The 144,179-nt window shown below is 36.4% G+C and overlaps 1 protein-coding gene and 1 long non-coding RNA gene across 3 annotated transcripts; both read left to right on the forward strand.

The window, feature by feature from the left end:
• The first annotated feature begins 33,329 nt into the window (after positions 1–33,329).
• On the forward strand, positions 33,330–80,245 carry SMC2 (structural maintenance of chromosomes 2). 2 transcript variants are annotated; one of them, XM_015238949.3, is made up of 25 exons: positions 33,330–33,498; positions 34,364–34,592; positions 35,204–35,353; positions 38,894–39,016; positions 39,626–39,664; positions 42,258–42,368; positions 42,554–42,598; positions 43,863–44,096; positions 44,300–44,449; positions 47,560–47,793; positions 49,313–49,472; positions 49,982–50,099; positions 50,811–50,949; positions 51,328–51,447; positions 53,107–53,311; positions 55,243–55,378; positions 57,830–57,954; positions 61,927–62,120; positions 63,211–63,354; positions 66,496–66,690; positions 68,792–68,992; positions 71,356–71,472; positions 74,611–74,771; positions 77,281–77,428; positions 78,447–80,245. In XM_015238949.3, exons 2-25 carry the CDS (start codon positions 34,425–34,427, stop codon positions 78,603–78,605), a joined length of 3,576 nt encoding a protein of 1,191 aa, XP_015094435.1. In that variant the 5' UTR covers positions 33,330–33,498; positions 34,364–34,424; the 3' UTR covers positions 78,606–80,245. The 2 variants fall into 2 exon arrangements, with proteins under 2 accessions (XP_015094435.1, XP_072815968.1); XM_072959867.1 differs by lacking the exons at positions 33,330–33,498; positions 34,364–34,592; positions 35,204–35,353; ... (2 more) ...; positions 42,258–42,368; positions 42,554–42,598 and adding an exon at positions 42,670–42,864.
• Positions 80,246–114,708: 34,463 nt separating this feature from the next.
• LOC140696117 (uncharacterized) lies at positions 114,709–118,382 on the forward strand. The gene is made up of 3 exons (XR_012072154.1): positions 114,709–114,988; positions 116,155–116,260; positions 118,118–118,382. It is a non-coding gene; the product is annotated as an uncharacterized lncRNA (long non-coding RNA).
• Positions 118,383–144,179: the final 25,797 nt, after the last annotated feature.

Below are 144,179 nucleotides of genomic sequence, written 5' to 3' on the forward strand. Positions count from 1 at the left end.
CATCCCTCTCCACAGACCATCAGGCGTTGCTGAGGCTTTTGGACAAAGCCTCCAGATGTCATTCTGCTCTGTCTAAGCCTAGAGCTATGACCGCTTAAACTCCCACTGCAGTATCACATCCAATCTTGAATTCAGATAAGCAGGCATTTTTGAGCCCTAACTCTATGCCAGACTCTGAACCAGGAGATAGGAAGACTGATGACCACCTGATGTCCACCCTCAGAAATTCCACGGAAGAACATGCTGTAAGCTCATTTTTTACGAGAATGAAGAGCACAGTAGAAATTAATTTGGAGATAAATAGCAAAAAATGTTTGTTTTATTCATTAGAAATGTCCAAAGAGTAAACATTCTGAGATGTACAAGAGAATGGTTGTTGGCGTAGGGTGGTGTTTGGGAGGATTGTCTAAGTGAAGAATGTTTAAACATTTAAAGAAATTCCTAAAAATATTTATTAAAAAATTGAATTAGAGAGGCATCTCTTCAAAGTACAGACTGAGGTAGACAGATTAGATTTAAAGCCTAGTTTAATTTTATCACTTTCACACTGTAGTGCCTAATAATATATCTACTTCTCATAGGCTCAATTTCTTCAACCAAAAAAAAAAAGTAAAGACTTCTATGTTTTCTCGTTGTATATATGATACTAGAATGAGACAATGTATGTCCAGTGCTTAGCATAGTATCTGGCACATATTATTGAGGCAGAATGTTCACATGTAAATATAGAATTCATATTTAAAATTTCAGGACATGTATAATTTACCTTCAGAGATTGACCCATGTGGAATATAGGGTATCAGGCTTTTTTAGCAATTACTTTAGAAAAATATATCCAATATTTATTTGTGAAGTAGGATTTAGAACATCAGAAATGCTAGCTTTTGTAATCCTGTGATTGATAAAGTGTCAGATAATGTGCTTTTAGTTTTTTTTTTCACAGAGTTGTTAGGAATTCTTTAAGCTGGAGACTCATATACTCAATGCAAACCTGTGTTTACCGGTCTAGACCAGCATGCTCTTAAATGCTGGTGTGAGTGGATCATAGTTATTCTGTCAATGCCTGTGGCGCTATGATCTTGTGGGTTTCTTACAGCAGAAACCATGACTTCTGTCTTTGAATGTTCGGTTCCTGACACAAAGCAGGTGCTCAGTAAGAAATTGATCAATTTCATTTAAACTTATAAACTTCATTTTGCATGATATGTATGTACAGGATATAACTTCAGTTTCTAATCACAACATAATAGTGAGAATTACTGAGAAAATCACACAACTAGGGAATTTGATGTAATTAGTGTCACTTTAGATTCAAGAACACCATGATCACCGATTTCTAATAGATACTCACTTACACCCTTTAGTCCTACTGTATTTCTCCAGGAAGCTCATTTTTCTGTTATCTACTCGGCTATGTACTTTTCGTTACTTTTCACACACCCCAATCCAATGATTATTTCTTAGTATTTTTCTTTCTCATTCTATCAGCAGCACTTTATCAGTTCCTCTTCCTTAAAACATCTTACTCGCCTTCAGACAGTGGTATATTGGAGCACACCTTGCAAGAGACAAGAGACTGTTTTTTTTTTAATTTTGCAAGCCTGTTATTAAATAATTCATAGCTTAAAATTGGCCATGGTAGAAGTATTTATACTAAAGAAACTGGCAAGCACTACAAATCAGGGCTTTTATTTTTGGAGAGCCGTTTGTTAAACATTTACCACCACACCATTGACTCCAGGACACTTCTCTTTTAGTATTTCTCCTGCCTTGCCACAACATTTTCCTGATCTTTGAAGAGTGGAACAGGGCTATCAGTTCTTGGACTTGTTCTCTTTTTTTAGCTATGTTGATGAATGCAAAATTTATATCTACTTTTTGTTGGCTTCAAAATGTGTATCTCTATCTTTGGCTTTTCTGCAGAATCTCAAATTCTGTCTGTCCAATTGCCTTGTTAACATCTTCACTCCAGTGTCTAGAGAAGCATCTCAAATTTAACATTCCAAAGCCGAATACCTAGTATGCCACCTCTCCTTCAAATATGCCCCTCCACGAGTCTTTGCCATGTGTCCGGCCAAATTTCAGAGTTGTCTAGACTCTTCTCTTGCTCTTGACATCCCATATCCAATCCATCAGCCACTTTTTCTACCTTCAAAATATATTCTGAATCTGACCACCATCTTCTCACCATCTTCACTGCTACTTCCCTACTTCAAAGTGCTATAATTTCTTATCAAAATTTTTCAATTGCCTCCTAGCTAGTATCCCTACTCCACTCTTGCCTGCCAGCAATCTAGTCTCCACTCATCATCATTAAGGATTCTCATGACTTTCTGCCTCATTCGGTGTAAAATCCAAAGTGATCAATGGGACCCATAGGTCATATCCAACATGGGCTCTGGCTATTTGTCTGACCTTGTTAACCTTCCACTGGCCTCCCCATGCCCTAGGCTCCAGACACACTGTTCTCATTGCTATTCCTTCAAGTTCTAAGAACCCTCCAGTAGGAACATTTGCTGTTCCATCAGACTAGAATATTCATTGCTTGGAAAAATGCAGGGTTCATTTCCTTCAGTTCTTTACTCAGATTATCACCTTCAGAAAAGACTTCCATGATCACCCCAAATACTTTTATTTTTCTCGTATAGCCTTTATCAAAATATGCCTTAATATTACATTTATATGTTTAGTGTGATTACCTCCATTAGGATTTAAGCTCCAGGTTGGAAGAGACTTGTTTTGTTTACTGCTGATTTCTCAACTCTTAGAACTGTGCCTGGCACTTAATATGTTTACTGAGTAAATGATGAGTAAAATATTTTTTGTTTACTTGGTTTATTTTTTAATAAACTGGATTTAATAATAAGCTGGATTTAAGCTCCAGCTCCATAATAGCCTACCAAAACGATCATATACCTGATTAAATTATCACAGAAGTTGATGATAACTCCTAATATACCTGCTTGACACTTCCACCCAGTTTTCCCAACAGAACCAAACTCAACATGTCAAAACTGAACTCATCATTCTACTCACTGGATCATGTCTTTCTAACATTATTATTTCCCGTAGAGCAAGGTAATCCTTGCAGTCATGGAAATTTAAATATTTAAAGCCACCTTTCGTCTTTCATTCATCTCCCTTATTATTAAGTCTTACATCAACAAATGCCAAATTTTAAATTATCACTTCTGTAAGGACTCTCTGCCTCTTTATTTCCATTCACACTGCCACCACACTGTTCAGACTTTCATGTTTGAACTGTTTTGGTCATCTTCTAAATAGTCTCATTTTTTGTGTGTGTGGTGATAACATTTAAGATTTATTCTCTTGGCAAATTTCAAGTATATAGTGCAGTATTGTTAACTATAATTACCATGCTGTACATCAGATAGTCTCCTGATTTTTATCTCTCAGTGTTTTTATCACATTGTAAGCTAATTAATCACCCTAAATCATAACTCTTGGATTCAAATCTTTAAATGTCTAAAATTATCTGATTAACTTCCTTGACCATGTAATTTATTGTCTGAACAAGGGCAGTTTTGAAAGTAAAAGGGGCACTGTTTTTAATTCCATTGGGATAGCAGGAATTATCTAGGACTGTTTAGGAAAACTATGGTCACCTTAACTTTCACAGGGGCTCTTGGTTACCTACTCAATAATCACGTCTCCCTTATTTCTGAAAGAAAAAACTGTTTTATCCGGCATTGATTCCTCTTCAACATGACTGGTGATACACATTAAATTGTCTTAGCCAACATGAAATTTTGTTAGTAATTGATTTAGGAAGAAGCATGTGTTCAAATTTTAGCCTGTGAAATGTGAGGAGTAGTCTGCTTCAGGGAAAGAGATTCCTGAAAGATGTTTCTAAACATATATGAAGACAGTTCTTGTTCTTCTGCTATGTCTTGTCTGAATTTGATGCCTGGAACTATAGTAGGCAACTTGTGAGAATGAAGTCGCTGGCAGAGGACAAAGCTGACATCCTAGCTTTACCAGAGGGAAAAATGAAAAGAACTTGATTCTTTGATGATACCATCGAATTACCGAATTAATCAAATCCAGGGTACCCTGAATCAAAATTCAGGGTATTTTTTGGCTTATGTGAGTTAATAAATTTTCTTTATTGTTTAAATAAATTAAGGCAGAGTTTTCACTTGCTGCTGAAAGCATTCCCATTTGATGCAAGCTAAATACAAATCTCTCTCTCTCTGGCTTTCAGGATTCTTCATCTTGTAACCCCATCTTCCCTCATCTACAGCCTGTTTTAGTACACTTCACTTTTGAGCCAAACTGGAAGACTATAATATCTCTCTTCTTGGAAGTAGTTTTGATTTCCCATGACTGTATCTTTGTATAGGATGCCCCTCATTTCAGAAGCACCCTCTGTTCATTTGTGCATGCTAAAATTCTTAGGGCCCACTCATCTCAGATATTATCTCCTCAAAAAGGTTCTCTGATTCCTGAAATAGTTCTTAACCTTCTCTCTTTTGAATCCATTTTGCAATAATGAATTCATATTTCTCTCATGACATAGATTTGACCCCATCCCATAGTATTTTGTACAATTCTAAATCTTAACCCTAAACTTACTCTTCTCTGTATATTTTAAGCACCTGACGATAAACAAACTGAGATATCTGTTCCTCACGACTAGCAGTAACCTTCTAATGAGAAGTACGCTGGATTGCACATACTCCTTAGCCAAAATCACATATATCCTGGCTTCCTTCTACCTCTTTAGGGTGATTTCTCAGAGCTGAGAGGCTGTCTCCTGGGATATAGTCCTGAGTAAAACACTGAGTAAAGCTCATCTCACAGCTTTTATGTTGTATGGTTTTCTGTTTTGTTTTGCTTTTCCAGTGACATGTCATAGAATTTTGCATATGCAGGAAGTATTTCTTAAATTGAGATTCTGAAAATATTTCTTTATCTCTAGTCATAGTAAGTTGAGTAATATAGTTTTATAATTTGCAAGGCATCATATTTAAATCACTATCCTTTCCTGTAATCACTATTTTAAAATAAAGAATAGAAAAAAATGAGTATTTAATGATTAACGTATTTTTTTTTGATTGGCAAACACATGCTACTAATAATGAAAAACTTCTTTCTGACACATCTGCCCTAGGTAACTGGTTGGCCAAAGTAATTACTTTATTGGCAGTGTATTTCTATGATATATATTAGATACTTTAAAGAGACAAATGGAAGCTTGCCATATATGATGCCAAATTCTTTATTGAATTCAAAGGAGTAGGGGAAAATGCAGAAATGTGTTAGTTTATGGTTATATTTCTTACACTGATGAAATGCCTCTGATTTAGCATGTTATATTTCAAACAGATTTGAAGTTCTATTTCTGCTTCCAGTTCCTTTAGTTTAAAAAATTGAACTTAGCGAGAGAGAGAGGGGCAGAGAGAGGCAGGAAAGGACTTACTTACTTTGATTGAGTGCCTAATGTATGCCAGGTACTATGTTAAGACCTTTTGGTACATTTTCTTATTCTATCCTCATAACAATCTTACAAGGTAGGTGTTTTTAATCTCCAGTTTACTGATGAGAAATCGGAGGCACCGACTAGCGCCCATAAATATAGTTATTAAATGATAGAGCCAGGATTTGGAACCCAATTTAGTAATTAGTTAACTAAACCCAGGTCACCTTCACCAAATATGTTGGTACCTTAATAAAATTTTGGATTAAAGGTCAAAAACTAAGTTTAGTAATATAGAATTTTTAGGGTGTAAATTAAGGAACTTGATTTAGTAGAAGAGGCAAATGCACAGAAATAATGTGATACAAAGAAAAATCCAATAAGACCACAAGGAATTCAGAACTGAAATGCTTAAGTATCTGAATTTAGATTTCCCTGAAGGAGTTGGGTATAGATAGGTTACTTACAAAGTGAGTATAGAGAGCACAGTGAGAGAGTGCAGAGTGAGACAGGGGAGAACCGAACAGCAAAAAATGGTGCACCAATACTCAGATACTGTGGGCAACTGATGCTTAATCCCGCTGGGAGCCTCTGAGAAACTGTGTGGAATGTACTTCAAAATTACTCCACCAGCGGGTGGGGAAGCTGGAGTAGTTATCTATCCATTCTCATCTCTTACAGTTTGAAGATTACCCCTGGGAGGTGTTAAGTCCCCAGCACTTCAGGGCTTCCTTGCACTCCAAGCACTGGCACTGGAGAAAGTCCTAAGGCAGAGAAGCAGAGAAGCAAGCAAGCACTTGAGACGGGACACTGTCAGACTGCACGTGCACAGGCGCAGGACCCAACACAGCTCAGGAGAGACGGGGTGAGTAACGACACTGTCAGCCACAGAGGGGAATGGGAAGGAGAGAATGTTTGAGGAATATTGAGGGAATCAGGGCAGGCATCACAAAGGAGAAGACATTTCAGTGGGGCATTGAAGAATGGATAGAATCTAACGCAGCTAGGTATGGGGAGAAGTGAGGAAGAAAAGCAGGAAGTAGAGTTTTGTTCAATTTCAGTCTTCCTTGCCCACCCAGTTTAAAATTCCAATTCATCCTTCCCACCATTCCTCACCACAATTCTGATTCCCCTTACTTGATCTACTGATTTTCCATAGCAGTGATTAACACACTAGGTAATTCTATTCTCGTAATTGTTGTATTTACTGTTTACTGTCCATACTACTCACTTCACTAGAATACAAGTTCCAGCAGCACAGGAATGTTTGTCTGTCTTGTTCATAAATGTATCCTAAGGACTTAGAACTGCTCAGAATTTCAGAGTTGTTTAGTAAATATTTGTTGAATGAAAGAATAAACCTGATCATTCAGCTCTTAAGTTACTGGATGGCTATCTCTAAGTTTAATGAAGATGGAGACTCTGAAAAGAGAAGGAAATGTGGGAAAAGAATGAATGAATTCAGGTTGGTGTCCAGTTGAATCAGAGGTACCGCTGAGACATGCCAGTCATGTTTCAGTATCCTGAGGAAGGAAGACCGGGCATCGACGCTTGGTTGTCACTCTGTGTCTTTCCTGTTTAACTTGATATTCAGCATCATACATTTGGTACATTTTCAAGACTCTTTTTCCTCAGGAAATCATCTGTATTTATAGTAGTAATACACTCTGGCAGGCACCATAATCTCACATTTTTCTGGCATCATCTATTCTCAAGGGCTTCTAGGGTTTTGTGCTAAAAAGTTATTTCTCTTATAGTTTTGCATTTGTTTCTTTAAACTTAGAGCATCCGTCACAGGAGCTGATTCTGCTTGGCAGTGCCCATTCAATAGTGCTCTTACCATCACTCCTAGAATCAGGAATCTACCTTCCCTGGGACTCACTCTTCTGCCCTAAAATGTCACAAGATTCTCCTCTGACCTCACATGCTTGGTGGAACTAGGAGATACAGAGCTTTTAGAGGTGAACACCAGCCTCTGACTTTGTGTCCTAGGCAGTCTTACAGTCAAGATTACCTTCAAATTAGTACTGAAATTTATGCTAATTCTTGGATGATCAAATCGAAATAATAAAGGTTCATGGGATAGCCAATGTCTGTTTCTGACATTGAAATTTACACCTGCACCCTGACAAAAAGAAATTTCACTGTATAGATTACCATAATTTGTAAATTTTCTTAATTGTATTAAAGTTTACCTTTGTGCTAATAATGAAGAAATGGTTTGTTAACCAAATTAATAAAGGAAAACCACTGTGAACAGAATGCTTACAGTATACAACTAATTAAAAGAAGAAATTACTTTCAAGCAAACCTCAAGTGCCTTAAAAGCATCGTTTACACTTATATGTAATTCCTGGGGTGATAGGTAAATTATGGTGGTTTTTATTTATTCATTGAGCCTGTTTCCCAAAACGTTCTCTTAAAACTACATTCTCATATTCTATCACTTAGCTTCCTTGAAAGTAAAACAAGTAGGTTTTTTAAATATCCAATAATTTAGACTCTAATCTAAACTTGCTTCCACCCAATCAATGAGGTTTGCCAGCAGTGAATTCACCAGCCATGGAGCAACGTTGTCAGATTGAAATGTCAAAAGCACAACGGTATAAGTTTCAACATGGAGAAATCCCAGGTTTTGTTGTGTTGTTTGAAAAGAAAAAATAAGCACTGAGGGGATATTATTTAACCGAGATGCTCCAGAGCTCCCTCCTGTACTGTAGCAGTATAAGGGGAGCCATCGCCACGTAAAGTGATCCTGTGAAGTAACCTTGTGCCTTTAGATGATGGAGGAGCAAACAGAAAAATGACTCTAAGTGTCTCATTGTCTGACCACTGAGGTTTCCATTGCTTATTTCATACTGCAGACTCTAATATCTCTTTATCTTGATAATTGCTAGTGCTAAAAGGCATCTCTTCTGAATACTGTATGGCTCAGTTCATCCCTCCAGTTATGATTCTGCCCCTATTTCAGCCAGAATTTCTCCATATTTATCCACTGTGGGAGCCCACGGTTGGGTTAACAAATTGTAACAGATCCCAGCCGCTTATCTCCTTAAAGAAGATGTGCTTAGTAACTGCCTCGAGGTTTTAGCAATGACCCAGGCCCCCGGCTGTAAACGCTGGGCGTGCCTGTTGTTAGTCTTCTATCCCCAAAACAGCCTTGGGCTGGAATGGTAAAGAGCTGCAGACTCAGAGGTGAGAAGGCTGGTTAGCCAATGATGGGTAAGATCCCCTGAGAGGGGCAACCTAAGACAGCAGCGGGTTCTCATACATTCCACCCTGATAAGCTGAAAGGCTCAATTTGAACATGATTCACCAAAAGGGTCTTCTGACCTTGAGCCAAACACCAACAATAAACAAAGCCTTTGTACTCATAGTGATCCCACCCTGTCCTTCCCTAAATTCCTGCATTCCTCTTTTGACTGTACTCAATAAATATGGGAGATTTGAGAGGCTCGTGGAGTTGGCTCCCAACTCCCTCTCGCTCTCTTGACTTTTCCACAGTCTTGAGTAATGCATTCTGTCTTGGTGGGACTTCTGCTGGCCAGAACCCACAACTGGTGACGAACCCACAATCCACTTCATATGAAATTGCAGGAAAAAACTCGAAAAACGTGTGTTTAGTGTTTGTCCTAGTAATTAGTGTGATGCTTTTGGTTTTTGTGTTTTAACTCTACAATGTAATTGTATATAACATTACCATTTGGTGTACAAATTAAGTGAATGAGTTTCTCTACTAAGAATAGTTATTCATATTAATTTTTCTTTGCTCACAATTTTTTTTTATTCTGCAAAGAGAAGAGTTGCAAGCCAAAGATAGATGAGAAATAGAAAGGCTTCCTAAGGACAATTACTGACTGGCACACTCGGGTGAAATTAGAAGGGTACGAAGGGTCAGGCTTACACAGGGCTGACCAGCTGTGTCTATGACGAAATTAGCTCCAGCCTCTACTAAATAATTGAGAAAGGCAACGTATTTGATTATGCTTGGTGTAAACTTTTCTGTACTGTTACATCTACCACTGAGACCTCTACAGTGGCCCAGAGACTCCCTGGTTCTGTTTCTCCAGGAAAAAATGTTTCTCACAGGATGTAGAGGAAGGTTAGGTACCTGAAAAACCAGAGTTGTGTTGACAACCTGGAGCAGTAACTAGTCTTCATATACATTTTCAAATCAGTCTCTCATTTTTATTTACTCCATCCACTTTATCCCTCCCTAGCCTTTTTGGTAACTAATGCTTCTAATTCTTTACACCTTTCCAGGATGCTATGGTGTAAAAAATCATCCTGATTCTCATAGTATCTCTCTCTGCAAGCTCTTAAGTTTGAATTTGTACATTCTGTTAAATCATATGCTATTTCACCACGCATTTCCATGTTCATATGTTTTAGATCAGAGTTACAGACATTATCTAGAGTATGTGTCTAGAGGATGTTCTGCTGTGTCTTGTTCTCCTTATTGTTTGTGGGTGATTTTTCACAAGGAAAGGGAATTGAAACCTGAATTGAGTTCTTTCTTGAGAATATATGAAGTCAATTAAGAATGTGGGGAATGGCATTCCAGGAATAGGCAACAATATGGTTTCTAAGAGCTACTGTACAGTGTACATGTGGCAGGCAAAAGAATGCCTCACTCCCCCAAAGATGTCCATATATTAATTTCCAGAATCTGTGAATATGATAACTTACATGGAAAAAGGGACTTTGCAAATATGATTAAATTAAAGATCTTCAGATGAGGGGAACATCCTGAGTTATCCAGGTGGGTCCAATCTAATCACAAGGGTCATTAAAAGGAAAAGAAGGAGGAAAGAGAGAGAAAGTCAGAGAAGATACGCAAGGCAGAGGTCAGCGAAGAGCAAGATTTGAAGAAACCACAGTGGTGACTTTGAAGATGGTGGAATGGGCCACAAACCAAGGAATGCAAGTGGCCTCTAGAAACTAGAAACATCAAGGAAATGGATTCCCTCTTAGATCCTCCAGAAGGAATGGGCCCTGCCAACCCATTTTGGACCCATGACCTTCAGAACTGTAAGAGAACAAATTTGGCTTGTTTTAAACCACTAAGTTTCTAGTAATTTTTCAGAGCAGCAATAGGAAGCTAATTGTGTGTGTGTGTGTGTGTGTGTGTGTATGGAGGAAAGGTGAGTATGCAGCCGAGTGGAAGACAGTGAAGCTAAGGAATTTAAATTTTATCCTGAATGACAATAATGACCATTGAGAGATTTTCAGCACAGGGTTTCACAGTCAATTTTGCACTGTGAATTTTCTACTCCAACATCAATTTGTATGGAGGATAAATTGGAGGGGCCAAAACCAGAAGTAACTAAGTCATTTGGAAATTATCTCTGAAATCTAGCCAATAAATTTGGCATTCATTAGCCAAAATAGTCAGTAGGGATGGAGAAAAGTAATAAACTGAAGATCTACTAGAATGTCTGGTTAGATATGGAATACTAAATAAAAACCAGGACTCTAAATGACTCACTAATTCTGCGATTAGGAGGGTGCTTTTCAAAAAAAAAGAATAGAAAAGAAGGATTGGATTTGGTAAAGATAAGAGCTAGACTTTAGGTATTCTGTTTCTGAGGTGCCTATAAGGCTTATAAGTAAAAAGATATTCAGTAGCAATTGGATACCTGGTAAATGGATTAGGTTTTTCAACATCCAAAGATGTAAAATAAATGACAAAGAGGAAGAAAATATATGGAGAATAATTTAGAGAGGTTTCCCATGTCTTTTACCCTCATTTATGCCCATGAATTTAAATGATATTTATAAGCTTAGTGATTTTGAATGTATAACTTTAGCTCTGTTCCTTATAATCTGCCTGAGCTGAGATCCCTACTCAGCTCTTTTCTGGACAATACTACCTTGATATTTAAAGACATATTAAGTCTTATCTTTATCTATCCTGGTTAGTAGAACTGTCACTCCTTGGTTTCCTAGCCAGAAATTTCATATCATCTTCAACAACTCCTACTTTGTCACTCATTGTGTCAAGTCAATCACCAATTCCTGGCAATATTGTTTCTCACATATCTCTGGAACCTATTCTATCCACTCTTTCTCACTGCCATTTCTTTGGTTCAGATTCCTAACAACCTTTTACTCCTTAATCTTCTTTCCTTCAATCCAGCCACTGCACTGGCACAGAAGACATGATAATATCATGTCTCCAACGTGGCTTCTGGCCTCAAGTCCCCACAGAATACTTTTGGGGCAGGGAAAAGCCACCGTGCAGTGAGTATTCTGAGGTATGATAATGAGCAATATGTGTAGATGCTGAAAAAAATGTGTTTTGATTTCCTAATAATTATATTGGAAAAAATGTAGAGGAATAGATTGAGATAGGTTTAAACATGGGAAAGCACAGGTGTATGCATGAGAGTTGGATCTAAGATCACCTAAATAGACATCACAGTTCATCTCATGGCATACATCCCAAAGTCAGGCATAGTGTATTCAAATAATTGATCTCCATATGACTAGTCACTCATTTTGTATTTGTTATAGAAGCATACCGAATACATTCTATGTTTTCACATACTGCTCCATCTGTCCATTTAATGGCAACACAACAATTATAAAAAAGTGGTCAGTGGTATCCAAATAAAGGATGGATGGAGCCAAATGAAAAGGAAAAAGAATACCACAGGTTTTCAAAACCCAAGTTTTAAAATGTATCATCTCCTTGACAACATTCTGGACGTCCGCAGTGTCTGTATTGTAAGTTGGAACTTGCTGTTTCTCAGCAATGTGTTATCTTGTTAATTATTTGACTTCCGTGTAAATCACTGGGCATAGACATCCTTGCACATAGATTATAAATAACAATAAACTAGTACACCAAAAGGCTCAAGTTTCTTACAGTTAAGGTAACAGTTCAATCCAACAAATGTCCATTACCCACAATCATTTTTCTTCATGGACATTGCTTTTGGGTCTGTTCTGGAATTTATGCTGATAATGAGCTTTTGAATACTAATTTTGTATGACACAGGGTCATATTTGAAAGCTTTTCATCAAAATAACTGGAGATGTAATTTTAAATACACCTCATCAATACAGCTGTCTTTCATCTCAGGGGATAAATAGTGACAAATGAGACTTAGTTTTTGACTTGTGTAGCTGCTGCTGAAACAGTAGGTGTTTCAATGGAGCTTTTAAGTGGATAATAGGCATGCAGCGAGCATTCTGCGGTACAATAATGAGCTCTATGTATGGATGCAGGACTATATTTTTCACAGTGTTTCTGCACAAGAAAGTATTTGCAATTTATGAAAGAATCAGAAGTCTTTTTACATGGCCACTGGGATGTGTGCTAAATTTCCTTATGCATTTAAATATCCCTATTTTCACACCCACTACAACCATTATTTAGTTTGCAGATTCATTAAACTGGATAATGTGTTCTTAATAACTGCCAAAGAAATCATGTCAAATTAGGTGTGGATTTTTATTACTTAAAAAAATAGCGCAAAATAATGCAACACTCTAAAAATGTTTGAATCACAAAATGGGTATGAGGAGAAGAAAAAAAAAACTTTGGATAGAACTCTTTCATCCAAGCCTTCAGATTAACACATTTAATGTTAATGTACTCCAATTACAGGGAAGCACTAGCTGTGATTTCAGGATTGGTTTGATGAAACTACATCTAGATTCTCTAATTGCTGAAATGTGACAGACCACATAAATGACTACAAAGAGAATATATGGAGCCATGGAATCCTGAGAAAGCAGCAGAAACTCCTGCTCTTGCAAATATCAGTGTGGTTAGTATAAAAGAAAGAGTAAGCAAAGGTAAAAGTAAAAGCTATGATCAGGCGCTCTGACAATAAAATATTGTCAGATAAAATCAGCAGTTGATTTCCTGCAAATAAGATAATGTGAAAGCAAATATATAAGAAGGAGAAATTTTATAATGCCTTACGTTTCATTTACCATTATAGGTACCCTAGAAAGGGAGGGAATATGATTTGACAGAAACAGCTTGGACTTTGGTGCAGACAACTCCGGATTCCTGTCCTATCTATGACACTTCCTGGCTAGACGATTGTGGGCAGGCTTTGTCTTTGTTTTTGGTTTTCTTCTTATTAAAACATGGCAGGGGGTGTACTTTTGACTCAACTGATGAGCTGACTTCTATTTATAACCATATGGAGTCAAGATATTCTGAAGAGCCCTCAGCTAAACAACTAGATATTGAGTCTGAATGCCAAAACCGGCATTCAACACATAAAAACGATTCTTTAAAATACTCAATATTGTGATAGTTCTTTCTGTGATGTAGATAGAAAAAAAGAAGCTCTGTTTTTTATAAAGAATAATAGAACTTAATGGGGAATGTGAATGATATAATTAGTGATATATAATCCATCTGGCTATTATTATTTTCAAAAAGTTCTCATTTTTCAAAAATAACCCACAAGACATTTAAAACGCCTTTTTCAGAATTCATTTTTTCCCTTTTTCTCTGTCTAAAATGTATTGAAGTGTTGGGGAACTGGTGAGTAATTGTTTTATTATTCATTCTAAACTCTCATCCAAGGCATAAATTCAAGCCTATTATTCTCATAGCATTTATTTCAGATTGATGTCAGTTTACTACTTTAAGAACATTTAATTGAATCTGTTGAATAAAGGAGATGAAGCATTTCTGGAAATACGAAATTACACTGATATTGATAAGCTGTAAAGAAGCAACTTATAGGTGCCTGCAAGGTCTGACATGAGAGTAATTAGTTCCATTTTATTAATTTCTAATTGTCTTCTCTTTGTAGCACAGGAGGCATTATACCAATAATGAAAGAAAGAAAGAAAAAGAAAAATCTCTTGCAATCCCACCTCACTAACAAATCCTTTGTTTTTACTTTTTATGGTCTCATGATCACAAGGAAACAAATTTTATGCGTTTGAACACTTTACTGTTTTTTCACTTGGTGTTATGATATAAAGATTTTTACATGTTGCTAATCTTCACAATAATACACTTTCATGAGTGGTTTATACTCCACAAATTGATATCCTGCTATTTACCTAACCATGTCTCAGTTTCAGACATTAAGCTGCTTTCAATTTTTCACTATTATAATTAAGTTAGCAATGAGTACTTTTGCATATGCTTTTTCCTTAAAATAATATGGGATCTCAACAATAGCAACAACAGGTTAAAAAAACTTGAAACTTTTCAAAGTTTTTGCTATTTGGTTTTCAAAAGATTACTACAGTTTATACTCAGTGCACTCCTGTCCACACAAACTCACTTGCACGTATCTGCTAATTTAATAGTTGTCAAAAGATGCATCATTTGATGCATTATTTACTTCTTTAATAGTCACATGAAACTTTGTTTCCTATGTGATTATTGGTATGTGGACTCATTATCCCCTTCTAGATTGCAGTTCCCCAGTACGAAGGACTCTTAAGAAAATGACAAGATTATAAAGAAAGTTGATAATCCTCTAAGAGGAAAATAATCTCATCTGTCTTTTAGCCTCTTTCCAATTTACTGATGTATTCTTCAATAGTGTCTGATAGGGATTTGTATTATACTTTATTCTTACAACAATATCACTAATTCAATATTTTCTGATGTTGGAACATGATATATATCATTCTGCATTTCCTCTTATAGAGGAAGTAGGGAGACTAATTAAGATGGGGAGGTGGGTAGCTGCAAACTCCATAATAGCATAGATTTGTATTTGGCATACAATCTAAGAAGTCATTTGAGTAAAGTAGGAATCTCTGCACTTAAGAGCACCACTGAACTTATTCCTGACTGTGTCATCTTAAGGTCACTATTAACACTTTGACTCTAAGGGGACTTTTAAAATGTACTGAATGTTATATTTATGAAAATAGCCACTATGTATCAAGTGTTTATTATGTTCCAGACATTTATATACACCTTATATCTAATTTTTCCAATAGTCCTATAAAATATCCATTGTCTCCATTCTACAGGTTAGGAAACTAGGTTCAGAGAGGTTAAGTATCAGGTCCAAGTAGGAAAGGGCTAAGCTGAATTTCACATCCAAAGCTGTCTCTCTCTACAGCTGCCATTTTCCACTTCCACTTGAGTCATTTCAAAGGGTAAGTATGTTTTCTTTCTTAAACTCTAATTTTCTATTATAATTTACACTTTAACATTAGTATATTTTAATTTAAGACATGAATAAATTATAAATCATGTAATCAAAACTCTCAACCAAGTACTATTTCTGCTTATAAATCAAGAAATACTTCTTTCCATATATATTTTTTACCTCAGTGAGAAAAAAAATAGTTTGAATCAAAACCACTTTGAGGACCTTATCTCCCAATACTCTATTAGATCAACTGTGCGTTCTGGGTAACAGGCTAATTTGCCATTCTTTGAACATGATTTTTACCTTCCTGCTTTTTCACCTTAGCTTATTTTCAACTGCAAACCTCCTTTTCCAGCAATTAGGGGCCTAATCCAAGGATATCTTCGTTATGACTGATTCCTTAATTATTTCAGTTGAAGTAACTCCTACCTCTTTGGAATGGCTATACAACTTTGTTTTACATTCAACTACTTCATTATTTTTATTTCACACAGTAAATTAAAAGAATTTGGGCTTTGAAGTTGTTCAGGTGTGGTTCAGTGTTCAGCCCTAATCTAAAGTATGTCACTTTTCTAAAGATTGATGTATCAGTTACCTATTGCTGTGTAATAAATCACCCCAAAACTCAGTGGCTTAAAACAATAAGGATTTCTTCTTGCTACTCAGTCTGTGAGTAAGCTAGATGGTTATTCTGGCCTTGGCTGGGCTTTCTTATGCATCTGTGGTGACTCTTGTATCACAGAGACAGCTTTACTGATCTTGCCTAGGCTTTTCATGTATTTGGTGGTTGGCTGGCAATAAGTGATTTTGGGAAGTCTCAGTTCAGACAACTAGACTCTTTCCACATAATTTCTCATCCTCTGTTAAGCTAGCCTGAGTGTTCTCCACAGGACAGTGAGAGTTCCAAGAAAAAGCAAATGAAACAGATGACTTAGAGCCTAAGCTAAGAAATGACAGTCACTTCTACCACATTCTGTTGGTCAAAAATGAATCAGATTCAAGTGGTAGGAAATAGAGTCCACTTCTGGAAGGGAGGAGCTGCCAAAATCAGCATAATGGGAATATCTACATTTCAGAGCCATTGTGAACTAAGATGTTTGATTTAAAACTACTTAGCAAATGCCTTAAATGTATATGTGTACTCTATACATGCTAAAGTACATGTTCTTTTAACATCTTGGCCTGCCACATCCTGCACATAGTAAGTCTGCAAGAAATACCAAATGAATGGATTATAGAAATATACAATTTAGAAGGGTTTCTGAAAAAGATTTTTTAATATTTTAATAAAAAATAGGCAATTGAATGGAAAAGTTATTGCTTCAAAGTTATATTTAATTCAAGTTACGTAAAATATATAGTAAAATAAAAATTGAGGCTAAAAGTCATGACAACTTTAACCATTATTCTTCAAAACTCCTGTTTCCTAACATATTTTTATGTCATATAAAAAGTGGGAATTTTAAAAGGAAGCATTTGATCATTTTCAATATATAATTTGTTCAGGACCATTATTTTTGGCAGTAGATTTTCTTTTATGAGAGCAAAATAGAGTATATAAATTCTGCATCGCATGCTGGGAGAAAATCAGTATGGCTACACAATTCTCATGCTTCAAGGATTTTTACTGTAATAGAAATCTACAGGAACATAGCACCTTTGAACTTCACTGCCTCAACATGTCTTAGACAGACATGGTGAGAATGTATTCCCATGAGTTTTACTTGCTGGAATAAAGCACACGTTGTGCGTAGTAGCCAAACAAATGTGCTGACTTTACTTACAATTTTAGAAACCACCTTATTTTGTCAAAGGGCTTTGAAACAATAATCTGGGGGGAAAAAAACAGCATTTCCAAGAGAAAATTGAATATACATGTGTTTATATATGTACTAAAATTCAGGGCTGGGATTTGAATCATATAAAAATGGACACAATTTCTCTCATTCAATAGGAAAACATAATCCCCTGTGATAATAAAATCCATAACTTCCCTAATTAATCTCCTGTTACAGATTTATATGCTTCTACAGAACCCTGAGAAGGCACTTCAGTGTTTCTAACATTTGATTAGCATTTTATCTTTTATATATATCAAAGGCAATTTTTACACATGTGAAAAAAAAATACCCAAGTTTGAATGTACCATATACAGCCTTTTAGCTTTTTATTTTATTTTATTTGCATTTAAGCATTTTAAATTAACATTTCAAAATTATTTGGTGATTCAAAAAGCTCAGAAAATAAAACAGAATAATAAAATAAAAATCATGTGCTCAGCACCTGGCTTTATTATATTCTCACATTATTCCATATTTGCTTAGGTTATAGTTAGGTTCTCTCTAAAATCTTCCATATATTTCCATTTCCTTATTCCTTCTCAGGGGTAATCTACTCTCATTTATTCAATGTTTATCATTTATAGTTAGTTTTCTACTATTTCTACATTTGTATTTATCTCTAAGCAATATATATTATGATTTTGCAGAATTTTAAACTAAATAATTGGTATAGTATAAGTTATTTTTCAAATGTCTTTGTTTAACTTAACATTATGTTTGTGCGCTTCATCCATATTAATATGTGTGTTCCTCTGGTTTGTTTTTTTGACTGCATTATTTTTGTAACATTCTATTTTTTGACTGTGTCACACAGTTTGTTTATTCTCCTGTTGATGGACACTGCAATTGTTTCTGATTCTTCCCCTTTTCAAATGACACTGCCAGAAAGTTGTGGACAGATCTCCTTTTGTACACAAGGAAGAGTTTCTCTGCTAGAAAAGTTACTGCTGAGTTGTAGGGATTATATTCCTTCAACCTGACTAGATATTACCAGTTTATAATTCATTTGGTATGGATGAGAGTTTCCCTTCTCCACATTTTGCTTTCTATAATAAGTTTTGTGCTTTTTTAAATCATATAATGACACCTTCAATGTACTGTGATTCCTTTTCTCTCTTGACTAAGACCTCAGTGTAGTACCCAACTATGGTAACTGTCACACTCCTCATCAAGATCACGGATCATAATGAAATATGTCAGTTGCTCCATCATGGCTCGCAGCAAGGAAGGTGTTCATTTTGTGGGAGGAAGAAATCAGAAATGTTGAGAATGGGATTACTTTCTGCTCCCATATGGAGGGAGTGTTTGATGGCTTATAGGTTGACTGGATCCTGATGAATCCTTCGCAAATAAGAATACAGATTGCACAGGGCAAGGCTCCTGGTATTTTGTAGCCTGGAAATCAGCTAAGCATTCTTACCACCCTCTCGCCCCAAATTCTCCTAGATAGCCTGTGTATTGAGAAGCTTATCTTGTCTTTGGAGTAAGATACCTTTCGTTAGTGTTGTGTTACAGTCCAGGAGCCACCAAATTTTGCTCCCCTCCCTCCTTCTGCCAGAAATTGATAAGCCTATATTGCCTACTCTTCTGACTTTGATGTTTCAGGTAGCGTCAAGTTTGATATTATAATAATACATTAATCTCTTCAATTCCCAGTAACCTCATTTATTACAGGAGAGGCAACTGGAAATTAGGGAGGGACTTTCTCAACACAGCTAGAAAGTAGCAAACAATGGACTGTAACCCAGTCCTTCTGCTTCGAAGCAAAACATTCTTTCTATTAAACCATTCTCCCAAAATGATTCCCTTTAGTTTCTGTAGTTTTTTCTCTGAGATTTTATTGGAATTTGCTGGACAAAATTGGGTTCCATAATGTATTCCTAGAAATAGTATTGTGTAAACATGAACCTTAGTCTCAGTATTAGATAGGTCCTCTGCATTCAATATTCTATCCCCTGTCGAGTCTTAATAGCCACTGACTTTCAAAGCAGGAAGGGATCCTCAAAAAGTTGGCTCAACATTGCCAATTTCCAGATAAGACAAAGGTGAGAAATTAACTATAAAAAGGTTATTTGCCCAGTGTCATACTGCTGGGAAGTGGCACGGCCACTCTCATACTAACTTTTTCTAATAGTGACTGTAAATGACGAAATAAAACTCAACTACAAAATCCCATTAAACAGAGGTAACTACTATTAAAATATCATTGTTTCTCCAATCTAAGTACCCATTAACAGGAGAACAGATAAGTACATTGTGGTATTTATTTAATACTACAATAATTACCACAATCCTGTTGGGTTTGATTTCAGTTTGGGCATTTACAATATGTGTGACTTTGGTCAAATTACTTAATCTCCCTGGCCCTCAGTTTCCCCATTTGTAAATATAAGGAAATAGTTTTGAGAACTAGACATAATACACGAGAAAGCCGAGACCAGTATCGGCCAATCATCAGTGCTTGATAAAGCACTGTTATTATTCTGCCTAAATAAGTGAAAATATAGAATGTGCTTCATTAAAAAAAGGAAAGATATTTTATTTTTTAAATGTACTCTACTATAGATACCTGTAAAGTTATACACACATACATTCTAATTTATATTTTTTAAATGTATGTGTTTCTCCCTCCTTTTTAAAAAAGAGATCAGATCAACCAGAAGCCCGAGCTGTGTTGACCGTAATTTTATCTTTGGAATTGGCATTCTGCTGCACCACACACAAGAGGGAATCGTGTCCTGGAACAGTCATTTCAATAGAAACTTTTAGGGCACACACCCAACCACACTTTCATCTTGAGCAATTAGATTCATATGTGCATTATAGATCAGAATAAAGTGACAAGGTATATGAAATATAACCTTAGCTATATATAAGAAATCTGTGTATTAGTGTTAGGACTATAATACACAAGCATATATTTAAATTGGGAGAAAATATTGCAAAATATTATCAAATACTTTTCTATAGTTTCTGAATTCCCACTATGACTTATAATACTTTGATAATCAGAAAATTCGTAAGAGAGAAAAAAAGGGATGCCTTCTCCTCTGTATGAGTTGTTTATATCTGAGCCATAATGCATTTTTAATTGAGGACAAAGACAACTTTGGGTTTCCAACTTAGACTGATTTAATACACTACAGTGTGCCAGTTAGGCCACTCCTCTGTGTTTTTGCCTATGCTGTGTTTTGCTGTAACTGCCTATATCCCCTTTTCTCTTTCACCTCCAACATTTCGTCATCACCCTGAAGAAAAAAACCCTAACCAAATTGCCAGACACAACTTGTTTCTCCTCCTGAATTAAGGTTTTATTAATTACTCACTAATAATTAACTTTTCCTATTTTTGTACCCCATTGTAGCTTGAGCATAGATTTGTCATAAACCTCAAAGTTTTTTTGCACCTTTTCAAGTATATTTCTGTACCTTGGGATTACTGATGAATTCATCTTTCTTCTTTCAGTACTTAGCAGAACAGGTGCTCTGTGAATATTTGTTAAGGAAGGAGAAAGAAACGGCAGGAAGGAAAGAAGGATGGACTCTGTTATCAAACTGGAGCCAGTCTACAGTAAGGGTCAGTAGGGCTTCGGCAAGAGAATTTTTTTTAAGAGTGAAAAGAATTAGTCTGAAAAGAGACAGACCCCTTCCAGTGTTAAGTTTTTATGTGTATCCATTCTAACCCAGCTAGGACTGTGTATATGTCCAGGGAGAATGAAAAAGGGCTGTGTGTCAATTGAAAGATCTGTTTCACTAGACTCAGTAATGACTTGGGACCCAAATAACTTTGCTGTGGAACACTTCTTTTTACAACTGAACATAACACACTTCACAAGTGCGGTGGTACCTGCATATTGGCAGCAGTAATACAGGCTCATGCCATCACAGATCACTGGACATGGGGCCATTAAAATAAGGGCAAAGCGGTTTTGGAGCAGCAACTGGGAAATCCCTATTATACTAGCAACCTTGGCTGTGACATCAGCAAATCTTGAGAGAGGCTGGTTTTCAATCAACAGTGGTGATTGAAATGGTCTGATTCTAAGACCAGTGAGAGCTATCTCTACTTAGAGCAGAGCTATGTCATCTTGAAGCAGTATTTCTATAGCATTGTTAAGGCTGGTGGTTGTGGAATCCTGAATCAGTTAACAGAAATTAATTAACAAATTAATTTCTTCACAAATTCATGCATCATATATTGGCCTAGTGCCCACCTCTGTGTAAGTCAGAGTGCTAAGTTTTTGCAGGTGCTGGACACACACTGGGGGCAAAACATGACTTTTCTCATCTCACAGAGCTAAAACTTTAGGAAGAGATAGTAAATTAACAAGAAAATGAGTAAATAAGTAATGTAATTGAATTTTAGGTATTCATATCCAGAATGGGAAAGAAATGAATTAAGGATGACTTATAGGTTTTGGAGAATGGTTATACCATTTACTAAAATGCAGTAATTTTTTTTTTATTTTTCAGTGAGCAAAAACAAGTGTTTCATTTTGGACCAGTAAATGTTGAGATGCTGACTTGATATTAATTAAAATGTTGATTAAACAGTGGAATATAGGAATCTGGAGCTTGATGCACAGCAAGGAGTCTCCTCTGCACCAAGCATGGAATTAGGGTTAGGGGCATTGGTAACGATGCCTGGAGCAAAACATACAGGCTGACAGCAAGTGGCTGCCTGGACTGATTTGTAATCCATATATCCCCATACCTGGGTGTTCCCACATATGTTTGAGGATGGTTACTCTGAAAGGAAAGGAGCTAGAATTGCTGGGGAAGCACGTGGGAGCTTGAGTGCTAATGTGATCTCACTGATACCTACAAATTAGCGAAGTATTGCATGCTCTGGTAATAGATGTACACGCAAAGTGCTATATGATTGTTTAACAAAGTGTGCCAATGTGATTATTTACTTTCACTTTTTAATTCATAATTAACACTTATTAATGTCAACAGACTAGTGGTGCTATATCAGTGGAGACAGTGTGATTCAATGGGAGGGCACTGGATTTGGAGGCAAAGTGAAATAACCCTCCTTCAATGGAGAACTTGTCCTCAGGTGCTGGGAATCCTATTGGCAGACAGTCCTCAGCTGTCACCATCTTTCAGGATTGCTTCAGCAGCAGAGAACCACATTTCCCAAGTTCATGCCCCTCCCGGGAGTGGCCCACACCCAAGGTGGAGAGCCCCCTTAGGGAGAGCACAGAGAGAGCTCTGCCTTAGAGGCCCAAGCTGCTCTCACTCTGGGTGGTAGAGGCTCCCCAGCCCAGGCATCAACCTGATTGAAGCCTTAGAAGTGGCCTCAGCCACAGCCATCACCTGATTTCAGGTGCTTGAGAGACCCTCAAGGCAGGACTGACTAGCTGATCCCAGTCAACCATCAGGTGAGCAAAGGAAGGAGCACTGCTATTGTAAGCCACTGTTATCGGGTGGTTTGCTCACAGCTTCAAATAACTGCAATTATGATTAAATTATTGTACTTCTTTGAGCCTCAATTTCTTTATCTATAGTATGGGAATAATTTTATTAAAACTTCCTGAACTTATGTGCATGTTGTGGAAATAACTTCAATAGTATATGTAAACATGCTTTTTAAGAGCCATTAGAGGAGCAATTTATTATAATTATCACCATAAATCATCATTAACTTGGAAGAGAGTGTACAGAATACTAATAAAGCATGGCTCTTGATTTCAGCTTTCTGTTCACAATCATGTATCCTAACGACATAAATATTTGTGGTGCTATCTATGGAAAATTATAAAAATATAAACAGAAGGGTCTGGAATGGGAGAGGGGAATGAACATCAAGAAGTGGGCTTAAAAGCGAAAATGTAACATTGACTTTTGCTTAACAAGCTCTCTGTACAGCTCAGGGCAGCAGTATATGTTCAAGTGTACTTGTAGAAGGCACTATTTTGTGCATTCCAGCCTCAAACGTGGAGACTCAGCACTTAACTCACTCTTTACACTCACTGAACATTGCCCCCGCCTTCATTTGTCCTCTTGCCCTATATATTTTATTTTGAATGCCTGTATCTCCAACTAGATATGTGTCTTTAAAGAAACAAAATCCAGAGATTTTTCATATTTGTGCCCTTTGTAAATAGAAGATACCAAATACATGTTTATGAAATAGATAAATTTAAAATCCAACAGTGCAAATATAACTTAAAAGGTAATAAAGGATGAATGATTATTTACTACTAAGATTCTTTTTATTTAATTGAAAATTTTAAATTCAATTACAGTTTAACCTGATATTTCTTTTCTTTTTTGATTTTCTGGATTCCAGGATTTCCCCCTAGTCATTATTGGTGCAGCCTACCAAATCATCCAGTTCTCCCCTCCCTCTGTGCCTTTCCAGGAACATTATGGGATTGTATTTCTTGAGCTCCTTGTAATAAATAGTTGTGGTGAACTGTGAGTGTAAGTGATGTGTGTCACTTTGGGTGGGGCATTTTAAGTTCTGGTTCTAGACCCTTCCAGAGCTCTTGTTCTAGACCCTTCCAGAGCTCTTGTTCCCTCTAGCAGGGATCTACAAAGTTCTAGGTACCAGCCACCCCATTACACTGGCTGCCTTACTGACTACGATAAGCAGAAATACCTTCTGCCCCTGCTGACCTGTAATGGATACGTAGCATGAGCCAGGAGTAATCCGTTGCTGCTTTTTAAGCCCTTGGTAATTTTTGTTTATTTTTTTCGCCCACAGCATAACTTCCTGATACAGCCTTTCTGATAGAGCCCCTAACACTTAGTGGCCAGAACTGATTGATGGATTTGGCAAAGCTTGAAAACAGAAGACTCACAGCTCAGGTATGATTTCTCTCCTTTCCAGTTCTTCTTCAGTGGAATATAAATTGGTTTAGTAATTCAGCACTTAGCTTGAGATGCCAGCTTGTTACCATAGAGACCACGAGTCAGCACTTCTAATGACTGAATCATATGTACCCTTTAGGCTTTCCAAACTCTATGATAAATTCTGCTAAAATAGCCTATAGTGTCCCAAATTATATCTGAAATTGTCTTAGGTGAATTCCCCAGAGAGCAGACTGAGACAGAAATTTGTATGCAGGAAGGAAGTTCACTTGGAAGTGCTGTCCTGAACAACGCCTATGATCTAGTGCAGAAAACAGAATTAGCCAGAGGACGGAGCCACACTGCAATGCAGTCACAGGCTTCAGCTGATAGCATGGGAAGCTATTTAGATGGCCCTTTATTGTTGTCCTGGTTGAAGCAAAGGGGCTTTTGTGTCCCTGCATCAATCATTCATTGTATATAGGTAAATACAGAGGAGGGAGATGTAACTCTCAGGGAGGGAGTTCCCTTCAGTGGAGGGCAATGCTGGGAAGGGGCTCAGCTGTGAGCCCTCTGCAGCCAACACTCCTGGCAGCTGGAAGATCTCATGTCTTGAAGAAGGATTCTGTGTGGTGTGACATAGCACCCACTACAAGGGTAGTATAAATTTCTAATAAAGTTACTGGAAGCCAGCACCAGGTTATCTCCTATCAAAACCATTACCTCTTCATTTTATCCCCAATGATCTGTCCACTTGAACTGTTATTTCCCTGTCTCCAACTGTCAAAGGCATATTTTTCCATAAGGGTTCAGGTCAAATACCATCTAGGAAAATCCTCCCAGGAAGTGTCTGTTGATGATGTTTCTAGCCATAATTTTTTTCTGCTAGTGAACTTCTTTGGCACTCTGCACCCATCCTGTGTTATACGTTTGCCTTGTGTCCTCTAAGTAAATGACTATGGAGTTGCTTCTCAAACTCAAGGCACAGAGAAGCTAAGATGGAAAGTGGTAGGGGTGGGGGGAATGGCAGGAGGGACTCAGATGGGACATTCTAGTGCCATTGTTTTTCTGGGGTCCCACACAGATGACACTATGCCTTTGAGTCCCAGAGTATCTTGTTGAATCATGTTGTATCTTGTAAGCTAGATTCTTCTGTTTTATCACCATATTCTATAGATAGTTTCCCCATTATTATTCCTACAGTTTCAGCCATGGATTGTTTAAATGTTCCATTCCTGACCTGGCCCTGTTTCAGAGACTTAAAGGGAGAACGGAAATTAAAATGATTTTAATTCCTTCTCAGGCCGCCTTTCCCAATCCCCACCCCAGACTCCATCTCCACCTGCAGCTAATCCGGCCTGGTGGTTGTGCTATTACTTATTGAGGGATTTCGCGGAGGGAAAGGGAAATGTCAGAGAGGAAGAGTCTGGGCCATTAGGCCTGTCACTTTCCAAATAAAAATCCTCCCTACAGAGTCAACCTCTGATACTCTGTTTTAAATTTAATTTTTCAGGAAAACAATTTCTTTATACTGTGAATTAAAATCATTTATACATATAGTTTATTTCCTCATTACAGCTTAATTTATTTGAGATAAAGAGAGCATTTAAGAAAATCATTAGAAGCCTTAATTTCTCCATTTGCAAAATGAGTGACTATAATTCTGAAAGGGCCCTTCCATCTGTAGAAGTTGCTGATTTTATGTGAGTCAATCTAAAATGATAGGATGCCACAGTTCTAGAAAGGCTGAGAATACCTTATCTCTGGTTTCCATATTAGTTTGCTGGCAGATATGCTGTCTTCATCTTTCTGTTACTGTCAAGTAAAATAACTGCTCTGGAATAGAGGGTGAGAATAACACAAAGAAAGTAAAACAAAGAGATTTCACAACAACCTTCATCAGGAACTCAGGGGCAGTTTGACTTACAGCAGCTAGAAATTTTAAAAGAAAAACAGAAAATACAATCTTTTTTTGTTTGTTTGCTTTCTGTTTCTTCTTTTAAAAAAGCACACTCTATCTCTCCAAAGATTTTCTCCTGAAAAAAAAAAAGCACATTGCACAGCTTGATCTGTAATTTAAATCACAATTAAGCTTCCAGTTAGAATGTATCTTCATCATAAATCTGCTATAAATCCCCCAGTGTTTCATTAAATTCCCTTATCTTCTTAAACAGCATGACCCCAGTTTTATTTTCCCAAGACATAAAATGCTGAATTATAGCTTATTTATGAGTTTCATGAATAAGACTAATTTGATTGTTATTTGCAGATAAATTCTCACCAGGTGATTACACTCCTAGATCCCATTAACTAATGAAAAAAATGTACAAAATAAAAATTACTCCAAATTAGTCTTCTGAGCAGAATTGCTGGCAACATTTCTTTGTATAAAAAGAAGATGCCACCAACCAGTCCTATTAAGAACATTTCCTCCTGTTGCCCTGCTCAGCACTTCTACCTCTGCTAAATCGAATCTACTTTTAAGCAATGTTTACAAAGCTACCTTTTAGCCTGTTTTAGCATTTATTCCTAGTAGAACATTGCTTCTTCCCTAAGAATTCATTCCCTGTGAGTAGTGTTTAAAATGCTTCAGATTTCATTCTTGACCTAAACCTGAGTACCCACTGTAAGTCCAAGCTTGACTGAGAATGTCTAAGCATCTGGTGAAATAGGTCAGCTGGGGTTTCAATGATTTGAGGGCTTAGGAGTCACATGGAAAGGACAATTACTTGAGGCAGTAAGACTGATAGCTACACCTAGGGCAGTACAAGAGTGTTGTAAAAAGTTATGCTTTATAATCAATAAAATAAGAACTGATATCCACCACAACGTAAGCTCCACAAGGCAGAAATTTTTGTTGTTCTGTTCACTGACTTTGTAAGCACCCGAGCATTTGTTGAATAACTAGGTGGATTTTAGTCCCAGTGCTGCTCTGTGATCAAAGTCTAACTCTATGATTTAGCTTCTTCATCAGTAATACAGAGAGAATAATAATGGAATTGCTGAATAACATAAAGTAACTTAGGGAGCATATATGAGCATTTTTCCCAAGCAGTTACCCTTAGGAGGTTTGGGGAAGAGGCCTGGAAATGGCAGAAAAGACTTGGAGACATGATCCTCCCTGCCCATTGACAAAGGATGTCAAGAGAACCAGATCTGGATTACTGAAGCCTCACCTGAACTCTACTGTGAATGTCTCACAAATGCTGGTATTATGAAGGAAAAGACCCTCAAACTCCTAGAGATATATTGATGTTACAGACTATCCTGATCTGCAGTCCCTTGGGAACCAAAGGGCAAGACCCCACCTTCATGGGTGGGAGTGGGATTTGAGGAGAACAAGGCAGAGGGAGGGAAGACCCAAAGGGAATAAACAGGGAGATTCCCTATCCACCTGCCACCCAAAGCGCAGTAGAGGCAGAGTGGAAGTCAGTGTTTGGACTGAGGTGGAAGTGAGGTGGGAATGGGAAAAGGAAGAGTGGTATCAAGATAATTCCTGAGTTTCTATACACATTAATGTTCGATGGAGTATACAGGCAATTATCTAGGAATTTAAATAAGGGCAAAAATAACAACAACAAAACAATCACCAATATTTATTTGAAAAATCTAAAAAACAGAGAATAAGTGTTCTCTGGTTTAGAAAGAATGAGCACCTTATTATCTTCATATGTTCATGTAATTGCTCATCCATTCAATAAACATTTACGGAGCACAACTCTTTCAAGAACTGGACTGGATGCTAGGTTTACAGACACTGGTAAGGCAAGACCACTGACCTCAAGGTGGGGAGAGAGAAATATATAAATGAATAAATACAGTAACATGTAACATGAGTCTGTGTGTAATAAAGGAGCAGGAAGGAGGGGTGTTAATTATACCTGGGAAGCAACTAAGGAAGTGGTTATACTTGAATTATATCCTTTCAACCTGAACCTGCAGCTATCCCAGCATAGTAGAAGCTTATTTTTATTTTACACATCAAAAGAGCAAGACAAGGGAAAGTAGCAATGCTGAGAGCTCCCTGAAGCCAAAAGCTGTAATGTGTGTTCAATGGCCGATTCCCTAGCCTTATGAACGTCACAGGGGTCACTCATGGTATTACACAAACAGAACACTTCTAGTTGGGATAAAAATTTTTTCAATGTCAGATCACTGAAATAATCACCACCATTAACCTACTGGACCTTAAAATATTGAAAAGTGTGGATTCTATTGTGGAAATATTTCAATATTTAGCATTTTCAAGTCCTTTTTGTGCTTTAAATCTATTATTTACCTTAATCAGAAAGCAGAAAATGAATCCCCTAAATTTATTTACATTCAACCAGTATTTATTGTCACAGAGGCCTGTCACAGTAGGAACATAGGTGAGAGGAGCAGTCTAGATAAAGGGTTAAGGGATTACGGAAGAGGTTGCAAATAATTCTTCCAGAAATGGATCAGTTTGAGGGTTTGAAATATAAGTAGAAATACACGTTGAGGGAGATATTGGAGAGGAGATAAGCATTTCCAGTTCAGCATGTGCAAAGATACAAAGATGTACACGAGAAATCAATATTTCAGGAATGTCAAGAAGTTCCTTAAGATGGCACATAAAATGCTCTATAATCTGACTCCTGTGCAACTTCTATGCTAAATCTTGCTATTTCTTGCCTCATATATTATGTTTATCTTCTAAATCTTCCTATTTCTTGCCTCATATGTTATTTTAACTTCTATGCCCTAGCTTGTACAATCTTCTCTGCTTATAATGCCTTTCACTCGTCTTCTGGTTAATGTCTTTATACATGTCTTCTCTATTCAACTATGGACTCCTTGGGCGCAGGCCCACAACTTAATCATCTTTGTATCCCAGAACTTAGCACAATTCTTAGAATGAGGTATGCATTCTATACATGCCTATTTAATTCATTCATCTATCCATTAAAAACATTATTGAACACTTTTTTTTTTGTCATTGGTTGGTGCTTGGTTTACAATAGTGAACAAAACATGACATGGTAATGTGAGGAAGAAGTCAGAGGAGATGAGTCTAGAAAAGTGAGTTGAGAATAAATGAATACAGAGTAAAGAGATACATATTTCTGATACAGAAACATATATTTTATAGAACTTTAGAGAGGGCATAGACTAGTGGCTAATAAGTATTGTTGAAGTAGAAATTTAAGTCAGAATTTGAAGGCTGTGACTGGAGGACTACAGAATGATGTAACAGATGGAGGAAATGTTAATTACAAAAGCAGCAGATCTTGTAGAAAAAAAATCCAAGTGAAATCTAGTAAGAATCGAGTTGGTAATAAAATGGAACCAGTTGGAGGAAGATAAGCAGATGTGTATGGATTTGAAATAAAATGTAATAAGGAACCATTATGGGAGGGAGAACAATGAAATGAATAATACTTGAGCACAGGGAGTGAATCATCATCCCTGTAAAGGAAGGGGTGTGACAAAGCAGAAGAGAGACGAAATGAGTAGCTTTGGCTATTAACCAGCATGGAAGTGATTAAGCCAAGGACAGCTGGAAAAACTGAAAGAACAAATATGAAAGAAGTACAAAGAGACTGGATTTTATGAGGAGTGCATGAAAATGTTTTCTTAAGAGCCCAATATCTTTCTCTGTTTTTTTTTAGGGAAAGCTACTTTGCAAAAGGAATGTGAGAATCTGAAAGGAAGGCTCAGCAGGAACAAAACAAAGATCACTGATGGTCTTCACGAAAAGTAAGTGAGAAGACCTCTTCCGACCTGGTTGACTGGAATTCCCTTTATAAACGCATAGAAATACTAGGTAAAATAGAACTATTGTTATATAAACCATATACTAAGCTCAGTAGCCAAACAACAACAACAACAACAACAACAACAAAACCCAGGAAATTCCAAGTACCAGAAACAAACTGAAAATTTGAAGAGCAGGTACTGATAAGCAGTCCTCCAACAGTTTATACTTGGCCATAGGACTCAGGAGCCATGGCTGGGTTCCAGTGCACAAGCACTAGGCCTTGAGCTTCAGTGAGCCAGAGGAGCTGGAACTAGTCCCTTGGGTAAAACCCGGAGCCTTAAAGATCTGCCAGTCATTGGGACTGGAAAAACTCCTCCAGTCCGGGGAAGAAGCAAGGAAGTTTGCTCTTTGTCTAAAGCTTTGGAAAGGAAGATAAAACAAAAGGTACTTGTGAGAAGTCAAAACCCCAGACCTGCAACAGATACAAATTTACAGTATCTGTATAATTCAGGAACCACAAACCGAGAAATAATCATTTACAAATGCTCTACGATCTTTAAGAGCCAAAGAACCTTGACAGAAACAAATGCATTACTGCTCTGAAGGGACCCTTTCCCAACTCAGGACATGAGACTCCCATAAACAAAACCACCCCATCCTAGAACAGCACCACGGAGGAAATCAATCACAATGAGTACAAGTCAACAACTGTTGTAAACAGTATAGTTAGCAACTCAAAAGCTGGAAAGAATAGAAGCACCTGAAAGAGAAGATAAAATAAAGATATTCAACTTGATTAAGGAGGCAAAATAATAGCAATCATAATGAAAGAATGGGCAGATTCTACAAAGAACCAAACAGAACATGTAGTATTGAAAACAATATTGCCATTGAAACAAAAGTGAATGTCTAACCAGATCCCATAAGTGAACGAATACAATGACCTCTTCTATTCCTCATTTTAAATTATGCTCAGCTGTACTTCTTTTCAAGTTCGTCAGACAGGTTATACTTGCTGGTGCTCAATACAATATGAACTTTCTGTCATTATCAATTGATTCCCTTGAATCCCAAATTAATCTCTCAACAAAATGAATGAACTTTTCTTATTCCTGCAGTGAAGGTAAAGTTCGTTCTTTTGCCTGCTTGCTTGCTTTCTTCTCCTTCCCTAGTTCCAGGGAAAGAGAATTCACACAGGTATGGAGAAGAACTGGAGAAGTTCTGTACAACTCCAGAATTAGAAAAGTGCACCCAGGGAGAGGGTCCCTCCCAATGCCCTGTGAGATAGAAGACCCAATGTTTTTCCTAGATCTCATTTTATGTTTTTATCAGTGTCCTTGCTGGTACTGCAGCCACCCACATAAGGACTAAGACTCTACTAGCCTGCCAAGTGTTAAAAGCTTTCAAGTTTTTCATCCATGGTTGTAAAACAGGAAGAGTGCTCTGTTTGTAACTACCCTACAGTCTATCTACTTCCAGCCCTTACCTCTTTAGGGGGTAGTAGTGGCTTTGTGCCTTGGTCTTTCCCACTTTCCTGCCGTAATCTCAGAGGGCAGAGTTGTAAGTAAACCTTCAGTGATTCCCTCACGTCCATCTGTACTAACACAAAGTCCTTAGTGTTTCTGACATGCTCTAAGACTAAAACTGCTATAGATGTCTCCTTTTATAAGCAATTTTCATTTTAATAAATACTTTTAGTGGGAGTAGATATGTCTATTCTTGTAAGTACCCAAAAGTCCTTAGCTAGCAAAAGTGCATCTGCATTTTTTTTATCACGTCAGCTAGTTATTAATCTGTTACGTAAGTGCAAAGGCTAATGATGTCTGTCTTAACATTTACACTTTCACCCCAAAGAACTGTTCATTTCACAATTTGATGAAACCCACATTACATTTTGTTGGCAAATTAAAATTCTTTACTCACAAAGTGATGAAATGAAGGGGACATAGTTGAAATGTATTAAGATTGAATAGAATCAATACAAGTGAAGAGATGTGGAGTGTAGGAAAGGCAGGAATCAGGGTACACAAAGCTAATGATGTTAGGTCTGTAATGATTAACTTCATAAGGAGGTGGCATATGAAAGTAAATAAATGGATTCTTTCTTATATAAACAAAAACTTCATAAAAACTATTTTACTCTCATAAGTAGGTAAAGAATTTCAAAACATTGGCCCATTCTTGGTAATTCTTGGTAGTTCGACTAGTGTTAAATACTGCCAAGTCAATCGCGGGCGAAAAAAGCAACTTTAAATATATGGCCTACAATAGCATACTGGCCACACCATCTTTTTATATATCACCTAGGGAATAGCACCACAGTTCACTCAGAAACTAAGCCTTTCCTAACTTATTGGTATCAATATGCTCAACTGTGAGTAAACTGGCCAGTTTTTCCTCAAGAGTGAACAGTAATCTCTTATCACTAGTACTGGAGTCTACGCGGAGAGAAGGAACTACAATATCTGAGTGCGCACCCTAGAGCAAGACAGCTTGGGAACAAATCCCAGCTTCTCCACTTCAACTTGGAATAAGCTGCTTCACCTCTCTTGTGGCTCAGTTTCTCATTTGTAAAATGAGAACAGTATCACGGATTCCACAGGGTTGCTACTAGGATTTACAAAGCCTTTGGAACCCAGGCTGGCACAAAGAAGCTCAATAAACATCAGCTGTGATAAGCTGCTCCCCTCCAAATTCTCTGAAAAGTTACTTCTGCCATCCATTATCATTATTCAGCTTTTCAGTGAAAGGAGGGGAACTCCTATTCGTCCAGCACCTACTATCGAGCCCACTCAGTTTCTCCTTTGGACTCTGCATAGCTCTGGCAGCAGGTCTTATCGACCCTTCCGGGCGGGAAACTTGAGACGGAAAGCCCTGTGTGGATCCAAAGCCCGCGGGGGGCGGAACCAGAACGCCACACACCGTCCTCAGAAATTCGTTCGGCGCCTCCCTACCCCCAACAAGGTACAACTTCCATTTTAAGTGAGTCTGAGTAAGCCCGGGGAGACTCAGGCTTCTGAAGCAGAACAAGGACACGGCAGGAAGCCACCCCTCCTCCACAGCTTCCCGCACGAGCGAATCCCGCTGGGCCCGCGGGAAGGCGGGGCCTCCAGGACGCGGCCAGCAGCCAGACCGGGCATGAGACGGGGCGGGGCCGGCGAGCGCGAGGCCCCGAGGCTGCGGCGTGGGGCTGCCCGAGGTGTGCCGGACGCCAATCTCAACATAAGCCACCAGCTTCTTTACTCGTCAGGCCCAAGCCGTCGGTTTTCCCTTAGCCGCCACCTTCGCGACCTTCTTTCCTATCTCCTCGTCATTTTTATTGCTTGATGGAAGGGAAAAAAATGGAACCTTTAAATCAGGCATCTCCTAGGCACCAGCCAATGAAATAGGCCCTCGAGGTGGGGTCCTTTGCTCGCGCCGAAATTCAAAGGCATAAATAGTTCCGGCCCGGTGCAGAGCGCGGGGCCCGTTTGTAGCCGCTATGGTGGATTTCGCTTCGTAGCCCCCGAAGCCGGGCAAAGCTGGCCCTATCTCCGCCCTAGGAACAGAGCTTTGGGGGCGCTTCAAGCCCAGGCGGCCTGACGCAGCTGTGAGGCAGGTGCGTGCGTGCGGCTGGTTGGGCCTAGCCTGGTATTCCTGGCGGGAGATGGGGGCCGTGGGGGCTGGGGGCCCGAGTAGCAAAAAACGAACCGCAGACTAAAATTAGTCCTAAGGGGTTCTTGGCAGAATGGCTTGTTCCTACCCAGCCTTGGAGCAAGGTGAGAAAGTGTTGACAGAAAGAGCTAATGAAGCGAGGGAGTAAGCTTGAGTGAAAGCAGGTGGCTTTTGTCTATTTGTCTAGGGTTTAATCTCTTTATAAGTATTAACTAGGCACCTCCCAGCCCCGCGCCCTGGAGTCAGGCACTGTTCCAGCATACAGCGGTGGACGTAGGCGAAGATGCTACGGGACATTCATTACATGATAGGTTGGGTAGACGAATAAATTAAGTGCTGCTTTGTGTCAGCTTTAAGTGCAGTGAAGGAAAAAGCAGAATTAGGGGATAGGTAGAGGTGCTCTTTTATATAGGGAAGTCAGGAAGGACCCCGGTTAGGTGACGTTTGAGCGAAGACGTGAGAGTTGTAAAGGAGAGTGAGGTATCCCCGTGTCGAGGAGAAGAGCATGGGCAAAGGGAATGAGATGTGAAATGTAGTCTGTGTTACCTTGAGTACGATAACGGTGGAAGGTAGGCCTGGGAAAGTAAGTGGTTGACTTCCAGGTTGAATGAATGATGTAATTAACTTCCAGGTAGACACTAACTCTAGTGTATTTTTAGTTTAGGGAAAGGTAACTTTACATGAAAGGAAGTAGCTTGGTCAGTGGCTGTTTCATTTCTGTTGAGCTGTCGTCCTTAGGTTTTAGTCTTTCACATTTATTACTCCGATTTTACATCCCACTTACGTGTTTTTATTTCTGCTTTGTACAGAACTGCTTTGTGGCCAGTTTCATTTCTAGCAGAGGTTTACCCGTCCAAGTCAGTAGTGAAAATGCACATTAAGTCGATCATTCTTGAGGGATTCAAGTCCTATGCTCAGAGGACTGAAGTAAATGGTTTTGACCCCCTCTTCAATGCTATCACTGGTTTAAATGGTAGTGGGAAATCCAACATACTGGACTCCATCTGCTTTTTGCTGGGCATCTCCAACCTGTCTCAGGTAAAGTGTAAACTCTCTGATTTATGTGAATTGAAGTTTGAGGAACCTCAGGGGAATCCTTTGAATTTGGAGACTGTTGCCAATATTCTCTTCATTTGCATTTTTATGTGAAGTATTATACACCTTACCACAGTTCGTTAAAGGTGGGTATTATTGCTCCATATTTTAAGTGAGAAAATAGAAACTTAGAGTCATTGCCTAAGGTTCATCCTCTTAAGATGTTTGGAGCAACACTGAAACTCAGGCATTCTCATTCCAGAGTTGTATTCCCCGCCTCCCACCAATTATGAAGCCTTTTCAAAATCTACTAATGGGATTGGATGAATAGTGAAATTCTTAGACATTGTTTTCCTTCAGTCTTTCAAGTGAACTTTTGTTGAGAAATGAGTAGACAACAATTCAGTTTAGAGTTGAAAAAGCCCAAGGGAGAAAGGTGCCCATTTCAGGTCATTGCCCCTTTGGTTTGCTTTCTTCTCTATGAATGCTACTGCCTGTCCTTGGCTGCTAAACGGATACTACGTGGGTGGTTTTCCAACAGCAGGAAACCCATTTTTGGTGATATTTTGTGCCATATGGGGTTTTATAACTTTTAACATTTTCTTTTATTTTAGGTTCGGGCTTCTAATTTACAAGATTTAGTTTACAAAAACGGGCAGGCTGGCATTACCAAAGCCTCAGTATCAATCACCTTTGATAATTCTGACAAAAAGCAAAGTCCTTTAGGATTTGAGGTACATGATGAAATTACAGTAACAAGGCAGGTGAGTGGCTACTAAATACTTGGTTACCTAAAAACCTGCATTTTTTTTTTGGCAATATGACTGCTGGAGAGAGAAAGTTTATGAGCAAAATTGATGCATCAAATACAGACTAGATTCCTTAAGAATATCTTCCTTATGTTAAAATTTTGATTATGTAAATTCCACCATTTACCAAGAGGATTGAAAGGAATCTGAAATCCATGAGTACAAGCACTCAACCATGCTTAAATCTTGAACCACACTTGAGTCTTCGCTGCCTGTGTCTGAACACCTGTAGTACTTGGGATCTTGCTGTCTTCTGAGGTAACCTGTTTTTGGAAAGTTCTAATTAGAAGGTTATTCCTGTAAATTGAGTCAAAGTGTTGTCTTCATGTTTTATACATTAATCCTAGTTTACTTGAGAGCACCAAGAACAAATTAATTTATTCCGTAATTCAATGTTTAAATGTTCTGTAAGTCGGTTTTCTAACCTAAATCTCTCTAGCGCTTTCAGTTGACATTGAGTTGTTGTAGTTCTTTCACTTGTCTCATGATACTGAATATAAATTTGCTCCAGTTTTTTAATTTATTATTTTAATCCATGACATCTCAAATTGCACATACTAAAATTGGTCTGGCTAGGACAGGATTAAGCAGAAATTGTTATTTCTTTCATTTTAGGTACTCTACTTCTATTTTTCCCAATATGATGTTGGAGAATTCACGGTACATTATGAATTCATGTATGATTTACTTAAAATCACTGTAAATTTTTTTCACGTGTTATTAATTAGCCATGTACTGCCATTTCTGTATCTAAGCAGGTTTTTAAAAGCAGTAGAGGACTTTACATTTGTCCCTTTAAATCTTTTTTCTTATTATACTCAGTGTTATGTATTGATTGTCAAAGTTTTATTTTTAAAAGTTCTGTTAATTCCCAGTCACTCTCCAGCTTACCATTATGTACCTTATAGACTTCCCTCTATTTTAATGAAAGCCTCTGACTGGAAAAAAAAAAGGAGTGGGGGGAATTGATTAGATTGGGACAGAATCCTGTTCTCTGTCATTAAGCATCTATCAAATAATCACTTTTTAAGGATTTTCAGTAAGTCTTTTACTAATCCCTCTAAAAATTCCTGTCCTCATACAATGCATACACCTGTATCTTCATCAGAGTTTTTTAATAAAGATTTTCTCAAATTACTTATGGGTAATAATCTTGTCAGAGGAATAAATGAATTGATACTTAATATTAAGTGCTGAGCATTCTTTTTTTTTATTTTTAAGACTAACTTTAAAATTCATTTATTTTTTATTGAAGTAGTCAATTACAGTGTGTCAATTTCTGGTGTACAGCATAATGTCCCAGTCATGCATGTTTATACATCTATTCATTTTCATATTTTTTTCATTAAAGATTATTACAAGATACTGAACATAGTTCCCTGTGCTATACAAAAGAAACTTGTTTTTTTTAAAATCTATTTTTATATAGTGGCTAATATTTGCAAATCTCAAACTCCAAAATTTATCCCTTCCCACCCCCTTTCCCTGGTAACTATAAAATTACTTACTATGTCTGCGAGTCTATTTCTGTTTTATAGATGAGTTCATTAGTGTCCTCTTGTTTTCTTCTTTTAGATTCCACATATGAGTGATATCATGTGGTATTTTTCTTTCTCTTTCTGGCTTACTTCACTTAGAATAACCATCTCCAGGTCCATCCATGTTACTGCAAATGACATTACTTTATTCTTTTTTATGGCTGAGTTGTATCCCATTGTATAAATATACCACAATTTCTTTATCCAGTTATCAGTTGATGGACATTTAGGTTGTTTGCGTATCTTGGCTATTGTAAATATTGCTGCTGTGAACATTGGGGTGCATGTATCTTTTTGAATTAGAGTTCCCTCCAGGTATATACCCAGAAGTGGGATTGCTGGGTCATATGGTAGGTCTGTTTTTAGTTTTTTGAGGAATTTCCATACTGCTTTCCTTAACAGCTGCGCCAAACTACATTCCCACCAGCAGTGCAGGAGAGTTCCCTTTTCTCCACATCCTCTCCAGCATTTATTGTTCATAGACTTTTGAATGATGGCCATTCTGACTGGTGTGAGGTGACACCTCATTGTAGTTTTGATTTGCATTTCTCTGATAATTAGTGTTATTGAACTTTTTTCATGTGCCTATTGGCCATTTGTATGTCTTTGGAGAATTGCTTGTTTAGGTCCTCTGCCCATTTTTGGATTGGGTTTGTTTTGTTACTAAGTTGTATGAGCTCTTTATATATTCTGGAAATGAAGCCTTTGTCAGTTGCATCATTTGCAAATATTTTCTCCCATTCCGTAGGTTGTCTTTTTGTTATGCTTATGGTTTCCTTTGCTGTGCAAAACCTTGTAAGTGGAATTAGGTCCCATTTGTTTATTTTTGCTCTTATTTTTATTGCCTGGGTAGACACTCTAGGAGAACATCGCTAAGATTTATATCAGAATGTTTTGCCTATGTTTTCTTCTAGGAAATTTATTGTGTCTTGTCCTATATTTAAGTGTTTAAGCCATTTTTGAGTTTATTTTGTGTATGGAGTGAGGGAATGTTCTGACTTCATTGATTTACATCCTGCTGTCCAGTTTTCCCAACACCACTTGCTGAAGAGATTGTCTTTTTTCTCCATTGTATATTCTTGCCTCCTTTGTGAAAGATTAATTGACCATAGGTCTGTGGATTTATTTCTGGGCTCTCTATTCTGTTCCATTAATCCATGTCTGTTTTTATGCCAGTACCATGCTGTTTTGATTACTGTAGCTCTGTAGTATTGTGTGAACTCTTGGAGGGTTATTCCTCCATGGTGATCATTCTGGAATGCACTTGGAAATACAGATAGAAAGAGGAATGAGAAATAGATCTTGCCATTAAGGACCACAAAATACCATAGATTGAGACAATCATACCCAAAAAATGACAATGCAAGTCTGTAATAGAGTATGAACAGTTTTGGTAGCTGATAAAAGTTGTTCTTATTAAACCCAAGCTGAAATTCTATGATTATACTTTTCCTTTCAGATATTCACAAGTCATGTCTTTTATTAATCCCATTTAGAGTCTTGACAAAGATTGATGACAAACTATTTGTCTTTGATTTTTGTATCTGACTTCTTTTGGAAGCTAAAAAAGTGGAGGAAGAGGGATTAACCTCTGAGTATTGAAAATTGTAGAAAGAGGGTGATCAGGGATGGAAAATATATTGTATACACACTTGGAAACATGAAGCTACAAGGGACCTTAGAGACCTAGTCCAGTTCAAGAGAGGTTAGGAGTCTTGTGCCTGGTTACATAACTGCTTAGCAAAAGTCCCTGCATTAGAAGCCAGTTGTCCTGACTCAGTGTCATACTCTTTTTGACCATGTCACACTTCCTCTGTTACTTATTCTGGATTGGTTTTGTTTACCATTAGTTAGACAGAACAAACAAATAAAAGATAATGTATTGTATTTGGGGATTTATCATCTTAACTCAAGATGTGTGTGTTCATTTATATCTTTTAAAATTCTTTTTTTTAAGGTGGTTATTGGTGGCAGAAATAAATATTTAATCAATGGAGTAAATGCAAACAATACCAGAGTACAAGATCTCTTCTGTTCTGTTGGCCTTAATGTTAACAACCCTCACTTTCTCATCATGCAGGTATTTTGTTGTGGTCTTTATATTATCTTTCTTGATAGTTTTGACATCTTTTATTTTTTAACTTATAGCAGAAGTGCTTCTATATGGATTTTTTATTTACTACTATGCTAGTGTTTGGGCACCTCTTAAGAAATGTAGGTGAGTTATTTGTACTTACGTCTTCTAATATATTGTATACATTTGAATTTTGAAGAATGCCTAGAAGCAATTTTCTTTGACTTATCTTGGAGGGATATCATTCAAAAAAATCAAGAAATGTTCAGTAATTAGGCTAACATTTATATACTTAGCCATTTTAGAATTGGAGACTTCTACATCATTAATATTAACTGTCTCAGCAATGTGGCCCGAGTTAACTTTGTATCATTTAATAACTTACGTAATTTGTATCACTCACGAGAAAGTGGATAGCACAATTCTAGAATTAAAAGCTGACTTTAGTCTCAAATCTAATAAAAGAAACGTCTTTTCATGTAGGTTGAAGAAATAACTCCCAAAAGATTGGTATATTAGGATACAACAGCTTCGGTGCAGATAAACATGTATGCTTTGAGGTTACTCTTTCTGTAATTTGTTGTTATTATACTAAGTTTGCCATTTTATTTTCAGGGCCGAATTACAAAAGTGTTGAATATGAAACCTCCAGAGGTAAGAGTACTCTCTAAGGACGGTAAAAATAATAATTACAGATACTGTCTTAATCTTCTAGGTAACCAGTTTTTTAACATTATTTCTTTCATTATTAAAATTCTTAGAAACATTTAAGATTGATGAGTAAAAATAGTTTTGTTTTTTAATATTTAACACTGTGCCCCAATTTTTTAAAAATTATGAAACATAGCCCTCTGAGCCTTAGTTTCTTCATTCATAAATTGAAGTCAATAATCCTTACCTTAAGGTCTGTTTTGAGGATTAAATGAGAATGTAAAAGAAAAGTCATGGGACCTTGTTAAGCAAATTTTTTTATTATTATTACTTTTAATTGAGATATAATTGACATAGTTTCAGGTATATAACATAATGATTTGATATATGTATATATTACAAAATGATCACCACAAGAAGTCTAGTCAACATTCATCACCACACAGATACAAATTTTTTTTTATGATGAGAACTTTTAAGATTTAGTCTCTTAGCACTTTTCAAATATGTAGTACAGTATGGTTATCTATGATCACCATGCCATACGTTACCTTACCTACCCAGGACCTTTAATTTTATAAGTGCAAGTTTGTACCTTTTGACTGTGCGCACCCGTTTTGCCCACCACCCATCCGCCACCCCTGGAAGCCACCAGTCTGTTCTATGAGTTCAGTTTTTTTGTTTAAAGATTCCACATATAAGTGAGATTACACTGTGTTTGTCTTTCTCTGACTTCATTTCCCATAATGCCCTTGAGTCCTATCCATGTTGTCACAAATGGCAAGATTTCCTTTTTTTTAATGGTTAAACATTAATTTGTTTATATGTGTAAATACCACATATCCTTTATCCATTCATCCTTCAGTGGACGCTTAGGTTGTTTCTGTGTCTTGGCTGTTGTAAATAATGCTGCAGTGAACATTGCGGTGCAGATTATCTTTTCAAATTAGTGTCTTTGATTCCTTCAGATAAATACCCAGAAGTGGAATTGCTGGATCATATGTTAGTTCTATTTTTAATTTTCTGAGGAGCCTCCATGCTGTTTCCCATAGTGACTGTACCAATTTACAGTCCCACGAACAGTGCACACGGGTTCCCTTTCCTCCACACCCTCACCAACACTTGTTATTTTTTGTCCTTTTGATAAGTCATTCTGACAGGTGATACCTCGTGGTTTTGATTTGTATTTCCCTAATGATCAGTGATGTTGAACATTTTTTCCTGTACGTTTTGCCCATTTGTATGTCTTCTTTGAAAAGATGTCTATCCACATCCTCTGCCCATTTTTTTAATTGTAATTTTTTCCATTGAATTGTACTGAGTTCTTTGTGTATTTGGTTATTAACTCCTTATATATATGACTTACAAATATTTTCTCCCACTCAGTAGGTTGCCTTTTCATTTTGTTGATGGTTTCCTTTGTTGTGCAGAAGCTTTCTAATTTGATGTAGTCCCACTTTTTGTTGTTGTTGTTGTTGGTTTTGGTGCCTCTGCTTTTGGTATCAAATCCAAATAAATTATCACCAAGACTGATATCAAGGAGGTTACCACTTACATTTTCTTCTAAGAGTTTTAGGTGCCTAATACAGTATTAACAGAAATTTTAACAGTATAAAGTAGCCTTCTCAACTTGTGTTCCATGTCAGAGTTAAACCCTACAGAAAAAGATTTGAGTGAAATTGATTCATTACATACAATGGATTGCTTAGGGCATTAAGACTTAATTTTCTTTTGGAGCACCCTAGAGAAGAGTTGGTATGAAGGAAGCAATGTTTTGTACAAGAGCAAAGGCTCTTCTGGTTATTTTTTTCTGTGAAGAAGAACTAAGAAGACTGATGACTGATACTAGTGCAGTTTGACCGTAGGTCATGCTTATTTTCTTTAGATAGCATCTTAAGGGAAAACTTCCAATTCGAAACCTGCCAAATACATAGAAATCAAAATGGTTTTCAGAGGAATAATCCTCTTGAGACAGGAACTGATGGTGAATTTCAGAAACTTGTGAAAAAGGAGTGCTGGTAAAAGTGTCCTTCTTACAAAATTATAATTGATTAATGTTTGCCTTTTTCAAAGTGCTTCTCACATGAATTATTTTGTTTACTTCTCAACAATGCTGTGGGATACTATCAGTACTCTGCAGACAGAGAAAATTAAGTTACTTGACCAAGTTTTTAAAGCACATGACACAGGTGAGATGCCAAGGCTCATCCTTGTAGGAACAAAATGACTGAAGTCTCACTGGGAACAGTTTTAAGTATAAATTTATAAAATGAAAGCTGAATGTTGTTAGCCTTTATTATTTTTTTTTTCAAGGCTTGTATTTGCAGGAGAAGAGGAGGAAAGAATTACTAGCTTCAGTTCTAAAAGAGATGTACTCTGGAACATCAGTGATTTAGAATTGGAGTGAAGTCCAGAGATGTGTCTTAAATGTTAGGGTTATGGCTAATTTGTACATTTTTATATACTTAACTTTTATGGTCCATAATTTTGTTAAGATGCGTAGTGAGATTAAGGCCTTAAATAATAACCTTAATGTAAGTTCCATTGAGATGCATTGTATTGGATTTTTAAAACATTAATACAATCATCTTTCCAGATTTTGTCCATGATAGAAGAAGCAGCTGGAACCAGGATGTATGAATACAAAAAGATAGCTGCCCAGAAGACTATAGAAAAAAAGGAGGCTAAGCTGAAAGAGATAAAGACGGTAATTAGATTTATATAAAACATTTTTAGAGAAGAGAGTAATTTTGCATTTAGAGTTTCTCTGCTGTAGAAAGGGAAATTTCCCCCCGACAGTTCCTCTCCTTAGTCTTCTATCCTTCTTCCTCTTTCAGATCTCTTTAATGGTACTTCACATACTAAAAAATATGATTTTCCTTTATTTTCCAGATACTTGAAGAAGAAATTACTCCAACTATTCAAAAATTAAAAGAGGTATATACTGTAATGTGAGGACAACCAGCTAGACTGTCTCTCAAAATTGGTGACGTATCCAAGATCTTACATGTAGGGATGAACTGTGTACCACTTCTCGGGAATTTTTTTCTGGAATGAGATGAGAGTTAAAGAGTTTGTAGTCCATACTCAGCCTTCTGCTTGTAGAGGACATGTACTGCATGTCTGTTCAGTCATCATGGTTTTGGAGGTTGCTCTCATAGTCTCAGAAGATGATATTCCAGATTTTAATTCTTTGTTGAAAAGTAAGTCTGAATTTTCTGGGATAGTTAGACTTGAGCAGAACAGTTATTTCCTAAAAATAGGACACTCTTAGTAACCTTTCTTGGTAGAGTGAATAACTTCTAGGATAAGAGGGGCTGTCACTACTATTACTGCTGTCAAGGCAATTGGTAAGTGAAAGGTATTAAAATAGATGACTGTTTTCTGTATAATCTTTGCAGCTTTTGGTATCATAAAGTTTCAGTGAAAGAATGCATTTATAGCACATTGTTTTTAAATTGTGTTTAGGAACTTATTAAATGCTCATTAAAATTTGATGCTTCTCAGGCTATCTTCTGAATCCATATAAGTAGCATAGATGTTGTTGGAAAAACTGAAAAATTTAAAGATGAACTTGAAGGTACCCTCTTTGTACGTATTATTTAGTAGAAAACACTGAAATACTAGTTTAAACCTAGGTGTCATTCCAGATTTTGCCAAATTTAAGTCTGAGAGCATTGAGAGGTCATTGAATCACTGAATTTGTTTCTTCATCTGCAAATTAGTGATTTTAATTGTCTACTTTCTCTGCCGCAGCAGGTTCTTATGGAAATCAAGTTTAGTAATATGTGAGCAAATAGTTACATGAATGAATGTTGGGTAGGCATCTTGGTAATACTACTACAAAATACATTTAGTAGTGTATCATTTGTGGTGTGTAGGTTGTATTTATATAGACTTCTTGCTGTCCATCCCCCGTCTATGAACCTTATGCGTGCATTTCTTTGTTAAACTCAACTGCCTGATTATATATGAAAACAAACAGTCGTATACGATTCATTGGAGATGGTAGAACACTGTCTAAAAAGCCAGAATTCTGTTATAAAGTTTCCTAAAATTTATAATCCATATTTACTCAATCTAAGAGAAAATCCAATATATATCTTGTAATGGAAAATTGTATCCATGTTGCTATATTTTGATTTTTTCCAACTTCGTTTATGAATTTTGAGTTATGCTTTATTGGTGATTTCTCTTTCAGGAAAGATCTTCCTACTTGGAGTATCAAAAAGTAATGAGAGAAATAGAACATTTGAGTCGTTTATATATTGCTTATCAGTTTTTGCTGGCTGAAGATACCAAAGAACGCTCAGCTGAGGAGTTAAAAGAAATGCAGGATAAAATTGTTAAGCTTCAAGAAGAATTATCTGAGAATGATAAAAAAATAAAAGCACTTAGTCATGAAATAGAAGAGTTGGAAAAAAGAAAAGATAAGGTCAGACATATTTGTAAGAATAGATGATATACTGAAAAAAAATTATGTACAGTAACTAGGGCATTTTCTGTATTGATTTGTTAATCTTTAAGTTTGACAATAAAATAGCTTATAAAAAGTAAATGATTTATATAGTTTTCCAAAAAAATTTGACGTGAACGTATTTTAAGTATACTGATTGAATTGAGTGCATTTGATTATAGGAAATTGGAGGTGTACTTCGATCTTTAGAAGATGCTCTTGCAGAAGCTCAGCGAGTCAATACTAAATCTCAGAGTGCCTTTGATCTCAAGAAGAAAAATCTGGAGAGTGAAGAGAATAAACGCAAAGAGCTGGAAAAAAATATGGCTGAGGTAAGCAAATAAAAAGCTTAATTTAATTCCAGTGGTATACATTTATGCATCCTGTTAATGTTTTTTTAATTGAAGTATAGACAGTTACAATGTGTCAATTTCTGGTGTACAGCGTAATGTCCCAGTCATGGTTATATGTGCATATATTAGTTTTCATATTCTTTTTCATTAAAGGTTATTACAAGATACTGAATATAGTTTCCTGTGCTATACAGAAGAAATTGTGTTTAAATTGTTTTTTGTTTTTATCTATTTTTATATATGGTGGCTAACATTTGCAAATCTCAAACTCCTAAATTTATCCCTTCCCACCCCCTTTGCCCTGGTAACTGTAAGATTGTTTCCTATGTCTGTGAGTCTGTTTCTGTTTTGTAGATAAGTTCATTAGTGTCCTTTTCTTTTCTTTGTTTAGATTCCACATATGAATGATATATGGTATTTTTCTTTCTCTTTCTGGCTTACTTCACTTAGAATGATGATCTCTAGGTCCATCCATGTTACTGCAAATGGTATTATTTTATTCTTTTTTATGGCTAAGTAGTATTCCATTGTATAAATATACAACACTTTCTTTATCCATTCATTTGTCAATGGACATTTAGGTTGTTTCCATGTCTTGGCAGCTATAGTGCTGCAGTGAACATTGGGGTGTCCAGATATATGCCCAGGAATGGAATTGCTGGTTCATACACTGTTGGTGGGAATGTAGTTTGGTGCAGCCATTATGGAAAACAGTATGGAGATTCATCCTATTAATATTTATTGAGTATCTGCTGTGTATCACAACAACTACCCTTGATATAACTTGGGCTAGGTTATAACAATGGATAAAATGATAATGGACAAAATGCCTTTATGCATCTTCATTCCAGTGAGGAAAGTGATGATAAAGGAAATAAATAAGTGAAATATATAGCATGTTACATAGTGATTACTGATGTGGAGAACAAAATAAAGCAGTGGAGAGGGTTGCAGTTTGGGATTTTAAATTGGGTAGACATCAAAGGTCTAATTGGGAGGGCAGTATTTCATTAAAGACCCAAAGGAGGTTCAAGAACCGTGTAGATAAATTGGCAGGCTGTAGGGAAAGATGTTCCACGCAAAAGAACAGCAATTGCCCCAAGTGCTTAAGGCATTGAAAAGCTTGGAGATCAATGTGGCTGATTATCACTAAGTAGTAGGAATGCAGAAAGGTGATGGGGGGATGGTATCACACGTGGTTTGCAAAATGTATGAAGGACTTTGATCTGTATTCTGAGTGACATGGGGAGCCTCTGGAGTTGGCTGAACAGAAGAGTGACATTTTAATGTTTTAATAGGACTATTCTTGCTGTTTCAAGGATAAACTAATGATAAAGGGAAGAAGCAGCCCTTGGATAAATGCAGTAGAAGTGGGTATAGTAGAGAAGTTGTGGAACTTTTATGTGTATTTTAAGGATAGGTCCAACAGATAGACCCAGTAGATTGGTTTTTGAATATGAAATAAAAGATTGAAGGATAATTCTAGGTTTTTGTCTTTGACAATTTGAAATATGGTTATCATTAGTTGGAGAATAATAGATTTGAGGTGCCAATTTATACACTCATTTCTTAGGTGATCCCATCTAGCCCTGTAGCCCTGAATACCATCTATATGTTGGTGCCTTTCAAATCAGTAATTAGCCTTTACTCCTTTGAATTCTAGACTCATTTGTTCAGTTATATAATTGACATTTTTACATGGATGACTTACAAAAAGCCTAAAATGTAATATATCTCAAATAGGACTCCTAAAATTTTCCCCACCTACCCAAACCTGCCTGAGTTTTCCTCATGTAAGTAAATGATACTACTGTTAACCTAGTTGTTCACTCCCGAAATCCTAGAGTCCTCCTGGATTTTCCCTTTTCCCCCAAACCCTGTAGTATCTAATTCATCAACAGATTCCATTGACTTTGAGTATATCCAGAATACAACCACTTTTTATCCTTCCTTCACTGCTAACCTGGTTCAGGCCATCACCTCCCAGGAGGGATACTCTGGGAGCATCCTCATTAATTGTCCTGCTTTTACTCATGTTGCTCTACAGTCTGTTCTTTACAGAAGCTAAAGTTGGATTACATCACTCTTGTGCTTAAAATCCTTCAATGGTTTCAAAAAAAAAAATAATGCGTATAGTTAAATTCAGAGTCTTTCCCACGGTCTGTAGACCCTACATAATATGACTCCTGGCTCCTTCACTTGCTCACTGTGCTCCAACCACAGTTCCTCCAACACCCAAGCATACTCCTCAGAGCTTGCCAAGTATACTGTCCCCCTAGTGTTAGCATGGTCACTCCTTTTGTTTCATTGAGGTTTCACATCATCACAAAAAGCTCTTCCCTCCTTTAAAACAGTAGTCCCATTCTTTTTCATCCCTTTACCTTGCTTTATATATTTGTTTATTATGTTTCTCATCCTAGAAATATAGGCTCCCTTGGGAGCTTGTGTCTTTAATGTCTAGGACAATGCCTGGTACCTGGGTATGTATCTGATAAACATCTGATGAATCATGAATTATGTGGGCCAAAATTTCTGATCGTTTTCATGTAAATAATACAGCTAGATTTTTTTTCTTTTCCCAGTGCTGGTATTTTGCATAGTTTGTTACCTGGTTACTGGAACCTAAAATGTGTTAAGTATTAGTAATGCTGTGCCTGTGATTATTTTAATATTAAAATTTTATGAACTTTCAATAGTTTATAAAAATATTTTCATATACATGCTCTTAGTCCTAAAATCTTTACTTTTAAGTTCGGGGTAGTAAGGCTATTTTTTCAATTTTAGAGATTTAGAGGAACTGATTTTTAGTTTTTGCAAGTGGTTTAAATTTCAATGCTGTCTTAGCTCATATGTCCCAGATTTGACTACAACATATGAAATGGAAGTATTTCTATTAGGATAAGAGAGATATTTATCCTAAAAATTGAGAAAGGCTGAATTTCAAAATGGGACTACAGTGTTTAAAGTTATGATGGTTAAATTACCGTGCTCACTTCAACTTGCTATGAAATTTGATGACATATAAGGGTATAAGAAAATGGATGGTTTTCTAAAACATAATACTTACCAATCTGAAACTCTTCCTAAAGGATTCTAAAACTTTAGCAGCAAAGGAAAAAGAGGTTAAAAAGATAACAGATGGGCTGAATGCCCTTCAAGAAGCAAATAATAAAGATGCCGAGGCTCTGGCTGCTGCACAGCAGCACTTCAATGCTGTCTCCGCCGGCCTGTCCAGCAACGAAGACGGAGCAGAAGCAACTCTGGCTGGTCAGATGATGGCCTGTAAAAATGACATAAGTAAAGCTCAGACAGAAGCCAAACAGGTAAATACAGACATAGAGCACTTTGTGGTGGCATTTTGTTTTTCTTTTTCCTGAGAAGCTCTTTCATATTATGCTTTGGCAGTTGTTGTAAAATGTTGAAAGTAATCAGATCAATATCAAGGAACTTGATTACTATTTAGTACCTAAAATAATGAAATTCAAATATGTTGATTGCTACCTACTGATGGTGTTAATGATGCTATAAAACATAAAGTACCTTTATAGGTTAATTGAAATTGTAAGTGCAATAAATGCTCTCTTGTGTTTTCAACATTGTATGGAATACTTGAGGTTAGTCAGTTTATTTCCATCTTTTTGCTGTTGTATTGACATAAAGTTGAAGTTGTACGCTTTAACAGGAAAACAAAAATGTCCTCTCCTTTCCTATTCCCACCACACCTAGTTCTTAAAACTTTGTTTCTGAAACTTTGCAACATCCTCCTTCGAAGTATCTCTATCTCCCATTTACCTCCATTCCAGTCTTTGGTTTCCCTACTCTGATTTCATAATCTTCAAAGGCTTTTCTGTCTATTGTAATGGTTTTCAAATTTATTTAGATGTGTAGCACAGAACTCCTGTGAACACAAGAGTTGATGGCAGAAAGAAAAAAATATATATATATACACACACACATTCTTTTATTCATTTTTTAATAGAGGACTTGTTTTTAAAAATACATCCGAATGTGTGTGTCTATTAATCCTAGTCAAGATTTTCTATTACACATTTGCAATTTTTTCATTTAAAGATGGATAGTCACAAATAAATTGTAAGAAATCAATAGCAAAAGAATCTTAAAGTCCTCCCAATTTCTTTGTTAACTTACTTTTTATATTGGGAAAAGCCCACCATTCAGTTTTAAAGGATACACTCAAGTAAGACCTTAGAACATTAGTTCGTGGTTTTAAAGAAAGGTGCTCAATTATATAAACTAGCATTTAAATATCAGACTTCTATCATTTAAATTTTTCTGTCAGTTTTGCTTCCCTTTCCTGTATAAGTTTATTCTCACTGCTCAATACAGTTTCATAGTCAGATAAAACTCACAAATATACATAAATACAAATATGCATATCTAAGTAGAAAAGAAAGGAAGGAAGTGATTTCTAGCTTTCTATTTTGTTTTTTATTTAACCAGCTAATGGCAGTTATTCTTTGATATAATTTTTGAACTCACTAATGTCATATTTTATAAATAGTAAAAAGATGGACATGAATTGCAAGTTATTTAATGATTTAAGCATATACTTTTTATAAGTTTTTATTGAGATTTTTTTTGAGGAGACAGTATTGGGAAATAGTTGATCTGTTGAGATATTAATCCAAGTGACCAAGCAGTTGTATGTTCAAGGTTGATGTCTCTTTTTTCTAATTTTTTAGTAGTCAGTTACAGTGTGTCAATTTCTGGTGTACAGCACAATGTCCCAGTCATGGTGTCTCTTAAACCAATTGGAATCTGTGGCTGTTTTATCACTAGCACTATCTGCCTCATATAGTCTGTTACATTTTTCTATTACAGGCTCAGATGAAGTTGAAACATGCCCAACAAGAATTAAAGACTAAGCAAACTGAAGTTAAGAAGATGGATAGTGGCTACAGGAAGGATCAAGAAGCATTAGAAGCTGTGAAGAAACTTAAAGAAAAACTTGAAGCCGAAATGAAAAAGCTAAACTATGAAGGTTTGCCTTTAAAGACGTGATGTTAAATCATTAGAAGTAGTGATTATTGATAGAAACTAACTTAAAGGAAGTAGCAAGTAGGAAAAATTTTTACCCCATTAATACTAGTGGTATTAGGATAGGATATGTATGTAAATATAGTCACAAAAATATCTGAGTATAAAACAGCGCTTTGAATTTTTGAAAACTCAGTACTGAGAATTTCCTGTTTCAGTTACTCTGAAGTGCCACTTGACAACTCAGAAATGTTATTTGTATATTTCTATGTTAGTAGGTATCCAATTCATATGTTGTTTCTTGGAATGAACATGGTGTTATGTGTTGGAAATAATGTTCACCTGACACTTGATAGAAATTTGAATGTTAAGCATACTTTAATTACCCACCAGAAATTTGTATTTTGTTTCTAGAAATGCTTTGAGGGTAGGGGTTAGTAATATTTTCCATAAAACAGTGTAGTATTTGAGTTTTTAAAACTGGTTTCAATTTACTTATGACTTACTGTTTAGAAAACAAGGAGGAAAGCCTCCTGGAAAAGCGTAGGCAGCTGTCTCGTGATATCAGTAGATTGAAAGAAACATACGAAGCTCTCTTGGCCAGATTTCCCAATCTTCGATTTGCCTACAGGTAAGAGAGTTAAACCTTGAATCTTAATATAGTAATAACTAAGATATATTTTTGTGTGAAAATTATTATAAGCTGCTTTTCCTTAACTGGAATTTCTTCCTTAAATGTTAATTGAAATGTTTGAGATTTGTAGGCAGAGGAAATTCTTCTGAAATTTAAAGGCTACTGATGCCACTTAATCTTAAATTAAGACCAAAATGAGGGGAATTTAATCTCAGTCCAAAAGTTCCTTTAAGGTTATTATCATTAATGTTAAACAGCTATATTAACATATTACAATTTGTTTTACTGTATTTTTTTTGTGGAATACTTACAGTAATATATGTATTACAAAGATTAGAACATCAAAGTTATTTTTGTTACATTAAAAATGTAGTATATACTGAAAGATATTTTGATTATAAAACAGTAGTTTATTAGTTTGCAGTAGAATAATGTGTAAAAAATAACATGCATACCTTAATTTGAAAAGGCTTTATTACTAAAAAATGCTAACCATCAGGTGACACTACAGGGTTGCCACAAACCTTCAATTTGTGAGAAAACCAGCCTGTAGCTGGCTAGTCATCTGAACATTTTAAAATTTGTATTCTGTTAAAACTATATGAATCTTGTATTTTAATCTAATATATTGTCAGAAAGAGACTAGTAAAGTACAACTTTTTCTATTTGCTTATCTAAGGTTAATTTTTGTCCACTTTTCTGTTTTAGGGATCCAGAGAAGAACTGGAATAGAAATTGTGTGAAAGGACTTGTAGCTTCACTGATAAGTGTGAAAGATACTTCTGCAACCACAGCTTTAGAATTGGTGGCTGGGGACCGACTCTACAATGTCGTAGTAGACACAGAGGTAAATTGACTTTAATTAAAGAAGACCTATAGTTGTTGTTTAGCTTGAAAAATTGTGTACTCCTAGAAGAACTGGGTACTTTCTTGATGTTTTAAGCTTCTCCTAAGGTTGCTTATACCTTTACAGTGTAAAACTATAGTGTGAATGACTTCTTTTATTATGTTATTGATTATATTTGATTAACTGTATTCCAGAAGAAGTCTTAACGCTAACTCAAGAGCCTAGAATGCATATTATCAGTCTCCGAGTTTTGATTATTCAGAATAGTAGGCACTCAACATTTATTTGATTATGGATTCCTAAACTTGTAGTCTTTCCATTTGAATGTTTTCTGTTATTAATATTTTGTTTTCTTATTTCTAATGCACAATGTCTTAGGTTACTGGAAAAAAGCTACTAGAAAAGGGGGAATTGAAGCGTCGATACACTATCATTCCACTCAATAAAATTTCAGCCAGATGTATTGCTCCAGAAACTCTGAGGGTTGCTCAGAATCTTGTAAGTCTTCCTTATGTATTTTGTCTGCATCTTACTTTTTTTAAAATTACAAGACATTAACGCTGTCCTTTGAAGTAAACTAGGATTCCAATCATATGTCAAACCACAAAATTTTATTATGTTACCATGCCTTAAAAAGTTAAGATACCAAAAAAAATAAAGTTGGCTTTTGTGAAATTAGATAGGAAGAGAATAGAATTGTTGGAAGACTAAAATTCTCTATGATATTTTAAAGGTGTAGTATTAGAACATCTTTAAACCTAAAGTCAAGTCACATGACTATCAGGGGTAGTAAATATTAAATTTCTGATTTCTCCATAGTTAGAATTACAGAGCTGATAAATACCAGAGTTCTTCAGGTTTTTTTCATGACAGGCACACTTAAACTGCCCACTGCGACGGCTGTTGCGGAAGGTATCAATCAGTCTTGCAAAGATGCTTCTCTGTTGGGGTTCTTCTAGACTGCATTCCAACCTATGAACTACAAAGCAGGTAGCCAGGATACCCAGTCAGCTGCTGAGGTGGATCTAAAGTGATGTGGTTAGTAGTAAACAAACCAGTGTAAGGAAATACTTTTAAAAGGCTATTATGATTGTATAATATTTGGTAAAAACTTGAAGTCAGTCATAATACAAAGATACCAGTTATTGAGCAGGCATTCTGAGTATATGAGTTGAAAAGACAGTCTATGAAATGTAGAAATGCATGTATAATTAATGTATTACATGGATATTCAGTATATTTGTTGAAATTGAGGAGCCTTCAATGGAAATTGTTTCAAAATACAGTAGTATAGATATGTATACTATCAGGAGAAAGAAGATGAATACAGAGTAATTGAAAGTGGTATTTTTGGCCAGTACTTCCTTTACTTTGAAAACTCATCCTAGAGTCTACAAAGCTTTGAAAGTTATTTCAACCTTAGGTCAAGTCCCAGTGTTAGAAGTAAATTGAATTGGGCTATAAGTAACAACAAAAATACTTCCACCAAGATCCCTCAGCCAGACCCATTTAATGGTAACAGCTATGTCAGAGGACACTGCTGAATGTAGGTTACATGGAGCTGCCTTCATTGTGCTTTCTCATGCTGTTAAGCTCTATAAAGGATGCCAAGTTGTTGTAAAAGTATGAGCAGAGATCGACATTATAAACAAAGGTTGAAAAAAGACGGTTGGGTCAAAATAAAGGACTGAGGGATTTTTTAAATTCTTTTTTTACTCTCTCAATTACGGTGTTTTTATTTCCGTAACTGGCAGGTGGCTGCCCCAGCATGCTTAATTTGAATGAAAAAGAATTAACTTTAGAAAAACCAAATTAATAATTGAAATAAAACATTTTATGTAATTGTGTTGATCCAGCAGTTGCTGTACTTTAATTAAGACAGGGTGTTCAAATAGGCCATTTTGGATTTAGAAATTTGGTAGTAGCTTCTGCTTGATTGAAACTCTCATTATGACTGGTACTCTAGCTAAACATTTTTCAATGTTTAAACTTGAGATTTTTTTTTTCTAAAACTATTACATTTTCCATAGTACTTTAGAAAGTTCAAAAGCTGGGCATGTATTTTTTAAGTTTCTATTATAGCAGTTCTTACTGTTTTATAAAATAATATTTGAAAGGAAAGGAGTATTATGTATAATGAAATCTGTTTTCCCACAGGTTGGCCCTAATAATGTTCATGTGGCTCTTTCCCTGGTTGAATACAAACCAGAACTTCAGAAAGCAATGGAATTTGTCTTTGGAACGACATTAGTTTGTGACAATATGGATAATGCAAAAAAAGTAGCTTTTGATAAAAGGATAATGACTAGAACTGTAACTCTAGGAGGTGAAGTATTTGATCCTCATGGCACATTGAGTGGAGGTAGGTTTTATATTATTTTGTTCTTATGATATTGTGTGTTAAATAAAATGGGGTTTTTTTTTTTAAACAGAAAATACTGGGATTGGAGTGTCTTAATCTAGTATTTTATTCCTAACCTCAGGATTGAGTTTTGTTTTGAATACCTACTATTTGACAAATACTTAATATTAATTGAGAAATTATACAGTGTTATAGCCCTCAAGGATCTCATAGTCTAATAATCAGTACTATAGCTTTTTTATTCATCTTAAGTAAATCTTTTCCTGTTTATTTTCTCTTTTTTTCCCTATCAAGATACTCTAGTCACTGGAAAATGAAGTCTTTTTATTCAGTACATTTGTAGTTTCACTACCCACTTCTCCTTCAGGAAACATGTTGACTTCTAATTTGTGTATGTGCCTCTGCTCCTGTCAAAAGTAAAATACAAAATTAAATCTACCCTTGAGATGGTGCCTTAAGAAATTCTTTAGATAATGATCGTATTCTTCTTGTTTTGATATTTGCTACACTGAGGTTTCAGATCTGTGTCAAGTGACTGTAATAAATAACAAACACTGAATAGTACTTACTGTGTACTGGGCAGTGGTGTAAGACTGTACTGTCCAATACAGTAGCTACAAGCCACATGTGGCTCTTTACATTTAATTAAGATAAAGTTAAATAAAACTAAAAATAATTTCCTTAACTGCACTGGTCATATTTCAAGGGCTCAGTAACCGCAAATGGTTAATGGGTAATTGGACAATGCAGATATAGAACATTTCTATCGCTGTATAAAGCCCTATTCTAAGGGCTTTGAATAATTAACTTATTTAATCCTATAGCAACTATGAGGTAGACATTACTATCATCTCCAGTATACAGTTGTATAGACTGAGGTACAGAATGGGTAAGTAATTTGCTGGTAAGTGGCAAAGCTCAGAATTTGAACTCAGATAGTCTGATTTCAGAGTATGTGCTTTTAACCAAACCACAAGATTTGGATGCCTCCTGAGATTATCAAGTGTCTTAATTTCTTCCTAGGCCAAGGAAACAGTAGCTAATATAATGAATTCCATGATCAAGTATCAAATTCCCCAGTATACCATACTAAGTGTATAGTATAATATGACTAGTATCTGCAGTTGGAAGATACAGAGCACAAATATTTTTTAAATATCTAAAATAGAAGAAACCTTTTAGGTTCCATTAATTTGGACATTCTTGAAATTCCTGTTTAAGAGATGGCAAATATGTAACCCCGTATCATATAAACAGAGTGTTCATAATAGCATTGCTGATTGACCTTCACATACTCCCATGAAGCCTAGCGTTTTCTTGCCAACATAACACCTCAGCCTGTTAACACCTACTGCCAGACATAGTACATGTACGGTGAAACCAGTTTACTCCGCTAGATCAAGAGTTTAGACCATGTTATGATGTGGTAACATAACAGCTCCCAACTCCCAGTGGCTTATAAGTTTATTCCATAATTATGTTACATTAACTGTAGGTCACTTGTCTGTTTCATGTTATTCTCATTATGGGACCCAGACAGACTGAGAAATAAGTCCTTTTTTTGAACATACTTTTCTTATGGGAAAGGGAAAACATTTGGTGAATTATGTGCAGCCTCTTAAAGTTTACTTTCAGAAGAGGCACATTCCCCATTTCATTGGCCAAACGAAATCACATGGCTAAGCCTGATATTAGCAGGGAGGAAAATGGGCCTGGTAGGGATGGGCCCAGTAGGCAGAGGCAGTGATTGTTTTGAAAACATAACCCACTGCATCTACTTAGAAGTATCTGTTATCAAGTATGTGTATCCTCAGATTCATATGATGAAATGAGTTCTGTAGCTTCACGAGTCTTTTCAAGTATAATTCTCTTAGAAAACTTTATTGTTCACTAAATATGTGGTAACTTAATGTTCCATTTGCCTCTGTCAGGTGCTCGATCCCAGGCATCTTCTATTTTAACCAAGTTTCAAGAACTCAAAGATGTTCAAGATGAGCTGAGAATCAAGGAGAATGAGCTACAGGCTCTAGAAGAGGAGTTAGCAGGTCTTAAAAACACTGCTGAAAAGTAAGACTGGTTGGATGAAGCTGTATTTAAAAAATTTTTTGATCAACGATTTGCATGGTAGAAAAAAAGAGTTTTGTTTGAAGAAATATTTATGGCTTTTTTCATAATGTCCTTGATTTTATTTGAATCAGTTGTGAGTTGCTAACTTGTTTATCAGGTTTTTTTTAAATAAAAATAATGTGTTTAAGAAATTAGGGAAAGCTAATTAAAAAGAAGAAAGAGAAATCAGCCGAATATTCCCCTTTTTCTGCTGAGATAGACCCTGTTAACATTCTGCTGGGATTAGTGGGTAGACCCATAGATACTCTGAAGGTTGACACCAGAGGATAATTGAGTCTTTGATTTGAAATGATGTAACATATTATAGCATGGATCGGGTATCTACACCAAGTTTTGCAGCATTGTGGCTGTCCTGTAGATGTTGAACATCATTAGGTTGCCTGTGGAGGAGTTAAACAAGTACATGTCAAAAATCACTACTAAAATTAGTGTTTATTTAGTGTTTTTGTGTGGGTGTGGATATAGGTATGTATGTGTTCTTTTAAACATTACTTCTGTTTGTGTATGACACAAAATTTGTGTAGCTTTTTTTTTTAATTGGGATCATTCTATTTAATGTAACCTGTTTTTTGGGTTTTTTTTTTTTTTGTCATTTAACATTATTCACTATTGAGTGCCTCCTTTGTGCCAAGTTCCCTTCTAGGAGCTGGGAATACAGACAGCAGTGAACCAGACAGATAAATCTCTTCCATCATCTTGTTTTCATATGTGTATTTGGGGAAACAGACAATATAAAAAGTTAATTTGGTAAAACATGTTAGATAATGCTAAGTTCTAAACTAAAATAGGAAAGGAGATAGGAAGTCTCCAGGGAAAGAGGCTTTTAAATTTTAGTTGGGGTGGGCGGGAAGAGCCTCACAGAAGACGACTGTTGAATAAACTCCTGAATGAGAGAACTCATCACATGGTTATCCAGAAGAGTCCTTACTTGCTTTAAAAGCTTCAGGAGTATAAATGCCACAAACTTACAAAGTACATCATTTGAGAGTTTAATTGTAATTTTTTCTAGTCCCTCAAGATGGCAAATGGGAACTGAGATTAAATCAAAATCAAACACTTTGTTCAGAATTCACAATTTTGAGTAAAGGTTTTAAAAAACAAATCAAAAACTTTGAAATAATTTTTTTGAGGGTAAGTTTTTGGCATTCATCTTCTAAAATTATGAAAGCTTAGAATGGTACCAAGACTTTTATGGGACACAGTATATATATGGAAAAGATAGTTACAATCGGTCAAACTGTTCATTCCAAGATAAAAATTACATTAAAATGCCCACTTTTAAACATTATATGCATGGTAAGCCTGCCTTTTACCTTCGTTAACATAAGTTAACCATAAAGTAAATGAACTTTTCCTGTGAGAAAGATGCAGAAGGATTTGTCTGATATGTGGAAGCTCTGTCAAGGCAGTGAGTTTGGAGTCCTACTTGGCTTGGAACTGTTAATTTGTGGAGCCGTACTGGATTATTTATTCTGCAGAATTGTCCCGTAAACTAATTGGTACTGAGGTTGAGGAAAAGGAAATAGATCTTGAAAAATGAGAGTGAAAGGGTCAACTAAAGCCATTCTTTAATACACCACATCAGGAAAATAGCTTATATCTTTTTTCAGATTTCTATACTCTACATTTTTAAATGAATAGGAAAATAGAGACTAAGTTAAAATTATGTTTTTAGTTACTGTCAAGCAGTCTCAGACAAGAATACTTAAGGGAGTGTTTATGTTTTACAAGTTGCTTCCTTTTTCCTCAAACATGAATTTCTAGTAACAAGCATCCTTATGAATTTACTGTAATTTAAAATTTCACTGAAGCTGAATTAGCAAAATACCTTCCAAAGAAACAACTTCAAGAGGCCAGGACTTGGGGGGAATTACAGGATTTGCAAGCAAAGTGCACTGCAAATGTTTAAGTTCGGTATTGTTCCATTTTAAACTATCGGTCTCTTTACAAAGTGTGGGGAACATTATTTTTTTTTAACATTTGGAAATGGGGATTAATAACCAAATTTTTGAAATTGTATATAATTGTTATGTATTGTTTATTTTTGTGGTGGGTAGCTGTTGTGGAGTTTCTCTTTTTGACAAGGATCAGCAGAAGGGATTATTTTTAAGGAAACCTATTTATTCAAAGGCTATTAGTGTTTTTTAAAATTAATATTTCTGTGGATAGTTACTGTTGGTCTTAGTCATTTAGAATTGTTTACCTTCAGTGGCCAAATCAGACTTGAGTTTAATTGATCCCTCAGAAATGTGAGAGTCATTAAGAGAGTCTTGTAACCAGTAGCATTTTACATTGTTTATATCTGAGTTTGTTTCAGGGAAGAGCCTGTTTAAGTGTGTGTCAACCATCAGAAAAACTGTTGTCATTTATTATAAACTCTTTTTTTCTCAGGTATCGCCAACTGAAACAGCAGTGGGAGATGAAAACTGAGGAGGCAGATTTATTACAAACCAAGCTTCAGCAAAGCTCATATCACAAGCAACAAGAAGAATTAGATGCGCTTAAAAAGATCATTGGTAAGAAAAATGTTCTATGCTAATCTGTTTCTACTGATATCCTTACTTCATGTATTTAGAAGAGCTCATGTTTATTATATATTTATTTGAATTAATTACTTTAAATACTTTTATTAATAATAATATGTAATAATTTTCTATCTGTGTGCCCCTTTTTGTTGGATTGCTCATGATTTATTTCTGTTATTCTCATATATAGCGTTCTGATTTTTATAGGTTATCTGCATTTCAGATACCTTTTTACTTATATGCTTGTCTTTTAGCTTTATGTTCATAGTATTTTTGCTATACAGAAATTTTTAATGTATAATTCAACTTATAGCTATCTCTATCCCTAATTTTAAGAACCTGTCTTATACCTTTAATCGGAATTTAAGTGTATATGGTAGTTTGAAATTTGTCTTGTTACTTAGGACAGTGTCCACACACCTACTCCCCCCACTAAATTTTCATTCATTTTTTTCTCTTATAAAATTAAAAATTCACCCATTTCATTTACCTCTCCCACCCTCTGCCTCCCACAAGCACAAATCTTTTCTTTGTATCTGTGAGCTAGGATATTTAAGATTCCATATATAAATGAGATCATATGGTATTTGTCTTTCTCTGTCTGACTTAAGTTCACTTAGCATAATGACCTCAAGATCCATCCATGTTGTTGCAAATGGTAGGATTTCCTTCCTTTATTTGGCTGAATAATAGTTCCGTTGTATGTATATACCACAGTTTCTCTCTCCATTTACCCATTAGTGGACACAGGTTGTTTCTATGTCTTGGCTGTTGTAAATAATGCTGCAGTGAACTTGGAAGTCCAGATATCTTTTAAATTAGTGTCTTTGGTTTTTTCAGATAAATATTCAGAAGGAGAATGCTCCATACTGTTTTTTGTAGTGCCTGCACCAATTTACAATCCAACCAACAGTGCGCAAGTGTGCCCTTTCTCCACATTCTTACTAACACTTGTTATTTCTTGTCTTTAATAATAGTCATTCTAACAGGCAGTGATATCTCACTGTAGTTTTGATATGCATTAGTGTTGAGCATCTTTTCATGTACCTGTTGGCTATGTCTTCTGTGGAAATTGTTCAGGTCCTCTGCCTATTGTTTGATTGGATTGCTTTTTTTTTTTAATTGAGTTGTATGAGTTCCTTATAAACTTTAGATATTAACCCCTTCCTTATCAGATATATGATGTACAAATATGTTTTCCCATTCAGTAGGTTGCCTTTTCGTTTTGTTGATGGTTTCCTTTGCTGTGCAGAAGCTCTTTAGTTTGATATAGTCCCACTTGTTCATTTTTGCTTTTGGTGACAAATCCAAAATATCAAAACCAATGTCAGGTAGAGTACCACCTGTGTTCTTATAGGAGTTTCATGGTTGCAGGTCTTACATTTAAGTCTTTAATCCATTTTTAGTTAATTTTTGTGTATGATATTATATAATGGTCCAGTTTCATTCTTTTGCATTTGGCTGTTCAGTTTACCCACTCCATTTATTAAAGAAACTGTCTTTTCCCCATCGTATGTTCTTGACTCCTCTGTCATAAATTAATTGACCATGTATGCATGAGTTTATTTCTGGGTTCTCAATAGTTCCATTGATCTGTGTCTGTTTTTATTTAAAAAAAAAAACCATACTGTTTTGATTACTCTAGCTTTGTAATATAGTTCAAAATCAGGGAGTATGTTACCTCCAGCTTTGTTCTTTTTCAAGATTGCTTTGGCTGTTCAGGGTCTATTGTGGTTATATACAAATTGTAGGATTGTTCTGTTTCTGTAGAAGTGCCATTGGAATTTTGATAAGAATTGAATTGTATCTATAGACTGCTTTTGGATAGTATTGACATTTTAACAATATTCTTCCAACCCATGAGCATGGAATATCTTTCCATTTATTTCTGTCTTCAATTTCTTTAATCGGTGTGTTACAGTTTTCACTGTACAGGTCTTTCACCTCCTTGGTTACATTTATTCCTAGATACTTTATTCTTTTTTGATACTAAATGGGATTGTTAGTGTATAGAAACACTACAGATTTTTGTGTGTACTGATTTTGTATCCTGTGACTGCTGAATTTGCTTATTATTTCTAACACTTTTTTGATGTAGTCCTTAGGGTTTTCTGTATATAATGTCATCTGCAAAAAGCGACAGTTTTACTTCTTTTCCAATTTGGATGCCTTTTATTCATTTTTCTTACCTAATGACTATAGGACTTCCAGTACTATGTTGAATACAAGTGGTGAGAGTGGGCATCCTTGTCTTCTTCCTGATTTTAGAGGAAGAACTGGGCTTTTCAGTTGATTATGATGTCAGCTGTGAGCTCGTCATGTGTAACCGTTATTAAGTTGAGGTATGTTCTCTCTTTGCCCACTTTATTGTGAGGTTTTTAATCATAAGTAGATGTTAAATTTTCTCAAATACTTTTTCTGCTATTAGATATCCATGATTTTTTCTTTCATTTGTTACTGTTGTATATACCACGTTGACTGATTTGCCAATGTTGAACCATCCTTGTATCTCTGGAATAAATCTCACTTGGTCATGGTGTGTGATCCTTTTAATGTATTATTGAATTCAGTTCGCTAATATTTTGTTGAGTTTTGCATTTATGTTCATCAGGGATAATAGCCTGTAATGTTTTCTTGTGGTGTTCTCTGGTTTTGGCATCAGGGTGATGCTGACCTCACAAAAAAAGTGTGGAAGAGTTTCCTTCCTGTCTACTATTTGGAGGACTTTGAGAAGGAAGGATTGGTATTAATTCTTTGAATGTTATAATTCACCAGTAAAGCCATCTAGTCCATGACTTCGTTGGGAATTTTTTGATTATGCATTAAATCTCCTTACTAGTAATCTATCTTTTCACATTTTCTGCTTCCTCCTGATTCAGTCTTGATAGGTTGTATCTTTCTGAGAATGTATTTATTCTAGGTTGTGTGATTTGTTGGTGTAAAATTGTTCATGCTAAACTTCCGTGCTTCTTTGTATTTCTGTGGTATCAGTTGTAACATCTCTCATTTCTGACTTTGAGTCTCTCTTTTCCTTCGGTCTAGCTAAGTGTCAGTTTTATAAAGAACCAGCTCTTAGTTTATTGATTTTTTTTTTGTATTTGTTTTTAGTTATTTCCATTCAGATTTTTTTATTTTCTTCCTTCTACTAACTTTGGGCTTTTTCTTTTTCTAGTTCCTTAAGGTATAAAGTTAGGTTGTGTATTTGAGATTTTTATTTCTTGAGGTAGGCATTTACTCTTATGAGCTTCACTTTTAGAACTGATTTTGCTGCATCTAAGGTAAGTTTTGGTATGTTGTATTTTCTGTTTCCTTTATGTCAAGGTGTATTTTTATTTCTCTTGATTCTTGCAATGGTACTCTACAATGAAAGGTAGTGTAGGAAATTGTGTAGTCATGGCTTTCAGGGTAATATTTGTATGTAGGTCCTGACACTTAAAAGTGTATGTCAGTTGTGACCATAATATACTCATATCTTACTTTTTTATTTTTTTAATTTATAAATTTAAAGGTAATGTTTGTTATAACTTCATCCTAGAAGTTATGTAGTTAATGTAAGTTTTCTTGTAACTAAAATAAAAAAACACCATAGTTATATTCTCAGTTCTGGTTTTTGAAAGCATATAAATATTAAAAAGATCACAGATTATCTTTTTACATAAGTTGTTTCAAAACTTTGTTTAAAGTAAATTAAGTTGTAAGTAAAGTTTATGTTACTTAATTTCAAGTGATTGGAAATAATTTCTTTACAGATTTTTAGATAATTCAGCTATGGCTCTTAGGCATGATCTATGTTTCAGCATACCATTTCTAGAATAAGGTTAAAACAGTTAACTTTTTTTAAACTCTTGCCTCTAACTTTCCATACCTTTTCTTCTGTTAAAAGTTGAATTTGTTAGCCATTATCTGTAACTGTTAATAGTTGGAAGACCTCATTTAGGCATATTTGCCTACTTTATGATGCAGAGGAAAGTGAGGAGACCTTAAAAAACACCAAAGAAATTCAAAAAAAAGCAGAGGAAAAATATGAAGTATTGGAGAATAAAATGAAAAATGCAGAAGCTGAAAGAGAGAGAGAACTGAAGGATGCTCAGAAAAAACTAGATTGCGCCAAAACTAAAGCAGATGCTTCTAGTAAGAAAATGAAAGAAAAACAACAGGTAATTTTTTTTTAAATGGAACTTATCTTTTAACATTAACGTAGAATGAAGGTAGCAGAACAAACACCATTGGTTGGCCTTGGCTTTATTCATCAGAATTCATTCACTCATTTATTGTATATGTATTTTTATTGAAATGTAGTCACTTTACAATGTTGTGTCAATTTCTAATGTACAGCATCAAAATTTATCACCAAATCCAAAAGTGAGATGTGCTTCTTTAGGAGATAAATTATGAATTGTTATGAGTCAAATTAAAATATGTTCTAATCTAAAACCCTGTAATTGAGCATCATATAATTTTGAGTAAGGGTTGTATAGGTTTGCAAATTTTGGAGAAGGAGCAAAGCTGCCTTTTGGTAAACGCTTCATTCAAGAGTGGACCAAAGCTCCTATCATGTGACACCTGTGGCTTAACCAGAGATTCACTTTTGACATTTCTGTTTGCTGATCATCTGTGTGAATGTACGCTGTGAGAGAATGATGTGAGACAAAGCATGTTATATTTATAAATTGCTGTTTGATTGTGGACTGGTGATGTCTGATCTTTTGGATAGTGCAAAGGCTGGAATTTAAACCTGTGTTTTTCTGTCTACAAATGCTGTGTGCTCAATCTATTCTGTAAAATTTCATTTAAATCTTTTGTAGTTTTTTTTTAACCCACCTTATGATTCTGTCATTAAATAACTGCACAAAGTATTTTCTAAAAAACTAAAGGCTATAGAGGAAAGAAGAAAATTGAGAAGCTAATGTTTTTGTTACTGAATAATTCTAAACAGGCTTTACCTCTGTTAATTTATCTATTATGTAGAATTCCATATTGTTTTTCCCTGTAGGAATAGAAGGATAAAGGACATAGTTTATACAAAGTTCTTTGAACCCATAAAACTGTATGTACATTTGTCATCATTTTTTTAATATATTAAAATTAATTCCCTTTCCCCTTCAGAAATAGCTTACATATTTTTGGTAGCTGAATAAGCTGTAGGTCTTACTTGCTTGAGAATCTTACTGATTTTGTTGATATGTATATTTTTGTTTTTTAGTAGTTAACAAATGGTTGAATGCCCAGATGCTGTATTTCTTGTAGGAAGTTGAAGCTATCACCCTGGAATTGGAAGAGCTCAAGAGAGAGCATGCATCCTGTGAGCAACAGCTTGAAGCTGTAAATGAAGCTATCAAATCCTATGAAGGTCAGATTGCAGTAATGGCAGCAGAGGTGGCTAAAAATAAGGTAAGATTTACTTACCATATTGGAAAAATTACAAATGTTAATCTCCTGAAGGTGTTTGACTTTAGAGGTCTCCATCTCTTCCCTCTTGTCACAATGGGAGGCAAAATGATGATTACCAACCCAGAAAGAGTTCTGAAATAATATTACTAATTGTTTTAGTCCAGTTCTACTCAGAAGTCAAAAACTGCACAGTAATTTGACTAAAGTTTAAATAAAAAGTGATTAGCTATACAGGAGTTTAGAATGATGCAGGATTGCTAAGAAGTAAAGAAAACTCTAAAGAATGTAAGAACAGCATATAGACGGAACGGTCATTACCTGTAGGGCCGAGGGAGAGGCATCCATGGAAGGAACAGGTCTGGAAAGGATCCCATTCTACCTGCAGGGCTTGGAACAGACCTAGTTATGTCTTTGTGTAACTGTGGCCCACTGGTGGTGGAGTTGGTGGAGTGCTGAGGAAGCCACACGTAGGAGAGTGCTGCATGGGGGCACTTGCTGGAAAATAGCTGAGATGCCAGGGGGAACTGGCCACGGGGAGATGCCCAGCCTGCAAAAAATGCTGCGAAGTCCCCGCTGCTGGGAAAGCCGTGTAAGCTACTAGTCCCTGTATATGATAAGCTTGCCTTTAATAAAGGCACATCAGAACCGAGAAATAAAGCCCCTTCCTTTTAGTGTCCCTGCAGCAGCCTTTAGTGATGCATCTGGCGAGGGAGAACTGTTCCCAGCTCAGAAGCAGGCGGTAAAGGGTGCACTTGGGGCTGAGGGGCTTGGCTTTTACATGTTATGAAGACATTCTGTCACCTGCAAATTAATGTTGTGATATGTCTTTATTAGATCTTGACTTTTTTTATGATTTTGACCTTGAATTCTGTTTTGTTTCATATTATTTCTACTCCTTTCTTTTTTTAAATTGAGGTGTAATTGACATAATGTTAGTTTCAGGTGTACAATGTAATGATTCAGTATTTGTATATATTGGGAAATGATCACAGTAAGTCTACTTAACATTGTCACCATACATAGTTACAAAATTTTTTTTCTTGTGATGAGGACTTTTTAAAAGTTGTACTCTCAGCAACTTTCGGATATGCAGTAGTGTTATTAACTGTTGTCACCATGCTGTACAAAGTGTAACTACTTTTGTTTTTTGATACAACTTTGATTTTTTAAGTTTTCTGTTATGTTTCTGTGTAGTGTTTTTGTAAGTAGTGTATCATTGATCTTCATGTTCACTAAAATGTAAATAGCTTTAACAGGGGGTGTTCCGTCCTGCACGGTACCTGCACGGTAGTAAAGTGTGCTTTGGCCTTTTGTCATCTGTTTCTTCATTTCCCTTTTTTCCCTGGAGATGGTGGTTTTAGTTTTAATTGTTGTAGCCTGCAGTATTTTAGAAGGTAGTTCTTTCCTCTTGATTCTGTTTGTGGTTACCTTCACGTTTTTTGTTTTTAACACATTATTTATCAAATCAATAGCAGAATAACAACTTATCTTCAAAGTGCTTCTCGGCTTTGTGTCACTGATATATTTTCTAAGGTTTCTTTTCTGCCTTCAAAGTAAATTTTAGTTTTTTAAAATATTTTGTTTCCTCCCGATTTTTTTTAATCTCATTATTTTTCATCTTGTTCCTCTGTTTTCTACTATCTTTCATAGACATCATGTTGTGGAATTTTTAAAAATTAGATGTTTATGTCTAAAGAGAAATATGGAAGTAAGATAAGCCACTCCTTCCTTGGTCTAAATGTAGAAATAAGTATATGTTTTGATTTTATCTTTAAAGAGCATATCTATTTCCCCTTGTGGAAAACTATAAAATGGACCACTTAGTTTTTAAAGGTTGTTAGTTCAGGCTCTACATTCTAAATTGTTCCCCCTTGCTGATACAAGAGTACCAAAGGACACTCTCAGGGAGCTACGAAGAGAAATTGCCTGCTAAATTAGGTTCAGACAAAACTGAAATTTGACTTTTGCTCAATCTTAAGTGATGGATTTCCTTTTTTTACAAAACCCCTACCATTGTGAAAAATTAAAACAGTCACACCTGCAATGCAGTCTTCAACCTCCAGGCATGAGAGGAATCTTCATAAACACATTTTGTCACGGGTTCTTGTTTTGGGTTTTGTATGTGAATGTTGTGGTTTATCTTCCTTCTGCAAAAGATCTTTAGTGACACAAACATTACAAGGAAATAAAAGCACTTATAGCACATTCAGTAATTTAACTATATTATCAAATATTGTGTATTGCTCAAAATTATGTTTTCTAATAAGCATGCCTAAAAAATTCCTAAATTTATACTGGTCTTACACCAACAGAGAGCTCTTCTTCCTCAGAGTCTTTTAGCAGGCTGTTCTACTTCTTTGTTTTCCCCCTACCAAAATGAGTGGAGCTAGGTTTTTTGTTTTTTAGACTTTTGTGTGAGTTTGACTGTACCTGTATGAGGACGACTTTTAAGATCTAGCAACAAGGTTTAGGGAGCAGGGGAGAGGGGACAGTTGGTAAACTAAATCCTAGCTGTAATTATTACTTTGAAAGTTGAAATAACTTCAGCTTTGGAAAGTAGGGGATTGTAAAACGTTAGAGAAAGTGGTTTTTCTTTGTGCCACAGATACGTTTCTTCAAAAAAATTTCTTCTTCTTCCATATCTCTATTTTGACACATGTGCTAGAACCACTCTGGCCTTCCATTGCCACAGGTAAAGTCTTAACATCTCTAGGAGGGAAAGGAGCACATCCCAGCCCACCCTACTGCCACCCCTGTTCTTTGCCCCTCCTGATAAACGCCATTTGGGAGTCTGTTAGACTGTCTTCTTGTTAACTACCCTAAAATGCCACTTTTCTGAGACCTCAATCTGAGGTCAGATTTCAGTAGTGCCCCCTCCACAGCTGACCCCAGGTACACTGCATCTTGCAGAAACTTTGCTTCCAGCATGAACACTGCATCCCATTTCTTTTTTTTTCTAGGAGTATTACAAGTTTCCTCTTATGTGTAAATTCACTAGTCATTTTAATGGGGACATAAAATGTAGAGAGTTGGGTGACCACCTACCTGTAATCACATTGCCGTCTTTCCCAGCTGTTAGAAAACTAAAAATGACTCTCTCTTACACCTTGCTATGTATTGTCTTCTAATTACTTGTTTCAGGAGTCAGTAAACAAAGCTCAAGAAGAAGTGACCAAGCAAAAAGAAGTGATAACAGCCCAGGACAACATAGTTAAAACTAAATATGCAGAAGTGGCAAAGCATAAGGAGCAAAACAATGATTCTCAGCTTAAAATTAAGGAACTGGACCACAACATCAGCAAGCACAAACGGGAAGCTGAAGATGCTGCTGCCAAGGCGAGTTGTGGTGTTCATTTTTACCCTTACTCAAATTTTGGCCTGTGTTGTTGAAATACTCCAGTAAACTGCTACATGAAGAATTTCATATAAATGGCAGAACTACTGTGTAACATAATTTTGAGGCTTACAACTATGTTAACTGCCTCTTGCAATCACCAAATAGCAAAAATGTTTTGTTTTTAAATTTAATTTTAGGTGTTTATTCCCATCTCCAAGATGTTTTTACCAAATATTTAGTGGTCTCCCTTGGAAATGACTGGTTTTTATCCCTGAACGTGCATAGAACTAATTACTAATATATTAGTAGTAATACTATACATTCTTTTCCTTATTTCAGATTGAATTGAAAGAATTCACAGAGAAATAGACACAGGCAACTTCTAAAATAAGGACTTAACTGCTTTTAGGATGTCCTTCTGAAGATCAGTAGAGTCAGTTTTTGCAGCCTCATGTGAAATCTCTGATGTTTTGCTAAGCAGTTATCTTCCTGAGGTTATCCCACAGTGTTTTGGTCACTTACTCTTTGGTCTCAAAGTTTCTTCCTTCTTGTATCACAGTGCCTTAAGTACTTAAAGAGAATACGTGGTTTTGCAGAAATTCATTGCTTGGTTAAGAGGCTACATTTATCTGGTTTTAATAATTCACCAGTCATGTTTTCCTACTGCTGTATAACAGTTTAGTGCCTTTTAAGTCTTTTTTAGCATCATGAAAGTACAAGGAATTTAACTTCAAAAAGATCAGAACATACAAAACAGTTTCCCACCCTCTCAAAGAGCCCATGAGTACCTGTTCAGTTTCATTACTTGATTTAAAAAACAATTTTTTTATGGCCACATCATAATATCCTAATATTTTAGTATTGATTTCCTGTTAGCCTTGTAGCCTGGTATTAGTGGATTCACTGAACCGTTACCAATGCTAATATCACTGTTAATAGTTCTTTGATAATTGAAAATGCTAGATTGGTATTTACTAGCCTTTATTTACAGTTAAGGGAAGGGGACAGAAAGAGGAACTTGCAAGTGGAACTGCTGAAAAATCAAGGATTCTTTGAAATATATAGCTTATCAGGTATTTACTGCATACTGTGCCAGGCATGAAAGATGGAAGAATGAGTAACATGAACACAGAATGCCTGCATAGAGCTCACAGGTCAGCAGGGAAGAGAGACTAGAAGTGGTCATTTTACTTTGGAGTCTAGTGGTGAGACTGTACCCACATAATTAATAAAGATGATTGATACGGTTGGTTCTGACTGGTAGACTCTAATCCTTAAACAATTCTAATAGAAGAAAGTCTTCTTTCAGCACTATAATTAAAAATTTTTAATTGGTTATATTTTATAAAGTAGTATTTTGCTGTGCCTTGTCAAAAGAGGGTGGCAGGAAGATAGAGTCAATATTTAGGACAGTTGTTTACTTAGATTATAATTTCAAGAAGAATTAACAGTTAGGATTAAGCTTCCATGATTTTCCTAAATCTATGACCTAAGTGTGCCTATAAGGCTTTTAACTTTCACAAGTTGTTTTTTGAAGCAATAGATGGAATTTGGTAAATTCCAGAGCCTCACCTGACTGATTTCATTACAGTGAAGATGTATTGTATATAATTACATTTTGTAACTATTTCTCTAAGTTGGCTCTTATTCTAATGCTTAAGTAGTAGGAAGATCTTTTTCTATATAGTCATGTTTCTTGAGCCTATTCTCCAGGTAAAAATATTCATACTTATTACAGATTCTCTGTCAACCATGAACCTCATTTTTTTCAAATAAGTCATCATGGGATTTTTCTCCAAAATGTTTGGTTTAAAATTACTAAATATTTAAGAAACTGGCTCTTGTTTTTTTGTTCATTTTTTTAGTTATTTTATTGATTCGAGTTGGTTTACAATTGTGTTAGTTTCTGGTGTAGCATAGTGATTCAATTATATATATTCCTTTTCATATGCTTTTTCATTATAGGCTATTATAAGGTATTGAATATATAGTTCCCTGTGCTAAATAGACCTTGTTTACCTATTTTATATATAAGAAACTAGTTTGTAAATATAAGCTTGTAAGCAGTAATATTTTTTTATCATCATTGTATGTGGCTAGGTGTCCAGAATGTTGAAAGATTATGACTGGATTAATGCCGAGAAACACCTCTTTGGGCAACCCAATAGCGCCTATGATTTCAAAACTAACAACCCAAAAGAAGCTGGTCAGAGACTTCAGAAGTTGCAAGAAATGAAGGAGAAACTAGGAAGAAATGTCAACATGAGAGCTATGAATGTACTGACAGAAGCTGAAGAGCGGGTAAGTCCTATGACTGTCAGCTCATTTTAGAATATAGCAGAGTAGCGCTGACGGCTTTATGTGGCTCCTGAGGCAGTTACTAGAGTCAGTCTTTTGCTTGATGCTCTTGATACTTGTTTTCTTTGGATTTTCCTTTTCTCCTGTTTCAGTTATTTCCTATTGCATTCTTTTTGCATCATCAGTTAATTAATCTGTTATACCTTGGATGACTTTTCCACTGGCCTTGGCCTTAGTCATAAAAATGATCTACTCTTTTCTTATTCTTGGTGTAAATAAAAACACTTTTTGATCATGTTAAGTCCTCACATTGCTATCATTTCTTTCACTTGCCTTTTTAAAAGGTTTCAAAAAATAGGGTACAGGTTTCCCCACCACCCAAAATTGAGGCATTCCTGTGAAACCTTTCTTACACCAAAATGGTGCGCCTGAAGGTAATTCCTCCTTCGCTTTACACCTTGCTCACAGATGCACACAATAACCTGAGGTAAAGCACAGTTGCCCATAGACCCAGCGCAAAACTCTGACAGCTTGATGCTGAGATGCTCGGTGTCCTTCCCAGTAAAGGAGCTCGATGGTGCCACTCGGTGCTCCGGCTGTGCACTGCTTCCGTAAGGGCTCGCTGCAAAACACATGCTGAATGCTATTTTCGCTTTTTACCTTTTCTTATAAAAGCAAAGTGGTGTGTTGAAAAGTGGGGACACCTGTATCCTGCTGTCTGCTTCCTCACCGATCACCCCTAACTGCTATCTTCCTTTGATTCTAGTGTAGGCTGGAACCTCTGCATAAGTAATGACTAAAACTGTTATATACATAAACGCTGTTTTACAGATCCATAAATCCAGCAGTGTCTTCTGTTTTAATGCTTTCAGTTACTTAATAATGTTATCCATCTCCCCTACCTTTCATAGTCTGCCATGTCCCTAGAAAACCCAAAGGGGAAGAAAGCAGTTTCTAGTCTTGTTGGCTCCATAGTAAATAGCAGTCTGGGTGATTTTTCCTTTAATTCTGTAAATTCTGTTTGAATTTGCATAGCAGAGTTAACGAGAGCTCTGTAAAAGTGATGGTTCTTATGAGCTCAGTCACTTTTAAGAAATTTAGTGGTAATGGGTTTAACTCATTTTTTGAAACTGTCATTGACATTAGTATCTTTATTCTGTTAGATACCAAACAGGCTAGTAACGCACTTGCTGTAATCTCTCTGAAATATTCCTGCTGGTTTTCATTTCTCCATTAAAACTTTGCAATATATGGCATATTTGTGGAAGGGAAATCTTCCGTCTGAATTTGAGCTGCTTAACATCATACACTTGTTTACTTTTACTATTTGCTTTTATTAGATGATAACTGGATCCTGATATTTTTTTAAAAGTAATTTACCAACTCCCATCTTCTTACCAGAGAGGGAGGCTCTGTTGTTGATCAGCAGCTGGCCTTTTGTTTTTTGTTGTATTTTGTGTCACCACATGTAAGAAACTACATGGAATTATGCAAGGAATAGGATAAAAATGTCAAACTCTTGAAACCTCCTCTCCACAAAGGAGAGGGACAGCAGGGAAATAAGCAGGACTGGCTGGAGTTTTTTTGGGAGAATTTGAAGCCTCCTTAAAATGTGAGGCTTTGAGCAGAAATAAGTTAAAAGGATTTTTAGAAAGTGCTACTGTTACTTGTGGTATGATTATCCCTCTGCAGCCTCCCTCAAAATTTTTTCCAGTAAATTTCTGCATTAACCAGGGGAGGCCACTCTGAGTCTGTGATGTTTGAGCTGAAACTTAAGGCTCCAGCTTATGTCAGAAACAGAAAGAACAATGCAGGGGCCATAAGGCTACAGTGAACTTAGTATGTTCAAGGAACTGAAAAAAGACCATATGGCTGGAGCCTGGGAGGAGTGTGATGCCAAAAATTCAGAGATAAATTAAAAGCCAGATTATGTATGACTTGTTACATCAAGGTGAAGAATTGAAATTTTATTTGTGTCACTGCTAAGACTGACTGACCTCACTTCTTAAGCATTCAGGGCTGCTTTTGAATTTATATATGGTAGATTCATTTCCCTTTTTGCGTGGGCTGCTAGGAAGATACAGGAATATTTGTGGAGTCAGAATATTTCAAAAGCTTGTCCTATAAGTTCCCAATTATAGTCACTGAATTTTACATAGAAATGATTATTTACTTTCCTCAATTTGGTTTACATTATAACTCTTACTATAGTATGCCTTTTTGGTAAATAGGAGTTGTGTATATATATACACACACACACACACACACAACATATAAAATAATGAAATCTCCATATTCTAGAATTCAGTCGGAAATAAAAAGATAATTTTGTTTTTCCAAATTAAGTATGCTTTTTATCTTACTAGTATAATGACTTGATGAAGAAGAAAAGGATTGTCGAAAACGACAAATCCAAAATCCTGGCAACTATAGAAGATCTTGACCAGAAGAAAAATCAAGCCTTAAATATTGCTTGGCAGAAGGTATTTGAACCAAAGATATTATCATTTACTTTGTATGAAGCAAGGATGAACAATACTGTTGATAGGATTTTAATCTAAGATGAATTTGAAATAACTGATTTGTGTTTGAGGCCTATCCTCATACCTTAATTAAAACATCGTACACTTTTAAAAGCAGTTTGCCCTTTTGGACTTTACTACTGATTTGCAAAGGTAAGTTGTGTCACGCCATCACACTCTCATAGCGTACTTCCCTGGTTCCTAAGTTACATTAAATTTCTAACTTTCTAGATTTCTCCATTTTTCATTCTTACGTTGTTTCAGGTCTGGGCTACCTTTAAAGGAGACACTGTACTGTCGTCTTCTCATGAGATCATAGAGTCTTCTAATATTGGGAAAATACTGTCCAGTATCTGCTTGACCCCCACTCACCTTCTGCTTGACACTGGAAGCAGTATCAGTTTCACACTGGGAGAACTCCAGTTGTTGGAAGATCTCTCCAAGGGACCCATTGGTTCAGACCTCTGGTTTCTCTTGCCCAGATGCACTGAGGTCAAATATTAGTTCTAAGAATGTTTCTATAGTAAGATTGTGTATTCCTTACCACTTACATTATTACTTGCATTTCAGAATTCATAAATATGCATTCTGTAGGTTTTTAGCAAAGCATTTCATACATGTTAGATTAATAATTAGAGAATAATTATATTATTATAATACAGCAGTTGCTCTATTATTTTCCATTAATTATCTTAAAACAGTTCTGTAGTTTTGATAGTTATTATCTCTATTTTATAAATGAAGAAACCAAAGCTTAGAAAGATGAAATAGCCTGTCTAAGCTCATAATAGTCAAAAAGTGGAAAATCTGGGATTCTCTTTTCCTGTGTTAGAACCAAGGTTAAAATACCCTTTTGTTGCTCTGTAAAGACTGGGTAATAAACAAGGAAGTTTAGTATTGTACATAATTCATATTCAGCAAAATCCCAATTACCATTTGTGTTTTATCCCAACTTCGGCAGATTTCAAGTTTGTATTTCTACTTCCCTCACTGCATAGATTTGTCACCTTCAGGGTAATTCCTTAGCCTCTGCTGTGAAGTTTTCCCTGTATTTACCATAGCAAAAGACTCCTACTCAAACGATTCCGTAGTTATTGTGCTGTTTGGTACTTTAACAGGTCTGGCCTTTGGGATATAACTGGCCACTTTTCCTCTTTTTCTCTTTAATTCTGCAGGAACTTTATTTTCAGTAAGAACAGTACAGTTATCCCTTTAAGTCACCTTGTTTTTCCTGTTCTGCAGCTTATTTTCAGTGTTCTATCTCCCTATAGTGTTTGTTTGTCTATCTTTTTAAAAATGCTTGGAAAAAGTTGGCCCCATTATTCTTATACAACATGTAGATTTAACACTAGGTCTAGGAGATTTGCTTCTGTTGTTTTTCCCCACAGTTCCTGGATTTAATGCAAGTACAAATTTATCTTTTAAACCGATGTTTTCCCCAATCTCCAAAGTTCTCCTAATGCAAGTACATTTATTGCGTGCTTATTATATGTCAGGTATTCTCATACTAATTTTCTCATTTAATCCTTGCAGTAACCTAATGAGATAGGTACTGTTATTATCAGCATTATAGACTTCCTTCTGGCTTCAAGCAAACTTGATTCACAAAGCCAGAGTATTTTAGGCACTGGTTGTGTTTTTGCTTTTTTGTTTCCTTCTTAGCCTCATTGGAGTTTTAAAATTTGATTTATTTTCTATTTATGATAGGGCTACATTCTTCTCTACCCATTAACTGACACCTTTCTCTCTTCCCCCTTTGGAGGAATTCCCACGTGGGATTCATGGTCATGTTTGGGATTTAGCAGAATTCCACTGTCTCAGTTTTGGGTACCTCTCTCCTGCGTGGTCAAAACAATTTAAAAAAGGAAAGGGCATTTATAAATATATGCTGTCTTCCATTTTGTCCCCCCAAAAAGGCAGTGGTCCTCTGCTCCACTATGATGAACCTTGCCTAGCTCTGGAAATCTATCCCAGATCAAACTGGAATCTACTTTCTGTATAGGATATTATTCAGCACATGTGCAGTTGCTCTTAGAATGTGTGTTCCTTAGTAAATTTATATTTAGGAGCACTGTTTACATCTAGATTTCCTTATTACTCATATTCATAAAAAGTGTATTTTGCACTTGAATTTGGAGATTTCCCTAGAAAACATGGCTGTCTAATCCTTGTGGGAGTGCATGCACGTGCATGGTCACACACACACATACACACACACATATATGCTCTCGAATTTGCCTGCTGAACTCTGAGATTATTAGTCATGTCTTTGAAGACAGTTGTCTGAATTCTCAAATCATTAATCAAGTGTGTATGCACAGAAATTGTCCAGTTACAGTCTAGAATATGGGTCTAAATCTGTGTAATCGCCTACTGTGGCTTTATGGGGATAAGCCGAATAGTTTCTTTAGCCTTTTTCTTTTGGTGCTCAATCCTATTCCTGTCCCTTGATACCCTAACTTCTTAGGCTTTGAGAAGAAGCATATAGAAAAGAACCATTCAACACCTTCAACAAATCTAGTTTGATTTCATGCCTCTCTTTCTCCTAGAGACCTCACCCTGATCTTAGGCTTTTTAAAGGTGGCTGGTTAACCACAGGCCTAGCTCACTATACCCGTCAACACAAAAAAATATGAGAACGTTTTTTGCCAAAATGAGTTTTTGTTTTTCTTCTCCAACTGAAAGTTCAGTATCTTTTATTATCCAGTTGTGAATCTCGGAGGATTCCTGCAACATGGCCTACAGAAGTATCAGAACTTCATGGCAGAGTTAGAGGTTTAGCTTCTAGTTCCCTCTGGAAGTTATAAAGTAAAGCTCAGTAAACGATTTCTGTAAAGGGACAGGTAAGAAACATTTCAGAGACATACAGTCTCTGTTGCAATCACCAGACTCCATGGCTGTGTTGCTGGCTGCCACAGACGATACATTCACGAGTGGCCACGGCTAGGTCTGTCACACAGACCACATTTGCCAGCCCGAGAGCCAGACTAACAGACAACAAAATGCTTCTGCTGGGCTGCACACGTATGCAGCATGATTCTTGAAATACCTTTTATAATGTTTTAATATTTTAATATCTTTTTTTTTTTTTAAACCCAGGTGAACAAGGACTTTGGATCTATTTTTTCTACTCTTTTGCCTGGTGCTAATGCTATGCTTGCACCACCGGAAGGGCAAACTGTATTAGATGGCCTGGAGTTTAAGGTTGCCTTAGGAAATACTTGGAAAGAAAACCTAACTGAACTTAGTGGTGGTCAGAGGTGAGTAATTCCTTTGCAGTAATTCCTCTTATTTTATTATAATCCATCATTTCACTGCCCAGTTTTATTTCAGTTTTGCTGTTCTATCTTTGCATGTAGAATTTAAGGAGCCTAATATAAGATTACAAATTTTGATTAGAACGTCTGATTTTTAGTAGGCAAAAGAAAACTAGAAAAACAATTATTAAAAAACAGTTTCAGAAAACTATGAAAAACAATTATTTTCAGACATTGGAAAAGGAATAACCCAAGAGTATGATACATGAACGAAATGAAAGAAAATTGCTGAGCCCAGTGTGTACCCTAGCTTTCTTCCTAGGAGCAATTCCTTGACTGTAGGTGCAGGGAGGGAAACCCACACAAAGCCCAGTATTCTCACTAAGTGAGGGAAGCTCCTTACCTGCGGAGAGCCACACACACAGTCACTGAAGATGGTTATTAATTTTGTATTTCTTTCCCCTGCCAGATGTACAGTCCATAATCCTTGAATCGTTCTCATGTGCCCTGTGTCATCTTGTAACTCGTAATGCGTGTAGGAAATGCTAAGACCAGTTAACTTCTCTTATGAAATCTTTGTCATTTTTATGAGTAGAATAGCAGTCCGCTCTATCTTTTTCATTATTGATAAAATTCCTAAATATGTTAAGAGTCTAAAAGAAGTTTCTGCTGCTTGTCAATTGAAATTAAGTCCCAAAATTTAGATCCCAGTATCTTTAACTGTCTGCCAAAGTTTCAGAAAAATTTGAGGAAAATACAGAATGTATGCTTATTTTCTCATTGGAGCCTAAAAATTATTTCCATAATTAAGATGATACAAGCTTTTTTTCCCCCAGATAACCCACAATTCAGCATAGTAGTTTACCTCTTGGTAATATTTTTTTCCCCAAATGATTAAATTTAGAGCTCAATGCGTTAAGTATTTGGCATAGAAAAAGCCCATGAAACGTAATTTCAGGTTGCTCGAGTGGCCGCAGCTACCTCCTCCAGAAGTGAATGCAAGGCTCCCTGTTGTCGGTTTTTATTGGACTCTTTCATTCAGTTCCTTTGCTAGAAATTTTGGTTTCACCTTCCCAGACCGCCTCTACTTCTATATACTTTTCTTCTCCTACTTACATGTTTCTTAATAAATACCCTGTTGGAATACAGTAAGCATTAGATTGACTGTTTAGTGCTGCATGCCAGGAGATATTTAAAGTTATAGAATTAAGTGTGTTACAAATGTTACTGTGACTTTTAGTCAATATTAGATAAATATAAATATTTTGTATTAAAGGGTTTTCTGTAAAATGTTTCAGAGAAATATTGTAAGAATTATAATTCTTCATACCAGATTGCAACAAAAACAGGTACAGTTAAAGGAGATGTAGGAGAGAACTGAAAAAGAGCTATAGAATCTACGAGTGGCAGTAACTACAAACTTTAAATAAGATGTATTAGTCAGGCTTCCCCAGAGAAACAGAACCAATAGGATATATAGATATAAGAAGGGATGTATTATAAGGAATTAGCCCATTTTATTGGGAAGGCTGAGAAGTCCCACAGTTTGCTGTCTGCAAGCTGGAGAGCCAGTGGTGTAATTCAATCTGGGTCTGAAGGCCTGAGAACCAGGTGGAAGCACTGAGGGCAGAATACGCATGTACCGGCTCAAGTAATCAGGCAGGAAGGGATGAATTCTTTCCTCTTCCTCTTTTTACTAGTTAGGCCCACAACAAATTGGAAGATGTCTGTCCACTTTAGGGAGAGAGGGCAAACTGCTTTACTGAGTCTTCTAATTCAGATGCTGATTTCATCCAGCACACGTCACAGACACATGGAGAAAAAATCTTTAGCCAAGTATCTGGGTACCCTGTGATCCAGTCAAGTTGACAAAATTAACCATCACATAAGCATTATTTGAACTTCCGACACTGTGAAGTGTTTAGAGTAATGAGCCATAATCTGTACATAATCTGTATTCTCAAATAGTATCAGTAAAAAAAAAAAGAGTATGCGTGTTTCTGTGCATGCACACCTGGGTGCATACGTAGTAAAAGTTTGAACAGGGGGCACCTAAACCAGTTACCCTGTTAGGAAGGCAACTGTCTTAAGTAAGTATATAGCCCTCAGTCACCTGCTACTTAGGCATCTAATAGGGAATTGGGGAAGGAAAGAAAATTAGCACTGTTAAACACTTTCTTAAGGAATAGAAGCCAAACATACCTTAATTATCTGACATGAAAGAATAGTATATGTATATATATATATATATATATATATATATATATATATACTACCTGTTCTATTCAAAATAAAACTCACTGAAGAGAGGAAAAATGGAAAGGTAAAGTAAAACATTTTAATACAACAGTGTTGAAGTTTGATGCTTTAAATTCTTTTCTCCATGGCCATCTTTCAGCTAAATCTGCACTATTCATAATAATGATAACAGGATAGCAGGTTTGTTCAGTGTTTTAGTAAAAAGTGGTAAAATCAAGTTTTGATAGCTTTTCTTCCGGCCTTCTTTTTTTAGGTCTTTAGTGGCTTTGTCATTAATACTGTCTATGCTCCTCTTCAAACCTGCTCCAATTTATATCCTGGATGAGGTAGATGCTGCCTTGGATCTTTCTCACACCCAGAATATTGGACAGATGCTGCGTACTCATTTCACACACTCTCAGGTAAGAATGAGAAAAAAATGCCACAGAATACTTCTAGTATTTGTTTTCCTAAAACTATTCTTTGATAGTGGTCAATGTAAATAAGATATTTAGGATTGAGGAATACTGAAACATAGTGTATCTCTTTAAATATATGCTTCTATTCAAATGAGTATAGAAGGAAAGAGGGTTTTCATTTGTTATTAAAGAAAGAGCCTGGCATTATAGTTGTCGGTTGTAGCATGAGGGAGAATCTGAGTTTTCCATAATTTGGAATTATTTAGGGTAATTATTTTCTCTAGCTAGTTGCCAGGGGGTGCACAATCAAAACAAGACTCTTTCAGGGATATACCTGAAAAATATCTCAAGAAATCGTGTGGCACTAGATGGGGTTCTTTTCAACCCTTCTAGAAAGTAGAGAAAAACCCTGTGAAGCTAAAAACAGTTTGTTTCTACTAAACTGTTGCTGCAGGATCTAGGGCTGCCAAATAAGATTGTACAGATAATGCACTGAACAGCTCTGGGGGACTTCACTTAACATAGTTATCTTAGACTGAGATGTATCTATTACAGCAGTTTTTCAACAGATAGCAGTGAAGTGGTACCTTTTCTTAGTTATATAGATGTTCCATTTGAGCTAATGATAGTGCTGTAGGAACCTAAAACTGTCTTAGATTTTATTAAAATATCACAGAGAAAAATATTTCACCAGGGCATTTAGAGCGAACAAGAAGACAGTGAAGCCAGCTGCCGTAGATAGCAACAAGGAGTCAACCAGCAGGAAGTAGTAAACGTGGGGGAGGAAGCACTCACAGTACAACTGAGAGACTCCTAAAACTGAATATGGAAAGAATTCCTTTAGGTGCCTAATACAACTAGCTGTTACCTGCATTTGAGGATGTTTATTTGCTTGGAGCCAAGAGTTTAAAGAAATAACAAAATCAAAATATCTTCCAATGATTCTTAACTGCGAGTATAAAAAGAGTGAACAAGAATATTGAAAATATTTTTTATGCTTTGCTTTTCTTTTTCCCTTAAGTTCATTGTGGTATCCCTAAAGGAAGGTATGTTCAACAATGCAAATGTCCTTTTCAAAACCAAGTTTGTGGATGGTGTTTCTACAGTAGCCAGATTTACTCAGTGTCAAAATGGGAAAGTTCCAAAGGAAACCAAACCCAAGGCAAAAGGACCCAAATGATCACATATGGAAATTACAAGCACAAACTTACTCCTTCAACTTGACCTGTTTTTTAAACATAAACTTTTTAAGAACTTGGGATTTATCTCATATGTTTATATAAAAATTTAATATTTTGTTACTTAACCCATTTTCTCTTCCTTTATAAATGAACATAAATTCCGCTTCTGAATTAATGTTAACTATGGTCCAATTACTGTGATTGTGATTTTATGCATGTCATCAAATGCCTTTTCTTATACAAGTCTTTTATAGATTAGGGAACCTGAGATTTGTAGTTGGTAGTAGATTTTGTATGTAAAAGCAAAATTACAAAGGAACAGATGAAATTAAATTATAGGATAAATACAGCTGACAGCTTTTAGTAATTAGTTAATTCCTAAGGTAGTAATAGTGTGTTTTCTATTGCTAATAATGTCATATAGCTAAAGAAGAATTATAAAGCAAGTAACTGGACCAACAAAAGGAACACAAAGCTCTTAGGCGAGCACTGAGCTATTTCTGGTTAGTTCCTTGATGACACAGTGCCAGATCCCTGATTTAAACTCAGATGGGAAACTGATATTGAAAGATTTCTCTCATTTTAATGCTGAATATCATGTTTCTATATGCTTAGTAATTGGTTTGTGCAATCTTTTTAAGATTATTTTAATAAAAGCTTGGGAGAATGTGTTGCATGTTGCTCTCTGCTGTAGGTTTATCTGAAGTCTCCGAATATTTTCAAAGATTTTTACCAGCCTTTTCATAATCCAATCAATGACAATCTATTGGTGAGTGAAAATGTAGGAGCCAGCAGACTAAACCAACTTTATCTTTTTCTTTTAGTCTGATGCATATATAAATAAATAGATCCATCTGCTGTACCAAAAGGATTATTAAAATTCGATAATTATTTCTCAGTGTCCTCCTCTGCTTTCCAGTTCAAAAGTATGAATTTCCTTTAAGAATTCAAATGATGGCGCTAACAAACACTGAGAGTGATGCTTTATATGGTTCTTAGTATCTCTTGATGCATTGTTAGAACAGTGTCTCAACTCTCCAAATCTGGAAGGTTCTGACATGATCTAATCTGACCTTGGCCCCACATTTCTTCTTGACTCTTGAGTCATAGTTCCTTTGTGGTATCCTCTTCCTATACATGCTCATACCTGATACATATCTGAGAATGTCAGGTGACACCCAGATAGCTGATACTATGGGGCACATTGGAAAGGAATGAATGTGGAATTTGTCTCCTCCTCCAACAGTGGACAGAACTAAGCTGTAAATGCTGAGTTATATAGGAAGTCCAATATCACGTGCAATAAACGTAAGTTTACTTCTTTTCAAATGAATTGCAAATTGTTTGCCAGAAAGAATTAAGAATTACATCAATTCACACTGTCACCAGTATAGTATACCTGTTGACCATAACCTGTCAGCACTGGTTGTTAGTTTTAATACTTGTGATTTACTAGTTACAAAAATAGTATTTAATTGCTATTTTACCTAGTATTTTATAAATAACTTGTAGGATTGGACATTTTGCCATATGTACTGATTTTCTTTGCTAACAAATCTGTTTGCTTTCCTAATTTTTGTCTTATGTACAGTTTTGCTTTTTGATGGAAACCCTCAAATATTAAATTTTTGTGAATAAAGTTGTCATTTGATTTAGAGGGAACACATTAAGGGGGGTGGGGTCATTTGTTTCACACATCTGTAATAATGAGTAACATTAATATAAGTTTCTGTACATCAGACACTATTCATTTGTACATCTTTTCACACTTAATCCTAATAATAATGCAGTGAGGTAAGTACCTTTATCATCAGCACTATATACCTAAGGAAACTGAACTAAGCAGAGGAGTCGGGAAACTCGCCCCCAGTGTTAACACAGTGAGTGACCAGAAGGGTCGAGATACAAGTATCGGTAGTCAGTCTCCAGAACCTATTATATATCACCTGACAGCTCAGACATCTGCATTTATTGTACATACTAAATTTAAGTAAATCTGGATGAGTAGTATGCACAATATGTAAAAATTATCTTTAGGAAGAACCTCAAACATTTGAAGAGAGGATTCCTTGTACTTTCTGGGTTTTGGTTTTGGCATTTCAGGTACGCTAGCAGCAAATGCAAAAGCAAAGACTTGAGAATCCCTCTTCCAACATGGTAGAGTAATCTAACTTCCAGTCCATGTCATCTGCAACGGGGCAGTTTCTTCCTTTTCAATCTGTAAGCCTTTTGTATTTTCTTGCCTCACTGCACTCGCTTGTACTTCCAGCACTATGTTGTAAAACAGATGAGAGCTGGCATATTTGCTTTTTTCCTCAAAATTAGAAGGAAGCATTCAGTCTTTTACCACTGAATATGTTAGCTATAGGCTTTTTTGGTAGATGTTCTGTATCAAGTTAAAGAAGTTTCCTTCTGTTCCTAGTCTGATCATAATTTTGCCATGGATAGGTGTTGAATTTTCTCAGATGCTTTTTCTGCAGTGATATGATCATAATAACTTTTTCTTTAGGCTTGTTAATGTTACATATTACACTGCTTAATTTTTAAATATTAAACCAGCCTTGTATCCCTGGGGTAAACCCCACTTGATCATGATGTATAATTCTTTTTATGTGCTGCTGAATTCTATTTGCTAATGGTTTGGTTATGATTTTTATGAATATTCATGAGGGGTACTGTCTTGTAATTTTTTTTTCCTTCTATTTTTTGGGTTTAGGGTAATACTAGGTTTGTAAAGTGAATTTGGATGTGTTTCCTTTTCTATGTTCGGAAGGATTGTATAGGATTCCTGTTAATTCTTTAAATATTTTGTAGAATTTTCCTGTGCAACCATCTGGACCTGGAGATTTGGGACGAGGGGAGTGAAATAAGCACAATTCCTTGAATAGTTAACAGGGCTTTTTAAAGTATCTGTTTCATATCAATGACTTACGATAGTTTGTATTTTCTGAGGAATTGTTTCATGTCATCTAAATTGTCAAATTTGTGTACAGAGGTTATGGTATTTCTTCATTATCCTTTTGATGTCTTGACTGATGTCCCTTCTTTCATTCCTGATACTGGTAATTTGTGTCTTTTTTTCTTATCTTTGTCAGTCTTACTGGAGGCTTGTCAATTTTATTGTCTTCAAAGTACCAGAGTTTAGGTTCATTGACTTTATTATTTTTCTGTTTTCAATTCATTGAGTTTGTTCTTAGCTTATTTCCTTTTTTCTGCTTGCTTTGGACTTAGTTCTTCTCTAGTTTTATGGTGGAAGTTTAGATTATCAATTTGAGACCTTTTTCTAATAAGCAATTATTGCTATAAAAAGAAAAATCCCTCCTAAATCTTTTAGCTTCAACCTCAACTGCATAATTTTGATACATTGCTGTTTCATCTTCCTTAAGTTCAGAATATTTTCTAATTTACCTTGGTATTTCTTCTTTGACTATTGGATTTTTGGGGAGTGTTTTTAATATCCAAATACTTGGGGCTATTCCAGGTAGCTTTACTGATTTCTAGTTTAATTTTGTTATGGCCAGGGATCATACTTTGTATCATTTTAATTTTTAAAAAATTGTTGGAAAATGGTATATTTAAGTGCTTCTATTAGAAAATTTTAAAAGATAAAAACTCGGTGGCCTAAGGTTCTACCCTAATCTTCATTCTTGATAAATAAGAATAAAAGTAAGCTCAAATTAAATATAAAATATAAAGATGTAACTAATAAAGGATAAAAATCAACTATATATGAAGACAAAAAAACAGTGGAAAAAAGTCAATGAAACCAATGTCTGGTTAACAAAAAGAGCAATAAAATCAGTAGCTCTCTAATTAGACCAATCAAGGAAACCAGACAAATTATAAATCACTAATACCAGGAATGAAAGAAGAGTTGCCAGTATGGATCTTACCTTACTTAAAAGAATACAAAATTATGACTTTTTGTGCCAGTAAATTTGACAGTTTTAGACAAAATGGAAAATTATTAGGAAAATAAAAATCACCACAATTGACATGAGACCAAACCTGAATAGACTCACATCACTGATACTAAATAGCTCTCCACAAAGAAAACCCCAGTCCCATATAGTTTCACTTAAACATTTTACCACTCAAGGAAGAAATAACACCAGTCATAATTACAGTCTTTCAGAAAGTAGGAGAGAATACTTGCAACTTAATTTATGAGGCCAGTGTTTTTCTGATGCTAGAACTTGACAAAGACATTACAAAACAAAATTACACAACAATAGTTCTCATGAGCATAGGAACAAAAACCCTGAAAATATTAGCCAAATCTCAACATCTATAAAAGATAAGCCATTTTCAGGTTTTTTCAATAGATGTTACTGACAGCTAGATATTTATATGGAAAAACAAGCATTGACTCTTCACAGCATACACAAAAAATAACTAAAAATGAGTCATAGACCTAAAAGTAATAGAAGAAAACAGGAGAAACTAGAAAACTAGGAAACTAGAAGAAAACAGGAGAAAATCTTGGTGGCCTTAGATTAGGCAAAGATTTCCTAGGACAAAAAACCATAGAGAAAAAAAGGGATAAATGGAACATTAAAATTGAAAACATCTCTTCAAAAGACACATAAAAAAACCATGGACTAGGAGAAATTATTTTCAATGGCTAGAGCTGACAGAATTACATGCAAAATGTACAAAGAACTTGTAACTCACGTGTTTAATATTTGCATGAATAGTGCAAAGGCAATTATAAGGAAAACTGTCACCTTAGGGTAAATCAAGGCAGTACCACACTGTGCCAGTAGTGCTGATTGCATTCTCCACTGCCATGCATTTGAATTTTTTGTGGCAATTTCACTTGACTGTCTTGAATGAAGCTGTAAAAATCATTTTATGTCCCAACCTCTTGAGTGCATGTCTTTAATAATTTGAGTGATAAAATGAGAATTATGTATAAAGCACTTCTGCTTATCAAGACGGTGGTTATTTTGCAGAAATGCAGTTTCAGTTGGGGCCTGAAGTAGCTTTTTTAATGGAATTCCATTTTCATTTGAACAGATGACTGAGACAAACTATGGTTATTGAGTCTATGGTATTTGGTAGACATGTCTCAAAAGTGAACACAGTGAGCCTGTCAGAAGGACCTGACAGTTGCTGCAAATAATAAAATTGTAGCTTTCAAATTAAAATCAGAATTTTGGCTAGCTTGTATTCGCCATTGTGAGTTTGACATCTTCTCAATACTAAAGACTTTGCTGACAACAAATGGATTTTTTTTATATTATGAACTGTGTTAACATTTGGAAGATCTGCATAATTCAGAGGTATTTTCCAGTGACCAAGGTGTTAGAAAATCATGCATGGGTAAAATGGCCATTGTAATTACAGGAAAGACCACTGGACTTTCACGTTACAGGGTAACATTATTGATAGGGTTTCACATTCCACACTGCGATTTTAAGAAGCTATCTTGTTGCATTTTGTTGTTGGTATCAAGAAAGAATATCTACATTATCTAATACTCCTCCCTTTTTCCAACTACATAATTATTTCCAACTCCAGATAGGCCACTTGGATAATCTGTCCCAAGTTATACTAGAAAGGAATGGGAGCAGGGTTGAAACTCAGACTATGTAGTTTAAGAGCCCATATTCCTAGCCATTATGATGTAACAGACTATGAATTAGGTATTCTGGGTTTGCACCTGGAGCCGAGAGAATATTTGCATAATTTTGCGTAGACAAGATTCTCTGGTTACTTGTCAGGCATAGGTGGGAGCAAGGAGTGATATATTTAAATCCATTCTAGAGAATGAAGATGGTGGTTTAGTCCTAAGGCTCAAGTGAGAATATGGCTACTAATTCCTAAAGGTATGACAGAATAGTAGACATAAGTGATCCCTTTTCTTGCCACGGGTCAAAGTTAAGAGTTTTCATCAATGGCCTGAGGCTTCACATACTATCTGTCCTTTACAAGACAGCTTTTCTTACGTGGTTTATAGGATGAGCTCTGTTAACTTTATGGTCATTAAGCACCTGAAGTTCTTTTAAACCTCAAGGCCCACTTTTGCTGTGTTCTGCACATTGGTCCCAGTAGACACAGCTACCCTATTTAAACCCTCTATTCTAAGCCCTCTAATGACCCACCGGAGGAGTCCAGCGTATCTTCAACTAACGTCTTTAGGAACAAACCTTACTCCACCCAATCGGCAATGGTCGCCCCTCCTGAACACAGCTTCCTGCTTTGTTTTTGCCGATGCTCATCTCCATGTGGAACAGTCACTCTATACCATCCTATCAGCAGTGCACCCATCCCTCAAGATCCTACTCAAAAGTCACTACCTCTGTGGATGCTTCTCTATTCCCAGCTCCTTTCAAATGGCATCAAAAAATATTCCAAAATAGTAACTGAACAGGTTTTAGTTCTTTTAGCAGATTATAAACTGCTGCGTGCCTCTCTCTAGAGCTCATAACCTATTAATGCCTTGATCTCAAAGATTATTTGCTTAGTAAATGAGTATAAGGAATCAAAAATGAAAGATGGAAGAGACCATGATATTAAGTTATGTCCCATATTTCCTGGATTATCAGGTTGACTAGAATGAGACTGATCCATATTCACTCTGAAAAGTTACTGTTCTGTTATAGAACCATGCTTGTGATGAAGTCTCACAGTCAAACTGCATAAGTAAAGATTTCATGTTGGAGGCTTTTCCTCCAAAGGAATTGGAAGAGTTGATAGTATCTGCCCTTTTGTATATTATCTATTACTTCCTACTCTATTTTTGTAGGTGTGAAAAGTATATAAGTTGTCTAAACTATTGTATTCCAAAGCTGAAAGGTTTTTATTTCACATCCCTCAACTTTACTCAGAGACATAACTGTAAATCCCTTAGTAAATTGGGTATAGAAGTTTGCTTTGTTGCTAATTATGTAGGATTAAAAATTCAGGGCTGATGTTAATCTGAAGAAAGGAAAAAAAATTTAAAAATTTTTATCTTGAGATTGCTTCCAGCTCAGCGTAAGAAGGCAGGTATTAAGCACATCCTGATTACCCGTGCTTTGGGGAACCAGAAAGAGCCTGAGTAATTTACTTTTATAAATAATTCCAGTACTTAAATCAAATCTTCCACTCCCTCTCTCAAGCACTTTCCATCAGGCTAAATGAACCAAATTGTGTGTATGTGTACGTACACACACACACACACACACACTGTGCTGCTAATCCATGGCCCATGCTCTTCGCTGTGGGTTGGTACTGAAACATTTAAATGGCGAGCAGCAGATTCAGGATAAAGAGAAAAGAAAGGAAGAAAACAAGCACACGTTTTGCATAATTTCACCTGCCACCTGACTTTAACAACTCAAAGTTGCTGTGATCATTCTCGTAGATGAGAACACACAGGCTCAGAGAAGTTAATATACTTCCTCGGTGAAGGTGCAGCAGAGTCAGAATTTGAATGCCTCTTTAATTCCAAGGTTCATGATCTTTCAACTACACAGCTGTTTCTAAAACATTACTTAAAAATGTAAAAATATTCAAAAGGGAAAAAAAAACTTTCCACACAAGATTTACTTAAATAGGTAGGAGCCTAACTTTGAAATGAACTCCCTTTGCTTTTTGTGTTCATAAAACTGTTAAATAACAAAACATAAAAAATAAGTATTATATAAGCCATAAAAAAGTTTAGCTCAGTAACGTTTATCTAAATTACACAGATAAAGGTGAAATAGCTATTGCTTAGAGAGAGAATGATATTAGCAGCAGCAGAGCAGTTTCTTGTGATTTCAGCGTGTTAATGAGAACCTTGCAATGACTCATTCTCCCCACCGCTTTCCCCACTCTCCACCACTATCAAACCTTGTATCCTGTGCTAGAATGTCATTCGCTGATCACCTACTAGGTACACATATTAGGAACACCTCTGTTCTTTTATTTCATGGCCTATTAAAATACCTCTACTTCATGCTAAAGAGATTGTTATCCAAGTAGAAATGAAATCACGCTGCAGTGCTTCAGATGCAAGTTGTTGAGATGAGCCCCAAATATGTATGTATTTATTTTTAAATTTGCTAAAATAAAAGCACAAAACTTAGCAGACTGTGGAGGCGTTACAGACCCCTGAGAACGTATCCTGAGATTCCTCCCCACAAATCCTCAGATTACAGTCTGAAAAAGACTGCACTGTGCTATAGCGAAGACAACTTGCATAACTTGTACAGACGATCATTATTCTCTGACAAAGGCAAGCTTCCTCCCACAGGAGCATTTTCACTAGTGCTTCTCTGTGTTCTTATGGAGGATAAAGCTGCTTTACCCCCCTGAGAGGTGACAGCTTCAGAGCACCCTTCCTGACTTTTTTGGGGACTAAGGAAAGCCAGCTGGAACAGCTCTCCCATCTGGGATCTCATTTTTAATTTCTCAAGGTCCTGTAAAAGTATCAAATGTAATGTATTTGTTGTGTCTCTCTCATAATGTGAAACTGATAATACCAAATTAATAGACTGATAGAAAAATCAGAACTTGGTACACGTTTGCACTCTCTTGAAATATATAAGGTATGAGGAAAAAACATGTTAAGCCTATTCCCACCAGCATAAATAAAAATCATTCTCTATATAATAGGTCAAGTGTACACGTCCAGTTACAGTGTATGTCACGTTGTCCTACAGGTTAAGTCACCCCAAATGAATTTTAAACACTTTGGTCTTAGGGAGTAGGCTCATTCTACCACTATCAGTGCCTAAAATCCCCAAACACACATCTCCTAAAGAGCTCATCTGATTGAACCCTGTTTTTTCCCTCTTGAGGCAGTTTAAGCCTAGAGAGGTCACGGGACGTCAGGTTGTCTTATGCCCAGCCCAATTCTTCCTCCATCACGTGTGCTGCCCAAATCCCCTACTCACTCTGTGTCCCAGTTACTTCACTTCTTTCCTTTGTGCCATTACTCAAACTTTCCATGCTATTTTGTATGTTTCTTTTGCCTGGAAGCTGTTTATTCCAATCTCTGCCTAGAAGTTGTCTCTAGATTGTTGAAATCTCAGAAGCTTTGCCCAGATAGAGTGAGTTACTGCCCCTTCTATACTGCCTCCGTGTTTTTAAGACCTCTCTCGGAGCACTTGCCATATTCTTTCCGTGTTAGCCCCCTGCAGAGCAGGAGGGCAACGGCAATGTTTAATGCACCTCTTTATCCGTAGTACCTGGCACAGTCCCCGACACAGCAACAAATATTTCATAAATGGAAAGTATTACTCTTGTTAAAAATCTGTCTTTTTAAAAAGAAAGATTATTGAGTTTATAACTGAGGAAATATCACTTGGACAAGAGGTAGAGCAGAAGTGTCTGCAAGAGGTTCATTACATTATCTGTTGCCAAACCACATAGCGTAGGCATGGAGGTTCTATCCAAGGGTAGGAAGGGAACGATCCTTTACTGGAAGCAAAAGGCAATGCCATTCGAGGGAAGAGGGAAGAACATGCATAAGGCATGAAAACATGAAAAACACTGAATGCTGGGGAACTGAAAATATTTGTGTGTGCCTGGATTATAGATTATGTAAATGGAATCAAGAAGCGAAGCTGGAAGATGTGGAGAAAATGGAACCCTTGTGCACTCTTGGTGGAAATGGAAATTGGTACACCCACTGTAGGAAACTTAGGAGGTTCCTCAAGGAATTAAAAATAGAACTACCACATGATCCAGCAATTCTACTTCTGGGTCTTCATCCAAAGAAAGCACAAACATTGACTCAGAAAGATATGCACCCTCACGTTCACTGCAACATTATTTACAATAGCCATGATATGGAAACAACTTAGTGTCCATTGACAGATGAATGGATAAAGGAAATGTGATATGCACACATACACAACAGATTATTATTCAGCCATAAAAAGATCTTGCCGTTTGCAATAACATGGATGGGCTTTGAGAGAATTATGCTAAGTGAAATCAGTGAGACGGAGAAAGACAAATGCCATATGATCTCACACGTGACTCTAAAATAACACAAAAACCCAAGCTCATGGATACAGAGAACAGATTGGTGGCTGCCAGAGATGAAGGGTGTGAGATGGCAAAATGGGTGAAGGGGGTCTCAAGGTGCAAACTTTCAGTTACAAAATAAATAAATCATGGGGATATAATGTACAACATGGTGATTATGGTTAATAAGACTGTATGCCATATTTGAAAGTTGCTAAGAGATCTTAAAAGATCTCATAAGAAAAAAATTTTGTTAACTGTATGGTGATGGATGTTTACTCAGCTCACTGTGGTGATCATTTTGCAATATATACAAATATTGAATCATTTTGTTAGACACCCAAAACTAATAAAAGGTTATGTATCAGTTTTACTTCAACGTTTTAAAAAATGAAGCTGAAAAGGCATTCTAGGACTGGATTGAGAAAAGTATTTGACTTGACTGTCCTTTTAAATTGATTTGAATGGAAAATTGATGCTAGAAAAGCTAATCAGATATCAGGAGAATAAAACTGAAACTCCCCCCTAAGATAGAAAAGGAAAATATTCAAACAGGAGGGAAAAGATGTAACAAAAATTATTCGGCTATGGATGTGGACCCATCACCTAACCTTGAAAATTTAGCACAATTCTAACAAGAGCAATAACCAGAGACATAAAATGTTCCTGAACAGGGAAACAATACTACAAAGGCAAGTAAAAGATGTTCCTTCATTTAAGGCAAAATCATTGGAAAAGGAACCACACCTAAAACAGTCTAGTCCCTCTGATTTGCTTTAAGTTACAAAGGCACCATCTATAACTAAACTGTAAGTTTGATATATTCAAATGCAAACTCACAGATGGAGAATTATTACTTCACTAACTCTTCAAAAGTCCAAACACACTAATGAAAGTCTACTACAAAAATTTTGGTGCCTCCTACTTTACCTAAACTACAGACATGAAAACAAGCCTAACTCAGCAACCCAAGATGGAAACAAGGTTTGTCGTATATTAGGTGCTTAACCTAAGAGGGAGTCCTGGTAACAGCATCAGAACCAACGAGGCTCGCTCTCAGGAGCCCCTCGTCGTCTCACTCCTGCCTCACAAACGCTCCTCTGTACTTTCCCTCCTGAACCAGCCGCTCAAGTCCTCCTGACAAACTTGGTTCTCACACTTTCGCCTGGCCTTCTGGTCTTAAATGGCATGCTCTTGTTGGTCCTTTGTCAGTATTTCTGCAGGACAATTTCTGTCCAAAACTATTCACTTCCCACCCGCCGCCAACAAGGCCTTGTTCCCACCTCACTCCCAGGTCCAGCCTCAGTTTCTAAAACTACAGCCCAGGAGAAGCCTTGCATCCACTGCTCGTCTGGGAAGGAAATTTGAACCTAAAAATATTCTAACCAGCAATTTGACTCATACACTTTTTCCTTTCTCTAAAAGAGTATCAAAAGTTTGTGAGAATAATGCCAACTGCTCTAGTTATCGCAGGATCCCTCAAATCAGTCACGCTCTCCCCCACAGCCCAGGGAACATTATCAAATACCCCAGATCAAAGGCTTGTTGCACATTAAGTTTATAAATGCAGCAACTGCCACAAATGGAAGAATTTCTTGGCATTCAGTCTTTCAGGGTGATAACCACAGATTAATGTGCTAGCGCAAAGACCCGTTTCAGCCGTGTGCAAGATGTGACGGATTCCACTGAAACTGCAATTAGCAGTCTTCATGTTTTTACATTTTTTTCCTGAGAATACATGCTCAGAGATTTTTCAGTTCTAATTTTTAGCTTCTGAAGCCAGGTATCATAATACAAATTCCCGGCTTTCCTTGAAAACACTCTATTTCAATTGGTATTTTCTTAACAGCATGTATATTTTATTTAATGTTAAAAGGTTTCCAAATGGGCTTATTAATACCCGCACCTTCTTTCTGATTGGTATGACTCAAAAAATATGATAAGTAGGCAGCACTTATTTGGAGAGGGAGAGGCATCAGTTTGTGGATCACTTTTGTTAGAAAATATGGTGGGGGGAGCTACATGTTGAATACAGCTGCTATCCGCCATTTCCCTAGAAAGCAAAAATGCCCTAAACCACATACCGCTTTTCCATTCTATATGCACATGAAACAAAATTAGAAAGTACTAACAGTAGTGCTGGAATTTTAGAATTAACCTGGGATATTCGTCTTATTTTCAAACGTTAAATTACAACATTAGAATTCTTTTAACTATTTTATGTATTCTGAATTATAAGAAAAGTGGATGTGCATGGCAGAAAAAACTCAAGTTATTTTTTATATCATTAATTAAAAAGAAAAGTATTGCCCCCCCCCACCTCCCACACTCTTATTTCTAGGGTATGGCCTTTGGAACACTTCTGTTTTAGTCTTTCTTTCCTAATTAATAGTAACAATTCCCTTTCCACTGTGTTAGTATTACAAAGTTTCAAAGTTTTATTTGAACAGGTTTCTTTTTGACCCAGGAGATACGGAAGTGACCTTCCTATTTAATTAGTTTGAGCAGAAATTCTACCATGCATTCTACTTCTGATTTGCATTCTCAACCAAGTATTGCGATCAGCCTCTTCCTTGCGTGTAGTGGGCTTCTCAAGCTACACAAGGCAAATCGACTTTAGCCTAAGACAAGATTTCTAATTGAACAGCATCACATTGGTTCACCTTATTTTCCTCTCATTGGTTATATTCTTTCCTGTCACTTTTACTGTAAACAAAGAACATTAGTTTGTCTCTAAGCCCATCCAATTATTTTTACAAAAGAATTCAAAGCGATATCTTGTGTCAAGTTTTCTGCTGCTTTTCCTACAGCTAGTTAAGTTTCAATAATGAGCGGCACAGCTTCTATACAGTGTGAGTTATGTTCAGACGATGTTGACTCAGTTTTGCCATCATGGTCCACTGACCTGCCTCACTCCACTCTGGGCAGGAAGAAAATTATACCCTGAGGGAGGAACAAACTCTTTTCAGCCCCACCCGTCTTAGAAAGGCTTTCTTGGTCAAAACACAAATATGCATTTTTCCTTAAGGAGGATTGCTCCTAGAAGGAAACTACATGTTTACTTTTTTTCTTATTATGTATAATTTTGAAAGATTACATAAAAGCTTTGGAAGGTATTGTGTAAAACATGAAATCACAGGATAGTGGCATTATGAGTGTTTTTATATTCAAATAATTAATCCATATTATTGTTAGGTATGTATATTGTTATGTAGTACATTCCACGTTTTAAAAATGTTTATGAGGAAAACATTGTTAAGAAAACTAGAAACAGCCATAGTTTGTATCTGAACTAGATGCTGGGATACAAAGAAAGTTACGCAAAGAAAATTGATTCAACTCAGAAGAAGCCTAGTGAATAATATGACATTTCCCTGCTTGAATCATCCACGCCTCTATTCTGTTTCCAAGTCAGCCACATCTGACTCAATCATACACATTTACGTCAATTTATTAGCCATCCATCTGAAAATAAGGCGAAGATTCTAACAGTAATGAAAGTGGATAGTGAGAATGTTCAAGAAATATATAAACACCTACATATATGTAAGCACTAGGCTGTCAGACACTTCTGGCCGTTAAGTAAAAAATTTATCAAAAAAATCACTTAACAGTATATTGTGTATATTATGATTCTGCACTATAAAATACAAAGAATAAAGTACTTAAAATGCAGAGAAAATATGCTTTAAAACTTTTAAAACAATAAATCAAAAAATCAGGAATTAGGTGCTTCCTTTTCTCTCAATATCTATGAAACAAGATAAACTCTATGAAATAAGATATGATTAAATAAAAGAAGAGCTTGAAATAAAATTGTGCTGAGAAACAGGTAAATTAAAAGATAATACATGAGATAAGAAAATTCATAATGATACTAAAAAGAAAAACAGAATTATAATTTACATTAGAAGCAGTTAAGGTCAGTCTGAAAAATCAAATCAATATTATGGAAAACAAATATGATGTACACTTTCAGTTACTTAAAAAAAAAAAGGTAAAGAGAGAAAAATAAGTAATGAACATTAACAGTTTAGCCAAAAGGGACCTAATACACAAAAATTAGATCCTAAGGAAAAGTCCAGAACAAATTTTCCAGAAAAAAATGATGTAAGGAAAGAATATTTGCCTGAGGTGAAAAAAGGCTTGACTTTAAAAGGTCTCACTGAGTGTTTAATGCTTAATGAAGAGAAAAACATCTGGGTAAAACCTTTAATACATGTATAAATAATATGTAAACATACATAATTTAAATGTAAAATAATATATATGTACTTTTCAACACCCCTTTATGATAAAAATCATTACCAAAATGGGTATAGATGGAACTTATCTCAACATAATAAAAGCTATTTATGATAAATCTACAGCCAGTATAATACTCAACAGTGAAAAGTTGAGTCTTCCCACTAAAATCTGGAACAACACAAGGATACCCACTCTCACCACTTCTATTCAACATAGTATAGGAAGTTCCAGCCACAGCAGACAAGAAAAAGAAACAAAAGGGATCCAAACTGGAAGGAAAGAGGTAAAATTGTCATTATATGCAGATAACATGATACTATATAGAAAACCCTAAAGACTACACAAAAAATACTAGAACTGATAAATTCAATAAGGTAGCAGGATACAAGATTAACATACAGAACTCTGCTGCATTTCTTTACACTAACGAAATATCACAAAGGGAAAGTAAAAAAAAAAAATTCCTTTTAAAATCACATCAAACAATAAAAAATAAAATACTTAGAAATAAACCTGACCAAGGAGGTGAAGGACCTATGCCGAGAGCTGTAAAACACTGACAAAGGAGACGGAAGAGGATTCAGAGAGATGGAAAGCTATCCCATGCTCTTGAATTGGAAGATTTAATATCGTTAAAATGGCCATACTACGCAAAGCAATCTGCAGATTTAATGCAATCCCTATCAAGTTACCCATGATATTTTTCATGGAACTAGAACAAATAAGCCTAAAATTTATATAGACCCATAAAAGACCAAGAATTTCCAAAGGAATCCTGAGGAAAAAGAACAAAGCTGGAGGCATAACACTCCCAGACTTTCAGAGAATACTACAAAGCTACAGTAATCAAAAGAACATAGTATTGGCATAAAAAGACATATGGATCAATGGAACGAACAGAGAGCCCGGAAATAAACCCACAGTCTTTTGCTTAATTAATCTTTGACAAAGGAGGCAATATACAAGGGAGAAAAAGCAGTCTCTTCAGCAAGTAATGTTGGGAAAACTGGACAGTTGCATGTAAATCAATGAAGTTAGAACACTCCCTCATCCTAAACACAAAAATAAACTCCAAATGGCTTTAAGACTTTAAATGTAAGACAGGACATGATGAAACTCCTAGAAGAGAACACAGGCATAACATTCTCTGACATAAATCATAGCAATGTTTTCTTAGGTCAGTTTTCCAAGGCAACAGAAGTAAAAGCAAAAATAAACTACTGGAACCTGATCAAACTTACAGGCTTTTGCAGAGCAAAGGAAACCATGAACAAAACAAAAAGACAACCTATAGAATGGGAGAAAATATTTGCAAACAATGCAACTGACAAGGGCTTAATTCCCAGAATATACAAACAGCTCACACAACTCAATAAGAAAAAAACAAAGAACCCAATAAAAAAATGGGCAGAAGACCTAAACAGACATTTTCCAAAGAAGACATACAGATGGCCAACAGGCACATGAAAAGATGCTCAGCTTTGCTGATTATTAGATAAATGCACATCAAAACTACAAAGAGGTATCACCTCACACTGGTCAGAATGGCCATCATTAAAAAGTCTACAAATAATGAATGCTGCAGAGGATGTGAAGAAAAGGGAATCTTCTTACACTGTTGGTGGGAATGTAAATTGGTGCAACCTTTATGGAAAACAGTATGGAAGTTCTGTAAAAAACTAAAAATAGAGTTACCATATGATCCAGCAGTCCCACTCCTGGGCGTATATCCAGAGAAAACTCTAATTCAAAAAGATACCTGCAGCCTGATGTTCATAGCAGCACTGTACACAATAGCCAAGACATGGACGCAACCTAAATGTCCACTGACAGATGACTGGGTAAAGAAGCTGTGGTATATTTATACAATGGAATACTACTCAGCCATAAAAAGAATGAAATAATGTCATTTGCAGCAACATGGATGGGCCCAGAGATTATTATACTAAGTAAAGTAAATCAGACAAAAAAGACAAATACCGTATTATATCACTTCTATGTGGAATCTAAAATATGAATACATATGAACTTATTTCATATTATCTTATCATACAAATGAACTTATTTACAAAACAGAAATAGGCTCACAGACATAGAAAAAAAGTTTATGGTTACCAAAGGGAAAGGGGGTAGCGGAGGGATAAATTAGGAGTTTGGGATTAGCAGATACAAACTACTGTATATAAAACAGATAGACAATAAGGTCCTACTGTTTACCACAAGGAACTATATTCAATATCCTGTAATACACTATAATGGGGAAGAATATGAAAAAGAATACATGTGTGTATGTGTATGACTGGATCACTATGCTGTACACTAGAAACTAATACAACATTGTAAATCAGCTGTACTTCAATAAAAGTAAGTGAATATATGTACTAGAAATTCATAAACATTTGGCAAAAATGTCTGACAAAGGAAAAATCTCTGACTGGCGTTGGCATCTCCTTCATAATATTATATATCAAAAGGTATTTGAATAGAAGCTATACAGGAAAAAGTTGTAACAAATGACTTCTATATTCAGCCAAGTTGATAATCATTTAAGAAAGCAATAAAACATCATCTCAGTTAAGCGAAGCTTAAAAAGTATCGCACACATAGTCTCCTTAGGGCTAAAAAAAAAAAACGAAACCAAAAAAAAATGCCCTCCAAGAAACAGTCCAGCTACTCAAGGGATGAATTAAGATATAGAATTAAATAGATGCAGTTTAAAATGTTTAATAGAGACCAATGAAATCAGCATTGTTGAAATTATTTAAAGGATTACAAAATAAGGCAAATGCAAAAAATAATTACTGAAAAAAGCAATCAAATGACCAAAGCCTGGGTGTTCCCTGTCCATATTACACTGCTTCCCATCAGTGTCCATGTAAATGCTTTCACCAATCACTTGAGTTAGGAAGTGAGGTAGGAACCTTTTTATCTTTATTTCATCCTATACTAACCTCAGAAGTATGACATTAAAAGTGGACTCCCTTTTTTTCAACATGCAATGTGTAATGTATAAATTATTCAAAATTTGTTTTTACATAATTATTTGGATAAATTATTCAAAGGTTACACCTGTTTCACCAGTTTTAAAGTCCATGGTGATTATCCTCACAATTATCACAGAGAACTATATGCCATATATATCACCTTTAAAAACAGGAAAAAAACCTACAATAAACAATTACGTCATATATTTGTGGCATCACACAATAAATGGATTCCAAAACAAGGTTCCCAATTAATTTTAGTCCAAATTGTATCCCAGTGGTGCCTAACTTGAAGGATTTTCCTTCCTTCTGATTTTTTTATTTGTTTGACAAACTACCTAAAAAAAATTCAAATATGTTAGGTTTACAAAGCACAACCGAGTTCCATAAAACAAAGAAGTCATGCGACACAGTAAGGTTTACTACATTTCCATTAGAAGTCTACAGTCTAATTATTAAGTGGTCACAAATCTGTATTTCATGCAAAATAAAATTTCTGTGTAATAATAGTTTATTATAATTATGGTACCTTAAATTTATTTGGGCTCTAAATTTTATTAGAAGCATTAAAATGAAATTAGAAACAATTGAGCTCCCAATTTACTGACATACTGTTAAAGAAAAAGTCAGCTCCATAGGCCAAATTAACTCTATGTGTGCATTTAAACAGTAAGTGCATGTTGTTCAGATTGGTGCAAACTGGGTTTAGGATGAAAATTTCTATGCCAAGAACCTGGAGACATGCTGACTTCATCTGTATAAACCACTCTGGTCTATAGCTCAGGTAACATTCAGAAATGCAGGAACAGTATGGACAGAGGTAGGATCCAGGTGTCAATAGCTTAGAGGTTCCCAAGTTCAAAAGATTTATAAGTAACCATCATGTATAGTCACTGATTCAAACGCAGGCAAACCTATTCATATTTCATCTTGCAGACTTAGGTCATAAATAGTTTGGTGTAAGTTTGGTTTAAGCCTTTTACAACTTCATAAAAACATGGGTAAATTTTGACTATATCCATTATAACAAAATTTTTCTCTTTACAAAAATATGTAAGTCACTATTGAAAACACATATAAGACAATAAAAATCACACACAATGTCATTATCCAGTTATAACCAATCCACATTGTCAGGTAAACACTTTTGGTATTTCTTTCTAAGTACGTAATACATATTTTTTTATTTTAAAAGGTACATATCTTCACATTTTTTCTTTAATATATGAATAATTTGCAGATGTTTTCATGTTCTTTTACTATAAAATTTTATATTATATGTGATTTAATGCATTCATCAGTTATAGTACACATGTTTACATGCAACCTTCTTAAAGCAATATGTATGTTACATGTATACATATATGCTGTAACCATGATGGAATACATTTACATTCAGAAGGCAAATAATTACGGAAATTGTTCATGATTTTTTATAAAATGGAATATAGAAAAATCACGTGCTTTTAAAAAAAGAAATTGTATACAAACATACTATATATATGTATAGTGTGTATGTTTAGATGTGTATAAAATAAAAAATAGATATTTTACCCAATGTAATCACTGTGGGCCTTTGACTGTTTCCAGATTTTGTTATAAGTAACCTTGCAATGAACATTAAATCTTTGTGTACATCCTTATGTATTTCTATTTTTTTAATGCCTGTTACATGATACAGGTATCTAATATGCGTTAGTGAAATGAACAATTCTCAAAGCATTTGTAAATTTAATTGCAAACATATAATACTGAAAATACATTAAACACAATAGTAAATTTTACTACTTAGCTTTTTACAATGGCCTCGCAGCCTGTCTGTCCTTTTGTCTATTTCTTCACGAGTTTATTGCTCACACTACTTGCAGTATCCTTTAAAAATAAAGATCTGACCATGTATTTCTTTCAAAACTCTACATGTATGCCCTCGTATCCACAAACTAAGTCTACAAGGACAATGATACGGTCACTGTGGTCTGCACTTCAGGCTCCGTCTCCACCACAGGGCTCCTTCACTCTCAGTTACCTTGCTGCGGCCGTAACATGATGCACACGCTCTTTCAACCCCACCCCTCATGCACTTCTTCCTCGTGAACGCTCGTTCTTTAAAGCCCAACTTAGGCATGACTTCCTTTGTGTCATGAATTTCTTCATGCTTCCAGGATTTTGAACAGTCTTCTAATATAGCCCTCACGACTCTGAACTGTGTTTGTTTATATTTCTGACTCCCAAAGTTAGACCATGAACTACTTAAGTTCAAGAATTATATTTTCATCTGTTTTCCTAGCACCTTAATACAATTAGTGAATAATCCATTTTCTTCAGTATGGGTTTAGAGTCACGAGGATAACTACAATGCTTCACACACTTCTAACCACCTTAAGAACTTAACATTTATCCAAGGGATCAAATACTATTATAATTTAAAGATTAGATCTGGTAGTCACACGAATTTGGGGTTTACAAAGTCCATTTTTGACACAGATAAACAGGACACCACAAATAATTTCTGTAGTTCACCTATTTCTAATTTCAAATAAAATGAATTTAAAAAGTAACCTCTAAAATATGTTTTTTTCTTTGCTCAAGCTCTGTATTTCTCTTTGTGTGAATAGGGGATAAGCCCATAAACAAAATCCCACAATATTTTGGAAATATGGCTCATAATAACCTCAAAATGTCCTAAAGAAAAAAGAATTAAATTTTTCCCATGGTAGCATAGTTTGTGTAGACTAGGGTTATTCTGTGCGCTGTCCTGTCATGATATAACTTATGTATAGGCAATTTTTACTCTTGTCCTCCAGATTTATCACTTAAATGAGCTTTCTTGATCTATAAAAACTACAAGTAACCTTCATAGTCTGGATTTTCTCAACCCAGCCTACCTGGGACTCAGGTCGACTTGAACTTTAAAAATAGCAGTTTTGAACATGTTTTATGGCTTACCTCAACATCAGAGAGCAGAAACATCTATATTATGTGTGAAAACGTTTGACATGGCTATAAAGGGGGGCTGATTTAGGTATGTCAGGGTCAGGACAAGACAGGTGTTCAGAAGGGCACAGGAAGTGGGGCAGAGCCTAAAAAACTGACCCTAGAGGAGGCTAACTCTTGGGGAGGGTCTAGGGTGCACTGTCCTTATTCTGTCACCGCAGATGCCAGTTAGGCAGTTGTGGACACAGCAAGGAAACTCTGGGCACAACAGAACCCTTGGAGTCGCGAGAGAAATATGAAGCTTCTCAGCAGAAAAGTAGTGGGTAAGACTTTATAAAAAATCATTGCTGGCTTTAACCAAAAAGCAAGACTCATCTCCAAGGGCTCTTCTAGCCATTTGCCTTCTTTTCACACACACACACACACACACACACACACCCCAACACACCTCCATGCCAAATGGAACAATTTTTCCTGACTCCATTTATTCACTCCCTCCTTGGCCCAGTTTCTAGCACTGAGTTTCCTTCTTATTTGCTATACATGTGCTGCTTTCCTGGGAATAGAGTTACATAAATGCAACGTCAGGTTATATCCCCAGGACTCCCTCCTTTTCCAGTATTTCCACTCCTGCCCCACCCTGCACAGGTATCCTGGAGCTAACACAGCCCCTCCCCAGCCTCTGGGTAGATGTGTTCACTCTAATCGAGCTATACTCTCATGATTTGCACACCCTTCTTTGCTATGCTATACTGAAGATGTTTATTAAAGTAAAACATTTAAACAAAAGACTAGAGGGCTGGGTCCAAAACACCAAGGGTTTAGAAAAAGTGTTTATATCTTACAGGGAACAAGATTGGGTAGGAGGACGTCTACCTGGTTGAGAAGGACTGATAAGAGCTGCTCCTGTAACACTGGGACTTGAACTTGTAACTGGCATCTGAAGTGGGGGCAGTCCCATGGGACTGAGCCCTCGACCTGTGGAACCCGATGCTGTCTCCAGGTAGACACTGTCAGAACTGAGTTGAACTTGTGGGACATCGGGTCAGTGTCCGAAGGGACCTGAGTTAACTGGGTGGTGGTGCTGGAACAAATACTCGTTGAAGTGGTACCACAGGCTGGGCTCTAAGGCTGCCTGCGGTCACTGTTCAGGCTCCCCGCTCATGTGGGGCTCAAGCTTATCCTCCGCAGGTGGACAGGCTTCTGGCTTGGCTTCCCGAAGGAGCACTGCTGTGAGATGGACTCCAGGTCTGCCTGGGCTCTCTGACCGGGCTTCCTGGTCGGGCAGAGTGCAGGCTACGCTCAGCAGTTTAAAACCCTTTGAACATGTAATATATTTTAATACACATTCTGATTTCAAACTCAATTATTTCCTGGTACCCCCTCAGACAATGGGCTTAATCTGCTCCCTCTCTCTCTCTGTATTTGTTCCTATGGAGCACTTGGAGATGAAGACTCTGAGCTGTATGGATTAAAACAGGGAAATGGAGAGACAGTAGATGTGGCTGGGATTTCCATTATCTCTCTGAAACACACTGACAGAAGCCATCATCAAGCAGGGAGGCTTAAGCCAATCTTTCACGGGGGCGTGTCCCTCCCTGCAGTCCGCGAGACTTTGAAGGAGCTGCTAGGAATACACTTGCTTTCAGGACAGATAGGATCACTAACTTCTTTCTTGATAAATGGCAGGCCTCTGACTCCCTCTATTTTAATGAAAATGTAACAAAGAATATAATTTGTGATTTTTGCTTAGTGTAATGGTCTTTATGTTGTTCTGACAAGATTTTTTACGTAAGAGAAAATGGGAGGCACTGAAGAAAAGACAGATTGTGCAGACACCATTCAACAGGACATTTTTCACATCTGATAGGACAAGCAGTGGTATTTCTTTAGAAGGACGGGTTTCAAATTGGGTTCCATAGGGTTTCCCAGATATACTGCCATGGGGCTGGGAGAAGCCAAGTAGCTGTAAGATACTGTCCTGATTCTATCAAAACAGTTTCATTTTCTACTATTGGATTCTATTTTGTAGAAAGGGAGTGAGCTTAAAAATATACAAATAGATTTTTAAAAGTAAAACACCCCTTTAGAAGAGGTTTGTACAGCGTTGTAACCCTGCTGTGTCTGTCTGTCTCCTGTCTTATGGTACAAAGAAGGAAATAGAAATGGGAGAGATTTCCATTGCCATTCCCTCCCCGTCAGAAAGTTGTGAGAGGAAGGCCTGGGGACTCTGGTCTATTAATTTAGATCAGAAGGGTGGTCCATGGTGTCCTAAAGATGGTGCTACCTGGAAACGAAAATGAGCCATGAAAGTTAACTCAGAAATTGAACTTACTACTTTATCAGATGTCAGAGCATCTGCTAAATGCTGAGAGCACCAAGAATGAAACAAGGTGCCTCTCCTGAAAGAACTTATCATCTAGTTTAGGGATTTCTGATCTTTCCACCAATCTGTAGGCAGGTACATTTTTCTGCATTTTGAGTTCCAGATCTTAGCTCAGTCCTTGGTATATAGTTGAAACTCGGGAAATGTATATTGAATGCATGATTCCCTTTGCAATCTTGAAAATAATTCACTGGTCCCTCTGGCTCATTTCAGCTTTGTAATATCATCACTACAAAGCTTGTCCTGATGGCCTTTCTAAAAACAACTGGTAACTAGAAACTGTCAGTGATGTTGTGGACCCAGTACATTCTTCTAGATGGAGAACACGTGAGGATTCTACTAAGAAGGGCACCCACATGATGTGTTCACGGGGGTCATATTTGGCCCGGCCGGGAACACCAAGAGTAGCACAAATGTCATCTATCAATAGTGGGTGAATTTGTTAAGAAGATATGGTGGAAGAACAGAGAAACAGTAACACAGTATAATCCTTAATAACTCCAAATTACTATGCCTGTCCACTTTACAGATATTTTATCCTCATTTCATCCTAGCAACAGTCATGTAAAATGACTACGTGGGTGCGTGCAATTCCAATTTTACAGCAGAGAGGCTGAAGCACCTACAGATGAAGTAACTTGCTTAGCATGATTGTTAGTAAGGGGTGGAATAGAGAAAGGGTTTTTTTTAGTTTAAATTTTATTATCAAGATTAAAATATTTATGGGAATTTGAAAAGGCAGAAATTATAGGAGGCATGGCCATTATTAAAAGTTAAATCATTCCTTTTTATTATGAAAAGTATTTAATTTAGTGCATCATCTGCAGCATCAAGGGACAGTATTACAGCCAATGTTCTTGCTTGTTATAATGCATTTAAAATTTTTAAAGTTGTTCATAGAGCATATTGATGCTATTATGTAATTTATCATGGTATATAGATATTAAAACCATTTTTGCTATAAAGCAATTTATTCTCAAAAATGGCTAAATTTCTTAATACTTAAGTCATTTTGTTGAGGAAGAAAAATTAATACAGAAAATTAAGAGATCTTTACTCTTTAGAAATGTCAAATAATTCCCTTTATAAGTAGGTCAAATGAACCATTTGTCAAACAAAACACTTCCAGTCCTTATTTTGTCAAGGAGTGGTGAAATCACTTAACACACAGGAAGAACTGAAACTAAAGGATAATTCAAAAACTAACCAACTAAATAAAAAGGGTCTAACAAAAGAATTACTAAATGTTCCTTACAGTTATTTTTTAAGTTTCTTAAATGTCATGACCCTACTTTATCAGAATAGTAATGACTTAATAATACTTAACATTCTTTTGTGAAGTTCACATTAATTTATTTCTAAATTTGTCAAACTTCAATTTTTTTGAGGTTTGAATTCCAATTTTCCTCTACCTCCTCTCTCCCAAACTTATTAAAACTAAAAACCTGAACAAAATGCATAAAGGCACTAACTGAGAACTCTCAACAGCATACAATAGCAAGCAAATTTGGGACGGAAATAGAAACTCGAAGAATAAGCAATATATCCTTGAGTCCCCTGTTTTGTTTTTTTTCTTCCCATGACTCCCACGACCTTAGGTTTTAAGGCATCCCAAATCTGTGGGTATGGACAGAAAAATCACCAAGAATTTCTCTCTCCTTTTCTTTTCCTTTCTCCAAAGGTTGTGGAAAGGAGGCCTGTAGAACAGTTGTAGAGGAAATTCCAGTTTTGTGTTTTGGGGTTTTTTTGGTCTGTTCTTTATTGAGTTAACACCTGTTTATAACATTATATAAGTTTCACGTGTAGGACACTATATTTGACTTCCATATACACTACAGCATGCTCACCACCCAAAATTTAGTTTCCGTCCGTCAACATGTAACTAATCCCCCTTTACCCATTTCATTCTCCCCCAACCCCTTCTCCTGGTAACCACGCCTCTGTTTTCTGTATCTATGTGTTTGTTTTCATTTGTTTTGTTTTGTTCTGTTTTGCTTTTTCATTTACTTGTTTTTTATATTCCACATATGAGTGAAATCATACAGCATTTGTCTTTTTCCATATAATTTATTCCTTTGTATAATACTCTCAAGGTCCATCCATGTTGTCACAAATGGCAAGATTTCATCTTTTTTATGACTGAATAGTACTCTGGGTGTGTGTGTGTGTGTGTGTGTGTGTGTGTGTGTGTGTGTGTGTGTGTGTGTGTGTGTGTGTGTGTGTGTGTGTGTGTATGCACACCATATCTTCCTTAACCATTCATCCATTGACGGGCACTTAGGTTGTTTCCACATCTTGCCTATTGTTAAATAACACTGTAATGAACGTACAGGGGTGCAGGTATCTTTTTGAATTAGTGTTCTTGTGTTCTCTGAATAAATACCCAAAAGTGGAATTGTTAGAGCAGGCAGATAGCTAGATATGAGCAGAGAAAGGGGGACACAGACCAAATGGCAGGAATTGGGCAGAAAGGAGGGCACAGGCTAAATGCAGGAAACCACACATCATGTAAGCAGCAGGGGTCCCTGGGCAGAGAAAGAAAAGCAGGAACCTTGGGGCTGATAAGGGATCATGCCTTTTGGGGTGATGAGTGGCCTGGAGAAGAACAAAGAAAGGTGAGAAAAGGCAGGAATTTCTAGAGTAACGAATGTAACCTTTTGCTCATTATGCCCTCATTTCAATAAAATTAGCCTTGCAGATCAGAAGTACCCATCATGCACCGACGCCATGACACTTCCGATCCACACTAAATAAGGACAAAAATCCCTCCTCCCTTCGGGAAGGTGGAGTTGGGATGATAATCAGCGAATACGACCCCAAACCCTTCCCCCTCCAATGAATATTCCGCCCATTCATTTTTACACCCTATGTAACTAACCTGCCAAAGAAACTCAGGGTAGCTGCTCACCTGAGCCTGCCCACTCCCCCCTGAGAGTGTACTATCCATCCTTTAATAAATCCTCACTTTACCTTTTTTTAACCTCTAAGTCTTGTTTCTGAATTCTTTCTGAGATGGGACAAGAACCTGGAACACTGGTTGCATATATTAGCAACAGAATTGCTGAATCATACGGTAGTCCTATTCTTAATTTTTTGAGTAACTTCCATACCACAACCACAGTGGCTGCACCAATTACATTCCCACCAACAGTATATGAGGGCTCCCTTTTCTCCACATCCTTCCTAACACTTGTTTTTCTTGTCTTTTTAATAATAGTCATTCTAATGAGCATGAGGTGATATCTCATTGTGGTTTTGACTGGCATAGGAAAATCCAGCTTAAAAAAAAACTCTCCCAGCCCAGCCCTATGCAAGACCCAGTCACAAAACTGCATTTGCCAAGACAGGATAGCAGTGATGGCCACTCAGGCACTTAAAACTGCAAGATAAAATCCTTCTCTCTGACAAAAAGAACTCAGAAAGGAAGTCCCTGTGGTCCAAAGAGTATGGTGGAAATTCAGGTTATTTTTCTTTTTTATTCTTCTCTCACTACTTTGCAGAAGAGGTAAACCCAATAATAGGAAGTGTATGACAGAACAGAACACTAAAACTTTAGCCTAACAGCCACAGGATCAGTACACAGGACCTCCTGGTGGCAGAGAGCATGGAGAAAATCACAGACAGAAAGGATTTGTAGTAATGAGACAGGAAGGGGGCAGGGCACAGCCATTCAAGGAATCCTACAGTAATTAACATCAAAATGGTGAAAGATTCAACCTCCAGTAGGCCTTAAGGCTCAAGATGGTGAGAGATTTGACTTCTAGCAGATCTTGAGCTCCATTACACGCTCATTGTAATATATTAACATGGTGAATAACATGCCCACAGGCACCATGGCAGTCTCAAGGCTAGCAACAAAAGGTCAAAGAGCGGGAAATGTCCAACTTCCTGGGAATCCCAGCCCCTTCCCCAGACTAGTTAGACTGGTCCTTCCACTTATTAGCAAATTAAGCCACTGAGCCCATAAAAACTGGCAACATGGTGCGTAGTGGCTGCCACCCCTCCTCTCTTCCTCTTCAGCCGACACTCTTTCTATGGAGTGTGTACCTACTTTTAATCTGAGCACCCAACCCCCACACCTCATGGCCTTTCTCTTGTCTTTCAGTGTATCTCTCTGAATAAATCTACCTTTACTCAACTGTGGCTTGCTCTTGAATTGTTTCCTGCACAAAGCCAAGGACCCACACTTGGCGGGGCATGTCCCAGGGGCTCAACCAAAGCCTGGGACATGGCCCTCCTCATGCCCCACATCTGTTTTTCCTGCATCAGTAAGAGATCCCTAAATCTGTGTATAAGGTGCCAGGCTCATCCTTTGAACTGCGCAAGCGTGGAACTGACCTATGCTTCGTCATAAGAACAAGAGAGAGAGGCTGTCACACTATAGTTCAAACCGCTGATGAGTTCCCAGACTGGCACAAATAGCACTGCATAAACTCTACAAACTAGACTGACATCTAAACTACAGTCTAGTCCACAAAGACCGGTGAAGACTTGCATCTGAACCAATGAGGTTGGCTGCTGCTAAAACAAAATGCCGACATTCTCTGAATAATTTAACAATGTCATAATATAATATTCAAAAAGCTATGGATATAATTGAAAAGTACTTGATATAAAAAGTACCACTAAAATCTTAATAAAACTCACAGATGCTAGAAAATGCTAACCCTGAGATGACCCAGATGCTGGAATTATGAAGCAATTTAAAGCACTGTAACCATGACTCATGAAATATTTCATGAAAATATTCTTGAAATAACTGAGAAGACAGAAGTTCCCAACAAAGAACTAGAAACTATAAAAAAGAAAAACAATGGAAATTTTAGAATTCAAAAGTACATTAGAATTAACAAAAGTCACTTATACAGCTCACTTGCAAAATGGACAGAACAGAGAAAAGAATTAACTTGACAATATACCAACTGAAATTTTCCAATCTGAAAAAAAGATTGGAAAAAACCCTCAAGAACTATGTGGGACAACAGTAAAAAATAAACATATGTATCAGTGAAGTCCCAGAAAGACAGAAGAGAAAAATCAATGCAGAAACTTATTTTAAGAAACAGTGGCTTAACATTTCCAAAATTTGGTGTAAGATATAATTAAACAGATACAATAAATTTGGTAATATTTAACCAAGATAAATGCAAAGAAAACTATATCCCAATACATCAAAATCAAAATTACTGAAAACTGAAAATTAGGAAAAGAATCTTGAAATCAGCCAGAGGAAAGCAACATGTTATATGTACCAGGGAATGCCACTTGAATCACTACAGATTTCTCATCAGAAACCACAAGGGGGCAGAAAACAGTGGGAAAATAGTTTTGAAGTACTGAGACAAAAAGTTATCTGGTCCAGAATTCTCTATCCAAATAAAATAAGACTTCAGAAATGAAGGAGAAATAAAATACCCTAAGATAAAGTAAAACAAAGAGAATTTGTGCCCAGGAGCCCTCCTCTAAAAGAAGGAAGTTGTGTAGGCAAAAGGATTATATCAGAGAAACCTGGAATTTCAGAATAAAGAAACACAGAAACAGCAGATAAATAGAAATATAAATAAACTTCTTTTCTTCTTTAGTTCTTTAAAATATGTATGACTATGGAAGCAAAAATTATAAAATCATCTGATGGGATTTTCAATGGGTCTTTCTGATCTTAAACATACCTATTTTCTGCAAAGGACCACCCCCACTCCACCTTGTCAGATTCTATGGCCAAAATGAAGAGGCATATTGATAAATGAAATTAAGGGACTTTTTTTTAGTATGGATATTGTACATTTGATAGGACGAATGAAAATAAGAGTTTTTTATTTTATTTCAAGCTTCAGTATGTTTTCCCCCAAAACCTAAGAACTGAATTTGTCTTTCTGTTAGAATTATAAATATTAAGAGGCTTTTCCACTCTTCCTTCTTGCCTAGTCTTTCTTCTTTAGTTTATTGCTTTCTAGTTCATGTCCTATTACTACCCCTCCACTTACTGTCATGTGTAATGCCCATGACAACTACAAAATAAAGAGAACAGGGTAAAGAGACCTACACAGCCATAAGGATTCTACATTTCACTTGAAGACAAAATATTACCTTTAAGTAGACTGAAAAATTACGTATGTACATTGCAATCTATGTGGTAATCACTAACAAAACCTAAATAAAGGCATACAATCAAAAAGCCATGTAGATAAATTAAAATGGAATACTAAAACATTCAAATAATCCACAACAAATCAGGCAAGAAACAAAAAAATGAGAAACAGAAAGATGGAGAGAAGGACAATAAAATGGTAAGTCAAAGTCCAAATATATCAATAATCACATTAAACGAAAATAGTATAAACACATCAGAAGACAAAGATTTTCAGATTAGCAGAGAAGACTCATCTTTATGCTAGGATAACTGTGCCCCAGGGGAAGGTAAATAATCAAACAGTTTATGGAATGATAGGTAAAGAGTCTGAATTAAATTGATTCCTGGAACTCTACAGTGTCATCATGATCTGTTACAGTGGGCTCATATGGAGGCAGGTAATAAATGAAAACTAGCTGAATATTTCATAGTAACCTATAATGAAAAAGAATATGAAAAGGAATATATGTACATATACATATAACTGAAACGTGCTGTACAACAGAGACCAACACTTTGTAACTGACTATACTTCAATTAAAAAAAAAAAAACTGGTTCAAAGGGTTCACTGGGTGCATGGACCCATCTAACGGTCATTTTCCTGGCCCCCAATGTAATCAGAATAGACGTCCTTAGTAAGGGCACAACACCTAAACACCTACCATGGATGCTTGACCTGTGAGGTAAAAGCTGTTCAGGTGTGAAATTCTAAGTGGAGGCTTCTGATACTGTAAAACTCATGTCCAACATGGCAAATCAAAAATAATACCACATCCCATGGGACTGGTGGAAATTCATGCCACTCTTAACAAGCTACAGAATGTTGGGTTGGTGGTTCCAACCATGTCTACACTTGCTTCACCGATCTGGCCCTTGCAATAACAAGGTGGATCCTAGAAAAACGGCATTAGACTATGGCAAAGTCAACTAAGAAGCAGCCCTAATTACAGTCACCAGGCCAGGTGGTGCGTGAGCAGATTAAATAACCCTGGATACATGGAATATAGCCATTGATTTATCAAATGTACTCTTTCCCATCATTATCAAAATAGGGGATCAGATTAGTTCAGATAACAGGCAACAGTATATATTTAGAGTTTAGTTCCAGAATTATGTTAAAATTTCCTTCCACTATCATAATATAACATGAAGAGGTTTGAATAATCTAAACATTTTGCAAAATACCATGTTGATCCACTGTATCAATGACATCATGCTAATTGGGCAAGACGAGTGACAGAACGGCTGGCGCATGAGAGACCTTGCTAAGACACATGTTCTCCAGGAGACGGGAGATGAATCCTAACGACTCATGGGTAGGCCACATCAGTAACACTGGAATGGGCATTCCAGGACACCCCATACAAAGTAAAAGATAAATTATTGCACCTTGCACCTCCCAGTACAGAGAAAGAGGCACAATGACTGGTAAGCCTCTTCAGATTCTGACGGCAGTATGTTTAATAACCAAGGATACAATGCTGACCTGCACATCAAGTGACACGGAAACTGAGGGGAGCCCCAAACACGAAAAGCTCTGTAGCAAGGCCAGGCTACAGTGGGAGCAGCCTTGCTTCCTGAAACAGACCAGGCCGACCCTGTGGCATTATCAGCTGTGGGAAAAGATACCAGGTGGTATTTATGACAAGCCCCTGGGGGATATTCACAACACAGAACCATAGGGCAAGGCCACACCATCTGCAACAGAGACTTCAATATCTGCTGAAAAACAATTCCTGGTGTGCTACTGAGCCCTTTAGACAGGGAGTACATATCCACGCGGTACTAAGTGATTATACAGGTCAGCTGGGCCTAGCAACAATCCTGTTTAAGATAAAAATGCTTCATCAAGAATCATGCACAGGTCCCTGATCAGCCCACTGTTACACACATAACACGGAGTCCACTGCTGTTACTGCCTCTCTCATGCCCTTGCCCACGTGTGCTATCTCAGGAGACCACGTCAAAATGACTTCCTCACAACAAACAGCCCCTGACACAGTGGTCAGATGCACACTGTGACGGCAGCCCTCCCGTGGGCCCAGTAAGGAGTGAGGGACAAGGGTCTGTCCCAACGGAGGTGCAAGGGTGGGCACATCTGAGACCTGGTCAGGGCACAGACCTGCACAGGTGAGCACTGGGAGTCCATCACCTTCCAGGACGCCCAGGACGCCGGGGGCCAAAGCCCCAGGATACCGGCCGGCACAGGCTTACCTCTAGCAAGGTCAAATGCCGCAGCAACCCGACAGCACTGTTACATCCTCCTGGGAGCCAGTTTTTCCTCCGAACAGCTGCCAAGATTCTTGAATTCATCCCAGGAGACCATCGCTGCCTGCTCCTGGCGCCTTCCCTAACAGCCTCAGCGCACTTTGACTCAGCCTTACTGCCAATACCCTGTGATCGGGGAGCTGACCCCCTCACCCAAGCCTCTCCAGCGGGAAACGTTCGCGTCTTTTGAATAACAGCGGCACCTGAGCATGGGGCCCAGGGCCTGGTGGGAGCTTGGGGCGGAGTGTGGGGCTTCCCAGGAAGGCAAACAGGAGCCCTCAGGGTGCGTTTGATTCGTGGCTTACAGCGCGTAGGGGGAGGGAGTACATACGGGTATTGTTGGAGGGGCAGGGAGAGGAGGGACTGGGATGTGCTAGGTCGCGGGAGGCTCAGAGAACAGTAGAATTAGGCCCAGGTGCTGCTGCCCCAACCCCCCTTCCCAGAGGAAACCCAATCTTGCAGAAGATATAGGCAGGGTGGGGGTCGGCCTGGGAGTCCTGGGATGAGAAACACCCGGGTGCCCCTGATGCTAGTGGCCCCTCATCCCTGACTCCCCCTTGAAAAGTCTGGCTCACAGTACTCTACACAATAGGCACAGAGTACAAAACGGCCTGTGCTTGTGCCCAAGAGTAGGGATTTTTACTCACCATCGCTGACTGAGCTAATTACTGCTACGCACGGGGCACCTGGAATGGAGCGCGTTCGCCTCCTGGTGGGGGAGACAATGAGCGTCAGCTGTGGCTGGAGGCCTGCAGTGGCTGCAGCTTGTCCTGTGAACTTTCCTCCTGCAAATTTCACTCAAAACGAGAGGGCTGCGAAAATCCTGTAGAAGTTGCTTGCAAATTACATATGAAGAAACAAGTTCAATTTGCGTAAAGGGTGGATTTGGTGGACACCGTGATATATCACCCAGATCCCCCTTCAATGCAGGACTTACGGCCTCAGTTGCTAGCAGTGCTGCTGGCCTTCAGCTGTCAGCCCGCTCAAGGTCTGCCCCAGCTGCACGGAGTGACCTTGCTCAAGGTTACAGCCCTGCCCAGGGTCCCCATCCAATGAATTACTAACAAAAGCCTATGAGGACCTGGCCATCTTGACCCAACTCAGGACAGCTCCTAAGGGGGGTTCTCGTACTAGGCGGAGGCTGTCGCTGGTCCTGCCTCTTAGCTTGACTTCACTCTCTGCTTAATCCTATTTCCTTTTCCTTCCTTCTCTGGGGATTGTCCCTAAGAAAGCTCCTTGATAAGCATTCAGCAAACTAAACTCAGTCTCACAGTCACCTTCTGGAGGAACCCAACCTGTGACAATACTTCATACTCAGTTTGAATTTCTCCATTTTGTATGCACTGATTTCTGTCATATTCTTTTAAAATGGTTCTTGGGTTATTTCATGACTGTATCTTTTTCATCTCTAGAACAGAGATATTTAGGTCTGGAAGAAACATTACTGGCTACCTATCTGGTTTTTCCTTCTGTACAATAGTTTCCTCCCCACCCCCAATGTTCTCAATTGCAACTTATGTTTGAAGATTTTCAGTGGTATTCAAAGTAGACAGTAATGCTCAGCTCTAACGTTTACAAAGTCTCCTATGATGAGTAGGAATTGGCTTCCTTGTGTCTTCTAACCATTTGCCTTTGTTTATTAGTCCACTCTGTATGATGGTTTTAAATAAATGAAAGCATCCAGCATGTCCTCTGCTGAATATTCCTGAGGCTACATAAATCCAGCTGCCTCCACCATTCCTCATATGTTTCAAGATCCTTCAGTATCATAGTTCCACCTCTCCTGTAAGCTTTGTGAATTACTCATCCCTTAGCATAGAGAGAACTCAATTTTTTAAAAACTGTTCCCCTGATCAGAAGCATCTTGTCCAGGGTGAGTATTAAAAAATAAACAAACAATGTAGATTGACTGGAAAGATAATGCTTCAAGTTATTTAATCCTTTTCCAGTACTAATATACTTAAAGAAGTAACCAAATCTTTTGCTTTCATCCTCCTCTTCCTTAAACAGAATGGCTTGTTTCCCCCATAAATGTTACAGGCGGAATTCTGATCCCTTTGTAGGACTAATATGATTTATTAATGGTATCGTTACTCTGCAAAATGATTTGACAAATCAGAGATAATTCAGTTTTTCATTCTTTCAGTTAAAAGTGACTGGTCCTTATTCCGATTGTCATCACTAATGACACTGGGATTCAGCAGTCTGTGCTCTGCTTCAAGGACAGCAAAAGGGTGAACTCGCTGCCAATTTGACTGACACTTTATGCAAATGACATGAACTCATATATCTCTCGTACATGGCTCATTGAAAATTATAATTGTGTATTTAAAAATGTATACAAGCCATACTTTATATTGGTGGTATGTGTTTTGTGGAGCAGGTAACACATGACAAGAAACAAACATTCTTAAATTGCTAAGGAGATAAGGCTGCTGGCTATGTTAACACATCATTTTTTGGGGGCGGTGGTTTTAGAACAAAAAGTGTCCACTTAAATGAGAAATTCTAATGATTAAATTTTGTTTTTAACTCTTGAGTTCCACAGGGGGCTGCAGTCCACATCTTTTGATAACTTAAATGGTAATTTGCTTGGGAAACTACAGTGATACGAGGCTTATGTCATTAGGAAGAAAAACTCATTAGATTAATTCCCAGTTCATAATTTACTTTAGGAAATTATTAATGTTGAAAAGATTACTTGGGAAGAAGATTGATGAGTTTAGTTCTCTCACGGAACACTGAGGCTGTTAAAAAAAAAAAAGTTAACCGCTTTATCACTTTTATATTGTGTGTACTTCCTATCTTAATGAACAAGTTGACATTTGGTTCACTCGATTTTTATTATTTTATAGCTCCCTAAGAGAATAAGCTTTCTTAGTGCTTCTATCTTTGCCAAGGAGATGCAGGGCATAGTGGATATGATCACGGGCTTTAGAGTCAGACAGAAGTTTCAGTCCCAGCTCTGTTGCCTATTAGTCACATGCCCTTGTTTCAGTTGCATTTTACCCTATCAGCCAAATTTTTCTCATATTAAAAATAAGAATGGAAGCAATAATTACATAATAATATTTTAAGCATTAAATGAGATAGTACAGTTGTACATTGTAAGTGTTCTTAAATGGTAGCCTCTCTCATATTTTAGATGGAGTAAGGTTCAGGACCTTTGGTGCAGTTAATGTTCTCTTAATACAGAGAAAAAATTACTCTAACACAGATGTTCAGTAATACTCAGAGAATAGTGGAAGAGGAAAAAATCAAATATTCTGACTCCAAAGGCTTTTTTTTCCCCACCTCTTAGCACAAAACACAATAGAGTATCTTGCTAAGAGAAGATTTTTGATAACTCTTGAGAGAAAGATGCAGTCTACTTTTCTTTGGGGCTTTGGGGAGAAAAGCTATAGGAAGACTATACTGTAAATATTAGGTATGAAGTCATCTCAAAATGAAAAGGGAAGAAAAATGAACACTGATTTCTTACTGTGTGTCAAACTCTGTAATAAGTATTTGTTTAAAAATCACTATCACCATTTTCATCATCACTTTATATAAACTATTGATTCTAATTCCTACAATGAACTTATAAGGTATACATTATTTTGTCTAATTTGTCAAAGAGAAGAAGCAAGGCCTAGAAAGTTCCTTCAACTTTCTAGTAAATGTTGCTGGGAAATGTTGGCACTAGAATTGGAACTTACTTCTATCAAATAAGGACCAAAAAAGAAAAAAAAAGCAATGATTATTCTGTTTTAGTTTGCTTTACTTTAGTTTGCCTCAACACAACACAAGATCCTCTCATACATTTTGTACTGGCTCCTAAAAGTATGACCTTTGGATAGCACTGCAGAAGCCACAGTGAGGGGCAAGGTGAGCCCCTGGCTAAATTCCAACCGTTGTCAGGATCACCTCCACTATTTACAGCCTCCTTGAACTTTGTTTAGGCTGTGAATCTCACTCAACAACCTATGGAAGTATGTCTTCCATATGGGCCTGCTGTAGCCCAACACATCAAAGTTGTCCTAATCCTCATTACAAGCTCAGCTACTTCCAGGGAGCCACCAATCTTGCTGGCGTTCTGGCATTTACAGAAGGCTTTATTAGCTAGCAAGGGCTTTGCCTCCAAAGAATGGCTAGAGAACACTTTCAGAAGCGATGTTTTATGATATTTTCAGGTGCCTAATCCTGAAGTTGTAATTCTACAACTGCCTCGGATTTTTTTTCTCTTAAAATTCATATACCATGCAAGCCTTCCCAGAAATAAGAAGTTTCAAACTGTTACATGGTTCACATAGGGGTTTCTCTCATAGGGGCTCTCTAGAGCCCTGAGAACCAGGAGCCAACCTATAACTCAGCAGTCTAGTCAGTTATTTCCTCCTTACCAAGTTGCCTCAAGTGAATTATAGAAATTCTGTTCTGAAATAAATATTGAAAGCAAGATATTGGCCTCATAATTAAAAACTAACATTCTGTAAATGCTACGTACCAGTTAAGTTTACAAACATGGTCTTCAAAGCAATTTTGGCCTGGACCATCAGTATGTATCTATTGTATTAAATCTATAGTGCAGCTATTCAAAAATCAGGCATAATCAAAGGCACCAAGAGAAACACAGGAAACTCGGAGAGGAAATTCTGTTGAAAGGAAACAGTATATCATAGCAATAACATCTTTTCAAGGTACAGAAAAATGGCCTAAGATACCTTAACTGATTTCTTATCTGAGGTGCTGAATCTCAAATGTGAAAGATATTTTATTGTGGAGGATAAAAAGAAGCTCAAATGAGTTAAAAGGAAAGGCCACGGACTGAGGCAATCAAAGTGAATGATGCTTGTATGATGCCCAAGGCCCAGAAGGAGAAGTAGAGGGACCCAAAGTTCACTGACATCAAGGCAAACCTAACAGCTTAGCCAGTGAGCTGGAAGGTCAGCTGAGACACGTAGTAAATTAAACCCAATTAGTTTCCAATGCTTGATTGTGATACTGAGGAAGAGAAAGATTTGCTTGCCAGTGGCTTCACTGGATGCAATTTAAGCCAGCGTTTGCATCACAGCATTCTTAGAGAGCCCTCTCTAAACCTTTATTATATTCTCATAAATAAGCTGTGACAGGAATGTTTAAAGCTACTTGGGAAGGGATGCTGCTTCATGGGGAAAAGGAGAACTAGAGAGGTTCAAGCTTGATCCACAATGGAAATTTATATGAAAAAAAGTTGAAAAATAAGATCATACAATTTTGTAACTTGAAGTTACCTTAAACTAAAGAGCCATCCTGCCTTGTGTAGTTAAGGTCACTGTAACCCAGGAAGTGTTATTCCATATCACAGGTTCACAGCCTGGATTGAGACCTGAGTCTTTTTATTCTTACTGCAATATTCTTTTCCAGTGCATGACCTTACAAGTCAAGAAAATGCCAGAAGAAGTAGAAAAAGGGCATTGTAAAATAAAACGGCCAAGAGCTCACTGGACACTCTGAGAAAATTTCCTGTGGTCAGTTACTACTTTTCCTAACATATTCTTATTTTAGCAAATATTTACTGTGAGTCAAGCACTTTCTTATTTAATCCTTATAATATACTTATGAAGTAGGCATTATTCCATTTTTGAGTAATGAGGCTCCACAAGGTTAAATATCTTTGCTCAAGAGGATAAGATAATTACTGAGCCTGATTCCAGCCCCCATGTCTTTTGATAACCAAGTCAAGTGTACTTTCCCTGAATATTTAAAACTTGGGTTTTGTGAATAGATAAGACCTGGCTCCGGCATGCTTCTGCCCCAGTCAGTTTTACAGGAAACTCTAGAACTGAAACACCAATTCGGAGATTTTTATAAACTAAGGTAAGAGTTTCAGACATCTGTACCCTGCCATCAACCAGTCACTGGGTGTCAGCTATTCCCTTTGGCCAAGGAATATTCCCAGGAACACTAACACATGGAAACAATACTTCTGTATTTGTACTCCTACTGAGGGATTTTATAACCATATAAGATAGCAAATATGGATTACTAAACTGAGTGGCTCAAGAATGACTTTAACAGATAGTTCAAGTGGGAAATGACTTAAAAAACAAACCCTGCTTGTCATAACGGTGTGGGCACATGGCCCTGCTTTTACTTTAGAAGAATACTTCCTAAATGAATGTTGGCTTGACAGCACCCTTATTCTGCTTCTGAAGGAAAAAGTCTTACGTGAAAGGTGAAGTTATTTGAATCAGTCACTCAGCCCTGCTGAATGCTTGTGGACAAGGCCTATCCTCAAGTCAGAAACTGAAATTCTTATGTATGATTACAGTTTTTTTACAGGAAAATTCAAATACATTTTTAAAACCTGTCAATAAGAAATTAAAAGATACAGTCACACCACCTTGCAAAATATGCTGTTAATCTTGAAACAAAAACTGTTCATATTTTCTCCTGGGAACATCACAGTTGTATAATAAACATTCTTCTAAGCAAACTTTGCACATATCCACTATTATTTCCCTAGGATAAATTACTAGAAGTAAAATTTGGGGGTCATAGTTTATGCAGAAGTTTAACCCTTTGGGTTTATTGCCAAATTGCCCTCCAGGAGGCTGTGTCAACTAAATATACTACCAGCTCTGTCTGGCAAAGTATTAATGATGCAATCTTTTTGCATTTCTTCTGGGAAAAGTGAGGTAGCTCCTTTGCGGCAGAGTTGAATTGGCTCTCAGAATTATGGAAACAAAAGGGCCTGAGCTGAGACTGGAGATTTGGGAGGACAAAGTGAAGATTGTTTGGTAAGCCACTTAGCCCTACCTGCAGGACTGTGTGGTGTGTGTGTGTGTGCACAAAAATGTTTCTAGTTAAAACATAGAGGGGCTAATGGTTTGAACAGAGAGGTGTTCCTTTTATTTTCCTAAGTTTCTTTTTCTAAGTTTTAGATAAAGCAAGAGATTATTGCAATATGGTATAATTTATTGATAGATTGATTTTATAATTGCTTACTGAACACCAAGTGAAAAGACTGCTGTTCCAGATTTTAGATCAGCTAATATCGAAAAAGAACTCCTATTCTTCTTCTCTCTGCCTTGCTAAAACACTGTATGAGAAGTTAACCACCATGAAGAGATGCCATGTGCTTTGAATAGGGTAACAAAATTGGAGGTACATTTCTGGAAATGAATAGCATAGTTCCAATAATGGGTGAAAAGGGCAGAGAAAGAGTTTGAATGATTTTTGTCTTTGAGCAAAGAGACAACAGAACAGACCTGAGATTGTATTCAGTCAACAGGGATGTTGCATTGCTGAGGACGAGGGCTGGTGCACATTAGCTGAAGCAGAAGTACCTAGAAGTAAACTAGGAGTGTCTTTTCTACGAACCTTGCCAGTGGGAATGCAGAGGTTTTTGTATTTCATAGACCTGTCCAGCTTATCTATAAAAAGTTTTTGTCCTCAAAGAAGCTTTGAATCACAGAGGTAGTAAAGGCGGGTAATAAGTGATAAGTATGATACGATCCCTGTCTTTTAAGTTCAACGCTGTGAATGAGGAAGAGAGGATGGGTGCATAGCACTGAGAACAGGCTAGATCAAAACGCCAAAACAAATGCCAAAACATTTGAATTTTTATATATTAAAGTTCATTTTTCTGATTATAAAAAATAGTGTAGTTTCTTATTAAATATTTTGACAAAAGCAAAGGAAAGTATAAAGAAGATAATAAAAATGATCCACGATCTCACAAGACTTCTGATTCAAATGCTTGTACACACATATATTGTTAATAGATAACAATTTTGCCTTTATGTCTTAATTTGGAAATACGTAACTGGAGAGATAACAACTCAGTGTCTTAGTTTCACCAAGTCTTTGGAGAATAAAGTTGTTAATATCTTCTTGTCAGTCTCTATGCCCTATAAATTACTGCTCACAAAATTATTAGAGGTGTTATTCCCACCTCTGAGCTAAAAAATTTTTAATATAAAACGCTTTGTTGTGGATTTGTTAATATGCAGCTGAGCACTGTCTAAAATGATATTTTTAAAAAGAGCTTATTAAAAATGCATGCACAAAGTGAGCGGCTTACTGAAACATCATCCTTCTTTGTTTAGAATCCTTTGCTCATTGGAAAAATCAAGGTTAATACCTCTGGAGACAGAAACATAATTGATCTAGTGTTACACCAGGCTCAATACAGTTGGGAGGTTTCTCTGATCCACTCTTATAAAGACTCTTCGAATGTTTCCAGAGCTAATGTCGCTATTCTCTATTTTCCTGATGTATAGTGTACACATTAAACAATGATTATGAGAATTCATTCATTCAATATACATCCAGAATTTAAAGCACTGTTATAAGTTAGTTTTCATATTTTACAGACATTGAACTTTCTAAGAGATGGTATTTCTCACTTTGAGGGGACCACAAGGAAGCTCAAATCAAATACATATCACACGTCTAGTACAGAGAGGATATAATGGCTTGCACTTTGGGTTTAATCTTATCCTGTCTTTATTTCTTTGTCTTTATGTCCCTTTACCTCATTTCCTTGTCCGTTGTGTTTCACTTGGTTAAATGTAAGATTAGCCAGAAATTAAAGCTGAAATCCCAGTGACTTAACACAACAATGGTTTATTTCTTTCCCGTGTACATTATAGGCTGCTGTAGGGCCTTGTGCCATGTGTCAGTTAGCAATTCAAGCTAAAAAGAGTCACCGTCTATAGCTGCACCATCTGGAACCTGCAGTCTCTTTGGTCATTACAGCAAGAGGAGAGAGCCTGGAAATGCTCTTGCTATTTTCACTGTTTCAGCCACCGAGGGACAGACTCCGGTTTGCCTTTTTGTTGCTTCATTGACCAGGCCTGGCTGCAAGGCTCTAAACCAGGAGCAAGGGAGTCAGGAAATACAGGGGTCCAAATGAAATACTTGGTGAGTATACAGTCTGTTTCAGTATATTTTTGACAGGGTTTTGAGAAGTGTTTTTAGGATGAGGTAGGGCATAAATAATGTAAGTGTTGTCATTTTTATAGGTCAAAAATGCTTAAATTTCAGCAGTTTTATATAGTTCAACCTAATAAATAAGTAAATGCATAATGTCATAAGCACTTTACTGAGTTAACACTGTCCTTGCCCTCAAAAGAGACTGCCTATTAGCAGGAGTGAGCCTGCATACAAACAACTGAGATCCAGTTGGAGAAGAGCTATGAGGGAGAATGTGCAGAGCGTGATGGCCTTAGAGAAGTGTGACTCATTTATGCGGAAACTTCTTAAAGGAGGTGTCAGTTGTTAACTGTTGATGGTTAGCATGAGGAGGAAGTAACTAATTTCCAGACAGAAGGAACAACATGCAGAGAGTCAGAGAAATGGGGATTAAAAAATAAAAAGCCTTGTTTGGAAAAGCCCAGCAATATAGAAAAAGTAAGAGAAAGGCCAGCCTGGAATGAGGTCCTAATCTAGATGGGGTCAGGTTGAGATGACTTGGTATGTCGTGCTAAGGAATTTTTACTTTCTGCTGAGGGCAATTTGAAGTTACTAAAGGCCTGGTGTGATAGAATCAGGCCTGTATTTAGGGGATAAAGGAGGAATTACACTCTAGGAAATACTGGGTGTTTTAAAGAAGAGTTTCTTAAGTACTTTTGTGTTCCTTTTCAGTGTGGACACATCCTTTAAACTTTATGCAATAAAATCTCCTAATCTTATTGTAATAAAGTACCACAAAAATCAAGGCAAGAGAGGAGATTGATGGGTGTGGTGCTGACCAGATGTCTGGCTAATATTAAGGAGAAAAGTGGCTGGTGAAAATCTCCACCATGGTTCTAGCTTATCACTTAAAGCTGGTACACTGACATCTGCCAAGGTTCTTGCTATATTCAGAAAGAAATACTGTTTTTGGAATCTTAAGAGTTAGATGGGACCTTAGAGATTTCAGAGTCTAGACTTGTTTTCTATGTGAGAATTTTCTTTACATTTAACAAACTTGAAAGTAGATGTTGAATTTTGTGTTTGAATAGGCCCTTGAGAAACTAATTTATTCTCAAGACAGATCTTTCCATTAAAGAAAAGTGAAAGTGTTTTGCAGTTGTTTGCCACAACAAAGAACAATACTTGAAAAATGGGGGAAAAAAAAAAAACAAGTCTGGCTAGCAATCCCAAATACAACCTCTTCAATTTTAAACTAAAATATCTATAATGATACATGACTCACCATAGTGGAAAAAATGTTATTGACAACTGTAATGAGCAATAACCTCTCCAACCTTTCATCTCTTTGGGTATTTGGGAAATAATTCACATTAGCAAGGAAATAAATCTCTATACTGACCTCTTCTATGAAAAAGTTTAATAGGAAAAGTGAGAATGAAAGAATACTATTTCAAAGTCTCTGCCAGTTCAGAATAATGACACCAATGAATCTGTGGGTATGAAGGTGTGTGAGCTGCAGAATAAAGAGAGGCCACCTGTCCTATATAATCAAGTGACGGAAATTGAGGATGCACAACCTTAACCCTTCATTAAAGTCTGCAACACCTTCAAAAGCCAGTGTGATGGGTGATTCAGAACTTTTCAATAAAGTTCCATCAGCCTTGGAAAAATGGGGGAATTCTTCTCGGTATCTGGCAATAGTTTTGGTTGTTATTCATGGTGTGACTTAGATGTCAACTAAGACAACCTAATATTTGAGGCTGAAATTAAAATGGCTCAAAATCAAATATATAATCACTAAATTATTGCCTAATCGGTTGGGAGATTCAAAGTGGCCTGGGGGAGCTGGGTTTCTTCCCTCCAGGAGAGCCATTCACATTATGGTCTATATTAAAGATGTCCACTATAACATGAATGGGTACCGCTTTTCCATCGTGCACTCTCAACACAGATAACATCACTTCCAAGAGGGTGAAAACTTGTTCTTATTGATGAGGGGGGTAGGTAAGAAGAGGAACAAAAAATATTACTCCTTTATGTATGGAGCACAGATATACACACAGAACATCAAAGACACATAGTATATCTCTGGTGTTTTCATGAGAAAGCAATAAGGTAAAATATATATATATATATATATATATATTTTATATATATATATATAAAGACTCCTTAAGGCCCCATACTGTTTTCCATGTACCTAGACTGTGATATGTGTGGTGTCTCTTCATGTGCGACATGGTGGCCTTGGGTGGGAAGCTAAGAGAGTCATGACTCCTGAGTCACGTTAAGCTCTGAGCACCTGCTTCCCTTGAATTGGGATAATTTTATCGATCATCCCTCTATGGTATGCATGTGTCCTCCTTTCTTCTAGCATCACCCTAACTTTGAAAGCTATTCCTATTCTTACCCCTTTAAAAGAGATAGGAAAAACCTTTATCATTCTCTCCTTGGTTCATAGACATGAGGTCTATGGCACTTTGAAAACTGGATGAAAAAAAAAAGATGTTATGTTCTTCATGAAGTATTTCCTGCTCTCCTTATTAGAAGTGAATTCTCTTATCTCTTTACCCCTAGTAATTATTTTTGTACCTCATTAGAGGTACAATTCTACTCTTTAGATCAATTACTCTATATCTTTACTTACCCTTCCTGCTACAGCCTAAACGTCCTAGTGTCAGAAACCATATCTCCTTTATCATCATAGCCTCTCCTTATGCCTTTTTTGATGCCTTAACTAATACAGCAATCAGCTCCATGTAAATCTGAGAGTGCGGAGGGGTGGGTGGAGTTGGGAGCAAGAGAAGTTTTTGATAATGGATTTTAAGACTAGTCAAATTTGAGATGAATAGACTCACAAAAGGATTATATTAAAGGGGAGTTGTTCTGTTAGGGGAGGAATAGTGTATATTTGTGATCAAACTAGCTAGCTGTAAGTTAGGAGAGAGGAGATAAAATGTAAAAGTGAACACGTGTGTAACACGTGTGTAATTCCTCAAAGAGTAACAAGGAGATACACAGGGAGACTTTGGGCAGTAGACTGAGCAGATATCCACATGGTGTTGTGGGCAATTTCAGGGGAAGAAAGGGTATGACTCTGTGCTGTACAAGAAATAAACTTTAGTGACAGCTCTTTATTCTATATCAATTTGATCTTCTGCTAATATTTACCCCATTTTTGTTCTGTGTCTCTCTATATTGCTTCCCCCAAAAATCTTCAACCTTCAGGACCCAGTTCTCATTTTCCCTAGGTTTAATTAAACATATTCACAGAATGCCTTACATGTTTCAGCCTACTTGTCAGGCATGAGTAGTACACGGACGTGTAAGATACAACCCTAGCCTTCAGGAGGACTTCATAGGGAAATGGCTTTGAACGTGGCTTTGGAAAATAAGTTCAATAATTAGATCAGGAAAAGAAAGGGAAGAAAGGTATTTCAGGCCCAGAGAATAGCACATGGAGGTGCATGAACTGTGTGCTCTGACACAAGATTGACACTTTGCCTGAATCGCACCAGAGATATGAGGAAAGATTTTAGTGGGAATTCAGCTAGGGCTTAGGCTCTGTTGCTGCCTAAGAAAAACCTGCCTTTTAGAGTTCTTTGTTTCTAGTGAATCTCCCCTTCCTCTGCCTTTCAGCTCTAATCCTGAATGTTCCTTCAGTGGTTTCCTAATCCTGATTAAGTGGCATTTGATATCTCAGGGGAGAAAACTCATCTCTTTTTTACAGACCAATAATTGCTACGGTTAATTAGCTTATATTTATAAAGACAATGCATGCCTAATTACATCAAATATAGCTTCTATTCAATCAATTAATTATTGAAGCAAACATTTGGGGGCATATACTCTGCATCTAGAATAATTTAGTCGTTAAACCCATGGACTCAGGAATTGAACAATTTATTTACCATCTCTAAATTTCACTTTTTTTTACTTTTAAGATGAGATTAACTATCTCAAAAGATAGTTTTGAAAATTAATATAATTCTTATTATGCATTTGTGTTGATTGCTTTCCATTTGCTGTCTTCCCTCCCTGCTGGGACTGACCCATTTTCTGTCTTTCTCTACTGTCTTCTGTGCCCTAAGGCTGAGCCCTGCACATTGGATCACGCAGACTCCCTGGCTGGCTAGTTTCTGGTGCTTCCGGCCAATGCAAGGCACTGACCAGAGACCGGAGAAGGGAAGCAGTTGGTGTTTCTTCTTTGTTTTCTCTCGGCTTAAGTGCCCTGATTCTGGCACATTATGGCGGTAGATTAGACCCTCCTCCAGGGCACCAGCTCTTACTAGGTCCTTGCTACCTTCTTCTTCCTGTTGTCCTTCAGGCCTGTGTGTCATTATTAGTGGCTTTCACCGAATTCTGACTCCTGGGTGCTTTAGTATCCATTGTCTGTTCTCTTAACTTTGCCCAGTCCTCTGTAAAGAGTCCCTTCGTTAAAGGCCCCTGAGTTGAATATCTGAGTGGAATTTTGTTTTTGAAGGATCCTGACTGATGGGGCATGTTACCAATTGAGTGTGCATCCGACACAGTCTATGCTCATTCAGTATTAGCTATTTTTATCTTCATTCACTCTTTTGTTTGTTTTGTTTGGTAAGTGTCTTTCCTGTGCTAAGTTCAATAAGTATTACTTAAATGTATAAGTGTACCTCATTCTGGCTCAAACATCCATATTACTCAACAGTTTCTACATTACTCGGCAGTTTGTGGCTCAGAGACAGACACTCATCAATCTGAGACTTAAACCAGTAAGGTAATGAGTATTTCTATGGAGACCTTTCTCCTTCATGTTCCTGAACATTCTGAGGAATAGTTTGGAAAGATGAAAATATCAGCTCTATTTTTTTTGATAAATAATCAGCTATTCGGCTTACTACAGGGAGGAGCCAGGAGTGAATATGCGTAACCTGAACGGCTGGTGGTTCCTTACAGAAGCCAATGACCTTTCCTCTGGTGACCATCTTCCAGTCAGTTAAGGCCTTCCTTCTGTGGGCAGCATGAGTGAGGGGAGGGAGGACAGAATATTTTCTCCTAATACTTTCAAGAGAATAGTAGTTCCTACTTCCTGGCCAGATGCAGGGACCACGGAGTGAGGAAGAAGACTGTTCTCCCTACCATCAGGACTTGAGGGAAAAAATACTTCTACTATTCAAATCATCTCAATAAAAAAATGCCTTTTGGAAATCTGTGTTCATGGAATCATACACCAATGAGTTGGCAGCCATCCAGACTGGGCTGGAAATTGCCCATTTAACACTGATGGAGACTTACAATTTTATATCATGGTTTTATACCACAATCCTTCTCATACACCATTAGGATTCTCCCTCCACCCCTCCTGCTCTGCCTGTGACTCTGAGGCATTGTTGCTGAGCTACTTCCTGCCCGAATACAGAGACTCCGCCCTTTTCAGAATATCAAGGAAAGTAGGTTCTAGGGAGACTGTTCCATTCTGCAGCCAGGCTGGGAAGAGAAGCACAGCACAATGTTAAAGGTGACAGTGATGTAGGAAGAGACTCTGACACCGGAGGCAAAGAAGATGAAGGCAGGATTGGAAAAAGAAGTGGCTTCAAGCTCAAAACCGCGAAGTCTACAAGGCTGTCTGATGCTCATCCTTGAGAACTCAACACTGTCTTGTACCTGTGCCTCCTCTAGGTTAGGAAATGCACGTTTCCAAATGCTATAAGTGGGCTGGAATTCTTGAGGTTGCCTCTGATCTATAGTTTATGATAATTCCTTCAGGAAGCCATGAATTGCATTCCTGCAATCATCTTTTGTGTTTGAGTTGGCGGTTATCTAGAGGACATGCATTCTTACCACATTGATCCAACAGCCTATAAAAATAAAACTCTTTTTTGGTTTATTTGTTTTTTGGAAGTTGAGTAAATATGACAGAGCTGGTCAAATGTAATGAATATAACTCTACTTGGTTGTAAAAAATCTCTTGATGTTGTGTCTCTGAGTTCATTATCAGTTGCAGCACTGCTGAATAAAATATAAAACTCTCAAATATATTTATTCTTTATTGGTGTAAATCAATCAATATTTCAGGCATAAAAATTCATGACAATGCTAAACAACTTATCTTCTTGAATGAGCAAAAATGTGTACTTTTTTGCCCCCAGTGATTCTAATATTGAAAATGTATTCTTATCTAACAACTTCAGTTTAAGGGCTTGAAATTACTTAACCTCTACATAATAACATCCCATTTGTACCATGTATTGATTCTGGTAACTCTTCACACCTATTTGATTATCCAATTTCCCAAATTAATTTGAACATAGTAAATAAAGGCATCCACAAACAAAAAATATATTAATTTTTAAATTACACAAAAACATGAATGTGCTCACAGAAGTAAGAATTCACTCTCTAGCAAAAGAAAAAAAAATTCCCGAAAAACTAAAATCTCTCATCATCCAATTCCCAGCTTATATAGTATTATTTCTTTCTTTGGCTGTAATCATTGTTAATAGTTTCCTCCAACGGTACTCTGAAGTACACACACACACACACACACACACACACATATATATTTATACTTATACAAATACATATTTTTATTAAAAACATTACTGCAATGAATGTACTGTTATGCAACCTGCTATTTTCGTGTAACAATACTATATAGATATGTCTCTCATTCTATTAAACAATAGAATCGTATTTTCTAGAAGATCTATTCCTCTACTGATGGATATTAGGTTGAATTTAATTTCTGTTTTTATTCACTCAATCATGCAACAATTTTTTGTTAATTTCCTATTATGTGCTAAATTTCTGTTAGGTACTCTGGCTAATAGTGAACAAAACAAATATAGGGCCAGCCCTTCAAGAGCTTAGAATTAAGTGAGGGGAACAGAAAAAAAAGCGAGTCAACAACTAAATGACATAAGTACAAATTGTGTTAAATGTCATGAGGTTAACAAAGAGGGAACAGAGATACAGAATAATGGGTGGATCCATGTCAGATAAGGTATTCAGGGGAGACTTCTGTGAAGAAATGATATTTGAGATTCAAATGACAAGGAAGAAAGATGTATAACATTCTGTAAGTTTAAGGTATAAGATATGATGATTTAATACACATATATATCGTGAAATGATTACCACAATAAGGTTAATTAATTACCATACAGTGTGTGTGTGTGTGTGTGTGTGTGTGTGTGTATTTGTGTGGTGAGAACATTTAACATCTACTCCTAGCAACTTTCAAGTATATAATATAGCATTGTTAACCATAGTCACTATGCTGTACATCAGATCCCCAGGACTTACTCATCTTATAACTGAAATTTTTTTTTCCCACTTGACTAATCTCTCTCCATTTTGACCACTCCCAGCCCCCAGCAACCATCATTCTACTCTCTGCTTCTGTGAGTTCAGCTGTTTAGATTCCGCATATGAGTGAGATCATACAGTGTTTGTCTTTCTCTGTCTGATTTACTGCACTTAGCAAAATGTCATAATGTATTTTTAAAGATCTTTGGCTGCTATGTAGAAAATGAACTAGAAGGAGTCAAAGAGGGAAAAACAAACAAGAAGGGTGACTGCAGTAAAAATTTTTGGCAGAACTGTCCAAGTACAGAAGTTGACTTTTCCAATTCAGCAAGGCTCCAAATTATGAGATTCCCAGTCAGAGTGCAGGCCTCAGGCAAAAAACATTTCCTATGCTATATTTCAGCCCCTCTCTGTATGAAGATAGGCTCACTGTAGCCTGAATTTGCTAGCAGGTTATAATGTGTCTCAGAAGTGCATTTTGAGAACAGTGACAAAATAAATAATGGACGCTTTGCATTTTACTTTTTAATAAGCCAACACACGCTTCCTAGGTCTCCAAGTTCCCAAATAAATATAAAGAGTATGTTAAAAACCTCATTTAAAAATTTTGTTTAAATTCTAGTAAAATACACATAACATTAAATTTATCTACTAACCACTGTTAAGTGTACAGTTCAGCAGTACTAAGTACACTCAGATTGTTGCACAGTATCATCAACACCCACCTCCAGAACTCTTTTCATCTTACAAACCTGAAAAATCTGTTTCTGTTAAATAATGTCTCTATTCTCCTTTCCCTGCAGACCCTAAAATGTACCATTCTATTTTCTGTCTCTAGGAATTTGACTATTTTGGGTACCTGATATAAGTGGAATAATACAATAGTTTTCCCTGTGTGACTGACTTATTTCACTTAGCATAATGTCCTTAAGGTTCATCCATTGATGCACCACGTGTCAGAATTCCCTTCCTTGTTAAGGTTGAATAATGTTATACAGTGTGGAGATACCACTTTTTCTTTATCCATTCATTCATCAAAGGATACATGGGTTGCTACTATCTTTGGCTATTGTGAATAATGCTGCTATGAACATGGGTGTACAAATATCACTTTAAGTCTCTGCTTTCAATTCTTTGGGGTGAAAATCTTATTAGTTTTGATATTGATTTTTCTATAATGATAAGTCTGCATTTCCACATTTTTATACTGATTAATGCATGGTATCAAATTAGATATCATGAAAATGAGGGATCTCAGGTGGAACTGGTGAGAGACAGTGCAATATCATAGAAAACAGCAAAAAATATAAAGTCACACCACCAGAGGTAAAAGTCTAGACCCAGTTCTTTGTAGCTAACACCGCAAGTATTTACAGCCATATTATTTAAATGGAAAGAATGCCTAGATCATATTTTAAGAGAATACTACTTTGAGATTAAGAGTAGAAAAGGAGATAAACTGACAAGAGAGCAAATGTGAACATGGAAGAATGTACATTGCAACTCGAAATAGCAAAATATAATTGAAAAGTATGTTAAGTGCTCACTAATAAGTGATTTATTAAATAATAATTTACAACCACAGGACAAACTCTGCATTCATTTCTATCAAAAGATAACATGACTTTAAATTTTTTAAATAAAGCAAGCTTCAAAATAGTATGCATGATGTGATTTAATCTCTATAACATTATCCACAGTAAAGACTCTACTAATGAAAACTAACTAAAAATTAAAATACATCCTGGAAGTATAACCACCCAAATGTTGATCCTGGCTTTTTTTAATACTTGAGTGATGATACTGGTGGTAGTGATGGTGAGAGGGTTTCTTTTTCACTTTGTAACACTTAAATTTCCTACAAAAATGAGTATTTTCCTTGAAAACAGAAAAATAAATTTAATAAAAAATAGCCCCTGAAAAGCATGAAGAAATGTGGTTGTACCAGTCAGATCTATTCTCAGGCATTAAATTTAAAGCCATAAGCATAGAAAAATATTTACAAGGGATTATCTATAAAACTATTAACAGTAATTCTTTCTGGATGCTGGGATCATGGGTATCTTTTAATCCATCTGTACAATAAACATTTTTTTTTAAAAAACTCTAACCCTGCATCAGTGATAACAATAAACATCTTCCATTTTGAAAGTAAAATAGCATGAAAAGGCATTCTAAACTGTACCTCAAGTCAGTAAAGTAAAAGAACATTTCTGTATCTTTGGATTTTGGTAAAGGGAAAAAAAATTAACTACTTCTGGTATAATAATGGATGTATCTGTGCCTCGAACTTCTATTTCTAGTCAGTGTTTAAAGGATTCTCTAAATATAATGGTTATTTTTGTCATAGAAATGCCAGCAATTGTCACAGAATGGATATCAATATCAAACTCTAATTACCGCACTAAGAAATTCATTCATTATGACGAATTCTCTACTGTTATTGAAGAACTGGTGAATTTAATAAGAGAATCTATTCATAGTCAGTTATTGACCCTAAACTGCCAAATCATTTAGGACAAGAATATAAGGCAAATAAAGATAACTTGTTAAAGAATTTCCAAGTATGAATAGCCATCTCCTACTTCATTTAAACCCATAAAAGAAATTTTTTTAATCTATTGAACATGGAAAGATGTTATGAAATGAATGAAAACACTCTGCCAGGGTGAAGAATTTGAAAAGGTGTATGACTAAGTAAGGCCTTAGCTTCATTTCTTACTAAGTAAAATAAGAACCATTGGATCTGGCAAACTGGAGACCACTGATACACCATCAGGGAGGTGCAAAATTTTAAATCATATTTGGCAAGTACAAAATAGAGCAACTATATTAGAAAAATTTCCAGAATTGAATAACATATTCCTAAGATTTCTGAGATATCTAAACAATAAAATCTTCAAGGACAGGGACCATCCTTTAATTACCCTGAAATCTTAGCTTCTTGCTACCAAGAATGTAGAACTGTTAAATGACTGAATATCTAATCTGCTGAATAGGTGTTATAGTGGAGTAGGGATATTGCCAGTATTATTAAGGAATTCTCTCTTCAATCTACTCTAACTGCTCTATCATTCTTTCTATTCCATCAAAACTATTTTGCCATGTTTACTAGTGGTATTCAGTATACCAGATCCAGTGGTTCTTATTTTATTCTACTGTTTAACAGTTTTGTGTAAATTAGATTGCTCTTTCTTTCCTGAAATTATTTTCTTTTCTTCTATGACACAACATTATCCTGGTTTTGCTCTCAGTCTCCTTTGTTGGCTTCCCCTCTGCCAATTAATCTGTGACTATTAGTGGGCTTGACAACCAACTTTGGTCCTTCTGCCTATTTTTCTCTCTTCTTTTTTCTCTTCTCATACCTCCTTGATCTCAACGATATACTGACTACTTCCTTACGTATTCTTACAGCCCGCATCTCTTTCCTGTATTCTAAACTCAGCTACCCAACTGTCTACTTGACATCTCCAGCTAGATTTCTAGTAAGCATTTCAAATTTAACATGCCCTAGAGAGATCTTTTGATTTCTGACTCTGCCTCCAACCAAAACTATTCCTATTCCCAATAAAAGATACCACCTTCTACTCACTTTCTTGAACCAAAAATGTAGGAGTCATCTTTGATTCTTTTCTTTTCCTCATTGTCTCCTGACAAATCCACCTCCAATCCATGTTAGAACTGAAAATATATAATAAGTCCTCTCTTGACTCTGCCTCTAAACTACCGCTTTAGTTAAAGCCACCATATTTCTCCTAAACTAAAACAATAGTCTCCTAATTGGTGTCCTTATTTCCATCCTTTCCATCCACTTTTATTCCCAACCTCTTATCCACAAAGGAAGAATAGCATTTTAAAGATTTGACTTAGATATTGTTGCTCTGCTTAAAACTTACCACGATCTTCCACTTCATTTTCAATGAAGTAAAAGATTCTTACCAACACTCATAAAGTCCTACACGATCTTTTTTCTGCCTACCTTTCTAGTCTCATCTTCTATAATGATCTACTTACTATGTTCTTTAAATCCATTGGATACCTCTCTGTTCATCATATTTGCCAAATCTGATTCTGCCAAAGACTCTTTACTTTTGATACCATGTCTGTGTACAACATGCTCTCTTTCCTGATCACCCTTTTTAGATTAGGTCTCTATCTATTAAGTAGAGTCAGATGTCACATTCTCAAAAAGCTCCAGGACTAGAAAGAAAGCTCCATGAGAGCCAGAATTATAACAAGTTCATATTCCACTTCCATTACATTGCTAAACTTTATCATAAGACTTTATTTTCATACAATAGAGGAAAGGAAAAACTCTGAACGTTCATTCATTCACCCATTCACTCACTATTTGTTTATTGCCAGGCACTGTGCTAGGTAGGCATGCAGTATATGGCAGTGAACAAAATACACTGGTTGATCAGATTTTCATGATGCTTAGATATAGACATAGATGTAGGAGGATATAGCTATAAAACAAATAAACAAACAAATTTAATTACCAAGTGTGACCATTATTACAGAAGAAAATAATAGGTCTATGAGAGAGAATAATTCTGGATGAGTTGGGGATGGGATAATTTACATTGGAGGGTCAGAAATGTGTTTTATGATTAACTGATATTTCAATTCATATCTGAGAAACAAGTAGGAGTCAGAGAAATAAGCAAACATGTAGACTGGGGTCCAATAGAGCAATTATTGGGGCTTTACAAAATCTAATGACAAAATTTCATTAAAAGCTATGATTCATACAATTTAGTGGTGATAACTCATTTTAATGAAATAACTTTCTTATTCATAGTTTAAGTGCTCTTGCTCCCAAGGTGCTTTCACTGTGATTCTTCTAGTGAAATCTGCCACAAATGCCATGCAGCATCTTAGATTCTGCCAGATGACCTTTGGGGTCTCCCACAGAGTCCGCCAGATTTACTTCCATCATAGCAGGGCTTCTTCAGCCATAACCTGGTTCTGTTGCAGACTTTCCTATTCTGGGCCCCACTCAAAGATGGTAGATTTTTTGTTTTGTTTTTGTCTTTATTTTTACATTTGTGATGTATGGGCCTGAATAGTATTCATAGATGTCAAAACGCTACCTCCAGAAGTGACTTGCCGCATTGGGCTTCCTCGTTGCGGGCAGAAGATGCACCATGTAGTCACTTGTTTTTACTTTTGGAAGGGATGTCCCACTGTGCCCCTGGCAACTGCCCTAATTTTTTTCAGATGTGGCAAGCCACTGAATATTTGTAGGACTATCTCCTATTCACTGGAGAGATGTAAACTAAGAATAAATCAGGGTATTAAGAAGAAGAGAAAATAATAACTTTTAAAACTATTTAATCATATGGAAAAATTGCTATGCTAGCACAGTAATTGAATTGTCAGTATGAAATGGCAGTTATACGGATTACAACTCTAAAATATGATGTAGAAAGACAAATACTAGATGGTAAAATACGACAAAAAGATTATTTAGAGAGGGTAATTGTGGTTTATTTCCCCTAATATGTCTTTAATTTCTTCTGAAACCAAAGAAAAATGGACCTTCTTGCATGTCTTTGTCAAAAAAGCACAAGGACCTCAAATGCTAAGCTTTGTGAATTATATTCCTGCAAGGCTAGTCCACATCTCTTTTTTGATCTCTTTCTTTATCAATTCACAACACTTGTGCTTCCTTATTAATCTGCAGTATTATAATAGCACTTTACAGGTCCTATGACTGCTCTGATTGGCTGTTGGCTTGTTTTGTTTTGTTACATGTCCTTTTTTGGGAGTGAGTCAAGATTTGAAGGGGATGAGGAGACAAAGACTCCTTCATTTCCTCTTTGTTTTTTGTACCTGCCTTAAATCTCTATAAAATGCCTATATCCAAGTGTCAAACTCATTTTGTTATCTCTGATTTGCTAGAGTTTTCTTTTTGTACCTGACACTACTGGTCTAATGCTCTCTATCTCCAGGTGCTAAATATACTGGCTTTTGAGCTGAGCCTGTGGAATTTGTACTGGGAGGACCCTCCCAGAGATTCTGGGGCCATATGGCCAGGCTGGAGCACACACTGAAGGAATTAACTCTTGCAGATAACCCTTAAATGACCCTAGTAGTACTCATCCATGAACCCTTTAGTCAGATTGTTAGAAACATTGCCCACCACCTGTGATCATGTGATGATGATGTGTCAAGAATTATATGATTGCACAGTAAGTGCTGAATAGTGATCTGGAACCTCCTGGCTGTAAGGCATATGGAATTTATCTTAACACTTAGAAGCCCCAAACTTGACACAATGAATTTCATAAATGGTAAGAAATTTTAAATTCCCAGATTATCAGAATCAGATCCTCTCCTTGACGGGACTTAGAAATGACCTTTGACAAATGGAAAGGGGAGGCTGGAAAAGGCTGGCCTAATTTGTTTGCATCTCTCAGTTGAGATTGCTCTGACCTAGGAATCTTAGTTTCCCAACCCTCATCTTACTTCCTTCTAAATGAAGAGAAAAGGAAATGTTAAGAAAAAATATTGAGCATCTATCATGTTACAATGACTAAACCCCTATTTTATATGATGTCATTTTATTTTCATCACATTCCTGTCTGTTTGGCTTCATAACACCCATGCTAGCGCTGAAAGACTTACATTGGTTAGAGTTTTCTAAGGAAGTGTAATGCCTGGATTTGAACTCAGAGCTCTTTGATTCCAAAACTGAACATTTGACATGTTGTGGCCTCTTCTGTTGCAAGTATCCTGTAATGTCACTTTTGTCCATTCTTCCTGTGCCTCAGTGGCCTGGTGCCTACCACATCCCCCAATTCCTATTAGAGGCTAGATTTCTTATCTTGTACCCAGTTCTTGGATGTTCTTCCCCTAAACCTGGATCTCCTCGTTGCTACTCAGAGTTGGCTGATGGCTTGCACTTTGGATCATTACCAATCATTTGTTCCATTTGTTCTTAGATGGATACCTGAGATCTGTGATTTAGTGTGTGTGATGGGTAATTTTATATGTCAACTTGGCTAGGCTATAGTACTCAGTTAGCTAATCAGACACTAATCTAGGTGCTACTGTGAAAGTATTCTGTAGATGTGATTAATATCTACAGTCAGTTAACTGCAAATAAAGGAGATTGTCCTTGAAAATGTGGGTGGGCCACATCTAATCAGTTGAAGGCCTTAAAGAACAAAAACTGAGGTTTTACAGAGAAGTTCTGCCTCAAGACTGCAGTGTCAAAATCTGCCAAATTTCTACCCTGGCCACTATCTATCTATATTATTTATCACTTATTCATCTATAATTGGTTCTGTTTTTCTAGAGGACACTAGCTGATACAGTTTGGAAATGTCTACTATTATAACGCTTTCCAGTGTCTGACTTATGACACTGATTATGTGCCCATATTCAGACTCCCTGTCTTGACAAAATCAAGACAGTCTGTTTGGACCTCTAGTTCTGTTTGTTCTGATCAATCCTACGAAGACAAACAATAAAGCTTAGGACTACTGCTATGCTGTGTCAGGTTAGCCTCTACCTTTGTGTATATCACACCAATTACTGGATTTGAAGCCTGTCAAAATAGGCACACTAAAAAATTCAGAGAGAAGGAGATAGAACAGACAAAAGCCAATGTGCTAATTATTAGGAGACAATCTGTTGATAAACCAATGTTTGAAGCATTTTGAAAAAGTAAAAATGTAATAAATCTATAAATTCTATGGACAACGTCTATGTGGCAGTGATTTGTTTATGTATTAAGAAAACAATTAGTTTAAGAAATTTAATCGAAGAAATTACTCCTTGTTATTTATAATATTTTATGAAAATTCAAAGATAGTTCATAATACATCATTTAATTTAAAAGGTTAATTAATCTGGGTTAACAGAAAAATACTGTCATGATGTTGAGTTGTTTGCTGAGAATTATTCATTAAATTTTCAGCCTATATAACCACCACACCCTGTTACATTTTAACTAAATACTCATTGTCTCTAGATTGATATGTCTTGTGGTTTGACTGATTATTTCAATCATACAATTACTCACCAAAAATTTATTTGGGAACTTTTGTTGTAAGAGTATGTTCTAGGACTACAAAGGATGTTTGCAGGGTGAATAAATGAATGATTGAATAAAAGAATTAGAAGCTTAGCTAAAACAAAAAGAATCAAACACCAAATGCATAAAAGCCTGAAGCTACCTATCTCTGAAATCCCCCAAGCAAATATTCACTCTACAGGGAAAGTGAACTAAAAATCCTCCTAAGTTTAATGCAATGTGGGAGAGAAGGCTGACAGAGGACATTTTCTCACATTCAAAGAGTACTGTAGAAATCTCAGTATGATGACAAATTTCCACATTCTTTGGAAGATTTCGGGATCCGAAGGTCACGAATAACTGCTGGTGTTAGGAGATTAATGATAGAAAGCTTTACGTGGTGGTGTGGAGTTCTAATGAGCTGGATGAGCTTTGAGCAATGTTTTGCTGTTTCACAAGACATAGCTTACAGTTTAAAAATTTTTCCCCCAAATCTAACAACTATCACTCAAGAGACTTTGCTTTTTATGTTTCAAGTGCTCAAAAGCCACAAGAGGGTAATGACATTATACCTAATGTATTAGACAGCTCAGAATTATAGAATATTTCCATCTTTGCAGAGATTTCCTTTGGGAAACACTGTTGCACTCTTTCTCATCCAATATGATAGCTATCCTGGCATGAGGTTTGTCTGAAGAACTTGATGGAAGGATGGCTTGAGTGTCTGTAACAGGGAAAGCAGGAAGGCACCAAGGTGTCTGCTGAAGTTGTTGGAGGGGTCAACATTTTGTCAGTACTGGTTTGAAAGTACCTAACATGTCAATAGCACTTTTGAAGAAAAGAGAGAGAGATTGATATGTGTGAGAATAAGGGAATGTCCTGAGAGCCTCCAACACTGGATGGTGGAGATGCACGTGGACTGCAGCATAAAAGAAGATGCCTTCAGTGTCTCCAGGTCTGAATTTCTAAACCATTGGCTGGGAAGACAGTGTTTCAGATGTGCTAGATAAGATTCTGACAGTACAGAGAGGGCACTGGATGGGATGAGACCAGTACTGGTTGATGAGGGGAGAGTCAATGATCAGATCATTTCTAGGCCATAGCTTTTTTAAAGATGGAAATGGTTGAAATAGATAATCTCTAAGGTTCTTTCCTGCCCTGATAGCCTAATACTGGTGGTTCTGTAAGTATATCTGCCTGCATCAATTAGATATTTTCAGGTCTATGCCCATCAGTGAACTTCTGACTTAAGATAAATGCAGAGGAGATATATTGAAGATATTTGGAAAACCCAGAGCTAAATATAAGAATCAATATCTCAGAAAAATAACTTCCAAAAGGCAATATCAGAGATGAAACAAGAAAAAAATTCAACTGAGGAAAGTTGCTCCTAGGTACACACATGCATCATACCTATTTTATTTACCTTTTTTGGGTAACCATATAATACATTTAAAAGTATGCTTTTAAATTGGTTTGGGGAAAACAGTTAACATATCGCAGGCAAATATAATAGCAAAGGCTTATTGGGTATGCAAAAACCTGCTACATTTTAAAGACAAGGATGCTACATTAAAAACAATGTTTAATTGTGATAAAAAAAATCACATGATATAAAATTCAAAACCTTAAACTTTTAGTACAGCTCAGTGGTGTTAAGTATGTTAACATTGTTTTGCAACAGTTTTCTAGAACTTTTTTTTCCATCTTGCAAAATGAAAACTCTACACTCATTGAACAACTCCTCATTACCCTCTCCTCCAGCCCCCTGGCAGCCACCACTCTACTTTCTGTTTCCATGAATTTGACTACTTTAAATACCTCATATAAGTGGAATGTTAGAGATTGTGTCTTTTTGTGACTGGCTCATTTCATTTAGCATAATGTCCTCAGATTTCATCCCTGTTGTAGCATGTGGCAGAATTTCCTTCTTTTTTGAGCCTAGATAATATTCCAGTGTTTGTATATATACTTCTTCTTTATCCATTCATCCACTAATGGACATTTGGGTTGCTTCCAACTCTTGACTATTGTGAATAATGTTGTTATGTATATGGGTATGCAAAAACCTGCTACATTTTAAGGACAAGGATGAGGTGAGCATCTAATTTCAGAAACACCATACAGCAGGACTCATGTCCTTCACTATTGACACAAGATAAGCACACATTTATCTTCAAGAATCTGAAGAAAGAGAAGCCATTATCCCTGAGAAATTAGACAGATAGGCTAACACATTTATCAGTCAGTTAATACACTATACTTACTGATTGGCTAATGCATCAGAACTTGTGCTAGGCACTGGAGATACAGAAAGTAACTGGTTCATAAATTCTTTGACTTTATGCTTCTTATAGTCTGGGGGGAGGAATGTGAGGAACCTGCCCATGTAGGGCTAAAATAGTTCTCTTTTTCCTCTGCCTCTCATGGTGCATGGTGTACTTTCAGGATTATTATAGTTGAAAATATGGCTTATTTTGTACAACTTTTATTAGGAAAACTTGATATAAAATGAAATCCACAGATCTTAACTGCAGAATATGATGAATATAAATAAATGTGTACACCCCACTAACCATCACCTCAATTAAGATACAGAACATTTTCACTGCACATTTATTATTTTGAAGTCTTCCTGACCAGGTGACCCTATTATCCTTATTAAATATCCTGTTTACCTGAGGTAATACTCCTTGTTGTAAAGCTTGGTTGACAAGCTTGGTTAATTAAAACTTGTGTAGGATGGCTAGGAGAGTCTCTCTCCTGACATCCATCTCACATCTAAGCATTTAACTCAGGCCAACTGACCTAAGCACATTAGACCCAATAACCAAGGGGAGAATGACCCAGGAAGCGTTTACCCTTATTGTAGTAAAGTTAGTGAATCTTCGTGTGCCTTCTCCAACCCCTCCAGCTCTTCAACTTTACAGCTCTAGGCTGCTTACTTCCCCTTGTGTATTCAACCCTATACTGGGTTTGACATCTGAGACGGTGTCTCTGACTTTGCTTTCATCCTTAAACGTGATAATTTGTACCCTTCAGGCTCAACTGGCCTCTGGTTTCTCTAGATAATTGCTCTGCAAGGTTCAGCCTTGGCTTGAGATAGCAACAAGTGTGGATGTAAGCAGGACCCCTGGGAGGAAGGACTGCTGCTGGAGACATTCAGCCCTCAGTTTTGGTGAAGGAGCATGAGGACAATTTTTCCCCCAGACTTTATTTAGTTACAGTTCAAATCTAAGCACACATCCTGGTTTCCATGATTGGCTTTGAGTGTTTCCCAAGCTTCTCACATCTATAAACTTACTTTTTAGGCTTGATCACGTCTGTTCCTGCCTACTCTTATCCAATTCGCTGTTGATTCTTAGTAAACTCTTGCAGAGGGTGATTTTATGTCTAAATTCTGAGGGTAATTTCTTTCACACAAGTATTTGGGGACTTCCACTTTGCTAGCCATTCTGCTAAAGGAAAAGTTCCACAGTTAAGAGAAAAGATATACACGTAAACAAGTCATTATAATGAACTTTGAGAAGTCTTTCATGATATGAACATTAAAATGGACTGATCGAGATGAGCATCAGAGCTTTTCAGTGATGCAATCTGCAGTTTCCCAAGCCACCTAATGCAGCACGTAATCAATATAAAAGGCCAATGTCACGGTTCCTAGAGAACATACAAAGGCGATCAAAGGAGTATACAATTCAAAATTTCTACAAGACTTTGCAGCATTCTATGAAGGTGAAACATATCACTAATGGACAGGAATAAACACATCTAAACTTGTTTATGCTAGTTTTCTTTGGGCATCCAAAGCAGTAATACAGAAACTGTACATACAAGGAACGACCTCAGAACATTTTCTTACATCATATACAAAAGTAAACTCAAAACGGATTTAAGGCCTAAATATAAGACCTGAAACTATAAAACACTCAGAAGAAAATAGTTAGGCAATACACTCTTTGATACTAGTCTTAGCAACATTTTTTTTGGATCTGTCTCCTCAGGCAAGGGAAACAAAAGCAAAAATAAATAAACAGGACTTAATCAAACTTAAAAGCTTTTGCACAGTGAAGGAAACCATCAACAAAATGAAAAGGCAATCTACTGAACAGGAGAAGATATTTGCAAATGATATGTCTGATAAAAGGTTAATATACAAAATATATAGAGAAATCATATAATTCAGTATTTAAAAAAAACCCAAACACCTACTTAAAAAATAGGCAGAGGACCTGAATAGACATACAGATGCCCAACAGGCACTTGAAAAGATGCTCAACATCATTAATCATCAGGGAAATTCAAATCAAAACCACAATGAGATATCATCTCACACCTGTCAGAATAGCTGTTGTCAAAAAGATAAGAAACAAGTGTTGGCAAGGATGTGGAGAAAAGGCAAACCTGGTACATCACTGACAGAAACGTGAACAGGTACAGTCACTATGGAAAACAGTGTGGAGGTTCCTCAAATAACTAAAAATAGAATTATTATAAGATCTAGTAATTCCACTCCCGGGTATATAGCCGAAAAAACCAGAAACACTAATTTGAAAAGACATATGCACCCCTATGTCCACAGAAGCATTATTTACAATAGCCAAGAGATGGACTCAACCTAAGTGTCCATCAAGAGATGAATGGATAAAGAAAAGCTGATATATAATTTATATAACTCAGCCATGAACAAAAATGAAATTTTGCCATTTGAGAAAACATGGACAGACCTGGATGGTATTATGCTTAGTGAAATAAATCAGACAGAGAAAAACAAACACTGTATGTTTTCACTCCTATGTGGAGTATAAAAAATGAAACAAATGAATGAATATAATAACACAAAAACAGATTCACAGATACAGAGAACAAGCTAGTGGTCACCAGTGGGAGAGGATTTGGGGGAGGGTCAAGATAGGTGAAAGGGATTAAGAGGTACAAACTACTAGGTATAAAGCACATAAGTAACAGGGATCTAATATACAGCACAGGGAATATAGCCAATATTTTAAAAATAACTTTATATGGAGTATATCTATAAAATTATCAAATCACTATGTTATACACCTGAAACTAATATAATACTGTACATTGAACGTTCTTTAGTTTTAAAAAATTCACTGAAAAAAGAAAGGAATGGTTTTGTGTTCTTGAAGTTGCTAATTTGAAACTGCTTAGAGCTCCTTTACCCTAGAAGAATATGCTAATGAAAGTGATTAAAATTCTGCAATTCTTCTGAGTGTATTTGTGAAATCATAAAATACAAAAGGATGCTTCATGTATTTTGGAATAATTGTTCTTAAGCAGAGGGAATTATTTTCAGCAGGTCAAATGTGAAACCCAATTCTTTTCAGAAATACCAGCAAATAACTCCAAAGAAATGCAAAGTCTACCTATTCTATCCTCAACCTCTAACTACACATTTTTGTGGCATTTATTTTCTGTTATCCAAGGTTATGATATCTGTTTTATTGAGATAATAGTTGTATCTTATGGATGATGCCACACCTATGAGGGAGAGTATCTCCTGAGGAAGAAACTGGAATTGACAAGTGTATCCTTAGGTAACAGGAAATTCCTAACCATAACACACCCAAAAATCTTAAGAGGGAAAAAATTGTAACTCTAAGGATCAACATGATAAAGTTGACAAATGTATGCAAAGTCATCATCATATATTTTGAAACATCACTTCTACTTATTCTCCAAAGGGACAAAAACCACATTTCTTGATCAAAACAGAAAAAAGAACTGATGATAATTCTACTACTCATCTCTTGGGGGAATTACTATGCACTTGGAGATATATATATGTATATCTATCTCACAAGGTCTCGTGTGAGGAGTGAAAGGAGGAGAGACTAGACGGGCAGTTATCAGATTACTAAAACCATATTTGCTAGCCTAAGGATTTCATATTGTAGGTAAGGGCATTAACTGTCATGGCCAACTTGTGTTTCAGATCTTTTGAGAGGTGGATTCATTGGGTAAGAAATTAGAAAGAGTAAGAGTGCAATGTCTAGATGAGGGAGTCTGAGGGATTACTTTAAAGAAAGGAGGAAGTAAGGAGATAAAAAAGGTGTGGACAGGGAGTGGAGGTTGATAGAGTGAATGCAGAAGTTACTGAGAGTATTTGAAGCCATTCTTCCAGTGCTAAATTTAAGAAGTGGCATTTAAAAAATACTGTCACTCTCATACCCTTTACTTGGGCCAGTTGGCTCATATTCTTTTTCATGATATTTGGCAGATTCTAAGTGAATTCAACTCTTCTCATTAGAAAATAAGTTTTGAAATATGAATATGAATAGGAAAGATGATAGTTTAACTGAAGTAAATATCACCCTTGGTAATCATTTTTTCATTATGTCTTCATGCCTAAGGTGATTAATGAATTTATTCCTCAGTAATGATTCCTTTTTGTTCTTCATTCAGTTGCCTATTGTTGAACACTTTCTAGCCCCTGCCTAACTCTTGGGGGTAACAAAAATAGAAATTGGTAGTGTCGACTGAAATAAATGCACAACCTAAAAGTTGAGGGTTATGTTTAATTTAGCAGACATTTCTGAGGACTCAAACCCCTTTGAGCCCAAGATGACAGCCTCTCAGATTGCTCTGAGGTACTGCTCCGAAGGGGTAGGGGAGGAGCCAGGATATATAGGAGCTTTACAACAAAGACCAGGTAGTCAGAACATTAAAAGATTATTGTTAGCTGAAGAAAACCAGACATCTCAAGTTAAAGAATTTAGCACTTTTCCATGTATGGGAAGGCACAAATATCTGGTCTCACTGAAATCATTCCTTTCGTATGCACCTGGCCATCTAGGGCCAGTATCTTGTTCTTTCACATGCCTCAGAGGGCACCACTGGGGTGTCTGCAGAGTCCTGACTCCCTGCTTGTCTGCATCCCGAGTTGGCTGATGACGTGATGGTCACAGCATTCTTTGTTTAGTGATATGGCTTGCAGTACCTTTTGCTCACAATAGATATAATTAATCTTCAGATATAGTCAAATAGTCTAAATAATATTACCAAAATATTTCCCTCAAAATACAAAGATAATAACTATTTTCTATTATGTTAATGTTCCAAACATAACAAGAGTTTAAACTGGGAACTCATATTAAAGTCTCACCTGAGAGTTCACTATTTAGTTTAATTTATAGGATGCTCTATTTTCAAATGCATCAAGTACAAGAGAAACATTATAGCATGGAATTATAATACTTAATGAAAATGTTAGACTTTTATATATTTTCATTCCAGAAGTATTTCAACAGTCTTAAAATGTTTATTCTGAAATATGTGATATGTGCAAGAATATTTATAATTTGTAGATACAGAAAAAAATCTGTAATTAAATCCCACCGATCAGAAACTAGCATGTGAATTTATCAAGGTCACTGACACAAGGTCAATATAAAAAAACAATTGTGTTTCTACATATAAATAACAAATATTTGGAAAATGTAATAAAAATATACTTTAATTCACAACAGCATCAAAAAATCAAATTCCAAATTTCAAACAATATTTAAGAATTCCTTACCAAAAAATGGTAAAACATTGCTGAAAATAAAGATGATCTAAATAAAATGGAGGATGTATTATGTTTGTGAATTGGAAGACTCAATATTAAAATGTAACTTTCTCCCAATTGATCTGTAGTTTGGATACAATCACAACAAAATTCCTAATAGAATTGTTTTTTTTTAAAGTTGACATGTTGGTTCTGCTTACATTGGGTTTCATGTCCTGCTGTTTTTCTAGTTTCTTAAGGTATATATACACTTAGATCATTAATTTGAGATCTTTCTTCATAACACTATAACTTACCCACAAATACTGCTTAAACAGCCTCTCACATATTTTGATATATTGTGTTTTCAGTTTCATGTAATAGAAAATGCATTCTCATTCTCCTTTTGATTTTTTATATCATTGATAGGTTATTTAGAAGTATGTTAGATAATTTCCAAATATTTGGAGATTTTCCAGAGATCTTTCTGTTACTTATTTCTAATTTAATTCCATTGTGGTCAAAGAACAAACTTCATATGATTTGAATACGTTCAGAAGTATTGAGATTTGTTTTATTTCCCAGAATACAGCCAATCTTGGCACATGTTCTGCATACACTTGAGAAGAACGTGTGTTCCTCTTTTGTTGAGTGGAGTGTTCTATAATTTTGAATTAGGTAAAATTAATTAATTCTCTTCAAATCTTTTATATCCTTACTGATCTTACTTTTACTTATTCTATGAATTATTGAAAGAGAGCTATTTAATTCTCTGGTTATAACTCTGGGTTTGTCTGTTTTGTTTTCAGTTTTTGCTTCATATATTTCAAGGCTCTGTTTTTGGTGCGTAAGTGGCATCCTTTGACTTCTATATATTTCTTATGCACTAGTTAATGATTTTATCATACATCCTCCTTTCTCCCTTTCTTCTTCTATTTTTAAGTTGTATTATTTCCTCTTCATCCAAACTTGTAACATTCACACAATATTCTTTTTCTCTTGGTCTTACATTTTGTATTTGCCTTGGGTCTAAAAATAAAGATATTCAAAGTTGACAATCTGACAATAAGCCCGTTTGATAGTTTTCCCTTTTTGTTTTTGTTTTGTTTTTGGTTGGATGTAGTTCTTTCTTTATAAAAGGTTTATGAGTGTTATTCTTTGAGTGCTTGTATATTTGAAAATATTTTTCTAAATCTTAATAGTTGAAGAACAGTTTGTCTGGGTATAAGATAATTAGCTCACAATTTCTTTCCTAGAGTATTTTTAAAAATAAAGCTTCAGTTTTGCTTTGCTTTGTATGTTGCTGTTTGTAAGTTCAATGCCAAACTAACTTGCTCTTTCTGGTGGTATTTTTCTTTAAGACCCACTTTTTTAGCAGGATGTCTTAGAGTTAACTGTTCCTGGTAAATATTCTAAGATTATACACTGGGCTATGTATGTATAGAGATTCAGATTTTCCTTTATTTTTGGAATATTTTCTTGGACTATAGATTTAAACATTAGTTATATTCTGTTGTTTCACTTTTCTTTAAGGACTCAATTTTAAATATGTTGGAACTTATTTCTCTATTTCTTATTACCATCCTCTATCTTTTTATCTCTTTATTTTGTCTCTGAAGGCCTCTTATTGTGTGTTTAATAAAATCTACTCTCTCTAGCCCAGCTTGTAATTTATTCTTAATTTCTTAGAGATGAATTTGCTTTTTCTTCAGTTTTCTTAGGCATTCAACAGCCCTTTCTTTCTGCTCTTTTCTTTTTTTTTTAAGTTCTGTTACAAATTTCTTATTTGCACATATTTGTTTCAGAGTGTTTAATTTAGTTGAAATGTTGTATGATAGTCTTCCTCTGATTTGTGATCAGTATTTTGGGGAGAACTTTCATTAGCTGAAATGTTTTGATTTGAAATTTCTTTCTCCTTATGTTAAGTTTATATGTATGTGATCTGCTATTTTCTGCTAATTTTTAAATAACTTGTATTTCCCAGAAATGTCATAAGTATAGATAAGAGGTTTTGGATTTGGGCGGTTTCCTAGGTTTCTTTGTTCAAAAGATTCTTCTTTTTTTAAAGTTGGATCCTTTTCTGTACAGAGAAGTGTTGATGCTTCTGGGTTTTGATACACTTTTCCTTCTGTAGCACCCTTGATTTCTAACACTTGCTTGGTCTTTTCCCTTTACCACTTAGCCTCCAAGAAGTGCTCTTTTCCCTAGAAGTGGTGCTTTCCTAAGACTGCTATCTCCAGTCCTATGCATTTTCAGGACCTTTCCTTTGGCACCTGGGCAGGGATCTGATCTAAGAGGTCTTGAACGTATTCTCAGTATCTTCCTGCTCTGGGTGGGATTCACTTTTTTTTTCCTTCCCAGTCTTCTCCTACCTCAGCTTCAACATGAACTATGAGAAAGATCCTGCTATTTTCCAGTGTATATTTATATATTTATGTATAAATTGTATTTTATAGAATCCTTTTTTAGTTAAGCTGTATATGTAGGCCATGGGTAGTTTTATTTGTTCCTCTTGTTGAAGAGTATTTTTTTTTTGAGAATACAGGAAGAGATTCAGGTTAAGATGACTGCCATTATCTTACATAAACCTAAAAATTCTACAGTATTATTGTTTTTACTATGAGGTTCAGACCTAAAGATGTGATTGTGCAATTTCACAAGTAGCATTGCTTATTGATCTCTATGTTGAAAAACTAATGGATCTTTGGAGCCTGTCATATTTGTATTAATATCTCAACAGAGATATTATATTGCTTACTATCTATATCAGCTTAACCTTCATGTCTTTGTCTATAAAAAGGAAATAATTATCTCAAAGGTTATTGTTAAAGCCAAATGATGTAATAAATATCATGTACTTAAACCGTGCATGGCACTATAGTATATTTTCTTTCTCATTTAGAGAGCATAGACTTAATAATAAATGTACCTGCTAAGTGGAATCAAGAAAGGATAGCTTATAATGGGCTAGGGA

The sequence above is a fragment of the Vicugna pacos genome, chromosome 4, assembly GCF_048564905.1.
Source record: "Vicugna pacos chromosome 4, VicPac4, whole genome shotgun sequence".
NCBI lineage: Eukaryota > Metazoa > Chordata > Mammalia > Artiodactyla > Camelidae > Vicugna > Vicugna pacos.

What these genes read in the sequence shown, in the direction of transcription:
- SMC2 (XM_015238949.3), top strand. Translation starts at nt 34,425, where the DNA reads ATGCACATTAAGTCGATCATTCTTGAGGGATTCAAGTCCTATGCTCAG. An exon ending in CTATTCAAAAATTAAAAGAG is followed by an intron (nt 42,599 to 43,862) that starts GTATATACTGTA and finishes TTTCTCTTTCAG; the next exon opens with GAAAGATCTTCCTACTTGGA. An exon ending in ATGTCGTAGTAGACACAGAG is followed by an intron (nt 50,950 to 51,327) that starts GTAAATTGACTT and finishes ACAATGTCTTAG; the next exon opens with GTTACTGGAAAAAAGCTACT.